Source organism: Dendrobates tinctorius, unplaced genomic scaffold (assembly GCF_039654945.1).
Source record: "Dendrobates tinctorius isolate UK_male_01 unplaced genomic scaffold, ASM3965494v1 ptg000029l, whole genome shotgun sequence".
NCBI classification, from domain to species: Eukaryota; Metazoa; Chordata; class Amphibia; order Anura; family Dendrobatidae; genus Dendrobates; species Dendrobates tinctorius.
This window is the reverse complement of record NW_027361697.1, coordinates 13,686,602-13,830,780: the sequence shown is the minus strand read 5'-3', so window position 1 is coordinate 13,830,780 and position 144,179 is coordinate 13,686,602.

Below are 144,179 nucleotides of genomic sequence, written 5' to 3'. Positions count from 1 at the left end.
CTGTTTTTCATGATTTTGTAAGGGTCATTAGGTGCATCTGCCACTGGTATTGCTAGAATCTTGGGAGCAAAACACAGCTGATATGTGCTATAAACTGATTGTCAGATCAATTAGGATGCCGTGAGACTGTTTTGTTACACAGGATGGATCCAGTGGCATCGAAAGGTAAAGAGCAGTGATGAGCGAAAGCCTACACATGCTTTTAATACATGGTATTGTAATTTTTAATGATGGACTAAATAAAGCCTTTTTTTAATTTTTCTATATTGTGTGCTGGAACTACAAAAGTTTTTTTCACTAGTGATGAGCGAGTATACTCCTTGCTTGGGTTTTCCTGAGCATGCTCGGGTGTCCTCTGAGTATTTTGGTGTGCTCGGAGATTTAGTTTTTGTCGACACAGCTGTTTGATTTGCGGCTGCTAGACAGCCTGAATACATGTGGGGATTCCCTAACAAATAGGCAATCCCTGCATGTATTCAAGCTGTCTAGCAGCAGCAATTCATGCAGCTGCGATCGATAAAATCTACATCTCCGAGCACACCAAAATACTCAGAGGACAACCAAGCGAGTATACTCCTCACTAGTAAAGAGAGATCTTGAGGGGTATCACTAGAGGAGTGATAGCTGCAAATAAGGGAAGATTTAAAATGAGATTTGATTCCATATTTTTTGTATGTACAGAAAAATTAAACCAAATTATGATTTGGGGAATAACTTTTAAAGGCAAAGAAGTATGTTAAATGTAGTGATGGTTTTCCAAATCACTGATGCATCATTTTTTTTGTATGTTGTTTATAATGATAAATATTTCATCATGAATTGGCAAATTTTATACATCTGAGTAGATTTAATATTCTGTGCTCACAATTAATGCAGTAACGTTCTCCTGTCTGCAGGTAAATTATTTTACAAAAACAGTTTCTTTTCTTAGCCATTGGAATATAATTATTTTCTTCAAATAGGTTTAGTTTAGTGTGCACACAACACGGTAGTAGATATGACAGTATATACTTTGCTATTTTCAAACCTGGGGAGTCACTGAGTATTACCTGTGTTGAAGTATAAAATGGCAATGATGATAATGAAAAAAATAATAATAAAAAAAAAATCTCAGGGAATTGAAAATCTAAGTAGCAAAATACCAATTACACTGATATGTCACATTGAGCATTCCCAGCTACTAACTAATCACGCTATGTAAACAGTTGAAATTTAATACGCAGCATGTGTGTGACTAACACCCTTATAATGTGCTCATAAATAGGTACAGCACAACGCTTTTTAATAGGATTAGGAACATTCTACCATGTAGAATAATTGAGTCAGGATGAAAAGTGTTGATGTATTTCTTTTTTTTCTAACTACCTAATATGAAGAATAAGAGCTATAAATGTAATAGGAAAGATCATTAAAATGTTACAAATACTTTCGTTCACCTGGGATAACTAATAGCCCATTAGTGTCTACCCTAATTGTGGTTTCCCTACATTTTTTAAAGTTTTCGGTTATCTTTTCACTTGGCCAATGTTATATATGGCAAAAAAAATGGATGTCTAAATGTGCCCTTAATGGGATTATTCAGGACTATTCAATTTTTTTCACTATAGGACGAAGAACTAACAGACAGGTAGTTGCTTAGTATCTGCCTGTTGTGCCCAGCACCAATCTTTACCAGCGTAGAGTGGTCACAGACCGCTCCTGCTACCGATTCAATGGCTTCTCCTGACATCACATCGACAGAGCAGCAGCTTCTCGTTCACTCTGCTCTGTTAACTGGGTGTGAATGCCGATGTCATGATAATTGACAGCTGGCTCCCTACTGCCTAACTGCGGGGAGCCAGATTTCAATCAGTATGATGTTGGCAGTCATGCCCTGTAGACAGAGCAGACCTTAAGAAGAAGAACTGCTCTTTTGACATGGACGTGAAGCTGCTAATTCACCGGCAAGAGCGTTCAGTGTCTGAGCCAGTACCGGGTTCAATAGACAGGTAGTTGTCCTTGTTACCAACTACAGATGCATGTGATCCAGAGTTTGATAAAACTTTCTTTTCTAACAATGGGGTAATTGCGTTTTTGAGAGGTCAATGTTGGAATCCATCAGACGTGTGAAATTATTATTTTTATTTATTTTTCTAATTGCTTATATCACAGCTAACATACCTCCCTTGTATACATCTCACCTGTATTCAAGGCTTCTTAAAGGGAATCTATGAATAAAATCAACCCTTCTAAGCTGTCTACATGGTCATGCAGGTAATAGGAAGCTGAAAAATATGCTACATTCATGTCTGCGATTCGATGTCTTATTGCAGAGAAATCCACGTCTTTCTTATATGCAAATGAGCTATTCAGAGCTATGGGCAAGACACAGATCTGCATGAGAATCTGCCTCCAGGGATTATTATACATGAAAGGAGCGCTACCAGTGTGATGTGTAATGATTACTTTCTGCTCTCTTGATCTCACTGCAGAGCTGTGTGTGATTATAACTGACACATCTGCAGGTTCCTCTCAGCTTCAGCTTCCATCTCACAGGCAGACAGTGCAGCAATATTGTTGTAAAACAGCAGAGCTATGAGAGCTGTAGCAAATGTATTTATAAAGAGAAAAAGTTCAGTTCTACTGTTCTGTGTTAGTTATACACGTCTCACACTGATATAAGCTTTGGATGCAGATTTTCATGGAGTCCTGAACAGCTCATTTACATATAAGAAAAATGTAGATTTCTCCGGAATAAAGCATCAGATCTCAAATATCAAGATATCATTTAATTCAGCTTCAAATGACCTACAGTAGATGCCCATATTGATGGTATAGAAAGGTTGATCTTACTGACAGATTCCCTTTAAACTCCAAAACTGGTTCAGAACTTTGAAAAAAAAGGAATGAAAAAAAATTGAAAATATTTGCTAGAGTCTAGAAGTTGATGTGGCAAGAAGACACAGGTATTTTATTTTCAAGTCTGAACAATATCTCTTGCGCAATCATTCATCAGATTGTACAATCCATCACTCAGAGGAGCCAAATCGTAAAATGATTTGTGAATGTTCTATGACAGAACCTGGGAGGATAAGAATCTAATCCTACTTTGGGCTATCAGTTATATTTATGCCACAGAGGCTAAAGGAGCAGGTGGACAAATAACATGGATGTATGTCAAGAAGACAGAAAGGTTAGCATTTTCAATGTGATTTATTCTCTAAAATCCAAGATAATCTATCATTCATTTTGCTGGTCACTGATATGCCTAGCTGAATTATCCCATACTAAATCAGAGACACGTTTGATAGGATCTATTAGCGGATAGACATTATATTAGGGTCCATTATTTAATGGTTTGAGGGGCAGTTTCTAGAAGCGCCGCTTTAAGTAAGCATTCACCTTTCATAGTAAATGTCTGTTCTCGGGCTGTTAATGTCTGCTTAATGAGGCATTGTTACTAGTATTTACTATCATATTAAATTAAAGATGTTATGGCTGGTAAGCATTTCTGAGGAAGTGATGGCTTCCTATGGGATACAAGCCAATCGTAAAAGATTTACTACTGGTTTTAATATTCCCTGCAGCTGCATTACAATTCAAAAAGGCATGTTAGGCATGATATCTTATCAGATATGTTTGCAGAATTTTACTTTGTTAACTTGGTTAAATGAAGTGCAACCTTTTGAACTAAACCCAAATGCATTTTATTTCTTAAGCACATTACTGCAGTAGCAATTACTGATAGAAAAGGACTCCTGTACTGGATGTGTGCCTGGATGTTGCTCTCCACCCGTGTACAAACACACAGTACACAATGTAACGAGACCTGGCTTCCTGGCGGCGTTACACAAAGGCACAATGTTCTTGCGGTAAAAATAGGATAACATTTATTTTCCTTGCATAAACTTTCAAAACCAAAATAAACGGATTTTTTTCAGCCCCAATCTTCAAAACAAAATAAGTAGTCTTTTCTCAGGGTCAACACAGTTAAATAGCATTCTTGAGACTCAGTCTGTCCACCATGAAGGGTCTTTTCACGTCCCACACACAGACAGCACTGAGGCAGCTCATCTGCCTTAAATTGTCCTATCAAATCTTGGAATGGAGGTTTGAGAGGGGCCATTCAAGCCTAGCTTTTCTGGTCACTCCTAAAACCTGAGCCCATTACACACCGCTGTTGGGGCATTCATGTCCGGGACCGAGATCACTGAGGCTAGCCATGACAGTGACACATGTCTCCCATTCAGGACTTTTCCAGCTGTTTCCCTACAACACATACACAAGCATATTCACATTAATCACACAAATACACAAACAAATGTAAAATATACTCATACATTGCACATTCACTTATTATGGGCACATACAGTTGTGTGAAAAATTGTTTTCCTCCTTCCTGATTTCCTATTCTTTTGCATTTTTGTCACATTTAAATGTTTGAGATCAAAAAACAAATTTAAATATTAGACAAAGATAATACAAGTGATCATAAAATGCAGTTTTTTAATGAAGGTCTCTATTAGTAAGGGAAAATGAAATCCATGCACATACTGTATATGGTTAAGGACAGTCAGACCAAACAAAATAAAAGAAAATAGCCAGATAAAGGAAAGCTTCCATGGTAAGGTTATATTATATATTTAGAGAAGCTAAAAGAGTTGCCACTGAATAGAGACAGTCCAAGGGAAACCAAAATGTAAATTTATAGAAGATGTCCACAATAAATAAAATCCCTGTTGTGATCTTATTAAAAACCTGTTTCCTACCTGGTCGTGGAAGTTAACATCCTGATATCGATGCGGTGCCCCGCTCAATGGTATAAAGCTATAAACTTTCTCTGTTAATAAGCCTTAATATTCATAGATGCATACCCCGGATTAATAATAAACAAGCTCTACTATTTTTGCATACTTATCGCAACTTAAATAACCTGCAACAATGCATATGGCTGCTATGATGGCTAGAATGAATCTTCCCTGAGTGAAATGACCCATACAGGTCGAAGGTATTGGTCCAAGGTCCGAGATAGCGGTCCGAGGCATTTGCCCCTCCTTTATTCATGAGGCTTCCTCAGGGGACAGAAGTTACAGTGGCATAATAGCCCATCATGCTGGCACGGTGAAAAAGATGGCAGCATAGCTAACATTTAAACATCTAACCATAATTACGTCATGGCACGCACATCCGGTTGTAGAAACTGTGGAACGCAAATAAACATTTACAACCAGGTACCTTATAGATAACATTTTCTCTCATTGGAGCCATTCTTTTTCTTTTCTTCATCTTCTCTAGATGCCATGATGACTTTTCACAGCCACAGCTTGTCTCTGCAGACTTACAGTACATCTTCTCTGGTCTTGTAAACTTAAAAATAGCAGTGTCATTATAAAGCTCCTGAATAAATAATCTGCCCTATGCTGTGTCCCTGAATAAATAATTGCTTCTCGCTGTGTTAGGCTGGTTTCACACTTGCGTTTTTTTGCGCTGTTTTTTAGCGCAAAAAAAGCATGCGTTTTTTTCCCCAATCTTTAACATGGGTGCGCATAGGTGCGCATACACATGCGTTTGTACGCGTTTGTATGCGCATGCGATTTTTTGGAGTGTGTGCTCGGGCGCACAAAATGCATCCTGCTGCATTTTTTGGGCGGCCGACTTGCCCCCCAAAAATGCATGCGCACGCAATGCGTTTTTTTACAGCAAAACACCCATTATAGTCTAAGGGTGTGCATACGTGCGCATTGTAATGCGCACGTATGCGCAAAAAAACGCATGCGGTTTTTTAAAAACGCACCAAAACCCGCAAAAAAAGCACACAAACGCATGATGCATTTTTTTCATGCGTTTGTGTGCGCAAAAAACGCACAGCAAAAAAACGCAAGTGTGAAAGTAGCCTTATTTACACAAAATATAACCCACACACTGTCCCTCTTATGGTTCGTGGCCTCCACACTGCCCTCTCCTTTCCATACTGGGCCCCATCTTCACAGTGTCATCTCACATTGTGTCCCCCTATACTGCCCAGTCTCTATACTGAGCTTCCTCATTTCCCTTCCTTGGCATTCTGTCCCCTCCTTGCTGTGGTCTTACACTCTCCTACCATGCTGCCCCTCTCCATACCATCCCCCACACAATGCAGTCTCTATTCTGTGCCACCTCACCTTTTTTATCCCTTACTGTTTCCTCACACTATTTCCCTCAATAGTTTCCTGACACATCCCCTACTCCCCATACTGTGTCTGCAGCTATCCCCCGTACTCCGCATACTGTGTCCACACCCACACCCCCACTCCTCATTCTGTGTCTGCTTACATTCCCCCCTTGCTTCCCATCCTGCATCCCTACCATGCCACCCCCTCACTCCCCATAGTGTGTCTTCAAATTTACCCCACGCTCCCCATACTGTCCTCAAATTTCTCTTCCCTTGCCCCTATACTATGTTTGCATCCATACCCCCTTGCTACCTTTACTGTATCCACCTAAATTCCCCCCTTGCTTCCCATACTGTGCTCTCAAATTTCCCTCCTCATCCCCCATACTGTGTCCATGCCTATCTGTTATGAATGGGTCACCAAGGAGGAGAGCAAAACCAAGCTAAGCCACAGAAAACCAGAGAGGTTGGTAACTAAGCAGATTGCAGACCCCTGATCCTATCCACACAACTAGCAGTAGCCGTGGAGCATACCTACGATGATCCTAGACGCCTTGACACAGCCCGAGAGCTAAATAAGCCTAAAGCAAGAAAGGGGAATCTAAACTGCCCCAGAGCAGACCCCAAAGGAATAGATAGCCCCCAAACATATATTGTCAGTGAGACAAGATGAAAACACAAATGCAGGTAGAAAAATAGACTGAGTAAACGATGGGGCCCACACTAACTAGACAGGACAGGAAAGGAAAGACACTGTCTACAATCACTCAAAAAACCCTATAAAAAATGTCCAACACGTCTAATAGAAAAATACTGAAGTCACACGACTTCGCCCACTATATCAGCACTCTGGCCTCTTTTTGCTTTGCTTTCAGAATATACCAATATAAAAAAGGACAAAAACAAACTGGCACAAGCAGTAACATATGGATGGAGATTCAGCAGAGCCCCAGCCGGAGCTGGCTGACCACACAAAACTGAAATAGACAAAACCAGATCAAATGTGAACAATAGCAAAAGAACACTTAGCTGAGCATGCAGGACTGAGCTGGAAACCAAGACCTCAGGAGGCAGGAAAAAATCACCAGCAGGGATAGAGGGAGTCGGCTGTCTTAAATCCAGTCAGAAACCCCCGATCTCCAATCCTCCTCCTCATTATCAGGAGGCAAGCCTCTGTTAATCAGATCAGCTCCATTACCTCCAGTAACCACCAGAGGGAGCCCAGAAAGAGAACTCGCGACCCCTCTGTCAATATGACCAGCTCCACTACCTTCACTACTAACCAGAGGTAGGCCAAAAAGTGAATTCACAACACCTATTCCTACTCTCATTCCCCATACTGTGTCTTCAAATTTCTTCCCCGTTTGCTTCCCATACTGTAGCCACATATACTCCCCTCAGTTCCCATATTGTGTCTGCATCCATCCCCCTTCAGTCACCATATTGAATCCGAAACATTCCCTCAACCACTATACCCATACTGTATATTTATATCTCTTCCTTCCATCCACTAATTACAATAAATCTTTGACGTATTCAGCTCCATCGGAGCTCTTACCACACCAAACTTCTGCCACTTATACAGTGCCGAGGAGTGACATCAACAATGTGATTGCATGACCTAAACATGCTGCTGACGCTGTCCTGACCCAGAAGTGCCAGAGGTCAGAGTTTTTCAACAGCAATAATGCCTGAAAGACGTGAGTACAATTGATCACTGTAATCACTGAGAGCTAATGCGCTGCACCTTCTCTGAGTTGTCTGTCGGCTTTACAGCTGGCTAATAGAACGGTCGACTCCCAATACAGGGGGTAGAAAAATGCAGCCACCAGGGAGAAACCTCGGACGGCCACATTAGGCAGCCTGACGACACCCACCTGCCTGCTGCGCCAAAGTCAAATGCCCCGCTGTCCCCCCCAAATATGGCCATGCACATTGCAGGATTCCATTGTTGACGTACATGATAAAACTGATACTGTAATCAGCTGTCAAACAAAAGGAAAGATTAAGCACCTGATAAATCAAGAAATTATTGCCCCAGTAGCAATGAGTGTGCAAAGATAGGTACAAATGACTCTAGGGTCCAAACACACAATTATATTAGTGGAGTAAATTTTACAAATATATGTATGAAATTAAATGTGTTTATGAGTTCAGATTGTTTTTTATTATTTCATTTTAAAGGGAACCTGTCATGAAGTTTTCCCCATATAAAATACAGCCAGCACCATTAAGCCCTCTTTAATAGCATTCTAGTATGCCTGTAAGTATGTCAACAATCTTCTCTGCATAGCACAAAAAGACCTTTTATTATACTCATGGGTGTCTCTGGACTTGATCTGATGCTTCCTCTCTTCTTATGATCACCGTCCTAGTTACCTGCTTCCTGTGGATGATGCGTCTTATGTCATCCCCCCAAGTGTCCCCATCATGCTCCTGTATAGGCGTACTTCTCTCTGCCCTGCCGAGTACAGATCAAAGTAATGTAGTGTGCAAGTGCTAGGAAAAGCCAAATAGTGCTGATGATCCATATGTTAAGCTGGCACAAGTACACTACAATGCTTTACTCTGCCCTAGGCAGGGCAGAGAAGTATGCCTGTACATGAACGTGATGGGGGACACTGAGTGAATTATGTAGAACGTGTCATCCAAAACAAGACCAGAGATGCCCCTCGGACCGGATCGTGCCATCTTTGAGTATAATAAAAGGTCTTTTTTGTGCTTTGCGTAGGGCGTTGAGGACATATATACAGCATACTGTCTTGTTGTAGAAGAGTGAATTGAAGGTGATGTCCATAATTAAAATGATGGGACAAACCTGGTGACAGGTTCCCTTTAATTACATATAAAACCATTTTGTGTCAAAATGTTATACACTTCATTATCTTTTATCTGCAAAACCTGAAGAGGGTAGAATTGATTTTCAGGGTTTGATATCCTTATCTAATTGAGATTATTCAGATCTAAATGGTGTATGGAATTTTAAAGTATTCCTCTATATAGCATATGAGAGATAATTGACTATATTCAATATTAGTCACTAATCAGACTCATTCACCCTCTGGAGAATCGATAGAGAAGTGGGTTTTAAAAGCCCCGCACATAATATTTTGCTACATTTCTTAGAAAGTTCAATCATGATGTAGTGTAGTTGGTTAATGTTAGCTTGAGTGGACAGATTTCAGATTCTTTGGGTTTGCCTTCTGAACTGTAAAAATATAATCAATCCATCTGACATTAGATTATCCATCTGCTTTACATTTTACGGTTTCTAGACATTCTCAGTGACTGTTCCCCTTGAAACCACAAACGATATTTTAGTTTCATCAAGCCTACAACCATAAATCAAATATCTCGTTTAAAAGAAGTTGAGAAAACACTTTATTTGGCATTGTCAGCATTATAAACAAATGCAGAAACTGTTCTCTAGTCAAACTCAATAGTCGTGCATATAACACACTGGCATAGATCTCTGAACCATTCCCTTAAGGATTAAAGAAAGGGCTGAAAAGAAGATTGTAAGCAAATTCAATCTGAAGTTTTCAACAACAAAAAATTAAACAATATCCAAAACTGAATGTTTTTCTAAGGAAAATAACTTTGTAATTTAATATTTCAACTTTGTTTTAAAAATATCAAAAATTACAGTTTACAATTTCCGTAACCAAATACATATAATAGAGAATGCTGTACGAATAGAAAAAAAAGAGACTCTTAGCGTCAAGCTCGGTGGAGATTTATTTTTCCAGATTACAATGCTTGTGATATAATGCAATAAGTTTCATCATCCAACACATTTCTGCTTAAATGCCATTAAATGTAATCTATAAGATTGTACATCATAAATATGAAAGAATTGATACATTAGGTTCAACATTTAGTAAATTAGAGTGATAAGAAATTTGCAGATTTAATGGGGGAGGAAGATTAATAAAATAAGATTCCTTTATCTCTAAAGTATAAAAATTAGGCTAAAGCAAAATGATTCTTTTGAATTATTTAAATTTGAATTTAATTCACAATTATAAATGAATACATTAGCCAGTAATTTTCCTTAATTTAAGTATGATTGTATTAGCAAAACAAACTTTTCTAACAATTATTTCGCTTTATTTCTTTATTTGTTTTGCCTAAATAAATGTGGCTGTTGCTGTATCAGAAAATAAAAGTTATTGAAGTTATTAGATTAATTTAAATTTCATCTGCTATTTCCTTCAGTATCCTAGTATATGTAGACCCTGATTTATCAAAGCTTTTATGCTAGGATTCTGCATTAAAAAGTTTTAAAAAAAGCAACATTTTTCCACAGCTTGAGGCTGCGCAAAGAGTTTGTGACGCTTATCATTTTGACGGCATTTTCGCCCATTTCTGGCAAAATAGGCAGGGCTGGGGGTGGGACAGAGGTGTGCGGGGTGTGATAACCTCCACTTGTCAAATTCATAATGCTGTAGTGTTCTTTAGGCAACAAATCTTTCTTCAATCTGGAGAAAGTTTTGTAGTGCCACGCACATGGTGTCGTTGCCATTTTATTTGTTTATAGATGGCTGCGAAAGGCTTGAAGAATGAAAATATATACATTACAGACCAAAAGTTTGGACACACCTTCTCATTCAAAGAGTTTTCTTTATTTTCATGACTATGAAAATTGTGGATTCACTCTGAAGGCATCAAAACTATGAATTAACACATGTGAAATGACATAATTAACAAAAAAGTGTGAAACAACTGAAAATATGTCTTATATTCTAGGTTCTTCAAAGTAGCCACCTTTTGCTTTGATTACTGTTTTGCACACTCTTGGTATTCTCTTGATGAGCTTCAAGAGGTAGTCACCGGAAATGGTCTTCCAACAGTCTTGAAGGCGTTCCCAGAGATGCTTAGCTCTTGTTGGCCCTTTTACCTTCACTCTGCAGTTCAGCTCACCCCAAACCATCTCGATTGTGTTCAGGTCTGGTGACTGTGGAGGCCAGGTCATCTGGCGTAGCACCCCATAACTCTCGTTCTTGGTCAAATAGCCCTTACACAGCCTGGAGGTGTGTTTGGGGTCATTGTCCTGTTGAAAAATGCACAGATTTCCACTGCTCTAATGTCCATTCCTTGTGTTCTTTAGCCCAAACAAGTCTCTTCTGCTTGTTGCCTGTCCTTAGCAGTGGTTTCCTAGCAGCTATTTTACCATGAAGGCCTGCTGCACAAAGTCTCCTCTTAACAGTTGTTGTAGAGATGTGTCTGCTGCTAGAACTCTGTGTGGCATTGACCTGGTCTCTAATCTGAGCTGCTGTTAACCTGTGACTTCTGAGGCTGGTGACTCGGATCAACTTATCCTCCGCAGCAAAGGTAACTCTTGGTCTTCCTTTCCTGGGGCGGTCCTCATGTGAGCCAGTTTCTTTGTAGTGCTTGATGGTTTTTGCCACTGTACTTGGGGACACTTTCAAAGTTTTCCCAATTTTACGGACTGACTGACCTTCATTTCTTAAAGTAATGATGGCCACTCGTTTTTCTTTACTTAGCTGCTTTTTTCTTTCCATAATACAAATTCTAGCAGTCTATTCAGTAGGACTATCAGCTGTGTATCCACCAGACTTCTGCACAACACAACTGATGGTCCCAATCCCATTTATAAGGCAAGAAATCCCACTTATTAAACCTGACAGAGCACACCTGTGAAGTGAAAACCATTTCCGGTCACTACCTCTTGAAGCTCATCAAGAGAATGCCAAGAGTGTGCAAAGCAGTAATCAAAGCAAAAGGTGGCTACTTTTATGAACCTACAATATAAGACATACAGTTTTTTCAGTTATTTCACACTTTTTTGTTAATTATATGATTCCACATGTGTTATTTCATAGTTTTGATGCCTTCAGAGTGAATCTACAATTTTCATAGTCATGAAAATAAAGAAAACTCTTTGAATAAGAAGATGTGTCCAAACTTTTGGTCTGTACTGTATATATAAATATATATATATGTTTACCTTAATCTGTTCTGCCATGCAGCTCCGCTCTGATTTCTTGATCTTCTTCAGCCTCTTCTTCTGTCTAATGCAGTATATTCCTCCAATTTCCAGCATCACTTGCATTGATTTGACCCTGTACCGTGACAAAAGTGAGAAATCACAAGTCATTACTTTGTGTCTCAACCTTATTACAACGTGTGACCTAGTGTTTCGGTTTACCTGGTAAGGTGGATCCTCCAACCCCCAAGTCTGGTAGGTACATGGGCCACTGACATTTGTGCAGCAGGCAGGTATGGTACTCGGGATACAAGGACTAGAAGCTTTGGAGGCCATAGGTAGATAGGACATCAGAAAGAAAGTAGTGAGTAGAGATGAGCGAATTTGTTCGGTTTCAGTTCCGAATACGATCGGATTCGAATATTGTTTTTGCAGTATTCGTCAAACACAGCCGAACTTCATTAGCGTCAATGTGAGTAGAAATTATCAAATATGTTCGGAACCAAACATAAGACATACAGTCAGAACGAATAGTGTTTGAATATGGCCCGAATATGTCAAAAATCAGATTTGGGCCAAAATATGAACAAATTCGCTAATGTCTAGTAGTGAGCGGGTACTAGATGCACTCAAAATAAAATAAGATAAACAAAAAAGTTGCATTCTGTAGTGATAAAGCATGTCAATATGAAATATATGAAATATGAATAGCAATACTGCTTCTGGACACTAGCAAATAATCAGACGCTTAACACATAATTTGGCCAATTTATGCATGTTCAACAACCAATGACGAGAATGTCTCAAAACGGTTGGGTCCTAATGTGCCTAGTGTGAATACCTCATCTAGGCATCTAGAACATACACTATTCCTTTTACTTTTTAATGTAGAAATTAAAATGTCTAACTTTTTTCTGTTGCTCAGAAATTGAACATGTACTTTGAATACTATCCTTCAATAAACTAGCCTAAATTTGTAAAATATTCTACTTGAATATTGGGGATGTAATTACTGAGAAATACTTAATTTCTTTTATTCAATCAAATACTTATTCATAGATGAAAATGTTCAATGTATCACATTTTACACCACCAGAAAAAAGTTCTCATTTTAGTACTTAATTAAAATATTTTCTATTGCTACATGTGTCTATTTAAATTGACACTCCTCTTCATCAGCTCATTCATTCGATCTTTACAATTTCCAAAAATATTTTACTTCATAATTAATGATCTTTTTCTGTGAACCTGGAAGTAAAAATAATATGAATGGCATTTAATTTATAGAATTATAGGTATCATCTAAAGGTCATTTACAGAAATATTCTATTCAATATCTTTCAAGAGTCATTGGCTAATCCTAAAGCTTTTGAAGTTCCGCAAAAATTAACAAGATACTTTATCCTGCCACTTCGTTTCGACATGTTGGCTGGACAGCCACATCTCTGTCCATTTCATTAACCCCTTCACTACCAAGGGTGGTTTGCACGTTAACTACCGGGCCAATTTTTACAATTCTGACTACTGTCCCTTTATGAGGTCATAACTCTGGAACGCTTCCATGGATCCCGGTGATTCTGACATTGTTTTCTCTTGACATATTGTACTTCATGTTAGTGGTAAAATTGCATTCAAATAACTTGCGTTTATTTGTGAAAAAAACGGAAATTTGGCGAAAATTTTGAAAATTTCGCAATTTTCCAACTTTTAATTTTTATACCCTTAAATCACAGCGATACGGCACACAAAAAACTTAATACATAACATTTCCCACATGTTTACTTTACATGAGCACAATTTTGGAACCAAAATTTTTTTTTGTTAGGAAGTTATAAGGGTTAAAAATTGACCAGCGATTTCTCATTTTTGCAACACCATTTTATTTTTAGGGACCACTTCACATTTGAAGCCACTTTGAGGGGTCTATATGATAGAAAATACCCAAAAGTGACACCATTCTAAAAAAGGCACCCCTTAAGGTGCTTAAAACCACATTCAAGAAGTTTATTAACCCTTTAGGTGCGTCACAGGAATTTTTTGAATATTAAAAAAAAAATGAACATTTAACTTTTTTTCACAAAAAAAATACTTCAGATTCAATTTTCTTTATTTTACCAAGGGTAACAGGAGAAATTGGACTGCAAAAGTTATTGTGCAATTTGTCCTGAGTACGCTGATACCTGATATGTGGGGGGGGAACCACTGTTTCGGCGCATGGCAGACCTCAGTAGGGAAGGAGCGCCGTTTGACTTTTTCAATGCAAAATTGGCTGGAATTCAGATCGGACGCCATGCCGCGTTTGGAGAGCCCCTGATGTACCTAAACAGTGGAAACCCCCCCAAGTGACCCCATTTTGGAAACTAGACCCCCCAAGGAACTTATCTAGATATGTGGTGAGAACTTTGAACCCACAAGGGCTTCACAGAAGTTTATAACGTACAGCGGTACAATTAAAAAATCATATTTTTTCCACAAAAATGATCTTTTCACCCCCAATTTTTATTTTTCCAAGGGTAACAGGACCCTAAAAGTTATTGTGCAATTTGTCCTGAGTACGCTGATACCCCATATGTGGGTGTAAATGACTATTTGGGCGCATAGCAGAGCTCGGAAGGGAAGCAGCGCCATTTGACGTTTTTGGCTAGAATTGAGATCGGACACCATGTCGCGATTGGAAAACCCCTGATGTACCAAAACACTAGAAACCCCCCACAAATGACACCATTTTGGAAACTAGACCCCCCAAGGAACTTATCTAGATGTGTGGTGAGCACTTTGAACCCCCCAGTGCTTCACTGAAGTTTATAACGTACAGCAGTACAATTAAAAAATCATATTTTTTCCACAAAAATGATCTTTTCACCCTCAATTCTTATTTTTCCAAAAGTAACAGGACCCTAAAAGATATTGTGCAATTTATCCTGAGTACGCTGATACCCCACATGTGGGTGTAAACCACTATTTGGGCGCATGGCAGAGCTCGGAAGGGAAGCAGCGCCATTTGACGTTTTTGGCTAGAATTGAGATCGGACACCATGTCGCGTTAGGAAAGCCCCTGATGTACCAAAACAGTAGAAACCCCCCACAAATGACACCATTTTGGAAACTAGACCCCCCAAGGAACTTATCTAGATGTGTGGTGAGCACTTTGAACCCCCCAGTGCTTCACTGAAGTTTATAACGTTCGGGCGTGAAAATAAAAAAATCGTATTTTTTCCACAAACATCATCTTTTAGTCCCCATTTTTTTATTTTCCCAAGGGTAACAGGAGAAATTGGACCCCAAAAGTTGTTGTCCAATTTGTCCTGAGTACGCTGATACCTCATATGTGGGAGAAAACTACTGTATGGGCACACATCAGGGCTCGGAAGGGAAGTAGTGACGTTTTGGAATGCAGACTTTGATGGCATGGTCTGCGGGTGTCATGTTGCTTTTGGAGAGCCCCTGATGTGCCTAAACAGTGGAAACTCCCCACAAGTGACCCCATTTTGGAAACTAGACCCCCTAATGAACTTATCTAGATGTGTGGTGAGCACTTTGAACCCCCCAGTGCTTCACAGAAGTTTATAACGACCGGGCGTGAAAATAAAAATATCGTATTTTTTCAACAAACATCATCTTTTAGTCCCCAATTTTTTTATTTTCCCAAGGGTAACAGGAGAAATTGGACCCCAAAAGTTGTTGTCCAATTTGTCCTGAGTACGCTGATACCTCATATGTGGGAGAAAACTACTGTATGGGCACACGTCGGGGCTCGGAAGGGAAGTAGTGACGTTTTGGAATGCAGACTTTGATGGATTGGTCTGCGGGTGTCATATGCGTTTGGAGAGCCCCTGATGTACCTAAACTATTGAAACTCCCCACAAGTGACCCCATTTTGGAAACTAGACCCCCCATGGAGCTTATCTAGATGTGTGGAGAGCACTTTGAACCCCCAAGTGCTTCACAGAATTTTATAACGCCTGGGCGTGAAAATAAAAAAAACATTTTTTTCCGCAAAATTATATTTTTGCCCCCAATTTTTTATTTTCCTAAGGGTAACAGGAGAAATTGGACCCCAAAAGTTGTTTTGTAATTTGTCCTGTGTAGGCTGATACCCTACATGGGGGGTAAAACACTGTTTGGGCGCATGGCAGAGCTTGGAAGGGAAGGAGCACCATTTGACTTTTTCAACGCAGAATTGGCTGGAATTGAGATCAGACGCCATGTTGCCTTTGGAGAGCACCTGATGTGCCCATACAGTGGAAACCCCCCAATTATAACTCCAACCCTAACCTCAACACACCCCTAACCCTAATATGAGCCCTAGCCCTAACCCTAGCCCTAACCCGGCTAGCCCTAACCCTAGGCCCTAGCCCTAACCCTAACCCTAGCCCTAGCCCTAACCCTAACCCTACCCTAACCCTAACCCTAACCCTACCCTAACCCTAACCCTAGCGGGAAAATGGAAATAAATACATTTTCTTTTAGTTTTATTATTTTTCCCTAACTAAGGGGGTGATAACGGGGGGTTTGATTTACTATTTATAGCGGTTTTTATGTTTGGCGGCTGTCACATGCTAAAAGACACTTTTTATTGTAAAAGTAGTTTTTGCATCACAACATATTGAGAGCTATAATTTTTCTGTATTTTAACCCACCAAGTCATGTGAGGTCTTATTTTTTGCGGGACGAGTTGACGTTTTTATTGGTACCATTTTCGGGCACGTGACATTTTTTGATCGCTTTTTATTCCGATTTTTGGGACGCAGAATGAACAAAAACCAGCATTTCATGAATTTCTTTTGGGGGGGTGCGTTTACACCGTTCCGCGTGCGGTAAAATTGATAAAGCGGTTTTATTCTTCGGGTCAGTACGGTTACAGCAATACCTCATTTAGGTCATTTTTTTATGTTTTGTCAGTTTTTTGCAATGAAAACAATTTTATATAAAAAATAATTATTTTTGTATCGCTTTATTCTGCGAGCTATAACTTTTTTATTTTTTTGCGGATGACGCTGTGTGGCAGCTTGTTTTTTGTGGGACAAGATGATGTTTTCAGCGGTACCATGGATATTTATATGTGTCTTTTTGATCGCGCGTTATTGCACTTTTTGTTCGGTGGTATGATAATAAATCATTATTTTTTGCTTCGTTTTTTATTTTTATTTTTTAAGGGGTTCGCTAAAGGGGTTAACTAATGGGACAGTTTTATAGGGCAGGTCATTACGGACGCGGCGATACCAAATATGTGTACTTTTATTGTTTTTGGTTTTTTTTATTTTGAAAAAATGGATTTATTGGGGAATATATTTTTTTTTTTTACTAATTTATTTAGCGATTTTTTTAAAATTATTTTTAACACTTTTTTTTTTTTTTTTACTTTATTACCTTGTCCCAGTTGGGACATCACTGTCCTGTGACAGATCGCTGATCTGTCACATCACAGATCACTGTGACAGATCAGCGATCTGTCACAGGCACTGCTGCAGACTTCCTCATGCCTGCGCTTTGCAGGCACTGAGGAAGCCAGCTTCCTCAGGCCCCCGAAGGCCCCCGTCGCCATCTTGGATTCGGGGGCCTGGAGGAAAGGAGCCCCCCGCAGCAGCGCTGCACATTGCGCTGCTGTGGGGGGCTCAGGGAAGCACGGAGGGAGCCCCCTCCCTGCCGATGCTTCCCTTTAACCCCCGGTACACCGCGATCGCGTTTGATCGCGGTGTGCAAGGGGTTAACGTGTCGGGGGCGGTCCGTGACCGCCCCTGACACATTGTGCCGGGTGTCAGCTATGATAATTAGCTGACACCCGGCCGCGATCAGCGGCGCTCACCACGTGGGCGCCGCTGATCATGGTGACGTAATATTCCGTCCATGGTAATTAGGTCCATGGTCACATGGACGGAATATTACGTCAATTGTAGGTAAGGGGTTAAATTGTACATCATTTCTGTAAGGTATTTCCTATAGGTGTAAGCAAACTTGTGTCTGTTTCAGAAGAAAAGCAATATGGTCTTTCGATAGCATACTATGCCTATCTAGACAATATTTAATAACATAATCATTTAATGACACCTTATGAGCAAATAGAAAATATAAATAAGTGTATTGTCCAATAAGGAATTAAGATTGTGAACTCCAGTGGGTACAATGATGAACTGTAAGTGCTATGGAATAAGTGCTGTATAAGTAAGGAGAATGAATAAATACAATGTTTATTGGAAGATAATTGATAGAATTCACATTTTAACAACACCACTGATAGCATCACTGAGAGTCGTGAGCTGGCGCATCCCCAATCGCTCAGTAGTGCGTGCACTACCCATCCAACATGATTGTCAGGGCTGTGAGTGTTAGGGAGAGTCCTGTGGGCTGAAAAGTACCAAGTGCCAGTCAGCAGATCTACCAGAAATCAATTTTGTTCTTGTTTAAGTCCCCAGTTTTCCTTCTGCCACTGACAGTTAATGTACTACTACCCTTGAAAATTTTGATTAGAATAAATGTAATTTGTTTCTGATCCAGCTGCATTCTTGTAGGTCTCTCTGGTGCCCTTGTCAATTGACCCTTGGACTGTTTGACATCTCTTCATGCCTGTTATGGCATGATCTCCAGAATTTTGACCAAACTTGTTGAGACTATGTTTATGACTGCATTTTTTCCCTCGTTCCCATTTTCCTAGTTCTCACCAGACACATTTACCATCGACTTCCTTCACCGACCAGCAGCTACTCTGTTGATGTTACCTAGAGACCCCTTCAAGAAAGGACAGATTCTTGTATAAAAATGAGTTACAATCTGGGTTCTAGATCCTTCATCTTGCTTAATTGAGTGACTGGCATGAAGTCTATCCACGCAAGCCCATTACTAAGTAGAAAAATTCCTGACAAGTATTCTTCATTTACTACAGCTGTAGCCAAATTTAACATGACAAATAAGACACAATCTTGATAACTTTCTGTGACAAGTTATCTTCCTAAATGTAAGAGAGTTAAGATAATTTCAGATTGCACAAGCCATTGTCTTATGTCAGCTTATGTGTCAAATTCCCCTTTTTTGTTCCATGATGTTCCAGTGCTATGTTATCTGTATAAAGTTATACTTGGCTATATCTGTATGTGGAAAGCTTTGTCATCTTTCATTACATGCATCCAAGTTTGGTTTAATCTAAGAACAGTGACTAACACAGATGAGCAAATCTGCTGAGACTCAAAATTTGGAAGATCACTTGACTTTAGCAAATTTGATTTGCCTCATGGTTATTTGATGCAAGTTTCATGTTTCTTATTATTTTCTGGAGTCTTTTAGTTACTACAGCATAGCAAATATACACTTAAAAAAATAAAGTCAATGCACACCTGTTCTTCCGGCACTACAACCTGCCATCCAGTCTTCCGCACCATCTAGCATCTTATCTTATTATCTTTCCCTATCACATGACATCGGCTTCATCTTTCTGCACTCTGCGCTGTGTAAGCCTCTGTCGTCAAAGCGTGTGACAACACAACATGCACCATGATGTCTGCACCAGAAACACTGTCACAGCATGAAGAAGACAGAAGAGATTATCACATTATGGTGGATGGTAGAAAGAGGAAGCTAGATGGCTCAGAGAACCAGTTGGTAGGTTGTAGCAGTACAGGTGATGGCAAGATGACTATTTTTCATTTTCATCCTGGCGCTTTACAGTGTAGCAAAATGGTAGCTACCTGGGATAAAAAAAATAATAAACATTAATACTTACTCGGCCTTCAACTGACTTTTCAGTCTGGCCACCTTTGCAGTCTTCACTAGGCCATCTTCAGCACCTTTCAATGACTGAAAATCATTGGCATCAGCTACATTGAATAAGTTGTTACATCATGACATATGTGTTAGGAATCTGTGTCCTGCCATACTTATGCAGAGATCCAGATCCTCACATTTGTCTCCAGAGGCTAAGTCCTTTCAGCCAGCTTCTGAGCATGCTCCTGGAATGAGCTCCCATTGGAGTTCAGGAGTCAGGTGCTCAGGTCCTGCTCCTGATTCCATTGGCTTAGCTCAGGGCTCTGGAGATTTCTGGCAGGTCCCGTACGCTATAAAAAGTGCGCATGGCCGCTATGCCATGCGCTAGTATTTTCATACTGCTGCTGTATGTATGGTGATGGATGTTTGGACTGGTGACTGACTTATTATGAAATCCCTTCCCTCTGATATTACGATTGTGTGAGTGATTGGGCAGCCACCAGTAGCAGTGCTAGCATCAGCGCGCTCCAGCTATACGTTCTCAGCAGCTAGCGTCCTGCATCGCGCCAGCGAGATTGTGGTGTCTTCTCTGTGGCTCCGTTCACACCGCGCTGTGATTGCAGTTTTTCCGCGTCTGCAGTTGCAACGCCTCCTGTCTGATTTCACGGTAGGTCTAGAGGGAGTAGTCCTGCTGCCTAAGGCTACTTCTGTGACTATTTATACAGTGACAGTTTCGCTGTTAGTCTGTGTCCCCGAACAGACTTAGCGTATTACTTTATTCTTTTGTCTGCAGCTCTGTGAGCATAACAGAGCTCGCTTCTGTGCACTTAGGGTGCAGTTAACCCCGTGCACATTACCGCCATAGTGCTCTGCCTCTCTAGCAGCGGTTATATCACCTGCCGCACGGTGGACCCCGGGCGGCGAACACGTTTATTTATATTTATTTTAGCGTGCTCCGCCGCCGTAACATAATACTAGCGCCAGGGTCTGGCTAGAGATGGCAGATCAGAAGCAGCTGTTACAGCTTGTGCGTCAGCTCGAGGCTCATCTTGCTACCCTTGAGAGGTCTCTCGCAGCTGCGCAGGCTACAGATGCTGCCGTCCAGGCACTTACAGACGCGGTAGGGCGCATGTCCATGTCCGCCCTTGCGCCGACAGTTACCCGCCTCCCGTTGCCCGATAAATATGCTGGGGATGGCGCCTCCTGTAGGGGTTTTATCAGCCAGTGCTCGATACACCTACAGTAGAGCTGCTGGCTGCGCAATTCCCTACGGAGCGGGCTAAGGTGACTTTTATCTCCCTACTGTCGGACAAGGCGCTGGAATGGGCTATGCCTCTGTGGGAGCGTGGTGACCCCGAGATTCGGTCTGCGGCTAACTTGCTAACTGCCATCAGGCAAGTTTTTCTCGGTCCTCGGGTCACGCATGATACGTCCCTGCAGCTACTTGCCCTTACTCAGGGGTCACTCTCGGTTAGCCAGTATGCCGTCCGTTTTCGGACACTGGCATCCGAGTTGGAATGGTCCGACAAGGTCCTAATCCCCGTTTTTTGGCGAGGTCTAGCGGAGCATGTGAAGGATGCTCTCTCTACCAGAGAGATCCCCACTAGCTTGGAAGAGCTAATCTCAGTCTCCTCTCGTATCGATCTCCGTTTCTCGGAGCGCGGTATGGAACGGGTTCACTCCAAGCGCAAATCCATTTCGGCTCCCAAATTTTTTGTACCCCTTGAGCTAGATGAGCCAGAGGTTCTACCTCCTAAGCCCATGGAGGTGTCTTGCACCAACTTTAATACAGACTCTGACCAGGAATCCATCTGCGGTTGTCACCATGTCTGTGCGGTTTCTCCGGAAGCCGGTCCCCCGCAAAGGTTGGAGCCTGAACCGGCTATCGAGACCTTTGTCCCTCCTCATCTCCAGGCTCAGGTGCTCGCCTGGGCGCATGTGTCTAACACGCACAACCATCGGGGCTATATGCAGGTTTCAAAACTGTTGGCTGATGCGTATTGGTGGCCCCATAGAGCTCGGGACATAAAAAAATTTATTCAGGCTTGCACCTTATGTGCCCAGCCTAAACCTCCTAGGCAGAGGGTGGCAATATCTGCCGACACGCAGCAGCGTGCCTCTGTCACTCCCGCTCCTACTATCTTCCAAGTGTCTCTCTTGAAACCTGGTGACCTTGGTTCCTCTGATGCCTTCCAGGTGTCTCGGGGAGGAGGGGGCCTTAGGAGGGGGGGTAATGTTAGGAATCTGTGTCCTGCCATACTTATGCAGAGATCCAGATCTTCACATTTGTCTCCAGAGGCTAAGTCCTTTTAGCCAGCTTCTGAGCATGCTCCTGGAATGAGCTCCCATTGGAATTCAGGAGTCAGGTGCTCAGGTCCTGCTCCTGATTCCATTGGCTTAGCTCAGGGCTCTGGAGATTTCTGGCAGGTCCCGTACGCTATAAAAAGTGCGCATGGCCGCTATGCCATGCGCTAGTATTTTCATACTGCTGCTGTATGTATGGTGATGGATGCTTGGACTGGTGACTGACTTATTATGAAACCCCTTCCCTCTGATATTACGATTGTGTGAGTGATTGGGCAGCCGCCAGTAGCAGCGCTAGCGTCAGCACGCTCCAGCTATACGTTCTGAGCAGCTAGTGTCCTACATCGCGCCAACGAGATTGCGGTGTCTTCTCTGTGGCTCCGTTCACACCGCGCTGCGATTGCAGTTTTTCCGCGTCTGCAGTTGTGATGCCTCCTGTCTGATTTCACGGTAGGGCTAGAGGGAGTAGTCCTGCTGCCTAAGGCTACTTCTGTGACTATTTATACCGTGACAGTTTCGCTGTTAGTCTGTGTCACCGAACAGACTTAGCGTATTACTTTATTCTTTTATCTGCAGCTCTGTGAGCATAACAGAGCTCGCTTCTGTGCACTTAGGGTGCAGTTAACCCAGTGCACATTACCGCCATAGTGCTCTGCCTCTCTAGCAGCGGTTATATCACCTGCCGCACGGTGGACCCCGGGCGGCGAACACGTTTACTTATATTTTTTTAAACGTGTTCCACTGCCGTAACAATATGTTGTATGACATCATAACTCCACCAAGCAGTCAAACCAATAGATGCAAAAAATGTATGGCACTGGAAGATGGAGAAGAAGGTCCAGTGGAGACTAATCCATTGACTGGATCGAAGTAGACAACCTGTCTGGAGCTGCTTTGGTGAGTATAATTTTTTTTCTGCCCTAGATTTTGGAGATACTTTAGAGCATGATGGATATTCGATTCAAATAGAATTAATACAATGTTAATTGTTTTTGTGGCCAAATGCTAGCAACTGTAACCTGTGCAGATGTTTCCACTGCCCCTATTTTCATCTACCATATGACTACTAGACCTAAGCTTAAACGACATCTATAAAGAAGTAAGTTTTCTCATACTTTTTGCTTTGTAACTGGTATGTCATCAAAAATGAACACAAACATTTAGAATGGCTATTTTTGTTTTTATGATCCCTTATACTAAATATGCCCTTCATTGGCTGTTTTTTTTCTTTTGGTTTGTCTTACAGACTAATCCATTTGCTATTGTGTAGACTGCTGTTAGGAACAGTAATCTCCTTGACACATCAAGATTACAGTCATGGCCTCAGAGAAGCTCAGCTCTAAGCAATGACTGTTTTATTTCAGACCCTTTGCTGTTAACCCTGAGAAAACTCTAAGGAATATAGCAATTTGGCCACTGAACAGTGATGACAACCATAAGCAGCAAAGATCAAAGCTTGAAGGCTTTGAAAAATGTCTTAAAGAAAAGGTAGGTGGTGTTTCCCTCTAATATACCTTTTTGTATATGAAACCACAACATAGTAAATGTTGTGAACCAATTTCTATTTTTTTTTAATAAAATTGGAGTAGTTTTTATTAACGGCATCATTGTTGCTGTAACTTGATTATTTAGGACCCAATCGCATGCAAACGTTAAAAAAATGGACAAACCACAATTACATGATGCAAATTAGTCTACAGTATAATAATGCCCCTAAGTCAGCATAAGGTAATAAACAATAATCATTTGTCAAGCTGTAATGCTAAGGCAATGAGAGAGAACAATAAGTACAAACACTGGTGAATATACATAAAAGAAAAAAGTATAAGAGGCTTAAGGAAAAAAAAACCAAACCTCTATGCATGAATGAACATCATGTATGGAATAATTCAGGGAAGCATGTTGGGTATGACAGGTGGCCACAAATATAGATAAAAATCATATATAAAGATAAAAATCATATCTTGTTGGCAGCAGATAATTCAGGATACTCTCCAAGAGTGTGACAACAGAGCTTCTTTATTCAGGAGCAAACAGGAACAATATATGATAAGCTTAACAGATCAGGAATTAACCATTTGGGTGTCTCTATCTGTGCAGCATCTGCAGCAGGCTGCTTCTCTCATACACAGACATAGGAAAAACAGGATATACAGTCACATGTTATTCCTGTGTGAGCCTCTTGGAGGTTTTTTTTAGTTGTTCTAACTTTTTAAACAGTATACAAATCTAGCGACAAAACACTCATAGACAGGAATGGAGTTGTTGCACCAAACATATTCCAACATTCCCACTCAACAACTACTTATGCTGTTAGTCCCATTGCGGGTCTGAAGTCCACAAACTTGGCTCTTGAGAATGGATTTGTCATACCATCAGCTATCATCTTGTCAGACTCGCAATAAACAATCTCGAATATACCACGTTCCACTAAGTCACATAAGTGGTGATGTATTATATCAATGTGCTCTCTAATCCTCTCTAATCCTTGCACTAATCTTCTCACTGCTGCCAAGTTTACTGCATCCTTTGTTGTACTCATAGATAACTGTTGGTTGAGCTAATGGCTTGCCAAAATCTTCCAATAGTTGTTTCAACCAAATTACTTCTTGACTTCCATAAGCAACAGACTTATATTCTGCTTCTGTAGAAGATAATGCGACTGACACTTGTTTTCTGCTGGACCAAGAAATTGAATTTTCTCCTAACTTGAACAAGTAACCACTTGTTGATTTCTGATCTCTTGAATCTCCAGCCTAATCTGCATCCACATAACCTCTGAGAGTGAGATCTCCTGATGCAGATATCTTAACATTTAGCTTTTGAGTTTCTTTAAGATATTGAAGAATTCTCTTAATTGCATTCCAGTCTCTTTGGCGTGGCTTGCTTACATGTCGGCAAAGAATTCCAACTGTGGCTGTGATATCCGGACGAGTTGTGGTTGCTATGTACATAAGCGCCCCCATTGCGTGTCTGTAACTCTCAGTGTTGAGTAGCAGATCTTCTTCTCCTTCCAACTTTAAGTAGGACGGATCAATTGGTGTTGATGCACCTTTGGCTTCTGACATTCCAATCTGGTTTAGTATTGTGGAAATTTTAGAACTTTGGTTGAGAAGAAAACTCCCATCTTCCTTTCTCTGTATTTGGATTCCCAAATAATATGTCAAATTTCCAAGGTCCTTAGTCTCAAAGTGATGGTTGAGAATTTCACCTAGCTTTGCAATTTCTTTTTCATTGTGGTAGCTCAGTAAGCTCCCATGTCTGGAGTTGGTGAAGGGTCTCCATCTCCTCATTAGCAGCATTTATCCACTTCTGCTTCTCTTGGGCAGGCAGTTTTTGCATCTCTTGCCATGACTGTGGCTCTGGTTCAGGAAGTGTTTTGACCATAAAAGAAAGTCAACTAACTGGGATACCTTGGTTTGGACTCTCTAATCTCCTGTCTGGAGGTTAACTTGATTCTTCAGTGTCTTCCTTTGTTGCTTCAGAGCTTATCCACACTTCAGTGTTTTCCTTTTCAGCATCTAGGTTTGGTGAATGAGATTCTTGTTCTTGCTTCTTAGGTTGAATAACTGGTGTAACCTCATGGAATTTGAGCGATAGAGTTTTCATCAGTCCCTACATCTCTGCTGATTGTACAGCTGTAGCCAAATTTAACATGACAAATAAGGCACGATCTTGATAACTTTCTGTGACAAGATATCTACCTTAATGTAGGAGAGTTAAGATAATTTCAGATTGCACAAGCCATTGACTTAGGGTACTGTTACATTTAGGGCACCGTTACACTTAACGATGCACCAGCGATCCCAACAACAATATGGATCACTAGTGCATCGCTAAGTGGTCGCTAGTGAGCTGCCACACAGGCAGATCTCACCAGCGACATAGCAGGGGTCGGGGGTCGCTACTTACCTGTCAGACGTGGCGATCCTGGAGTCCTCCCGCCCGCGTCCACTCGTCGCTCGTCGGCGCTACAGGAAGCCCAGCAGGAAGCACCCGACGAGAAATGGTCCTGGATGTTCTTGCGCGACCAGCAATGAGCAGCGGGGGAGCAGGTCGGAGGTAAGTATCAGACATAGCGATATCGCTAGCAATATCGCTGCTATGTCCCAAAATCGGTGACGTTACAGCGATATTGCTAGCGATATCGCTATGTGTAACGGGGGCTTTAGCGATGCACCAGCGATCCCGCCCACGATATGACCCGGTCAGGATCGCTGGTGCATCGGTGCATCGGTAAGTGGTCGCTAGTGAGCTGCCAAACAGGCAGATCTCACCAGCGACATAGCAGCGGTTGGGGGTCGCTACTTACCTGCCAGACGCGGCGATCCTGACGTCCTCCCGCCCGCGTCCATGCATCGCTCGTCGCCACAGCAGGAAGCCCAGCAGGAAGTGGCTGACGAGAAATGGCCCAGGACGTTCTCGCGCGATCAGCGATAATCAGCTGGGGGAGCTGGTCGGAGGTAAGTATCACACATAGCGATATTGCTAGCCATATCGCTGCTACGTCACAAAACCAGTGACGTTATAGCGATATTGCTAGCGATATCGCTTAGTGTAACGGGCCCTTTATGTCAGGTTATGTGTCAATTTTTTTGTTCCGTGATATTCCAGTGCTATGTTATCTGTATGAAGTTATACTTGGCTATATCTATATGTGGAAAGCTTTGTCATCTTTCATTACATGCATCCAAGTTTGGTTTAATCTAAGAACAGTGACTAATGGGCCTGTCACACTAAGTGATATCGCTAGCAATATCGCTATAACGTTACTGGTTTTGTGACGTTATAGCGATATTGCTAGCGATATCGCTAAGTCTGATACTTACCTCCGACTGGCTCCCCCACTGGTTATCGCTGATCGCGCGAGAACGGCCGGGGCCATTTCTCGTCGTCAGCTTCCTGCTGGGCTTCCTGTGGCGCCGACGAGCGATGAGTGGACGCGGGCGGGAGGATGTCAGGATGGCCTTGTCTGACAGGTAAGTAGTGACCCCTGACCGCTGCTATGTCACTGGTGAGATCTGCCTGTGTGGCAGCTCACTAGTGACCACTTAGTGATGCACCAGCGATCCTGACTGCGTCATATCGCTGGTCGGGATCGCTGGTGCATCGCTAAGTGTGACGGTACCTTTAAACAGATGAGCAAATCTGCTGAGACTCAAATTTGGAAGATCACTTGACTTTGACAAATTTTATTTGCCTCATGGTTATTTGATGCAAGTTTCATGTTTCTTATTATTTTCTGGAGTCTTTTTAGATACCACAGTATAGCAAACATACACTTAAAAAAAATCAACAGAGATATGGTTCTTTCTCTCTGCAATGCCATTTTGTTTTGGGTTGTATGGAATGTTAGTCTGGAACACAATTCCATCCTTTTTCAAAATGGTTTGCACCTAACCCCTTGTATATTGGGTTCCATTATCTGCATGCAGGGCTTTTGGCATTCTTCCAAATTTAAGCACTACAGCAAGATATTCTTCAAGTTTCTGTGGAACTTCATCCATACAGTCATGCAGGAAACTGGACAGTGGAGGTAGCTGTCTCCTACTCCTTCTGAAGTCATATAGTGACCATTAGCTAAGATGACCTTTTCTGACTTGCTTTCATTACGGTCAGTGAAAAAATCCTTGTTATTTGTCATATGGCTGCTTGCACCCGAATCTATACACCATATATGCTTTGCAGATGGGCCTGTACTGGCATTAAATTCAATTTCAAAACATGCAGAATCTTCCTTTACAGCTGTTTTAACCCTTTACTGACTGTTCTGCTTTTTAAGCTGACTCATTCTTGCTTTCCAAATTCTGCAGTCGGCTTTAAGGTGGCCAGGCTTTTTACAGGCAAAACATTCACAAGGTTCTCTTAGATTGCTCTTATATTTAGGGAAATCCTGTGTCTTTAAGCTGTTTTTGCTCTGGATTAATTACTGCTTCTTATATGCTGCGTTTTTCTCTTGAATTCATTCACCAGTTTGCCTTTAACATACTCTAATGTCAGCTCATCATCTGGCTGTACATCTAGTGCAGTCAAGAGTGTGTCATAACTTTCTGGAAGACCACGTAATAGGAGTGCAGCTACATGAAAATCTTTAATTTCTTTTCCAATACCCCTGAAACGCTTCACAATCTCTAGGGTGTTTCTTATATAGTCCTGCATATTCTGTCCATCACTTAGCTTAGACTGATACAGCTTTTTCATGAGATAAAGTTTATTTTCGAGATTTGATCTTTCCTGCACTTTCTGTAACTCATCCCACATCTGTTATGAATGGGTCACCGAGGAGAAAAAAAAAAAAACAAGCTAAGCGACAGAAAACCAGAGAAGTTGGTAACTATGCAGATTGCAGATCCCTGATCTTACCACACAACTAGCAGTAGCCGTGGAGCGTGCCTACAATGTTCCTAGACGCCTCGTCACGGCCGGAGGACTACATAAGCCTAAAGCAAGAAAAGGGAAAACTAACTGAACCAGAGCAGACCCCGAAGGAATAGATAGCCCCCACACATGTATTGACGGTGAAACAAGATGAAGGCACAAACACAGGCAGGAAGATAGGCTGAGCAAATGATGGGGCCCAAACTAACTAGACAGGAAAGGAAAGGCAAGTCACTGTCTGCAACCTGCAAAAAACCCTACAAAAATAATGTCCAACACTTCTGATAGCAAAATTAACCCTGAAGTCACTAGACTTCTCCCACTATATCAGCACTCTGGAATATTCTGAGACAGCGCAAAAAGAGACCGAACTAGTAAGGGACAAAAAGCCAATTGGCAAAATACTGATAAATAAGAGTGGAAATTCAGCTCAGCCCCCAGCCAGGGCTGGCAGACCACACAAAAAACTGAATAGACCAACAAAATCAAGTGTGAACATTAGCAGAAAAACTTAGCTTTAGATGACTGTAACAGAGCTGAAAACGAAGAGCTGAACAACCAGAAGGAATCACCAGCAACTGAATAGGGCGTCGGCTGTCTTAAATCCAATCTGAGAATCCTGAGATCCAATCGTCATCCTGATTCTCAGGTGACAGATCGGTGGTCGGTGGAGATCAAAACAGCCGCACCACCTCCCGAACCAGAGAATGAACTCACAACAGTACCCCCCTTGAGGAGGGGTCACCGAACCCTCATCCACTCCACCAGGCCGATCAGGATGGGCCCGGTGAAAAGCATGAACCAATCTATTGGCATGAATATCAGAGGCAGAGACCCAAGAATTATCCTCCTGACCATAACCCTTCCATGTAACCAAATACTGGAGTCTCCGTCTAACCAAACGAGAATCCAATATTTTCTCTAACTCATATTCCACTTTGCCTTTGACTAACACAGGGTCAGGAGGTGCTGCCATAGGAACCACTGGCTCAACAAACCTCTTCAACAGACATTTGTGAAATACGTTATGGATCTTGAACGTAACTGGAAGAGCCAATCGAAACGAAACAGGATTAAGAATTTCCAAAATCTTATAATGACCAATAAATCTTGGCTTAAATTTAGGAGATGCAACCTTCATAGGAATATTCTTAGACAACAAACAAACCATATCACCCACTTTAAACTGGGGACCAATGGTCCTATGCTGGTTGGAAAATCGCTGGGCCTTTTCCTTAGAGAGTGACAACTTATCCACCACTTGGTCCCATATCTGCTGCATTCTCTTAACCACAGTGTCCACACCTGGGCAGGATGAAGATTCCACTTGCCCTGAAGAGAATAGAGGATGAAACCCAAAATTACAGAAAAAGGGTGACATCAAAGTGGCAGAACTAGCTCTATTGATCAGTGCGAATTCGGCCAAGGGCAAAAATGAGACCCAATCATCCTGAACAGCAGATATAAAACATCTCAAATAAGACTCCAAGGTCTGGTTTGTTCTCTTAGTCTGTCCATTGGTCTGGGTATGAAACGCGGAGGAGAAGGATAACTGAATTCCCAGATTGGAACAAAAGGCTTTCCAGAATCTGGAAACAAACTGGACTCCTCTGTCGGACACAATGTTCTCAGGAATCCCATGTAACCGAACCACCTGTTGTAAAAACAAGGGCACCAACTCAGCGGAAGATGGCAACTTTGGGAGTGGTACAAGATGGACCATCTTCGAAAATCTATCACAAATCACCCAGATAACAGTCATTCTCTGAGAGACAGGAAGATCAGAAATAAAATCCATTGAGATATGGGTCCATGGCCTCTTGGGCACCGGCAAGGGCATCAGCAACCCACTAGAACGAGAACAGGGTTTAGACCGAGAACAAGTCCCACAGGACTGTACAAAATTCCTGACGTCACGAGATAAGGCAGGCCACCAAAAGGACCGACTCACCAAATCTCTGGTACCAAAAATACTTGGATGACCAGCCAATGCGGAGCAATGAATTTCAGACATCACTCTCTTTATCCACTGGTCAGGAACATACAATTTTCCCATAGGGCAACGCTCAGGTTAATCCTCCTGAAATTCCTCCAAGGCGCGTCTCAAATCGGGCGAAATGGCAGAAAGAACTACCCCCTCATCTAGGATAGTAGTAGGCTCAGTCACACTAAGAGAATCGGCAAAGAAACTCCTAGAAAGGGCGTCTGCCTTAACATTCTTAGTGCCCGGAAGAAAAGAGACCACAAAATTAAAATGCGTGAAAAGCAAGGCTCATCTAGCCTGTCTAGGATTCAAGCGTTTGGCCGACTCCAGATAAATCAAATTCTTGTGATCGGTGAGGACTACAACTTGATGTCTAGCTCCCTCCAACCAATGTCCCCACTCCTCAAATGCCCACTTCATTTCCAACAATTTTCGATTCCCCATGTCATAGTTGCGTTCAGATGGGGAGAACTTTCGAGAAAAGAAGGCACAGGGATTCATCTTAGAAGTCACAGGGTCTTTTTGGGACAAAACAGCTCCTGCACCAATCTCAGAAGCATTTACCTCCACCTGAAATGGAAGTGAGACATCAGGTTGCCGTAAACTGGAGCTGAAGTAAATCTCTGCTTAAGCTCCTGAAATGCTGAGATAGCCTCAGGAGACCAATTCAGCACATCAGCACCCTTCTTGGTCAGATCAGTCAGTGGTTTGACAATACCAGAAAAATTACCTATAAATTTACGATAGAAATTAGCAAAACCCAAAAACTTCTGGAGGGCCTTCAAAGAAGTGGGCTGAACCCAATCATAAATGGCCTGTACCTTGGCCGGGTCCATTTCAATAGTCGATGGACATAAGATAAATCCCAAAAATGAAATCCTCTGTACACCAAGAGGCATTTCGATCCCTTAACAAACAGGAAATTCTCCCTCAAAATCCAGAACACAGTCCGGACATGTTCCACATGAGAATCCCAATCACTAGACAGGATCAAAATATCATCCAGATAGATGATCAAAAACTTATCCACAAAGTCACGGAAAATATCGTTCATAAAGGACTGGAAGACAGAAGGGGCATTAGTGAGCCCAAAAGGCATCACCAGGTACTCAAAATGTCCCTGCGGAGTATTAAACGCCGTCTTCCATTCATCCCCGTGCTTGATGCGAATAAGATTATACGCCCCCTGAGGTCAAGCTTAGTAAACCAGCAGGCACTCTTAACTCTGGAGAATAAATCAGACATCAGAGGTAACGGGTACTGATATTTAACCGTCATCTTGTTAAGGGAACGATAATCAATACACGGTCTTAATGAACCATCTTTCTTGGCCACAAAAAAAACCCAGCACCTAAAGGTGACGAGGATGGTCTAATATGACCCTTCTCCAAAGAATCCTTAATATAGGATCGCATAGCATCATGTTCGGGTACTGATAAGTTGAAAATCCAACTCTTGGGAAATTTACACCTAGGCATCAACTCAATTGCACAGTCATAACTCCTATGAGGAGGCAAAGACGCAGACTTGCTCTCTCTAAATACATCAGAAAAATCGGCTAGATAATCAGGAATATCATGAGACTGAGGAGAGGTGGAGAAAACAGGAGCGTCCCTAAGAACACACTGACAACCCCAACTCACCACAGACCCAGATTTCCAATCCAAAACTGGATTATGAGTTTGCAACCAAGGAAAACCCAGAACAATAGTATCATGCAAATTATGCAGCACCAATAATTTTCAATTTTTTTGGTGGTCTGGGTCAACCCGCATCGTCACCTGGGTCCAAAACTGAGGTTTATTCTCCGCCAAAGGAGTAGCATCAATACCCCTCAAAGGAATAGGCGTCCGCAGAGGCGTCATGGAAAAACCACAACATTTAGCAAAGTCGAAATCCATCAGATTCAATGCTGCTCCGGAATCCACAAAAGCCTTCGTGGAAAACTTGGATAAGGAGCAGATCAGAGTAATTGCCAAAAGAAACTTAGGTTGTATACTGCCCACAGCAAATGTGTGTGCAAAACGTTTCTCTCGTTTTGGACAGACAGAAATAGTATGAGAGACGTCTCCACAGAAAAAACACAGCTTATTACGCCTTCTAAACTCCTGACGTTGCGCCCTAGACAAAACTCTATCACATTGCATAGGTTCAGGCATTTGTCCAAAAGGTGGCAGCGCCTCTTGTGTAGTTTTGCGTTCACGTAAACGCCGATCAATTTGAATGGCTAATGACGTAGAATCGTCAAGACCAGAAGGAACAGGAAATCCCACCATAGTATCTTTTACGATTTCTGACAAACCCTTCCGAAAGAGAGCTGCCAAGGCACTATCATTCCATGTAGTAAGGACCGCCCACTTTCAGAATTTTTGACAGTATAACTCTGCAAAATCCTGACCCTGGTTCAATGCCAATAGGGCTTTCTCAGCTTAATCAATAGCATTAGGTTCATCATACAACAACCCCAAGGCTTGAAAAAATGCATCCACATTAGTCAGAATAGGATCTTCAGGTGTCAAAGAAAACGCCTAATCTTGGGGATCGCCGCGCAGCAAAGAGATGACAATTTTAACCTGCTGCGCAGAGCTCCCAGATGAATTAGGCTTCAAGGCAAGAAATAATTTACAATTATTCTTAAAATTCAAAAATTTAGACCTATCCCCAAAAAACACATCAGGAGTAGGGATCTTTGGTTCAGCAGCATGTGAATGAGCGAGATAGGCGGAAATTCCCTGCACTTCAGCGTTGAGCTGCTCCACACGATCAGACAATTGCTTAATCTCCATTAAGAAAAAAAAATCCTCCTACGGCCCCAGAGAAAAAGAGGAAAAAATATGCATATAAAAAAAAAATTCTGACACTTCTTTTTTTTTTTACAATTCTTTCCTGCTTTTGAGTACCCTAGAATCTGCAGTATGGCTGGTGATTCTGTTATGAATGGGTCACCGAGGAGAAAAAAAAACAAAACAAGCTAAGCCACAGAAAACCAGAGAAGTTGGTAACTATGCAGATTGCATGTCCCTGATCTTACCACACAACTAGCAGTAGCCGTGGAGAATGCCTACGATGTTCCCAGACGCCTCGTCACGGCCGGAGGACTACATAAGCCTAAAGCAAGAAAAGGGAAAACTAACTGCCCCAGAGCAGACCCCAAAGGAATAGATAGCCCCCACACATGTATTGACGGTGAAACGAGATGAAGGCACAAACACAGGCAAGAAAATAGGCTGAGCAAATGTTGGGGCCCAAACTAACTAGACAGGAAAGGAAAGGCAAGTCACTGTCTGCAACCTGCAAAAAACCCTACAAAAATAATGTCCAACACTTCTGATAGCAAAATTAACCCTGAAATCACTAGACTTCTCCCACTATATCAGCACTCTGGAATATTCTGAGACAGCGTAAAAAGAGACCGAACTAGTAAGGGACAAAAAGCCAATTGGCAAAATACTGATAACTAAGAGTGGAAATTCAGCTCAGCCCCCAGCCGGGGCTGGCAGACCACACAAAAAACTGAATAGACCAACAAAATCAAGTGTGAACATTAGCAGAAAAACTTAGCTTTAGATGACTGTAACAGAGCTGAAAACCAAGAGCTGACCAGCCAGAAGGAATCACCAGCAACTGAATAGGGCGTTGGCTGTCTTAAATCCAATCTGAGAATCCTGAGATCCAATCGTCATCCTCATTCTCAGGTGGCAGATCTCCACCGATCAAACCAGCTGCACCACCTCCCGAACCAGAGAATGAACTCACAACACACATCTCCTTTGAAGTTGCACACTTGCATATTTGCACAATCTGATTATCATCTACACTGAGGGAGATTGTGCTTTGTGCTTTCTGACCCTTCTCTAGCCAGTCATCTGGCAATGGATGAGGCACTTGTTCCTGAGTATATTTCCATGTACCTTCTCTTATAAGCAGCATCTTCACCTTGAATTTAAAGGACAGGTAGTTCTGATTAGTGAGGCATGGCACTGAGAACTTGACAGGATTGCTGCTAGTGGACATCTTCTGTGTTGCTCTGTGCTACTTTTGGTTTGGGCTTCTATTGCTGTGTTACTCTTGGGTTCTGTGTCACTCTGGGTCCATTACCTGTTGGTAGCGGCAGATTATTCAGGATACTCTCAAAGCGTGTGACAACAGAGCTTCTTTATTCAGGAACAAACAGGAACAGTATATGATAAGTTTAATAGATCAGGAATAAATCATTTGTGTGTCTGTTTGTGCAGCATCTGCAGCAGGCTGCTTCTCTCATACACAGACAATGGAAAAACAGGAAATAAAGTCACATGCTATCCTTGTGTGAGTCTCTGGGAGGTTTTTTTTGTTCTAACTTTATAAAAAGCATACAAATCTAGCAAATAAACACTCACAGACATGAATGGAGTTGTTGCACCAAACATATTCCAATATATAAAGTATAACATCAGAACAGTAGCTTCAGAAATAACCCAAACCTTATAAAATTAGAAAATGTCACCTTAGGGAATGAACAGTGCTAGCCGCAGCAACCAGCTTCCTGTGGCTGCTGTGCGATCACATGTGCCCACTACTAAAGGGAATGAATATTCATTGTTTCTTATGCCCATGGGAGTGGAGAGCAGTGAAGATTCATTTGCTTTAATAGCGGGCACACATGATCACCCAGCTGCTGCAGGAAGCTGACGGTTGCGGCTAACAGTGTGCCTGCTATTAAAAAGATGAATATTCACTGCTCTACAAGCCAATAGTTCCGGGCGTGAGGAGCAGTGAGCATTCTGGCAGCTCTCCTCAGTGTGTAAGCAGCACATGATGCAACTGCCATGCTCTGCTTACAAGCTGAAATCAGATGCTGACATCAGATCAGATCGCTGCGAGGGAGCGCAAGGAAGGTAAGTAGAATGGTTTATGTTTTTTATGTTTTTCTGATGGGGGCTATGCATACCAGGATAAAGATGAGGGGGCAATGCATACCAGGATAGGGATGAGGGGGCCATGCATATGAGGATAGGAATGAGATGGCCATGCATACCAGGATGGGGTGAGGGGCCATGCCTGCCAGGATGGGGATTACGAGACAATGTAAACCAGGATTGTGATGAGGGAGCCACATATGCACATTCAGGTGAAATGTATTGTGCCACAGAGACTCTCCTGCTCCCTTCACCGCAATCCACACTGCATGCTAATCAGAGGCTGGCTGCTAATGTCGGCTTGCCAGGGATGCGCGGCGCATGGCAATAACATCAGGATGGGGTTATTATATCAGAATGGGGACATTATACAAGGAAGGGGCCCAACATGGGGGAAATTGTCATAGCATGTGGCCCAGGATGGGGGGCTTTATTACTGAAAGGGGTCAGGATGGGGGACATTAATACACAAGGGGACGAACACGTATGACTTTATGTTATCTAGAATTGTACAAGGGTCCATACATCTGACCAACATGCAGGTGGGGGCCCGAGTAGAAAATTTTCACTAGGGTCCACAGAACTGTAGTTACACCGCTGTCTACATCTACAAGCAAACTTCCTTCTTATACTAAGTGAGGCATAAAGAATGTCATTTGTATTAAACAATTTCCTGAAATTGCGTCTATGATTATAAATGTTGAACCCAGATTCATCTCTATTAGAATAACTGCTTAAAGATAATACAGGGACTTTTTATTTTTTTTGCTATATAAGCAAAGGAATAACATGAAGCAAATGTAATCCTCCAGTATCAATCCTGAACTCAGCAACCCATAAAAGGATGAATTTCTTTTTCATGCAGGCAGCACATATTTTAGCATCCTGGCAGTCGCTTCAATAGCTGAAGAATGATGCTGACATGAGACGATTCCAATGTTGGATCACCCCTGGTCCACAGAGCAGCGTAGAGAGCTTCGGACCAATCAGGGGCCGACTTTCTCACATCAATAGTGTTATACAGTCACTAGAGTCTTGTTTCATCATTACTATGCAGCTCACATACAAAGTGAGTAAAACGCCGCTCTAGAGTATTTTTAGCCCTGTTTCGCTCTAAAGTAAATGTTTGTCTGATATTTTAGGGAAGTGCAGCAAATATTTGCAAGCTTGGAAGAAAAGTAAGAAGTGTCTACAATTAAAAAGGAAAAAAAAATGTACACGGGAAAGACACGCAAGTCAATAGCTCAATAGGATTACATGACATCCCCATATTGCTGGGGCTCAGAACCTGGTTTGTTTAGTGAATGGAGTGTTAGCTTTCAGCTGCTTCGCTGTTTTTCCTTAAACGCACGGTGGGAGAAGCTGCAAACACTTTTTTCTCTGCATATCAAGATGAGCACAGTTATGATTTTTGCACCCACGTGGAGGAGGTGGAACTGTCAATCACATTTTCACGCCCACAATATTTTGTACAGATTTTTCCAAAATGTTCAGACGATGTAAATCAGCACAAGAGAAGGTAAAAAAATGGGTTCTGTGAAGTAAGAAGCAATAATTCATAGAAAGAAAGAAAGAAAAGGATGGAGGGAAGGAATGGAAATATACGTAATAATTAGATAGATAGATAGATAGATAGATAGATAGATAGATAATAGACAGATAGAGAGACTCCTTAATAATAAAATAACAACAAAAAGCAGGATAAACCTTGGAGAAGATGGAGCTGTCAATTATCGTTTCACACCCAATATTTTTTTACAGATTTTTCCAAAATGTTAATCAGCAGAAGAGGAGGCATTGCGTGATGTGAAAAACAATAATAGAAAGAAAGGGTAAATATACATAATATTGAGATAGATAGATAGATAGATAGATAGATACTGTAGCTAGATAATAGATTTGAGGTAGATGGTTAAAGATAGATAGATAGATAGATAGATAGATAGATAGATAGATAGATAGATAGATAGATAGATAGATAGATAGATAGATATGGGTTATAGAGAAAAAGAATGCAACAGCACATGTACATGAATCTAGGCCATGTGAAAGCACAGAAACCTTGGCTGGGTCCTTCCCTGGAGGAAGATCTGGCTAGTCCTGTGTTTGAGACTCTTCAATGAGGCTCCACAGACTTTATTTGCATATTCGTATTTCCCAGGGAGCAATGCACCTAGGATTTCACTGATTGAGCGCCTTTGCCGGCTGCCGCAGTGTTTTCTTTGACTGGTCTCCCTGAGGTCAGTGATTGTTTCGTGATGTTGGTCTACTAGGCATTGCTCCCACCTAGCCAGAATCCTACTCCACACTGATGAGGGGCAACACCCCGAAACAGCTGTCTGTGGATGGATACCTGGCCTTGGTATTTCCCTTGTCATATCTATAAACTCATAAAGAGCTGGATATTGACTTAAAGGGCCACTTAATATGGTGGTAATGGTGGTTTCCGAAAGGAGCCACCCCTAGGCTGGGTCCTTCCCTGGAGGAAGATCTGGCTAGTCCTGTGTTTGAGACTCTTAAATGAGGCTCCATGGACTTTATTTGAATAATAGAAAGAAAGAAATATACATAATAATTAGATAGATAGATAGATAATAGACAGATAGATAGAGAGACTCCTTAATAATAAAATAACAACAAAATGCAGGATAAACCTTGGAGAAGATGGAGCTGTCAATTACAGTTTCACATCCAAATTTTTTTTTACAGATTTTTCCAAAATGTTAATCAGCAGAAGAGGAGGCAGAAAAATGCATTGTGTGATGTGAAAAACAATAATAGAAAGAAAGGGTAAATATACATAATATTGAGATAGATAGATAGATAGATTGATGATAGACAGATAGATAGATAGATAGATAGATAGATAGATAGATAGATATTAGATAGATAGATAGATAGATAGATAGATAGATAGATAGATAGATAGAGAGAGAGAGAGATAAAGATGAAGTGCCGGGTCAGCTGTCATGCATGACCTGGCCATGGTCATGTGCAATAAATACTAAAGAAGGTGACTTCCAAAAATATGGCGCAAGTTTTTCAGGAACACTTAGTGCGCCTGTCTGCTTTGAGCATTTCCTGTGTTATCTTTCAGACATGTGCAATTTCTACCACTAGACGCCAGATTTTGGCGCTTATAATGATATTGTAATGTGGTGAGTCCTGCCATAAAATTATGCACAACTGACACCTTTTACTCATTAACTCTGCTGTCATATGTTCTATGCACACTAGTCATGTTTGTAAATCAATATGCACTTTATTGTATTGCATTTAAATAAATGTACAAATGCATATATAATGTATCATCCTTAATGGTTAAATATAGCACTTATGCACTTTGTTTCTGTAATTGATGTGTGAATGGATATACTGATCAATAGTCACTTTCACATTGCTTGAGAAAGGCTCACACTTTGAGCCAAAACCTTGCGGTAAGCCCATGGGCTATTAAATCACCTTTAATATTTTTCTAAAAAGGAGTGCTGTGCTGTCTTCATTGTCTTCATTATGCTGAGGATTGGTCTATGCCTGGAAGACTTGGTACCCGTATACCGTTTACTGCTTGTTAGTGCTGTTTTTTCTCTCTTTTTTAGATAGATACATAGATAGATAGATAGATAGATAGATAGATAGTTTATATACAGTGGCATGTAAAAGTTTGGCCACCCCAGGTCGAAATTACTAGTATTGTAAACCGTTAAGCAAGTTGAAGATGAAATGATCTCTAAAAGGCCTAGAGTTAAAATTAGTTTTCATCATTTACATTTTAAAAAATGCTAAAAGGAAAATAGGTTGATACAAAAGTTTGGGCATCCTTCATGGTTAGTACATAGTAGCACCCCCTTTTGAAAGTATCACAGCTTGTAAACGCTTTTTGTAAACAGTCAAGAGTCTTTCAATTTTAGTTTGAGGAATTTTCATCCATTTTTTCTTGGAAAATTCTTCCAGTTCTGTGAGATTCCAGGGTCATTTTGCATGCACTGCTATTTTGAGGTCTAGACAGATTTTCAATGATGCTCAGATCATGGGACTGTGAGGGCCATTGTGAAACCTTCAGCTTGAGCCTTTTGAGGTAGTCTATTATGGATCTTGACGTGTATTTAGGATCATTATCCATTTGTAGAAGCCATCCTCTTCAAATTCAGCTTTTTTGCAGATGGTGTTATGTTTGTATCAAGAAATTGTTGAAATTTCATTGAATCCATTCTTCCATCTACCCATGAAATGTTCCTGTGCCATTAGCTGCAACACAACCCCAAAGCATGATTGATCCGTCCCCATGCTTAATGGTTGGTGAGATTTTTTTCTTGAATTTTTGTGCCCTGTTTTCTCCACACATATGATCACTGTGGCCAAAGATTTAAATTTTAACCTCAAAGGACCACAGGACTTGCTTCCAAAATGCATCTGGCTTGTTTAGATGCTCTTTTGCATACCTCTGAAGCTGAATTTTATGGTGAGGATGCAGGAGAGGTTTTCTTAAGATGACTCTTCCTTGAAGGCCATATTTGTGCAGATGTCTCTGAACACTAGAACAATGTACCACAGCTCCAAAGTCTGCTAAATCTTTCTGAAGGTCTTTTGCAGTCAACCGGAGGTTCTGATTTGCCTCTCTAGCAATCCTACTAGCTGTTCTCACCAAAATGTTGCTTGGTCTTCCAGCCTTTATCTTGACCTCCATTGTGCCTGTTAACTGACATTTCTTAATTACATTTTGAACTGAGGAAAGGGCAACTTGAAAATGTTTTGCTATCTTCTTATAGCCTTCTCCTGATTTGTGAGCCTCCCTCATTTTCATAGTCCTAGGCAGCTGCTGCTTAGAAGATCTAATGGATGATAATTTTTGGCACAAGGTTAGAGGAGGCTGGGTTTTTATAAAGCTGGGAAATTTCCATCACCTGGCCATTCTCACAATGATAGTGAACAAGCTATAACTCTAACAGGCTAATTAAGGTTTGAAACATTGGTCAAAGTTATCTGAGCACACAAATCTCCAAGGGTGTGCAAATGTTTGCAATGGTCTAATTTCCTTTTTGCAATTTTTAAAATGTAAAAAATTACAATATTTTGTTTTGCTTAAAATGCAAAGGAAATTTAACTTTAGGCTTTGTAGATATCATTTCATCTTCAACTTTTCAACTCTTCGTCTTCAACTCTTTGAATTTGTTTTTATTTTCTGCACTCCATTTTTGGGGTAAAATACCCAATACATCTTGCAGCATACTTGGACCTGTTTCACATCCTGTTTTTGTAGTGTACCTGATCTGACGTATGCACTTGTTTTTCTAAAAAAAATGGATTAATGATGAACGAGTATACTCGTTGCTCGGGTTTTTTCGAGTATGCTCGGGTGACCTCCAAGTAATTTGGCGTGCTCAAAGATTTAGTTTCTGTCGACGCAGCTGCATGATTTGCAGCTGCTAGACAGCCTGAATACATGTGAGGAATGACTGTCTGTTAGGGAATTCCCACATGTATTCAGGCTGTCCAGCAGCCGCAAATCCTCCAGCTGAGGCGACAAAAACTAAATATCCGAGCATGCCAAAATACTCGGAGGACACCCGAGCATGCTCGGGAAAACTCGAGCAATGAGTATACTCGCTCATCACTAATATGGATAAATTAGTATTTGAATTGAGTATAATTGGAAAAACGTATTTCAATTTGTTATCTGACATATGCTTGTACAGATATAGCTTCTATGGCTATGTGCACACTTTGCGGATTTGCTTGCGGAAATTTGTGCATCTCTTGGCTGAAAACGCAGTGGAAATTCCACACATTTTTTAGGCGGACTTTATGCATTTTTGATGCGGGTTTGTATGTGGATTTGTTTGTGGATTTGATAGCTAAATAAAGATATATTATTTAAAAAGAAATGTCATTTTCAAGTCCAGCCTCCATTGTTGATGTGCTTCAACCAAGATAGGCTCTATTCTAGATTCTCCGCCCACACACTCTTCCTCCTCCTGACATCATTTCCCTTGACAAATCTGCTGTGTTTTTGGCAACAAATCCGCATCAAATCAGCACCAAATCCGCAGAAAATCCACAAACCTTTTTACATCTGCGTTTTTGCTGCAGATTTGAGTGACTCAGTGTAAGTCAATCGGTGTAAAACGCTGCAGATCTGCAAAAAGAATTGACAAGCTGCGGAAAATAAAACTCTACGAATAAGGATGGAATTTTCAGCTTGATGTGCACAACACTTCTGGATTCTCATTGATTAACCTTATTTTAATAATACTTTGCGTTTTTGGTGCATTTCCAGTCAGAAAAAAACACTGCAGAAAAGCAACAAATCCACATCGTGGGTACATAGCCTATCTGGTTTTTTTTCTGCTGTGCTTTTTCTTCTTTTTAAAAAGCAGATAAAAAACAAATCCATTTTTTTAGAAGATGGATTCAAAAATATTTTCATACTTTCATTTTCATCTTTTTTTTCACCTATTTCATGTTTTTTTTTTCCTGAAAACTAGTCACATGATCTGCTTACACTCCCTGTCCCCCATGCAATTTGTAAAAAAATGCAAAGGGATGCAACTAATATGTAAAAAAAATGCAAATAACAGCTTTAAAATGCATCAATTTGCATCAGTTTTACAACAGATTTTGTCACAAAGGAGGAAAGAAAAAGACCGGCCAAAGGGCCCTGAGGAAGTGGCAGATTTGCCACAAAATGCGTCGGCACAATAACGCTTTGAAGATTAATCCTGTCCTTGTGTGATCAGCGCGGATACATTGAAAAACCCGGTCTTTTTCTTTCCTCCTTTGTGACATTGGTATCTATGGGAGTGTGCAGCGACCACTGATTCCTTTTACATTCTGCAAGGGGTTGTGACTGTTCACAACCTGTAAAGGTGAGTGCACTGACCGTGTCGTCACCCAAAATATCACTTATCGCCCTATGTGCGCTCTCTTTCCTTAATTTCACAACAGATTTTGGAAAAAGGCTTAACCCTAACCTTCTGCTATGGACCTGTAACATCCCTAGAGGACTCCGTATCCTTCTGCACAATGATAGTTGTTCTTACTGAAATAACTACACAACACTTAACTTCTGAACTTTGCAGAGCACTGGTCATTGAGCAGCTGTCATTCCATATTGTATCAAAGGAACGAGCATTGCTTCAGTGAGTACATGTAGATTAAACTCAGCAGAAATACTATGCTGGGAAGAATGTTACCGGCAGGAATATTGCCGAGATCTTTTTGGTTATATAAAAACAACCGTCATGTCTTTATTATTTTGATCACTTATTGTTAATCTAGGGCGAAAAGGTTTGAATAGCATTTGCTAATCTCAGAAGGTAATCCCACCAAATGGTTCTTGCTTTTTATTTTTCCCATTACCCATTGATTATTTCAAGTAAAGTACATTTCCGACAGACAATATGAACTCTACAACCAACATTTTCTAGGTGGACATTAAGTTTCAACATGTAAACAAAATGACTATAAAGACTGAAAATCATGAGTGATTTTAGAGTATTTTCCTTCTTCAAAATCTAAAGAACAATACATTGGCAGCCAGTCTCACAACGAGGTTTCTTGATCAATACTTGGGTACAAATGAGCAAATCTTTCAAAATTATCTTATTGATTTTCCTAGAGGTAAAAATGCCCAGTTTTCTGCAAATTTGATGAATTGATTTTTCCATCTGCTACAGTTGAGTGATTATTTAAAAACTACTCCTTTCCACTGGTTTTCCAAGATGAGACTCATCCTGGTTTGTTGGAAATCTTGAAACTAGTCAATCAATTCTACTAACTGGATGATCTATTATTTCTACTTATTTCCATGGTCGGGAGATAGAAGGTTGCGGTTCTGATATATGCTGCATGCTGAATATTGTAAAATGGATAAAAAACTAAACATTTTCAATGTTATCATTGGCGGAAAGAAAATTGGTATAAATCACTTAACATCTTGCTTAGGATGATTTACGGAAATTTATTAAATGTATCCTTGTTACTTTTTGGACTTTTAGGTTGCATTTTTGAAACTTTTTTTACATTTTCAAGACCTTTTTTACATGTGTGCTGCAAGTATTAAGCTAACTGGCTGATACACATTAATCAAATTTTTAGCCTTCCCTTAAATCTTCCCCAAGCACTAACAAGTATGTCTTTGCCCACACATTTTGATCATTCTTTTACAATCTGACTGTGACATAACACAATTCAGATGATTCTTCTGGCTCAGTGGATAGCACTTGCAGCGCTGGAGTCCTGGGTTTGAATCCCACCAAAGACAACATATGCAAGGAGTTTGTATGTTATCCCTGTGTTTGCGTGGGTTTCCGCCCACATTCCAAAGACATACTGATAGGGAATTTAGATTGTGAGCCCCATTGGGGACAGTGATAATAATGTGTGCAAAACTGTAAAGCACTGTGGAATATGTTAGTGCTATATGAAGATTATTAATTATTATTCCTCACAACTATAATACATATTCAAAGCCCCCATAAACATTGGATAACTGTTGACTGGTTTCCCCATGCACAGGAATTGCTTGGTTCAGCTGAGAGCAGTCCTGCATTCTCTATGAGACTTTTGACAGTTTTCTCTCTTGGGAGAAAAATGGAATCGGAAGCTGAAAATTCAACAAGACAGATTATTCTCTGCTTTCATGTGATCTGTCAAGGGAAAATCATATACATAAGACAGATATCAGTAGGTTTGCCTTACCTAAGCCTTATGGGGCTTGTAGTGTAAAACTGAACTGCTTTGACCACAAATGACCCTGCAACACTCAAGAGTGCATCAGCTAAAGGCATAGGAGCAGTACACAACTGTAAAATTAGGCCATAAATAGGGTTTTGATAGTCAGTGACCATAAAGCGGCAGCTATATCAACCAGGTAACTTTGGTAAGTAATGTATTCAAGACTGCTTACTTTTGTATTTTAAAATTGTCTTTAAAATGATCAAAAAGGTATGCACATTTTTTAAAATTACCCCCTTTGACATTGAAGATTAAAATTAATAAGATGAAAGAAGCCAAATCTTTGGTTGATACTCATCTGTCTAGGTCCAGGTACCAGTTCTTAGTGCCTTCTCCTTTGGCCAGTCTCATTTGTGCAAGGCCAAATATTTCTGCTGTGACTTGGCAATCATTTTTAACATCATCACACAAGGCCTTTTAACTCCTTAACACCCTATGACGGACACTGCAAGTCGTTGGGTGCCTCACCCTGTTTGATGCGGGCTAAGGTGATGAGCTCGTACCTTTTCTGACACATGACAGCTGATCTGATCAGCTGTCATGTGCCCCTAACAGCTGCTGGTGGAATCTCGATCCACCCATGGCTGTTAACATGTTAAATGCCACTGTCAATCTCTGACAGAAACATTCAGCATGCATGTGTTAGAAACACATCACAAGCCAAGCCCATCGGCGCCCATGTTACATGACCGCGGATCGCTAATGGCTTGGCATGACAACCCAGTATCTGGAGCAGACCCCTGGTGTGGTCAATGCCGGATTGCTATGAGTGCCACCCAGTTCATAGCAAGTGAGCATTGGATGATCACAGCTTTTAGTCTCCCATGGAGATTATTGAAGCAAGTGAAAAAAAAATGTATTAAAAGTACTTAAAAAAAAATAAAAGTTCAAATCACCTACCATTCGCCCCATTCAAGATAATACAATAAAAGAATGAAAAAAAGTGTTTAGTATCACTGAGCTCATAATTGCCAGACCTATCAATATTTAAAAAGAATTAATCCAATCGGTAAACGGCGTAACGCGCAAAAAAATCAAAACGCCAGAATTACATTTTATTGGTCGCCGCAACACTGTATTAAAATGCAATAATGGGTGATCAAAACATTATATCTACCCCCAAATGGTCAATGAAAAAGTAAAAAATAATAAGCCCTCGCCAGCCCCAGATCACAAAAAATGGAGAGACACTACAGCTCTAGGAGAATGGCAACTTTTTATTTTCTTTGACAAACTGGATTTTTTTCATCACTTAAATAAAAAAGAACCTGTATATGTTTGATATACAGTATACGAACTTGTAATGACCTGGGAAGTCATAATGGCAGGTCAGTTTTAGCATTTAGTGAACATGGTAAAAAAAAAAGCAATTGTAGAATTTCACTTTTTTTTTGCAATTTACCGCACTTTCAATTTTTTTTCTTTTTTCCAGTACATGATATGTTAAATCCAATGGTGTCATTCAAAAGTACAACTCGTCTCGCAAAAAAAACAAGCCCTCACATGGTCATATTGGCAGAAAAATAAAAACGTTATGGCTCTCGGAAGGGGAGCAAAAAAATGAAGCTGCAAAGACAGAAGTACCCCTGGTCCTTAAGGGGTTAAGGCTGATTCATACAGCAAAATTCTCAGAATTCAGTAAGCTTTGCACTCAGTATTTACTTCGTTTAACAACTGTAGTTTGCCCCATCATCCATTTCTCTCAGCTGGCTAATCATCTCTTTGGCAAAGTCCTGCTTTTTACCAATTATCTGCATTTACTTCATACCTATGACCATTGGCTATTTGTCTGCTAAAAGCATAACAAAGTCTTCTCTGATGCTAGTGCTATGCACACTACAACTATAATGCAACAATGTGCTGTTTTCTCAGCAACAAGGTATTCAGTTTACTTGCTCATAATTGCTGCCCTGAGGTTAGGCATCTCTCTGCTGTAAGCATAACAAACTCTTCTCTGCTAATACTGGTGCTGTTCACATTACAATTTGACTGCAACAGTGAGTTATCTTCTCTGCAATCGAGTATCAAGTTTGCCTTTTTATCACTGCTTCACTGTGGTTAACTATTTGTCTGCTATAAGCATCACAAATTCTTCTCTGCTATTACTGGTGCTTTTCACACTACAACTCAGCTGCAATATTGAGTTATCTTCTCTGCAATTAAGTACCTAGTTGGCCGCTTCATCACTGTGGTCTGTGGTTATCCATTTGTTTACCAATTTTACACATCTTTACCATTGACCATTTGTCTGCTGATAGCATACAACTATGCCATTAACCAATTGTCTGCAGAGAGTACTGGATCAACTATATATCTACAGTTCCTGTATATATCTATATTCCTTACTCTGTGTCTTCTGGTGTTTTCTACTCCACTTGTCTGCCTGCTGTACTGCATGTCCTGCTGCCCTAGTTTTAAGTGATTTATTTTGGTAAGTTCTGTCTAGCTGCTTCATTGACTTTGGTCCATGTCGCTCATCCTGACCAACAGCTTAGAGTATCTCCTGCACTATGTGAGTGCTTAACATTGATCAAAGTAAAGGCCCCGTCTCACATAGCGAGATCGTTAGCGAGATTTCTGAAACGTCACAGATTTTATGATGCAACGCGACCTTGCCAGCGATCTCGCTACATATGTCACATAGCGGCGACTGGGACCCCGCTGCGTTCTCACTGATCACGCTCGAATGTCCTGGGCCATTTTTTGATCTCTTGTGTCCTGCTGGCCAGCATGATTTTTTGTGTTTGACACCGACAAGCAACCTCGCTGGCGACTCAGAACTCAGGGACGCAGGCGGGAGTCGTCAGAATGGCTGCTGTGACAAGGTCCCAACGACCACCGAGGTAGTTATATGGATCGCCGGATCGTTGCTGCATCGCTGAGTAGATCTGTCTGTTTGACAGCTTACTAGTGACTATTTAGCGACGTACTAGTGATCCTTACCAGGTCGTATCGCTGTCGGGATCGCTGGTGCGTCGCGTAGTGTAACGGTACCCTAAGTCATGGAAACTCTACTTCTTAAGCAATTTTTAACATACACTTATATTTCAATACTAGCAGAGAAAACTTCCCCTGTGGGAAAATGGAAAAGAGCGAAAGCAGGAAATGATGGAAAAATCTGTGCAATGTTGACCAAGTCTAAGAATATACCTAGGCAGGAAAATCAAGAAAATTCATAGACTATCTTGGATGAGTCATTCTAGATTTGTAGTTGGATATGACAGCAATAGGTGGAAGGTATGTTCCGATAATTTGCTTGACAGAGGAGGCAGAGTTACAGCAGTGCACTCATTTTTTTAACATAAGGCCATGGCCTAAAGAGTTTCTGAGCACAAAGAATGGCTGGGTGCAATGGTTAAGTGGCCACCGAAAACACATTTTGAAATTTCCTAAAGTTTACAATTTTTAATACAGCATAGTTTACTAATGACAGATAACTTAAGTCATGGAAACTCCAAGCTTTTGTGGTGTAAGGTCATTAAGGACAGACATATTTTTCAATGCAAAATCTGATCTGGCACTCATGGAAGTTTTTATTTTTTATTTGTTGACATGGTACAGAAATATCAAAGACAAACACACTTACCTATTTCTATCCATGCAGGTGAAATAGTTCAAAATGTATGAGATTAGAAACAGTTCTCTTTGAAGTTTCCATATTGAATTTACAAAAAAAGACCAACACGTATATTTTATCAGGAGTGGTTTTTATTATTTTAAACATGTTATCTAAGTAATGCAAACAAAATCCATAAACCATAACCTAGGATTGTAGTGAAAAGATCAACAATTTTGAGAAGAAAGTGTGTGCTACACAAAGTGTTCAGTAAGTCTTTGCCAGGGCATTATTTATCACAGGTAGAAAGACCTATGATTCTTTTAAACCAACTGTAAAGCTAATTGAAATAATCAAATTTTGTTAAGTTTGTGGCCCAGATTCATCAAGTGTTGTTCACACTAGTCTTGATGAGACGATGTGCTGGAGTCAGCCACTATTGATATATTAAGAGACACATGCATCTTAATGAATGAAGAGTGTTGGTGAAGTTGCATGTTCCTCCAAGTTCCCCTCACCACAAATCCTACTCCAGTCCCTGCCAGACTAAGATTTTAAGTGTAGTGAATGCCATTGCTCATTATGAATGTGATAACTTATGGTCGTCATGCTCCCGTCCCACCCCAGCTTCACCTACTTTGTTGAAAATGGCATGAAAATGCCAAATCTCACAAAATTTTAGTGCAGTATTGGGTATAGCTAAACTGTTATGACTTTTCAAAGCTTTAACATCACATCCACAAGTACTTTCAGAGATGTGTGCGTGTTTAGCAAGTATAGTGCATCTGTCCCTTTTTATTGAGTAGGACGTGCATGAAACCTGCTAATAGCTTACACGCTCAAGTATGTAGTAGTATGTACAGTTGTGGCCAAAAGTATTGACACCCCTGCAATTCTGTCAGATAATACTCAGTTTCTTCCTGAATATGATTGCAAACACAAATTCTTTGGTATTATTATCTTCATTTAATTTGTCTTAAATGATAAGACACAAAAAGAATTGTCCTAAAGCCAAATTGGATATAATTCCACACCAAACAGAAAAAATAGGGTGGACAAAAGTATTGGCACTGTTCGAAAAATCATGTGATGCTTCTCTAATTTGTGTAATTAACAGCACCTGTAACTTACCTGTGGCACCTAACAGGTGTTGGCAATAACTAAATCACACTTGCAGCCAGTTGACATGGATTAAAGTTGACTCAACCTCTGTCCTGTGTCCTTGTGTGTACCACATTGAGCATGGAGAAAAGAAAGAAGACCAAAGAACTGTCTGAGGACTTGAGAAACCAAATTGTGAGGAAGCATGAGCAATCTCAAGGCTACAGGTCCATCTCCAAAGACCTGAAAGTTCCTGTGTCTACCGTGCGCAGTGTCATCAAGAAGTTTAAAGCCCATGGCACTGTGGCTAACCTCCCTAGATGTGGACGGAAAAGAAAAATTGACAAGAGATTTCAACGCAAGATTGTGCGGATGTTGGATAAAGAACCTCGACTAACATCCAAACAAGTTCAAGCTGCCCTGCAGTCCGAGGGTACAACAGTGTCAACCCGTACTATCCGTCGGCGTCTGAATGAAAAGGGACTGTATGGTAGGAGACCCAGGAAGACCCCACTTCTTACCCCGAGACATAAAAAAGCCAGGCTGGAGTTTGCCAAAACTTACCTGAAAAAGCCTAAAACGTTTTGGAAGAATGTTCTCTGGTCAGATGAGACAAAAGTAGAGCTTTTTGGACAAAGGCATCAACATAGAGTTTACAGGAGAAAAAAAGAGGTATTCAAAGAAAAGAGCACGGTCCCTACAGTCAAACATGGTGGAGGTTCCCTGATGTTTTGGGGTTGCTTTGCTGCCTCTGGCACTGGACTGCTTGACCGTGTGCATGGCATTATGAAGTCAGAAGACTACCAACAAATTTTGCAGCATAATGTAGGGCCCAGTGTGAGAAAGCTGGGTCTCCCTCTGAGGTCATGGGTCTTCCAGCAGGACAATGACCCAAAACACACTTCAAAAAGCACTAGAAAATGGTTTGAGAGAAAGCACTGGAGACTTGTAAGGTGGCCAGCAATGAGTCCAGACCTGAATCCCATAGAACACCTGTGGAGAGATCTAAAAATGGCAGTTTGGAGAAGGCACCCTTCAAATATCGGGGACCTGGAGCAGTTTGCCAAAGAAGAATGGTCTAAAATTCCAGCAGAGCATTGTAAGAAACTCATTGATGGTTACCGGAAGCGGTTGGTTGCAGGTATTTTGGCTAAAGGTTGTGAAACCAAGTATTAGTTTGAGGGTGCCAATACTTTTGTCTGGCCCATTTTTGGAGTTTTGTGTGAAATGATCAATGTTTTGCTTTTTGCTTCATTCTCTTTTGAGTTTTTTCAGTTAAGACAAATTAAATGAAGAGAATAATACCAAAGAATTTGTGTTTGCAATCATTTTCAGGAAGAAACTGAGCATTATCTGACAGAATTGCAGGGGTGTCAATACTTTTGGCTACAACTGTATGTATGGAGTATGTATCTGTACACGAGACATCACCAGTACTTCTCATCTACTGATACAGAGGTGAATGGAGACAAATAATCCTTAAAGGCTGTTTGAATGGTACAGAATTTACAATAAACTCAGATTCATGTGTAAAGAATTATTCTACTTCTCATTGACAAGATGAACCCCTCATTTCCTGAAATTGAAATAAGCGGAGCCAAAATTATCATTTAACAATTAACGGTAATTATGTAAAAGGAGCATTCTTCTGAACTACGTCTCACTAAATAACTCTCACTGAACGAAGATGTGGAAGAGGATTGGATTTTGGAATCAATGGGAGCCGAGTGTATGCATTTTGCTAAGAGTATAGAAGTTTGCAGTTTGGAGCAGGCAACCAGGAGGTGGCAAAGGGAACCATAGCGCTGAGAAAGACTTACCAAGCTAGGAGGAGGCAGAGACAGACACATACTAAGGGGGGGTCACATCACTAGCAAGGTGGAGGTAGTTGCAATGGCACTATTTTACAGCCATTACACCGCTCATCCTCCAACTACTTTTCGTCCTGCTCATGTCTGAATGCTACACCCAGCACTATAGTGCTAATTTTGGAGGTAGCCGCTAACCACACATTGGAGGCCCATAAGACACAAGGGTTGATGAGCCTCAGAGCATAGCAATTATTGTTCTCTTGTTATAACTCTTAAAATATGTGTAATGTATGCGCAATTCCATTGAAAGCCAATGGCTGAACTATAATGCTGTTTACTTCATCCATATAGTGGCTTTCCAGGTAGGACGTAGACTCAAGTGGGTAAGTTACACATTTAGCCTCTGGTTCTGTTTCAGAGAAATGATAGTGGACATATGTGACTCTGAGTGATGCTCTGCTAGAAGCTGGTCATGCACGTGGTTTTCTCCATGTAGAAACGTCGTGATTACTTTTGGTGGTTAACATTGAGGTGCAGGAAAATTAAACCATGACAATGAAATGGCCAGAATATAGATGAAATGTATGGCTAGTTGGTTGTGCCAAGAAACAGTGGAGTGTGTGGTCTGTCTGGAAGTCAATCCTCTTCCCAGAGCTGGATCCGAAGTATGAGGCAGAGAAGAAAGAGAGAAACTGCAGACCCAGAATCTTGAGAGACGCAGAATAGAGAAAATTCAAATATGTGTTTCCAAGTCACATCAGACAGTTGATGATGTGTGTCAGCTGTGATGACCACAAAAGAACTGTAGAGAGACTGTATATTGTTGCTGCTGTGTACGTCTGGGGTCATAGTCTTAATTTCTCGCTGTATGTTCTCTCACACTGCCTGTAATGTTCGTGATTTCTTACTGTACAACCAACCCTTCCCAGAGAAATAATCCATTAGTGTTAAATGAGTGCAATGACTCTGTATAGGTGAACATGACCTTTCTTGGCCACTTGATGACACATGGAATACAACATGCCTGTCTCCTGGGAAATCCTGTGCAATGATTTATGTGTAAATGCCAGAAGTCGCTGTTTCACATCTTGAATTGTTTCATCAAATATTTTCAGATATCCTCCATTGTGCCTATCCGGTAATGTTCCTGTATGTTCTAACTTATTCGCCAAGGACAGAATACACAGTTTGGACAGCAGATTTAGACTTCCCAGCTTCTTTAAAAACTCACTTTGGCACCTCTTAAAGAACCCAGTTTTCCTTTAAGCTTTCACAAAGAAAACATTCTCCTCCAAACGGTATCTGTACAATGTTAACAAATAAAGTTGGCAGGACTGTAATGCAAGTTCCACACATAAACTACTGATTTGCAGAAAGGCATGCAGCAAGTCTATCTCATAGCAGAGACGGCCAGCGGGACGACAAGTCGGAGAGACCACTTGAAGAAAGGATGTTTCTCGTCGCAATCACTGATATTCATTGCACTCTCACTGCTCATGAACCAATGTATGTACAGTCCAAATTTCACTACGGTCAACCATCTCTTTTGGAGTTTAATGTATTTTTTCTGGAAAAGTAGAGAAGACATCAAGACATCACCCTGTTTTTTATCACAACAGTGGCTCTTGAGAGCCTAATACAGAAAGAAGTTTATCTCAGTCTAGGAAGCACCTGGCAAGTTTGGATCCTTACTGTTCCTAAGCACAATCATTCCTAGGCACAATCACTAACCTTATTGTAAATAAATGCTACTATTCAATTAATGTGACATTTCCTCTTTGGAGCGATACAGCTCAAACAAATGTACCTGCTATAACCCCACAATGCACACTTTGTAATGGCTGTCTACTACATCTAAAAAATTCACCTTGAAAAAACATAATATAATTTCACTGTAGAACTGGATGTTCTCTAATGCAGTAAGATATTTTTCATCCTAAGCAATGCAATGTTCCAAATAAAAGAAATAAGAATATAATAATTTATCTGAAGACTAAGCAAGCAGCTGGTAGTAAGAAAACACTGCACTCTTGGAAAAACTGATCCTGACTGAGCTGTGAAAAGAAGAACATTTAGGTGAGATCATATTTTGTAGCCATAAGAATGAAAGCTGAGATTACATAACCGGTGTCCAGTGATCGCATTCTCCGGCATAGACATGTTCATTTTCCACACGAGGGCAGCATTCCTCCAACTCCTATGACCCGCAAGACTGGAAAGCAGAGGAAACATTCTTGACAGCCACAGATAAGACCAGTGCATGTCTCCTAATTGCTTTAATGTTCTAATTGTTCTAGTCACAACCAATTTAATGCGTGAAGTAAACTGTTAATCCTGTTGATGTTAGCTAGCCATCCAGAAAAGGTGTTCTGTCTGTTGTGTCAGGAAGCAATGAGGAACATGATGCACTGAACTTGCCAGAGACTCTCCAGCTCCTGGATTACAGCTACTTTACTGATGAGATGATAAACAATGGCCAATTCAATAGCATATATTTCATATACACAGTCATTTTTTATCACTTCAGATATGGTTTGGCTAAAAATCTACAACGTATAGCGGTCTAGAATATTTCTATATTTTTAGGATATATTTAGAATAGAGTTGAGCAAAATGGGTCGGTCAAATTAAAAAACGCCGACTTTAGCTAAAGTCGGGTTTCGCCGATCGAAACCAGACTATAGCGTGAGGTCGGCTATGAGGTCACAGAGCGCCAAAGTCGCGTTTCAAATAATGCTTCCAGTGCCTTTTCTCAGCCAATGAAGGTAGACACACACTGTGGGCAATGAAATGACATGGGCAGCGGCCACCATCATCTTAGAGAAGTTCATTGAAGTGATTGGCTGGCTTTGTGTGGCGTTACATTGGGTATAAAAGGCCGTGACCGCCGACCACCACCTTACTTCTGCCGATCTTAGAATAGAGAGAGGTGCTGCTGAGTCTGAATAAGGAGAGCGTTAGGCAGGGAAGAAGAAAAAAAATTGCTTCTGCTGATAGCGCTTTTCACTGTACAGTTAGTGTGCAGTGAAAGGGGAGGATTTTTGTTGTGTGCAGCAGCGCTGGTGGTGATTAGGCTGCCTTTTAAGGCTACCTGATGGCTGCATTGCTGTGTGTACACTGCTGCTCAAACTGCTTTTTTCAAAGCACTCCAACTTTTATTATTTTGTTCTGGTGAGTTACCGAGCATTCATTTTTTCACACACCGTATAGCGGTGTACGCTCCTCACACACTACAGTGTACCGGCTGGTATCATAGACAAATAGAAGCTATCTGGATGTGACTCTGGAAAATAAGCTGAGGAGATTTTCCATTCTTCCAAACCTACACCTTATAGAGCTGTCCGCTTTTCAAACAGTTTCGTATATCTGCTGTTTGATTATGGTCAAAACTAGACAGAGACAGCGTGTGTCAGTCCGTATACAAATAGACGGAGATTGACAATTTTCCATACAGACACCGTATAGAGCTATCCGATTCTCAAACAGTATTGTATATCTGCCGTTTGCATTACAGTCACATCTATACAGAGTCAGCGTGTGTGTGACACTCCGTAAATACATATACAGAGATTGTTAGTTACACAAAAAACACATACAGCTGTACACTTCTGATACAGTTCTGTATATCTGCTTGTTGGTTTACGGTCAAATACATACTGGGAGAGAGTCTGTGACTAACAAAATATATACGTAGATTTAATTTTTTTAATACACCTTACACAGCTGGACGCTCCTCATACAGTACCATCTCTCTGCTGGTATTTTTGGTACATTTTCCCAAACATGAGGAAGTATGGTGGAAGAGTCCACGGACATGGGCAGGGGGGCGCAGCTGGTACTGATGGTGGTGGTGCATCGGCTGGTTCTGGCAAAAGCACAATAGCAGCTAAGGCAGGAGGTGTTGAGCCTGCGTCATTGTCTGGCCCAAGAAGGCCTGTAAGATTCCCTTTTCTTGGAATATGAAAACCGCTTTTAAAGCCGGAGCATCAGGAACAGATTTTGGCGTACATTGCCGAAACAGCCACCAGCTCTATTGCCTCTTCTTCTGAACCTTCGAAACCTGCAAGCACGGAGTTGTCAGTGCAGGGTTCTGGTCAGGAAAAACGCCTTTGCTTGTGTCCTTCACCCCCACCAAAAGTTAAGGATGCGGCAGCCCACACTTCAGATTACTCTATGGAGCTCTTTTCACATACCATGCCTGGGTTATCCAGTCAAATCCTGAATTCCCTGTCCAAGATGAATCTGACATGGAGTGCACTGATGCACAGCCACTGCTAGATGATTCTGCTGGTACATTGACCCAGAGCACTACATTGCCCTCGCAGTCTGCTGAGCCAGAATCTGCCCTTGATGATACTCAGGAGCCCCTTCCCGCATACTATACCACCTTACACGGTGACACAGAGGAAGGTAAAGAGGAAGCTGGAGATGACTTTGAAGAGGAGGTGATGGATGACCCAGTCCTTGACCCGGATTGGCATCCATTGGGGGAGGAGGGTGGCGCTGGCAATTGTTCAGATAAGGAGAAGGATCCACAGCAGGCATTGACATCACAGCAGCGGTTATCTGGCAGGCCCATAGCTGTCCAAAAACATGGACCAAAAGCTAAAAGAGTTGCAGGACAGCTTGGCCAGACAGTCAACCTAGCACAGCGTGCAAGGCCAGAAAATGTATACCATAGTAGGAAGAGCCAGAAAGTCCTCCTCCACCCAGCAATGGCAGTGCATTATTGACACCTGGAACATTGGTCCACATGTGCGATTATGCCTTGCGGATCCTAAAAAGGAACCCCCGCATTGCCAAAATGATGAAGGATGATGACTACTGGCTGGCCAGCATCCTCGATCCATGCTACAAAGGCAAATTATACAACATCATGCCACAGGAGAACCTAGAGATAATATTGGCTAACAAGCAGCTCTGGTAAACCATTTGTTTGAGGCTTTCCCAGAACACAGCAGCGGTGCTGGTTCTTCCACGAGCCGTAGAGGGCACAATGGAAGAGGTGTTTGTGGTGCACACAGCCAAAGTGGCATTGGAGACAGGGGTTTAATGACCATGTTGTGGAATGATTTCTCAAGTACCGCTCACACGACTGCTAATACTGCATCAATTAACAGTGACAGGAGACAGCAGTTGTCAACTATGGTTGCAAACTACTTCTCCTTCCATATCAATGTTCTCCCTCACAGGTCATTCCCCTTTGACTATTGGGCCTCTAAATGGGACACCTGGCCGGAATTGGCACACTATGCCTTACAGGAGCTCGCTTGCCCTGCTGCTATCTGAAAGAGTCTTCAGTGCTGCTGGATCAATCCTGACAGAAAAAAGGTCCTGTCTGTCGACCCAAAATGATGATGATCTAACCTTCATTAAAATGAACCATGCATGGGTTTCAAAGGATTTTGTCCCACCTTCCCCTGATGACACATAGTTTGACAGAAAACTGCCTCGCTTTTGTCCTCCTCTACCTCGGACTTGCCCAATTCCGCTTTGCAGCAGCTGAATGTCCAGCCTACACATCAACATATGCCATTTTTTAAACCTCCCTGACTGGGCTGCCCACCCTGCCCACGCCTGTCCTGCTGGCCTCTACCTTCAGATGATCAATGGCTACCATTTGTAATGGACATCAACTTACAAGCGAATGCAGTGGTGCTTTATGATCACCTTTCACAGTTGTGATAGTCACAGACGTGTGACTTTCTTGCCAGCATTTTTCAATGTCTCCTCTCATGCCAATCCAATAGAATCGCCTACTGCCTGTGGCTTCTGTCTTTTGCACTCCAAAATGACCAGACACATCATGATAGGCAGTGAGGACCATGTCTACATCTCTCCCTGTGATCACAATTTGATGGAGATGAGTAACGGTGATGTGATCCACGCTACTGCGATAAAGCAATCCTTTCTTCACAAAGAACCGTTTTCACTGTCTCCACAGACACAGTAATTGAGGGTCTGCATCGCCTCTGCAACATCTACAGGAAGGTTTTCCCGCGATGAGTAATTCCCAAATTTCTGCTAACACTCAACTTTCCGTCTGTCCTTGTATCCATGTGGTTTCCAGCAGAAACGGAATTCTCTGTAAAAGAAAATAGTTTACAGAATACTATTGAAAAATGTCAATACCATCTTAAAGAAAGAAAGCATAAGTATTTTATTAGAGACCTACAGGATTTTCGGGATAATAAGGCATATACGGTTGCTAATATTAAACCAAATAGACAACCAGAAACGGATATTTCATCCTCTGAGGCCGAATATTCTGACTCCGAGGGTAGGTTCAAAAACAATAGGGGGAGAGCTAGAGGCAGAGGGGGTATACGAGGAGGTAGAGGAGCAGGTCGGGGGTCACCACAGAGGGAACATTTTTTAGACTCAAATTACCCACTGAGAAGTCGATTCAATACCCGGAACCCCATTTGAATAACCAAATCGTTAATATTTCATCAAAACCCCTCAATAAGGAACAGATGGCGGTGTTAAGTAAGGGCATGTCATTTGTCCCAACCTCTGATTTTGTATGCTTTGAAGCTATAAAAGACCTTAATTTGTTTATACGTAAACTTAAATGGAAGAAATACTTTATAAATGCAGATAAAAAAAGCTGCACTGAATTAGGTATTTATGAGGATCTATTGGGTGATGTCAGGTTTTTGTATTATCTGGGGGATGTGGACCCCAATGAATCTGGCGAAGGTCCTTTTACGGACTTTAAGAACAAAAGCAAACGTATGCCACCAATCAATAATGATATAAGTGCCATAGATGTTTTTTCTAATCTGGTATCTAGAGACTTGATGGATTTAGAAAAATCTCAAAAACGAAGACCCCGTAATCTTACCAAAATGGAGATGGATGGTCTGCTTGAACTAGAGAGAGATACCACTAGGATAATTAAACCATCAGATAAAGGTGGTAACACAGTGGTGATGGATGTTGCCCAATATAGAACTCTGTGTTACTCTCTATTGCAGAAATCCATGGGGTACGAGATACTTGAACGTAACCCTACAGAAATATATTTAAAAGAACTAAAAATTTTGGTTGATGGGGCCTTTCAATTAAAATTGATTGATAAAAATGAACGAAACTTTCTTATCCCTACACACCCGGTAGTGGCGACTTTTTATGCCCTGCCAAAGGTACATAAGGGCCTGGTACCATTAAAAGGAAGACCTATAGTCTCTGGAATTGGGAGTCTAACCCAAAATTTAGGGTTATATGTTGATAAAATATTGAGACCCTTTGTGGTTTCTTTGAGTTCATACACACGGGACACCACTGATCTTTTATTGAAATTGGACAACATTGAGTTGGACACCAATATGATATTGGGTTCAATCGATGTGGAGGCTTTGTACTCATCGATTCCCCATGAGAAGGGATTAATGGCTACGGACTACTATCTAAGAACGAGAGGTCTACAATATACGGAACACAATTTATTTGTGATGAGGGCCCTTGAATTTTGTTTAACAAAAAACTTTTTTCTATTTGATGGCAAGTACTTCCACCAGCTCAGGGGCACTGCGATGGGTAGCCCTTGTGCACCATCTTATGCAAATTTGCTCCTGGGCTGGTGGGAGGAAAATGCCATCTTTGGAGAGCACTCAGAAGTGGCGGAGGAAAACATTGTCCTGTGGCTTCGCTACATGGACGATGTCTTTATAATCTGGAAGGGGGATGAGAATGGTTTTTGTAACTTTGTAAAAGGCCTTAATAAGAATGATCTGGGCCTTAGCTTTACTTGTGAGGTCAATGCTTGCAGTTTACCGTTTTTGGATGTTCTGATTGAACGGGGTGATAATGGACGCCTTTTAACTAAAACATATAGAAAACCTACATCTTCTAATTCACTTTTGAGATGGGAATCTAACCATCCAGTTCCCTTGAAAAAAGGCATCCCTAAGGGGCAGTACCTTCGAATGAGAAGGAACTGTTCGGATCAGGTTACCTATAAGACGCAAGCCGACGATTTGAGATCCCGTTTCTTAGAACGGGGATACCCGGATGGGATCCTAAGGAATGCTTATAGGACATCCCTGGCTAGGGATAGGAAGGACCTACTCACTCCTGGGCAGAAATCCAAAGATGATGAAACTATAAGATTCATCAAAAAATATTGTAACGGAGCCAAGGATATTAAAGAAATAATAGACCGACATTGGCCGATTCTATGTATGGATCAGGACCTCACAAGAGTTATTTCTAGTCACCCACAGATTACATACAAGAAGGGCCGCTCTTTAAAAGATAGGTTAGTCCGTAGCCATTTTACCCCAAAAAGTGCTGACAGCGCCACATGGATGGGCACCCAACCAAAAGGATGCTTTAAATGTGGTTGCTGCAAATATTGCACTTCAATGGAAAAAAACAACGAATTCTGCAGTAACATCACAAGAAAAATATACCCCATACACCAATTCATTAACTGCAGATCTGTAGGGGTTATTTATAAGATGACGTGCAGATGCGGTTTAGAATATGTTGGCAAGACAAAAAGAGAATTTAGGGTAAGGGTAGGAGAGCATCATAGGGATACTATCAATAAACGTGATACCCCGGTAACCAATCATATTAATCAGTTTCATAAGGGAGATCTCAAGATGGCTAGCTTTATAGGTATTGAAAAGGTACCCAGAAATCAGAGAGGAGGTGATTGGGACAAATACATCCTCCAAAGAGAAACCTTCTGGATATTTACCCTACAGACAGTGCACCCTAAAGGATTAAACGATATACTCTCCTTTTCTTCCTTCTTGTAGGGAGGGAGTAATAGGGTGAGGTATATTAGGGAGAGCCGCCGTTGAGTGGGGGCGCCACTTGCGCAGGATATTAGGGTGCCAACCTCCGCGTGAGGTAGGGAACAGGTAGAGAGGGTTTATCAGGGAGAGCCCTAGTGAGCACCCTCTCTATATTTCTAACAGCAAGAAGATCCGTGGTGTCCCATTTCTAGCATGCAATAATATATCAGACGACTAATTGACCCCCATATATGTAATAATATACCAGTTGAATATATGACTCCCCGTATATGATTTCCTCATATTATTTCTCTCTGGGTGAGGGATACTGTAGATACGTCCTGTTTTTCCCTTATGTATTGTAAATGTGAATGAAAAGATGGTTATGGAATCCATGCAAAGTGTCCATTAATAGGGTATTCAGCAAACTGAAAAAGTCTGAATAAATTATATATAATCTGGATGTAGCCGCTTCTAATATGATTGATTAACAAGCTTATTGATACAATTGGGAGATAGCGGTAGAGAACGCGACCAGATGAAGGATATGCAGCGTCGGGTTGCCATGGACACTATGGGTCATGTGAACGGTGCTGTGATGACGCTGTATCTCCGAGACCGGATGTGATGCAAATGGCCGTAAGCCGAGCCCAGGAAGTGGGGCATATAGACGGAGATGGGCCATTACATATGGTGGGACCGGAAATGAGGTACCCGGCATCCGGAAATAGATAGGATACAATGTGGTGCTCAGTTATATAAAAGAAAGGCGATACTTGCGCGCCATGTGTCTAATTGAACTCCATAAACTCCCCTGATGAGTCCTGATTAGATGAAACGCGTTGGGAGAACGGTGTTGGACTAAGGCCGTCCAGATGAATGCAGACATGAAGTGATGTTAAGACTGGGGGCCTTTCTCACAAGAGCGCATATACAGGCATCAGTGTATAGGACTAATACACATGAGATGAGTATAAGGACATATTAATAATTCACCATGGGAGTATTTAATATGCAGTAATTTTGTGGAATATGAGGCACTACACTATACTGGACTCCATAGGTGCTATATATTGTTCATTTTGGCCTGTAAAATATGCCGATGTAATTTAGATATCTGATCTTGGAGAAATAGATATTTCTTTATGATTCGCTTTCTAACGGTAATTGTTCACAATGTTTGAAATGGGAACAGGAATTATAATAATGGTTTAGTCACCTAAGAAAACCACTAAAAAAAGTGTGTCGCTACATATGCTGAGATGTTCTATGGCTAGTGCTTTGTATTATTAATACCCGGCCATATTTAGACACTAAGGAGGAGGAAAAATTATCCGCCCATATCTGGACAATAGGAGGCGTCTCATTACAATTTGTTTTTATGGGCACGTTTGCACGGGCACTATCACTATATGTTTTTTGGCACCCTAATTTGCATTATACAGTTTTTAATTTAAGATTAAAAGTTAAGTTTTAATACATATATATATCCATACCAATTTGCTATATACATCTTTGATCAGTATTGGTAAAGTAGACCCCCGCTTGTATTATGACACATAGTTTGACAGAAAACTGCCTCGCTTTTGTCCTCCTCTACCTCGGACTTGCCCAATTCCGCTTTGCAGCAGCTGAATGTCCAGCCTACACATCAACATATGCCATTTTTTAAACCTCCCTGACTGGGCTGCCCACCCTGCCCACGCCTGTCCTGCTGGCCTCTACCTTCAGATGATCAATGGCTACCATTTGTAATGGACGTCAACTTACAAGCGAATGCAGTGGTGCTTTATGATCACCTTTCACAGTTGTGATAGTCACAGACGTGTGACTTTCTTGCCAGCATTTTTCAATGTCTCCTCTCATGCCAATCCAATAGAATCGCCTACTGCCTGTGGCTTCTGTCTTTTGCACTCCAAAATGACCAGACACATCATGATAGGCAGTGAGGACCATGTCTACATCTCTCCCTGTGATCACAATTTGATGGAGATGAGTAACGGTGATGTGATCCACGCTACTGCGATAAAGCAATCCTTTCTTCACAAAGAACCGTTTTCACTGTCTCCACAGACACAGTAATTGAGGGTCTGCATCGCCTCTGCAACATCTACCGGAAGGTTTTCCCGCGATGAGTAATTCCCAAATTTCTGCTAACACTCAACTTTCCATCTGTCCTTGTATCCATGTGGTTTCCAGTAGCGGAGAGTCTGGACTGGCTTACTGAGATTGAAATATAAACGAAGATTTAAAAGTACCACAACACTGTATGCTGTTGTACGCTTCGAATACCTTTCCCTTTTCTACTTTTTAAATTCTGGTGTAATACATAGTGAGCCTGTGAGTGTCTGTGTCTGACTCCGGAAGTATAGACGGAAATTTACAAATACCCCTAGACTGGATACACCTGGTATTTGCTGATACAGTACCTTTGTTAAAAAATGTTATTACGGTATCATCCATTGGGAGTGAGCGTGTGTGGTTTATGTCTTCTATATATACGGTGAATTGGAGATACCAATTTTTACCCTATACTCGATACAGCTTGTAACTTGTTATACAGTACCTTTGTTCGACATTTAGTATTATGGTCAAATCCATACTGAGTAAGCGTCTTACGAGACTATGTATACGGAGATTTCAATTGTACCCTATAATATATATACTTGCTATCTTGTTATCCAGTACCTTTTGTACAACATTTTTTATTATGGTCAAACCCAGACTGAGTGAGCGTCTGAGGGTGACTCCGGAAATATATACCGAGATTTCAAATTTGGCCAACACTGTATACAGCTGTATGCTTCTGATACAGTAACCTTTTTTGCTATTTAGATTCTGGTGTAATCCATAATTAGCCTGTGAATGTCTGTCTGTTACTCCAGAAATATATTTGGAGATTTCAGATTACTCCAACACTGCATACAGCTGTACGCTTGTGTTACATTACCCATTTACAGCTTTTCATATTCTTGTGTAATCCATACTGGGCCTGAGAGAGTTTGTGTCTACCTCCTGAAATATATACGGAGATTCCTAATGTTTACACTATACTATATATACCTTGTATCTGGTGATACTGTACCCTTTGTCAACTTTTTATTTTATTGTGTACTCCATACTGAGCCTGCGAGCGTCTGTGTATGACTCATGAAATATATATGGAGATTTACTGTTATCCCTAGACTGTATAGAGCTGTATGCTTCTGATACAGTACCATATATCTGCTGGTATTTTGGGTCCATTTTCCAAAACATGAGGAAGTATGGTGGAAGAGGACACGGACGTGGGCTGATGGTGGTGCATCTGCTGGTAATGCCAAAAACACAATAGCAGCTAAGGCAGGAGGTGTTGAGCCTGCGTCATGGTGTAGCTCTGGAAGGCCTGTAAGGCTCCCTTTTCTGGGAGTAGGAAGACTGCTATTAAAGCCAGAGCATCAGGATCTGTTTTTGGCTTACATTGCTGAAACAGCCTCCAGCTCTATCGCTGTCATGGTTTACTAAGGCTCCAGGTTAAGCGGTGCAGAGGTTAATCTGGGAAGCCTCTCTATGGATCTGGGGAGGGTTCTTATAGCCTCATGGAGGAGCTGTCCCCTGTCGTTTATACTCCTAGCTGAGTGTGCCTGACACTGTTCTGTCTGTGCTTCATGCCTGTCTTCGAATGCTTGCTTGGTGTTTGATTCGGTCCTGTCTAGGTTAATGTCTCTTGTATTCTGACTCGGCACCTCTTTGCCCGCTCTGTGTATGACCCCTGGCTACGTATTGACCTTTCTGTGATTATCCCTCCTCTACCTCGCTGCCAGCTCTGTGTATGACCCTTGGCTACGTATTGACCTTTCTGTGATTATCCCTCCTGTACCTCGCTGCCCACCCTGTGTATGACCTCCTGGCTTGCCTGACCTGAGTTCCCCTCTCCTCTACTTCAGTATTCCTGTAGCGAGTATATTATATCATCTGCAGTAGTAGGACGCTAAGTCCTGCCCCCTGCGGTCACATGATCGCAGGTCCTGTGCGCACCTAGCTCTTCAACGTTGCTCCACCTCCCGCAGGTCCTCAAGCTACACTACTCCTACCCACGGTAGATGCCAGGACTCCCGTGGCTGCGGGTAAGAGTCCTCCATGTGCACTCTGTGTCCTTATTACTTGAGGTGGCAGTGCTGCTGAAGCACCCCTGACAATTGCCTCCTCTTCTGAAGTTTAAAAAAATGCCAACACTGAGTCATCAGTGCAGGCTTTGGGTCAGGAGCAACCCCTTTCCTTGTGTCCTTCACCCACACCAAAAGTGAAGGATGCGGCAGCACACACTTCAGATTACTCCATGGAGCTCTTTTCACATACCATGCCTGGATTAATTAAAAATGGGGCCCATCATATACTGGAGCATTCCAAATGGGGGACATCAGACACTGGAGCAGCATTTATGGGGCTCATTATACACTGGAGCATTAGAAATGGAGCCCATTAAGCATTATTTAGGCCCGTAAGACACTGGAGCATCATCCATGGGGCCCATCATATACTGGAGCATTCTAAATGGGGCAGATCAGACACTGGAGCAGCATTTACAGGGCCCATTATACACTGGATCATTAGAAATGGAGCCCATTATATATGGAGCATTATTTGGGCCCATAAGACACTGGAGCATCATCCATGGGGCCCATCATATACTGGAGCATTCTAAATGGGGCAGATCAGACACTGGAGCAGCTTCTATGGGGCACATTATACACTGGAGCATTACAAGTGGGGCCCATTATATATGGAGCAATATTTGGGCCCATAAGACACTGGAGCATCATCCATGGGGCCCATCATATACTGGAGCATTCTAAATGAGGCAGATCAGACACTGGAGCAGCATCTATGGGGCACATTATACACTGGAGCATTACAAATGGGGCCCATTATATATGGAGCATTATTTTTGGGCTCATAAGACACTGGCGCATCATCCATGGGGCCCATCATATACTGGAGCATTATAAATGGGGCAGATCAGACACTGGAGCAGCATTTACAGGGCCCATTATACACTGGATCATTAGAAATGGAGCCCATTACATATGGAGCATTATTTGAGCCCATAAGACACTGGAGCATCATCCATGGGGACCATCATATACTCGAGCATTCTAAATGGGTCAGATCAGACACTGGAGCAGCATCTATGGCACATTATACACTGGAGCATTACAAATGGGGCCCATTATATATGGAGCATTATTTGGGCCCATAAGACACTGGAGCATCATCTATGAGGCCCATCATATACTGGAGCATTCTAAATGGGGCAGATCAGACACTGGAGCAGCATCTATGGGGCACATTATACACTGGAGCATTACAAATGGGGCCCATTATATGGAGCATTATTTGGGCCCATAACACACTGGAGCATCGTCCATTGGGATATCATGTACTGTAGCATTATGTGGAGCTCATCATATACTGTATGGAACATTATATGTGACCAATTATTCTGTATGCAGAAATATATGGGGCGCATTATTCTGTATGGCGCACAATGTGGTGGCCATATTACTGTATGGAGTAATATTCTGTCTTTTTTTGAGCTATTGTACAATTTAAAATAGATCAGTCATGCCATGTAAGCAGTGAAGTATTTGTCATTGTACTATACCTATATTTCTGTGCCGTATCGGAGAATCATGAGTTGCGGTATGTGTTAAAGGGGCGCACTGACACTCTTTGGTCCAGGGCACACAAAAACCTGGAGCCAGCCCTACCCCCCACAACTTTAACCAAATAACCCCCAGTTTTCAATGTGTAACTATTATTATGAAGTAAATTAAGATTAACAAGCTTCAGTAATAAGAATTGATGTTTTTGGCATTGAAATGGGCACTGTAGGTGTGTTTACTGCCCTCCACTCCGTGTCGACTTTTTTCCCCAATGACTTGCATTGGGTTTCGTGTTTCAGTTGGCCTCCGACTTTTCGCTATAGTCGGCCGAATTCATTCGACCTGACTTTAGCGAAAGTCGGGTTTCATAAAACCCGACTCGGCCCTAAAAAAGGCAAAGTCGCTCATCTCTAATTTAGAATATATTTAGTCTCATCAGACGCCAATATTGTTTCTTTATTGTAGGAACATACACTGGGATCCATATCAATAGCTCAAAGCCCAAGCATGCTGTTATAGTGTGCTTTTGAGGCCAGGGTGTTTGTAATATCCCAAGGAAATCAGACAAATTAGACAAAGATAACTCAAGTAAGCACAAAATGCAGTTTTTAAATGAAGGTATTTATTAGTAAGGGGAAAAGAAATCCAAACCTACAGGGCGCTGTGTGAAAAAGTGAATGTCCCTCCTTCCTGAAACATAAATTAACTGTGGTTTATCACACCTTTTACAAAACTGAGTTCAAGTTCCTTAGCCAAACCCAGGCCTGATTACTGCTACACCTGTTCTCGATCATGAAATCACTTAAATAGGACCTGAGTGACATAGCAAAATAGACTAAATGATCCTCAAAAGCTAGACATCATGCCGCTATTCAAAGAAATTCTGAAACCGAATTATAAAGTTATAAAGCCAATTCTAGAGCTTTGAGACTCGAGTGAATCACAGTGAGAGTCATTATCCACAAATGACAAGAACATGAAAAAGTGGTGAACCTTCCCAGGAGTGCAGCAACGACTCATCCAAGAGGTCACAAAAGACCCCACAACAACATCCAAAAAACTGCGGGCCTAACTTAGCTCAGTTAAGGTCAGTGTTTTCTGAATTTCCCCATGGTGGGACGATTAAAGGATTATCTTATCTCTTATCTTATCTTATGACTCCACCACAACAAAGGGACTAGGCAAAAATGTCCAAGAGAAAACCACTACTGAGCAATAAGAAATAAAGGCTCATCTCAATTTTGCCAGAAAACATCTTGTTGATCCCCAAGACTTTTGGGACAATACTCTGTGGACTAGCGAGACAAAAGTTGAACTTTTTGGAAGTGTATGTCCCATTACATCTGGCATAGAAATAACACAGCATTTCAGAAAAGGAACATCATACCAACAGTAAAATATGGTGGTGATAATGTGATGGCCTGGGGCAGTTTTGCTGCTTTAAGACCAGAAAGACATGCTGTGGTAATTGGAACCATGAAAGCTGCTGTCTGCCAAAAAATCCTCAAGGAGAATGTCCGGCCATCTGTTTGTGACCTGAAGCTGAAGCAAATATCAGCAAATTCACCTCTGAATGCTTAAGAAAAACAAAAGTAAAACTTTGGAGTGGCCTAGTCAAAGTCCTGACTTTAATCCAATTGAGTTCATTCTCGGAAACCCTCCAATGTGGCTGAATTACAACAATTGTGCAAATATCAGTGGGCTAAAATTCCAACAGAGCATTGTAAAAAATTAATTGCCAGTTATCGCAAATGCTTGATTGCAGCTATTGCTGCTATGGGTGGCCCAACCAGCTATTAGGTTTAGGGGCAATCACTTTTCAGATCGTCAGTGATCTATTTTCTTTAACTTGCATCAGCCCACTACTCTGGAGCTTAGGGAAACTCAAAATGAGTTACTGCCATGCATATATTGCTAATGCTATGTTTATAGCAGAATGCATTATTCAGGAGGACACTAGACGTGTACCACCACTTTCTCCATAACCTTTGAGCTTAAAAGGGCTCGCTGTTATTTTTTACTTCATTGCTGTTCCACTAGTTACAGGTTCATTCTAGCTTGGTGCTTTGTTAAAGCTAAACTTGAAACTTAAAAACTTAAAACTCTTTGTACTGGATCCTGTTCCAGTACTATGATTTGAGTAGTTCCACAATCTAATACCTTGCTATATAATGCATCAGCCGTGAAGTATAAGAGGACTACTCATTCTAGTAAAGTTGCTAAAAACTTTGGTATCTTGTACTGCATTTGCATTCAGTGACATATGAGATTGTGTCCAGAAGGTGTGCTAAAAATATGCCCTGGGCCTTAAAAAGTTTAACAAACTGTAAATCGTGATCTGGGGGCAGATATTGCAGATTTGCCTTAAAATGCCTGGGATCCACCAAAAAGGTCAAAGGCCATCGTTTTGTTAAGTAATGTCTGATATCCACACCATTATGTTCAAGATTTCCAAGCAAAGCCCTATGCCCGAATTTGGCTAAGTTTCCTCTCTGAGCAGCAATATCATTTTAAAGAGAATCTGTCGCCATGATTTTGCTACCTTGTTTGAGAGCAGAATAATGTGGAAAAGAAACCCTAATTAAAAGGATGCATCACTTAGTTTACTGCATGCAGCCATTGAGATACTATCAGAGTTCATAAATGTAGCATAAAGCAGAGCTGAGAAAGCTAACCCAGCCCACACCACAGCTCTCTATCTACGTAGTCTGCTGACAGTGAGCTGCTTATTACTCATGTGAGCATAAGACCAGGAAATGATAATCTCTTAGTGATAAAGCCTTTATTATAAGTAAACAACAGCACACAACTTGAAAAGTGACACATTGCTGAATTCAGTGTTTCATCTCTTATCTCCTGCTTTATTCAGACTAGATAGCAAACACTTGCTGACAGGTTCCCAATAAGAGGGGCTCAAAAGTTGTAAAATATACATTATAATAATGTGAAAGTCTATTTACAGATTATACTGCGGTAAAGAGCAAGACCTATAAATCATAGCAGTATTAAGACACAGAAACAGAACACAGTATGACAAACGTGCATAAATACTCTGTTGTAAAATATATGTAACTGTAAGTAGCAAGTGCTAGAAAAAGATGTTAACAAAACCAGGGTATTTTGTTGATACGTTTTTTTGCAAAAAAATGTACGCTAAGCCACTCCGCCGCGTCAAGGCATACCCTTCTCGGAGCAGTCCTATCTAATATATTTAAAAACCTGAACATGTGAATAATACCTTCATGAGCAGGGTTCAGAAAGGTGCTGCCTGGTTTGGGCTCGCTGGGCAAAATGGCTTTTTATGCATGTTCTAAAAGAGAGAGGCAGGGATCTCCCAAAGCTTGCATAAGCAAGAAATCAATAGATTCAGAACACATGACACATGCACAAAAACTGAATATATATATATAATATATAGCCAAACACACATACATGTATATACAGGGTGGGCTATTTATATGGATACACCTAAATAATGGGATTGGTTGGTGATATCAACTTCCTGTTTGTGGCACATTAGTATATGGGAGGGGGAAACATTTCAAGATGGCTGGTGACCATGGCGGCCATTTTTAATTTGGCCATTTTGAATTCAACTTTATTTTTTCCAATGGGAAAAGGATCATGTGACACATGAAACTTATTGAGAATTTCACACTGGTGTGCTTGGTTTAAACGTACCCTTATTCTTTCATGAGTTACTTACAAGTTTATGACCACTTATAAAATGTGTTCAAATTGCTGCCCATTGTGTTGGATTGTCAACGCAATCCTCTTCTCCCACTCTTGACACACTGATAACAACACTGCAGAAGAAATGCTAGTTTAAGGGGGTCAGATTCCTTAAAGGAATGCTCAGACCTGACACCAATAATATGGTGGTGCACCACCTTGTTGGAAAAACTCAGGGAACGTGCCATCTTCAGTGCATAAAGAGGGCATCACATCATCATGTAGCAATTTCAGATATCCAGTGGAATTGAGGTTTCCATTGATGAAGAATGACCCCACTATCTTTGTACCCCATATACCATACCATACCATCAATTATGGGTGTCAGGTCTGAGCATTCGTACATGAACAGTTTTCTGGAAAGTGGATTGGTCATCGTGGGCCAGTTGAATGGCCACCAAGATCTCCTGATCTGACCCCTTAAACTTTTATCTTTGGAGTCATCTGAAGGCAATTGTCTCTGCTGTGAAGATACGAGATGTGCAGCATCTGAAACAATGGATACTGGAAGCCTGTGCTAGCATGTCTTCTGCAGTTGTTGCTATCAGTGTGTCAAGAGTGGGAGAAGAGGGTTGCATTGACAATCCAACACAATGGGCAGCACTTTGAACACACTTTATAAGTTGTCATAAACTTGTAAATAACTCATGAAAGAATAAAGTTATGTTAAAACAAAGCACACCATTGTTTTTCTTGTGAAAAATGATGACATTATCCAGCCACGCCACTGACTGCTGTGAGAGACAGGAAGTGCAGCCATCAAGACAGATCACTGTAGCTCCGCTGCCATTTTCTCTTGTAGGCAGCGGAGCTGCAGGGATCTCTCCTTGCCCATAGCACATGAGGGAAATATGGCCAGGGACCCCCAGAACCTCGGGCTGGATGAACAGGCCAGATTACCCTCATTATTAGCCACCCTGCAACGACCCCCTGAAGCCTCTGGGCCCCGGCTGCACATGCGGAGTGCCTGCCCATGGATCATACACATCTCCTGGCTAGGGAAAGATGTTAAAAAAAGTATACCAACATTACAGTACAGGATCACAAATCATTCTTTGGGGTACAAGATTTTTAAAAAAATATGCAGGAAACTGCTTTAACTCACAAAAAGAATCCGCTGTGATCCCCTACTGTAACGTCTGTATACTTTTTGTCTCCTCTCTTGCCCAGGAGAGGTGAGATGATCACACAGTGTTCCTGCACAGTTATACACTGCCGTCACACAGTATACAGCAAGGGCACATAAATAAGATTATCTCAGCACAGGAACATTAACAATCTGTATTTATTTGCTCACATAGTGTGGCTGGACCACATAATTAGCACAAAGGATTGAGATGCTGAAATGTGGACTCCTGGATGGACAACACAATTAGCAGAAAAGATTTAGATGCTGAAATATATACTGCTCGATTTATAAGCTGAAATATTGAAAAATCACCTCACACTCTAATAAAAAGTTTTGCAAGAGTGAATAACAAGTTTATTCAAGATTCAACAAATTTGCCATAATGAATGCCATGAAAAAAATTGGATTCAAGACAACCGAAAACCCAACGTTTCGACCCTCCCCGGATCTTAATCATGGGGTTACTATGGAAACTAAAGAAAGCCACATAAGATAATAAAATAAACAGTGCTGAACAACAAGAACAGAACACAAAAAACATTTTTGCACAAAATTAAAAATAATGGGTACCTTTGAATATAGAGGTTCACATACATGCAATCAGAATAGTTAATGCACAGATGTAGGTTACCAAGCATGAGCTTAGAAAATCCACTTAAAGACTGTATATATTCAATGTAGCAAAGTTAATAAAAACAGGTGATATAGGAAAGAGACGGGACAATAGAAGGAACGGAATAATAGATTACCTTGGTTCCTGTTGAATATGTAAAAGGGCAAAATAGAAAGGAAGAGCAACCCTCTGGTGTGTTTCCAGGCACTGTGATGAATAATGAGAATAATTATATTAGGTCCAGTCAGACACCTAGTGGGGAAATATGCAGATTATAGGGTACCTTATGGCACAAAGAGCTGATAGCTAGAAATTGTAGCTGTCTTTTCAGCATGGGGCCTAGGATAATATATATAAAGAGAAGGCCATATGGGTAAAATAACTATAGGTGAAGAAGCAGCCGCATAGACAAAAAGAGGGTATAAAAATGCTACACCCTTTTGATGAAGGTTTGATCGCCAGTCTTTAGGGCTGTCTTGCCAGTATTGGCCCTAAGATAATGTATATGAAAATAAGCAAATGGAGAGGGTATCAAATAGGGCAATAGCAGACTCGGTCGCCGTCAGAATGCGTTGTTACCTCAATTAAGTCGTGGGCATATGCAGCGCTCCTGCACCCTGCTTGATGTGCTGGCATGGAGGTAGGTGAATGGCGGCGGGTTTTTATGCGGCCACTGATAATAGATGATACAGGAGGGCAACCACGTAAAACTGCTTAAAATTAGAGAAACATTCTGGATTCACAGCCTGTCTCCTACATACATATGTGACCTAGTCTCCAGGTACTTACCTGCACGTAACCTCCGATCTTCGCAAGATCTCCTTATCTTCTCCTCTTATCTCCTCTTGCCACAATCATATACCAGATTTCTCCCATGCAGCCCCTTTACTCTGGAACTCTGTACCCCAACATATCAGACTCTTACCTACCATGAATACCTTCAAAAGGAACCTGAAAACCCACCTCTTCCGACAAACCTACAACCTACAGTAACCATTGTTGCACCATACCTCTGTATGATCAGCTCTACCCTCACCTAATGTATCCTCACAAATCACTTGTTGACTGTGAGCACTCACGGGCAGGGTACTTTTTCCTCCTGTACCAGTTGGTGACTATTGCATAAGACTATTGTACTTGTTTTTGAAGGATATGCTGATCATGATGGAAGATATGCTGTTCTTGATGAAGGATATGCTAATCATGATCAAGGATATGCTGATCATGATTTTGACTATTCATCAATGCAGATACCTATTTCTCCATTTTTCCCAGTTGCATCATTTACATTATTAATTGATAGTGCAAGTTACTTGTGCAAGTTTTGGGAGATTCCTGCCCCTCTCTTGTGTGACATGCACATAAAGAGCCGTCTTACACAGTGTGCCCACATCAGGAAGCATCCCTCTGAATCCTGCTCATATAGGTACTGTTCACATGAACAGGTTTTAAATACATTAGATAGGACTGCTCCGAGATGGGTATACCGTGACGTTGGTGAAGTGGCTTAGCTAAATACCCTCTTTTTGTTATCATATTTTTACTAGCACTTGCTGTCTACTGTTATATATTTTTTACAACAGAGTATTTTTGCGCGTTTGTCATACTGTGTTTCTTCTTTGTGTTTCAGTCTTTGGGTGGTGTGAACACTGTCCAACCGACCTGTTCACTTTTGTGCATGCCACATGTGTTTTTAATCTATAATTGATAGTTATAGAAACTGTAACTTTGGATTCCCTGCATTTTTATTCTCCAGTTCTTGACCTGTGTACAGTGGAAATCTTTTAATAAAATCCTGTTACCAGTATTAACATATTTATTAATGAAAAAAGCATTGCATTTTTGTGAATATTCCAAATGTTTTAAATTGCTCACATAACATGGCCATAATAATTCATGCAAGTATAAGAGAGAATAGAAAAGTTTGTATTCACATTTTAAGATTTAAAAGAAAGAACTTGGAAAAATAATTGCATGTAGTATACAAATGTAGAGAAGAGTATTATAGATTGGAAAAGAAGTTAAAGCAAACCCAGCTAAGAAAAAGTAATCCTAATGGTGAGCCAGGATGAGGGAATCTCAGAAATCTAAGGAATTTATTACTTCAATTTACTTGCCACTTATGTTCTATTTTTTTTCAACTGTTACCATAAACCATTGTCCCATAAATCAGGTCAAGAGAACATGTCACCCTAAGATATTTCTGTATAAATGGATTTATTTTTGTACAATTTCACTTTTTATTTTTCTGCACAAATTCTCAACTTCTCTCTATATTTATTATAAAACCGCTTCATACAGTATATGATTATAGGTTGCCAACTTGAATACTATAATATACATCAGCTATCAGCGAGAACAACAGCCATAATATTAAAACTCTTTAGGCTTTGTACCCATGTATGTAGAAAATTCCTGACTTAAAACCGGACTCCTTCACAGGAAACGCGTGTTTTTTTCCACCCATTTTTTGCGGGTTTTTTATGCTTTTTTTCCGGAACATCCCCAGTCTCATAGAATATAGTTGGAAATGCGGATTTTTCAGCGAAATTAATGAGCTTGCTGCGTTTTTTTACCGCGATGCGTTTTTTTTTCGTGGGAAAAAAACGCACCAATATGCACAAAAAGTGCAGAATTCATTAAAATGATTGGGATGCTTCTTGTAAGCGTTTTTAAGTGTTTTTGCAAGTAAAAGTGCTTAAAAACGTGAAAAAAAACGCTTACGTGTGCACATAGCCTTAATGTTGTGTTATTATCCCTCGTTCCACCACAGCACCTCTGAGCCTTCATGCCATGGACTCAATGACACCTCTGAAGTACCACCCGTAACACTGATTCTTGAGGCCCACTGTTCAGTTACATGTAAAAATAACCTGTCCCTAGTACACAAATTTCCTTTTGTTTCAATGTAAAATTAACTTGGCAAGCTTGCTTAATTAATTATTAGATTATACGTTTTTATGCAAATTTTGAATCAAGTTTAATATAACAACTCATTAGCACTCCTTCACAGGGGCCTACTGAACGATTCTCCTGTTCTCCCGTGGGTCAATCCAAGCTTATCTGAGAGTGTCCTTTGGTATCTGGCTGTATTTAAGCAGCAGATTCTTTAAAAGGAGCATATCAACAGGATTTACTACTAGAATACACCACCAGCATCCCCCAAGTGCTTAAAACCTCAATTAAATGTCTTCTCCCCAAGCATCCAGTGGAAAGCTGAGTCCATCAGACATATTCCTAACTTCACTGTGCATGCCTGAAGCATATAGCATGGATGGGAAATGTTTCAAGCTCTGGGAAGGGTGATCTTAGACTTTCTGGGATGATAAAGGGGTTGCCTAATGTTAAGTTATAAGTCTGTAGTCACTCTATGTGGCTGCAGATTTGTTATTCCTCTCGTCATGCGCACTTCATGCTGTATGGATTCTTTGGTGATGGCACCGGAACCTGCAGGTATGTGAGCGCAAGTATGTGATTTGCATACATTTGGTCACATGACTAGATGGGGACAGCTTTGGTCAATGTAGGTGCCGGATACAGTCTAGTCGGAATATGGCCAGAAGAATGCAAAACGCATACTTAGAGTCATAATATTGCTGGCTCTCGATTCCAGCATCGGAGAATCCTCAGAGCAGACAGAGCGTGTGATGTCAAAATTCACAAGTCTGCAGCCTTCCTTATTTAAGTTTCTCCACATTTATTTTAATCAATGATAATGTTGTGTGTCCCATTATATTATATGGAGAACTATGCGGGGACCATTATTTTATATGGAGGGCTATGTGGGAGACATTACATTATATGGAAGGCAATATGGAGGCTATTATATTATATGGACAGCAATGTGGGGCCCATTACATTATGTGAAGGGCTATGTGGGGGTCATTATATTATATGGAGGTCTAGTTGGAGCCTAATTTCTTATATGGAAGACAATGTGGGCCATTATATTACATGGAAGGCTATGTGAGGCCATTCAATTATATGGAGATCAATGTGAGGGCCATTCTACTCTATGGAAGGCAATTTGGGATCTATTATATTGCTTGGAGGGCTAGGTGAGGGCCATTGTACTGTTTAAAAGGCTATGTGGGGGGCATGTTAATGTTTGTATGGCTTTGTGGGGGCCATTATATTGTTTGAGGGGCTATATGGGGGTAATTATACTGTTTGAAGGGCTATGTTGGGACATTTGTTCTGTTTTGAGGGTTATGTGGGGGTTATTATACCGTTTGGAGGGCTAGTGGGGGCCATTATACAGCGTGTATGGGGTCCATCATATTGTGTGGAGGTATGTGTTGCAGTCACAGTTGAGAGCATCATACTGCATTGGGGTCACCATACTTTGAAGAAGGTACAGTAGGATCATCATGCTGTGCATCTGAAGGGTTCTGTGTAGGAATTCATACTGTGTGGGCACCACACTGTGTTTGGGGTGCACTATTTTGCAGTTATCCTGTAAGGACTGCAAAGTTATGAGATATGTTATGTGTCCCACCAAAAAATATTTTTTTCATTTTAGGTACTGTAGGGCGATTAGAGCTTCTACGGAGCCCTATGATTTCTAAGTACGCCCCTGCATGAATGGCAAAAATTCAAGAAAAAGAAGGTGGCTTCAGCATCCAATAATGACCAACTTACTTTAATATGGCATTAGAAATACGGAAACAGCGGCAACATTTTGTCGTCTGGTATACATCTGAGCCTATACAAGATAATGGGAGTGGTAGTTTACTTTAGGTAGCAGTATATTTTGAATGCATCACATCATAATATATAAGACCGATATATCATGGACAATTGTGCCATTAGGCCATAGGTCTACAGTATGCAAAATTATATTGCACATTACTCACATACACATAGCAACAAGAACTCTATAATATTTTATGGATTCATGGATTCAAGGGATGGAACTAGGCACTACAACACCATCCCTGTGTTGTCATCGCCCATTAAATTGTATCCATTGCTGGATTTCTATAGATGATCCTATAGATGATAGGATGGTTGTGCACTATTGTATTAGCTTGACAAATACCTAGATCTTTGCCAGGAGTTGAAACTATGTTGCAGTGTGTGAATCATATTTTTCATTGGCTTGTAACATCTCTATCAGTGCCTGTCCTTCCTGGCTCTGATTCTGTCACCAAACAGCGCCAGGCTCCCATTGCGAACAAGCAAGGTGACACCTCTAGTTTTGTGTTCACTGGAGCTTGTGGTTCTCATCCATACTACTAGACATAGAGTTAACTGCTGTGTGGTTTAGGTGCAGCTGCAAGCAATTTAGGATCCTGAAATCCTGTTTTCCACTGCCATTTGTGATCTGACCTACTTCGGTGTAACTTGTGCCTTGCTATTCTCCCAGAGGATAATCCTGATTTTTTATCTCGGCTCATTTTTGTGACTATTCTCTTTTATGTTTTTGTCCTTACACTGACCGCCTCATTTTGGCCCACCTACCTCACTATTCTCTTGCCTCTGGTTCGCTCCTTTGGAAAGCAGCTCTACCATGGGAGCAATCCAGTGGATCAAGTTTTAAATCCAGATGCCTGTACAGGAATTAAATGGTGAAGGCCAGGGTTCCTCTGGAATCTGCCAGAGTGGCTTGCGCTAAGTCTGTCCGAGGTAGCCATTTCAAGCCTGTAGTCTCTGACAGACACAACATGGCCCAGGTGTTTAAAGATCCTAGTGATATGGACTGAAATTTTGTTTCACATTGGGTATGAAAAGTCTGGGGTTTTTTTTGTAATTTCCAGTTAGAAGGGCTTCCTCTTTTTTGTATATTAAAGACCACCAAGTAATATTCAGGTGGCTTGCACCTTTGTACATGGGACTAGTGCTGCTTTAATTCTAATAATAGAAAAGACAAATATGACTGCATTTATCTTCGCAGATGTCAGAGTTTTGGTAAATCTGCCAATAACTCCTACAGCTAGGTCTCTATTTTGGCAAACAATCCACTGTGGGAGTTCTAGCACCGTCTGCTATGTCTCGAATTACAATTACTAGAAAGAGCTTTCACCTTATTTTATATCTCCAGTTGACGGGCTGACTATGATGTAAAGAAGCCTGAGAGCAGACACCCAGTAGCAGGGACGAGATCTAAGAGAAGAAGAATATGACTTCTACCCTTCTAGAGTCTCAAATTGGCATTAGTGACATCTATGGTTTTTCATTTGTGATCTGAAGTTCGATTTGACTTTCTTTTACCGTGACAGTCATTAATACTAGGCTTTTATGATTACAATACGTTGACATGTACATGGAGCTCTGATGGGTTCATGGCAGCCTGTTAAGACGTATACTTATTTTCAAAAGTGCCAACACATTGGGCAGATTCTATGACAACACTTCATGCGGGAAGCTCTGCCAACGTTGTATCTGACATTTCTCAATTAATTAAAACTGACATTTTAATTTAAAAGAAACATATGCAGAATAAACTGCCCAATAAACCAAGAGAAAGAGAAAATATGTTGGATGTATTCCTCCAGTTCTGATTTAACCTTTGCTGTTTGTTGGAATAGAAAATACCAAAAGATTGTTTGTAATATCACAGGTTTGAGGATCACTTTTGTTTCCTTCCTTTTCTGATCAAATACCGGTTCCAAGTATTTAAGCCCTGGATGTGATGTTAAACTTAATTTTAGCATGCTTTTAGTACTTGCAGATGGACTTGTTTGGCAGTCTTAAATATTAGTGAATAAAAATCTGGTGGGATTACAATGCTGCCAAAAGTAAACAGTTATAATTAGAGTGGACCATTGTGCAGCTAAAGTTGAGAACTCTGAGTATTTTGGAATCCATAAGGTGTCTTAATACAAAAGCCTTATGCCTTTGTTTAATCATATGCCACTCTGTGATTTCCAAATATTACAACTCAATAAACATCAAAATGTCTTTCTTGTCATCGAACATTACATTTCAACATTGAGTTGGGAAATAGAATCTTTTGGCTAGAAATACTAAATGAACTATGGTGCTTTTTTTTTCTTTTTTTAAAGTATTTGCTGTTTTTGTTTTGTGGCAAATATATTTAAAACCTTTAAGAAATTTGGCAATTTTCCTATTTTTTCAAGGCATCTAAAATTAAATAAGCTAAGTGAATTTATAAGGAAACTATCAGCATGAAAAACAACTCTGAACTCTTGTAATTTGCAGATAGCTGTAGAGACACAGATTCTGAAAATGTTAATGATCGGAAAGGGAACCTCTGACCATTAGGACCAATTTATTGGAGCAATGGATGTTAAACAGCATTACAACAAATTGACAGTTAAATCCAATGAGGAACAAAGTAAATTTTAAGATATTTAAAGTGTCCCTGTCATCACAGATGGCCTTTCAAAATAAGCTATCATGCTTATGCACATGAGGCCAAAGTATGACTTGTATTCTGCCTTTTTCGATGTTTCTTCACCTCTGAAGGCTCTTTATTTAATTGTTAATTGTCCTCAGCTAACAACTAAAAAGGGTGCTATGATAACTCCCATACACATAACACAGATATATTAGGAATTCCTACTCTCTTGTCACTATGTAGCTCGTATTTGGAAGCAGCAGCAACTTTGAGGGCATGATGCAGAATTACTGAGCAGGATAAGTGTGAATCCAGCACTGGGGTGAGATAAAATACTGGAAAGCACAAGCACTATGTGTTCCTTTGTGTCCCTCTGATTCACCTTCTTCTTGCCCTTCCTCTCTCCATGGACTTCAAAAGCAAGCTGTACTGTGATTCCTCAGTGACCTGACAGTCTATCTTGTCTTGATCAAGACAGATTTTAGTCTGTTAATTACCGTATAAACTCATGTATAAGCCGAGTTTTTTTTGTGCTGAAAATGCCACGCTCGGCTTATACACAAGTCATTGTCCAAGAAAGATGGCGAGGAAGGGGGACCGGCGGAGCAGCAGGTCACAGAGGCAGGAGCCGGTGGTTGCGGCTATAGCCTTTGCTGCTGCTAAAGAGAAATGAATATTCACTGTGCTGGCAGTGAATATTCATTTCTCTTATAGTGTGCTCAGTTATAGCTGCAGCCGCTGGCTTCCAGCACACATCCTACTTACCTTCCCTGCGTGCCTTCACTGCATCTCGTTCCAGCTGAGTAATCATGTGTCCCCCGCTCATTAAGGTAATGAATTTTCACCTCTCTCCACTCCCATAGGCATGGAGTGAATATTAATTACCTTAATGAGCAGGAACATGTGATCACATGGCCGGAAGAGCTGTTGGCATGGAATGAAATGCAGCGAGGGCACGCAGGGAAGGTAAGAAGGATTTTTTTATAGGAACCATGCATACAAGGACAGTGATGGGGAGCCATGCATACAGGGATAGGGAGCCATGCAAACAAAGACAGGGATGGGGAGCCATGCAAGCAAGGATAGGGATTGGGAGTCATGCATACAAGGATAGGAGATAAGGAGCCGTGCATATAAGGATGGGTGTCACGTGCCCCGTCCTGAGTGACACGGCCAGCAGGCCTGTAACTGATACAATAGGATGCGGCACGTGTAATTGTCCTATGTGACGCGGCCCGCAGGCCGGTAACTAATACAATAAGACAAGGGAATAGGGAAAACCTGGGTAACAATAACAATGATGGCTCTGCGATAGGGAATGGGGAAGTGGAGACCTCCTGCGCTCCCCTGAGTCAGTGTCTCTACACTCCTAACGTTCCCTAGGCCGGTTCCGCACCGGGCACCGATCAGGAACCTTAAAACCCTGACTCGCCCTGCACCTAAACCCTCGCTAGGGAATTGGTCGGTGCGGAAACTAATCCCACCACTGCACTAAACACACATAAGGAAAAGTGACAAAACAGGGGAACACCACTTAGCTTTGCTCTGCTGCTTACGCTCCCAGCAACAGAGCCCACCACCTGCATGCATCTTTTCCTCCACCATGTCCAACATCTGGGTGCACTGTCCAGCAACGGAGTCCAGCACCTGAGTGCAGCTGTCCAGCAACAGGGTTCAGCACCTGAGTGCAGCTTCAGCAAAAGAGTCCAGCAACTGAGTGCAGCTCTACACCATAGCTGCCACTCCACCAAGCTTTGCAAGAATTCTTCACTGACACCAAAGCTGCCACTCCACCATGCTTTCCACGAACTCCTCGCTGACACCATAGCTGCCACTCCAGGACTCTGACTGAGTTGTCCTGGACTCTTCTCAGCACCATAGTGCAGTCTTGGAGCAAACAGAGTCCACACCTGCGTGCAGCTGTCCAGAAGCAGAGTCCAGCAAATGAGTCCAGATTTTCTGCCAAAGAGTCCAACATTTTGAGTCCAGCTTTCCGCCACTGAGTCCAGCCTCCTGAGTGCAGCTCTACACCATAGCTGCCACTCCACCAAGCAATGCCAGCCCTCCTTGCAGACACCATAGATGACACTCCACCAATCCATGCCAGCCCTCCTTGCAGACACCATAGCTGCTACTCCAGCACTCTGACTGGGCTGCCCGTGACTCACCTTCAGCTCCATTCTTTACCCAGGCTTACTTGCAAATGAGGAACTATCACCAACAGTGATTAACACACCTGATACTCTTTTATATAGCAATCACACCTGTTACATAATCACGTGCACAAACTAAGGTAACCAGAGTGCAATGACCCTAATAGCCACCGGGGGGAAAACTAACTGAACTCACCACAGTGCAATGACCCTTGTTATGATTGAGTCACCATAGGAGGCAAAAATAGAAATGCTAGCTAAGTCCAGAAAACCAGAGAAGTTGGCAGCTATCGGATTGCAGACCCCTGAACCTATCAACACAACTAGCAGTAGCCGTGGGGGGCTCCTACGATGCCCTAGGCCCCTCGATCACAGCCGGAGGACTACATAGCCTAAAGACAGAAAGGGAAATCTAAACTGCCCCAGAGCAGACCCCAAAGCAAAAGGCAGCCCCCCACATATAATGACGGTGAAGCAAGAAGAAAGAACAAAACACAGACAGAAAGATAGACTGAGCAAAGATGGGGCCCAAGCTAGCTTAGATAGGAAATGACAGGAAGGCTGCTGTCTGCAATCCGTGAAAAAAACCCTATGAAAATAAGAGCCAACAAACTGACAGTAAAAAAAGGCCCTGAAGACGCTAGGCTTCAAAAAAGGCTATGTCAGTACTCAGGAATATTCTGAAGACAGAGCAACAGGCAAAAGGAGATTCAGCTCACCCCAGCAGGGAATGGCAGAATCCAGAAAAGCAAGGAAAACAAAACACTAATGCAAACATGATATCATGTATTTGTGGTATGGCAAGTATGGATTGTTATTGACCTTCATTATATGTAGGTCTTTTTGCTATTGGCCATAGTTTTATGGGCACTATAAATTATCACTAATCTTTATGATTTATTTTCATAATCCTTTTTTATATGAGTATTTTTCGACTGGTATTAATTATCTGTATGAATAATACTATTGTATTAACAACAAATTTATTTGTCACTTTGGGCACGTGATAGGGATTCAGCTTATTGATTGGCCGTATATGGGTATAAAAAGAGATCCCTAATTAGGTTTGGGTACGCTCCCGGAAGAAGCTAGAGGGCGAAACGCGCGTCGGGGCGCGAGGATTCTTGCACAGGACCATCTACCTCTGCATAATCGGTCTAAGGTAATTATTAGCCTGGTGATTTCTCTACTGTGCTATTCTAATTGGTTACAAGCTCTTTCCTGCCTATGTTATATTGGTGCTTTATCACTGTGGGGATTTATCCCTTCCCGATGGCTTTATATGGTACTGACACTGTGTCTCACGTCTGCAATTATACAAGGTGTTTGTACCTTAAATTCTAATACATGGAGTGAGTCATATGATTATATATTATAAACGTCGGAGATGCCCTATAACGGCAAGGCTAGATTGTTTTCTGCTTAGGAGAGCTTTAATATTGGATTTTTGTCATTTATTATGCAGGGATATTATGATTATTCATAGAAGAATATTTGTCTGTATTTATGGTCTGTGCATTTTCCCCGTTGGGGTATGTTATTGGCAAAGTATTATGTAGTCTGCAATTTTTTATAAAAATTGGTATATTTGATATTTAATAAAATAATATTTTTATAAATATGGTTAGCTGGTTCGCTACTTTTTGGGATAATTAGTGAATTCTTCTTACCCCCATGTGTACTATTGTGTCTGAAGTGCCAAAATTAGTTGTAAGGACATTTTAGTGTCTTGACCAGGTGTTTGACAATCAGGCTCACTACCTTTTTTCACCAGAAGAGGGAGTTCCTCGGGCCTCAGTAGTGAAGGGGAAAATGAACGCACAACAGTACCTCCCCCTTGAGGAGGGGTCACCGAACCCTCAACCACGCCACCAGGGCGATCAGGGTGAGCCCGATGAAAGGTACGCACCAATCCTTTGGCATGAATATCAGAGGCAGAGACCCAGGAATTATCCTCCTGACCATAACCCTTCCACTTAACCAAATACTGGAGTCTCTGTCTAGCCAGACGGGAATCCAGTACTTTCTCTACCTCATATTCCATGTTACCTTCAACCAATACAGTGTCTGGAGGTGCAACCCCTGGAACAACAGGTTCAACAAACCTCTTCAACAAAGATTTATGGAACACATTATGGATTTTAAATGTGACAGGAAGAGCCAAACGAAAAGAGACCGGATTAATAATCTCCAAAATCTTGTAAGGTCCAATAAATCTAGGCTTAAACTTAGGAGAAGCCACCTTCATAGCAATATTTTTTGATGCTAACCACACCATATCACCAACCTTAAACTGGGGACCAATGGTCCTATGTCGGTTGGAAAACCGCTGGGCCTTTTCCTGGGAGAGAGATAACTTATCCACCACTTGGTCCCAGATCTGGTGCATTCTCTCCACCACAGTGTCAACACCTGGGCAGGCAGAGGGCTCCACCTGCCCTGAAGAAAACCGAGGATGAAACCCAAAGTTACAAAAAAAAGGTGACATCAAAGTGGCAGAACTAGCTCTATTATTAAAGCAAATTCAGCCAAGGGCAAAAATTAAACCCAATCATCCTGATCAGCAGAAATAAAACATCTCAAATATGACTCCAAGGTCTGGTTTGTTCTCTCTGTCTGCCCATTGGTCTGAGGGTGAAAAGCAGAGGAGAAGGACAACTGAATTCCCAGCTTGGAACAGAAAGTTCTCCAAAATCTAGACACAAACTGGACTCCTCTGTCAGATACAATGTTCTCAGGAATCCCGTGCAAGCGAACCACTTGTTGTAAAAACAGGGGCACCAATTCAGAGGAAGACGGCAACTTAGGGAGTGGTACAAGATGAACCATCTTAGAGAACCTATCACAAATCACCCAAATAACAGTCATCCTTTGAGAGACAGGCATATCAGAGATGAAATCCATTGAAATATGGGTCCATGGCCTCTTGGGGACAGGCAAAGGTATCAACAACCCACTAGAGCGAGAACACGATTTAGACCGGGAGCACGTCCCACAGGACTGCACAAAATTCCTGACATCACGAGACAAGGAGGGCCACCAAAAAGACCGACTCACCAGATCTCTAGTACCAAAAATACCTGGATGACCAGCCAAAGCAGAGCAATGAACTTCAGACATCACTCTCTTCTTCCACTGGTCAGGAACATACAACTTTCCACTGGGACTCTTCCAGAGCACGTCTCAAATCGGGCGAGATGGCAGAAAGAACTACCCCTTCGCCTAAGATGGTAGCAGGCTTGGTCACCACAGGAGAATCAGCAAAGAAGCTCCTAGAGAGGGTGTCAGCCTTGACATTCTTAGTTCCAGGAAGAAAAGAAACCACAAAATCAACTCCACTCCTCAAATGCCCATTTCATGGCTAACAGTTCCCGATTCCCCACATCATAGTTACGTTCAGATGGAGAGAACTTTCAGGAAAAGAAAGCACAGGGATTCATTTTAGATGTTACAGGATCCTTTTGGGACAAAACAGCTCCTGCACCAATCTCAGAAGCATCCACCTCTACCTGGAACGGAAGTGAGACATCAGGTTGCCGCAAAACCGGGGCGGAGGTGAATCTTCGCTTCAGCTCCTGAAAGGAAGAAACAGCCTCCGGAGACCAATTTAACACATCAGCACCCTTCTTAGTCAAATCAGTCAATGGCTTGGCAATACTAGAAAATTTTGCTATAAAGACCGATAAAAATTAGCAAAACCCAAAAACTTCTGGAGGGCCTTCAAAGAAGTGGGCTGAACCCAATCGTAAATGGCCTGTACCTTGGCCGGGTCCATTTCAATAGTTGACGGGGACAAAATAAATCCCAAAAAAGAAATCCTCTGTACTCCAAAAAGGCATTTAGTTCCTTTGACATACAGGGAATTCTCCCTCAAGATCCGGAACACAGTCCGAATATGTTCCACATGAGAATCCCAATCCTTGGAGAAGATCAAAATATCATCCAGATAGATAATCAAAAATTTATCGATAAAATCTCGGAAAATATCGTTCATGAAGCACTGGAAGACAGAAGGGGCATTAGTGAGCCCAAAAGGCATCACCAGGTACTCAAAATGTCCCTCCGGAGTATTAAACGCCGTCTTCCATTCATCCCCATGCTTAATGTGAATAAGATTATACGCCCCCCTGAGGTCAAGCTTGGTAAACCAGCAAGCACCTTTAACTCTGGAGAATAGATCCGAAATCAGGGGTAACGGATACTGATATTTAACAGTAATTTTGTTGAGAGCACGATAATCAATACAAGGTCTTAATGATCCATCCTTTTTGGCTACAAAAAAAAACCCGACACCTAAGGGTGACGAGGATGGTCTAATATGACCCTTCTCCAACGCCTCCTTAATATAGGATCGCATAGCCTCGTGCTCGGGTACAGATAAATTGAAGAGCCGACCCTTGGGAAATTTACACCCCGGGCTCAGTTCAATTGCACAGTCATAACTCCTATGAGGAGGCAGAGACGCAGACTCATTCTCACTAAATACATCATAAAAGCCCGCCAAATAATCAGGAACATCATGCGACTGAGGAGAGGTGGAAAACACCGGAGCCTCACTAAAGGCACACCGACAACCCCAACTCACCACAGACACAGATTTCCAATCCAAAACTGGATTATGAATTTGTAACCAGGGAAACCCCAGAACAATAGTATCATGCAGATTATGTAACACCAAAAACCTGCAATTTTCTTGATGGTCTGGGGCGACCTGCATTACCACCTGGGTCCAAAACTGAGGTTTATTTTTAGCCAAAGGAGTAGCATCAATCCCCCTCAAAGGGATAGGCGTCTGCAGAGGTGTCATCGGAAATCCACAACGTTTAGCAAAATCCAAGTCCATTAGGTTTAGAGCTGCTCCCGAATCCACAAAAGCCTTGGCGGAAAATGTGGACAGGGAGCAGATCAGAGTAATAGCCAGAAGAAACTTAGGTTGAGGTTGAACACCACCAACAGAAAACGTGTGTGCAAGGCGTTTCTCGCGTTTAGGACAGACAGAAATAACATGCGAGGCATCTCCACAGAAAAAACACAACCTATTACGCCTTCTGAACTCCTGACGCTGCTCTCTGGAAAAAACTCTATCACATTGCATAGGTTCAGACATCTGTTCAACAGGTGGCAACACCTCTCGTGCAGCTCTGCGTTCGCGCAAACGCCGATCAACCTGAATGGCTAAAGACATAGAATCGTCAAGACCAGAGGGAACAGGAAATCCCACCATAGTATCTTTTACGGCTTCTGACAACCCCTTCCGAAAGAGAGAAGCCAAGGCATTATCATTCCAGGTAGTAAGTACTGCCCACTTTCGGAATTTTTGACAGTACAATTCTGCAGAATCACGACCCTGGTTCAATGCCAGCAGGGTCTTTTCAGCCTGATCAATGGCATTAGGTTCATCATACAACAACCCCAAGGCCTGAAAAAATGCGTTCACATTAGTCAGAATAGGATCATCTGGTTTCAAAGAAAACGCCCAATCCTGGGGATCGCCACGCAGCAAAGAGATGACAATTTTAACCTGCTGCGCGGAGCTCCCTGACGAGTTAGGCTTCAAGGCAAAAAAATAATTTACAATTATTTTTGAAATTCAAAAATTTAGACCGATCCCCAAAAAATACATCAGGTGTAGGAATCTTTGGTTCAGCAGCATGTGAATGAGCAAGGTAGGCGGAAATTCCCCACACTTCCGCAGCGAGCTGCTCCACACGATCAGACAATTGCTCCATCTCCATTGAGAGAAAAAAAAATTCCCCCTGCGGCCTCAGAGATATAGAGGAAAAAATATACACACTTTTTTTTTTTGTTTGTTTGTTTTTTTTTATACAATTCTTTCCTGCAATTGAGTACCCTAGGATCTGCGGTATGGCGGGTGATTCTGTTATGATTGAGTCACCGTAGGAGGCAAAAATAGAAATGCTAGCTAAGTCCAGAAAACCAGAGAAGTTGGCAGCTATCGGATTGCAGACCCCTGAACCTATCAACACAACTAGCAGTAGCCATGGGGGGCCCCTACGATGCCCTAGGCCCCTCGATCACAGCCAGAGGACTACATAGCCTAAAGACAGAAAGGGAAATCTAAACTGCCCCAGAGCAGACCCCAAAGCAAAAGGCAGCCCCCCACATATAATGACGGTTAAGCAAGAAGAAAGAACAAAACACAGACAGAAAGATAGACTGAGCAAAGATGGGGCCCAAGCTAGCTTAGATAGGAAAGGACAGGAAGGCTGCTGTCTGCAATCCGTGAAAAAACCCTACGAAAATAAGAGCCAACAAACTGACAGTAAAAAAGGCCCTGAAGACGCTAGGCTTCAAAAAAGGCTATGTCAGTACTCAGGAATATTCTGAAGACAGAGCAACAGGCAAAAGGAGATTCAGCTCACCCCAGCAGGGAATGGCAGAATCCAGAAAAGCAAGGAAAACAAAACACTAATGCAATAAGGCAAAGCAGAAATCTTAGCTTTAGATGAGCAGGAATCAGACTGGTTTCCTAGAAGTCCACAGAGAAATCACCCGCAGGCCAGAAGGGCGTCGGCAGCCTTATATCCAGTCATTAACTCCACTCAGCCAGTCATCATCATCAGCCCCAGGTGTTTGACAATCAGGCTCACTACCTTTCTTCACCAGAAGAGGGAGTTCCTCGGGCCTCAGTAGTGAAATGGAAAATGAACTCACAACAGACCCTAATGGCCACCGGGGACAAAATCACCTTTGGCACACTGCCAAAGGAAAAAAAAGGTTACTTTGTGCATTTAATCAGTCAGATTAAACCTGGATCATGACAATGGGGATAAGGAACCATGCATACAGGGATGGGGAGCCATGCATACAAGGACAGGGATGGGGAGCCATGCATACCATGATAGGGATGAGGGGACATTGCATACCCGGCTTATACTCAAGTCAACAAATTTTCCCTGTTTTTCATGGCAAAATTAGGTGCCTCCGCTTATACTTGGGTCGACTTACACACAAGTATATACGGTATTAATTTAGAAGGCAAATAGTAAGAAAATAACTCATAAGTGGAGAGAGAAGCATGTTTCTCTGATAAATTATGTTTCAGAGCTTCTAATATTCACTAGTGCTATTGATTTGTTAAGTTTGTTTAAACAAAAATATCACTTAACTTGATTTGTTTTGCAAAGAGACTGTTGTTAAATATATCTCATATGAAACTCACTGTAGATAACTAATTCAAGCTTTCCCTATTGGTAAATTTTTCTGAGTTAAAGATGTCTGTTCTACTCAAGAATATTAAAAAACAGCTAGAATGAGATTTTTAGGATAAAGGTTAAAGCAGGAAGCCATTTAAAAGTAGCACATGTGGTTAGATTGACACTTCATGCAAATGGCCCAAGTTCAACCAGACTTGCAACTTCTTATCATTTTTAAAGAAGGGAAATACAAAACCACATACATAAATATGAGCCAATTATAATGTCTGATCTCAGTTTGGCGAATCTGCTACACTCCTTATCCATCTATTTCATTTAGTTTTGCAGTCTTTTATTCCAAGATAATGCCTTGAGATTGATTGAACATTTGTTTCCTGAACCAAGAGGAATAGTAAAATAACACAGAAGGTGTAAATTACAGTATATTTAGCCACTATGCAGCATAATGCCCAGGAGAAGTTATTTCGAACAATAGGACTAAAAGTGGGGGACTACCTTTGTAAAATCTGCTTATCATGTCCCAATATTGAATGAGATGTGGATTTACATGATTTTCCTGACCATTTATTGCACCTGGTTGATAACCTGTTCCACAAGAGGTGTGATATATTTTCGCATAACATATTTTAACAAGCAACAATTGTTAGCACAGGTTGACAAGGGGAAAACAAACATATGAACAATCAAAAACAGTTCTAAAAACTACAAGAGAGTTAACAGTAATGTCCCTTGTGGACTAAAAAGCAAGGTAGGAAGGTAGGGTGTGACGACACAGCATTTTATATTAATTAACCAGACGTCTATTTTCACTAAGCCTGGAGTTATTGACCGTTATCTATATGTTGACTTTTGAATTTATGTGTTTCTTTCTGGTTGGCCAAGAAAACACAAACTTTTGTTCGTATAAGCCTGTAATATTGATTTGTAAGTGTTAGGAATGGCGGAACGCACTAAATAAAAATAAATATTAAAGTGTGTTCACCGCTCGGGGTCCACCGTGCAGTAGGTGTTACACCGCTGCTAGGTAATGACAGACGAGCAATTTGGAGGTATAATGCGCAAGGGTTCAACTTCACATGAAGTGCGCAGAGCTGGCTCTGTTCATACACAGAGGCACCGCAACATAGGCATACAAAAATGCTAAGCCTGTTAGTGTCACAGACCACAGGGAGATGCACACACGGTATCTGGTCACAGGAGCAGGACCAAAGGCAGAGGAGCTGCATCCGTCTAGACCTACCGTGTGTGCTGCGTCGCTACTGCGGACGCCAAGGAGGACTGCAACTGCAGTGCGGCGTAGGGAACAGCCGCTAGTCGACAAAGCTAGGAAGCAGGCGCAATGTCGGACGCTAGAGTAGAGGTGCAGTGTGCACAGTGGCCTAAGGCTTGCCACTGACTGGCACTGACTGCTGCACTAATTCCCTATCCTCATGCGTAATATCAGAGGGAAGGGGTTTCAAGTGAGTCAGTCACCAGAGTCATACATCCGTCACCATTCACACATTTAGCTTAAAAAGTCTATACTAGCGCATGGCCGAACGGTCATGCGCGCTTTTTATAGCCGTGCGGGACCTTCCAGATCTCCAAGATGGACCAATGAGATCTGGAGCAGGACCTGGGCACATGACTCCCGATCTCCAATGTGAGATCGTCTTGTGAGCATGCCCAGCAGGAGTACAGAGGAACTTAGTCTCTCGAGCGGTCTGCTGCAAAGTAATCTTCTCTGCAGTAGATAGACAGCAGGAGACTGCAGAATGTGAGGCTTTGGATTCCTGCAGAGCAGACGCAGAAACCTGACGCCTAACAGTAAGTTGACATTTGATGTATCACATTGTGCTGTTATCCTGGGTGACTAGAGATGCAGGATAATTGAACAATGAAGTTTGCTGATATTTTGATTACACATTGTCCAGGTAACTAGAATGTTGATTTGCTAAACAGAGGAGGAAAAACTATGCAAATAAATTAAGTAATTAAACAATGCGAGTTGATCTTGTCACCATTCTTCCCCTTTACCTCGGATGCTGACTTGAAGTATAGTTGTTAACTATAAAAAGAGGATATATGCACCTGTGTAACAGAGACCTTCACATACAGAAATGCATCCAGACATCCAAACATCCAAAGAACCAAACACTCTCTACAGGATAGCAGCCAAGGCATCATGGCTTCATCTCAAGGGACAAAGATTTGACATTCTATAGCATGTCAGCTTAGGGGACCATAACCCCAGCTGAAAGAATACAGATCTTCTCCATTAACCATCACTGAAACATGGATATGTTTGAGGAGATCCAGATTTTAACCCACCTGAACCCCATGAATATATTTGGGAACACCAGGAATGGAAGCCACCAGTCATCTGGCTCCATAGAGATATTCATAGAAGCCAGGTTGTGAACCTCCAGTCAATTGGCCTTTTACCTCAATGAACTGTCATCTTCCTAAGCTTTTCGTTACTTCCTCTCTGTCTGCATGCCACAGGTGGGGTAGTCAGCCCTGCAAGCTCTGAAGTAACCTCTGTTCTTATCCCGGCAAGTTAGCTGAAGTGTGAGACTCTGTATTGTGCACCATCTTGGGTATTTTGTGGGGAATATTATACATGTTAGTTGACTGTTTTGTGGTTCAATAAAGTATTGCCTCACTGTTTTACCCTTACCCTGTGTTGTCTTAATAGTATTACGCCGACTGTGGGATGATCCTGGATCTATGTGGTTTCGGCTAGTGGACCAGGGCACTCGCTGATACCCCGTGTCTCCATATAGGGTTTTATGTCTTTGCATTTAAAGTTAAAAAAAGTAGTAACGGCAATAAACCTATTGGTATAGGGTGCTACATTAGTTAATATTAATATCCTTTGTGCTCTCAGAAGTAAAGTTATTTATAATAGTAATTAGAAATGGCAGAATTGATTGGCAAGACATAATTAGGTGCGATCTCATGTGTTACTTGTGCCACAATGATGATGTTGCATCAGCCCAGCTAACTAAAAGAAGACCCAGAAATGCCATTTTTACTCTTTTTACTCTAAGGATTTCCTCCTTGTGAAATTCTCATACTCTGCATACCTTTTCTTACCCTATCCCTGTACACAGTGGTTTATTAAATGCATATTCCTCACCTTCTCTTTACAATTTCATTCTGTCTCATTTTCCCTTGTGGCTCGGCACACTCAAGCACTCATTCATAAAACCCACTTGCTCATACTGCTCACTTCTTGAATACCGAGTTGGTTCGCATCCAGGAATTTTATTTTACTTTATTAAATCAACAAATCCTTTACAATTTTTATAATTACACGTATTTATATTGATCCCTTTTTTTCTATTTTTCACATGTTTCACCTTGATACATACACAAGCAGGTTTTTATTATTCAATTCAAACAGTTTTTTTTTCGTTTTTTTATCTGTTTTTATCTGTTTACTGCTTTTCCTGATAAGCTTTATTCAAACTGACACTCCATGCAATCCTGCTTTTTTGGTCCCATTATTTGAATGAACATGCTATTTAAGCCTATACATACAACTGTATGTTGTACTCGTGGTTTATCCTGATTAGGAAATCAGACAACTTTGAAATGCATTGATAATAAGTCGAACAACAATTTATTCTGTCTCCTGGAATTTTCATTTGGTTTTTCGTCAGTAGCAGAGTTAACCTATTTTTATAGTTTTTCAATGCTTTCAGGGAATGCCGGAAGGTAAGAGGAGATTTTCAGAGCTCCCATCCACTGGAAACAGATTACTAACCCGGCCAATGGACCAAATGCAGTAAGAAATAGTGTAAGACACCTTCTAGAGTGGAATATTACATAATATTAATATCTTTTTGATCTCAGGAGTAGATGAGTTTAAAATAGTTATTAGAGATTGGAAAATCAATTTTCAAGATAACATCAAGTGCGATGTTGTGTGTTAGGGGTACTTCACACTAAGCGAGATCGCTAGTGAGATCGCTGAAGCGTCACCGATTTTGTGATGCAACAGCGACCTTGCCAGCGATCTCGTTACGTGTGACACTTAGCAGGGACCAGGTCCCCGCTGCGATGTCGCTGATCATGCTCGAATGTCCTGGGCCATTTTTTGATCGCTGGTGTCCCGCTGGCCAGCATGCATCGCTGTGTTTGAAACCGACGAGCGACCTCGTTAGCAACTCAGAAATCATGGACGCAGGCAGGAGTCGTCAGAATCGCTGCTGTGGGACACTAAGCGACGCACCAGCGAACCCGTCGAGATCGTTGCTGCGTCGTGGGGTAAATTGACTGTTTGACAGCTAACTAGCGACCTCTTAGCGATCCTTACGAGGTCGTATCGTTGTCGGGATCGCTGGTGCATCGCTTAGTGTAACGGTACCCTTAGTCACACTAATGACGTCACACCAGCCTGGCTAATCAAAATAGGAGATTTGCAGAGCTCCCATCCAGTGGTCACAGATTACTGACCTGGAATCCTGCAAATTAATTTTTCCATCTCTAGTATTAATACTATTGAATGAGGCTAATGGGGGGGACTGTGTCCAATAAGCAAAACTTAATGACTCTTTCTGTTTTATTTTTGTATCAATGATGATTCTATTAAACTTGTAAACCAAATGTTTATTTTATAGAATAGAAGTTAACCAGTCCACTTTGCCTATTTTATAAGATTTATTAAAACTGCAGTATGTGTATGTGGGAAGCAGAAATACTTTCATCCCTGAGAGGTGCGGGCACCTTTCATTTCCTCCCCTTGCATTACATTAATCTTAGATATAGTTCTTTGGATAAATTGAAAAATAGCACATACAAGCAAACTATAAATCATGATATTATTATTAAGTCGCCATCATATAACATAAATATAAGTGTTTTGGGGCAAATGGAAAAGAAATCAGCCAGACATTGTCAGATCATAATACTCAGTAAATACAGGAGAATTGTAATTCTTATTGGTCGTAGAAGATACACATTGGCCGTCATTCTTACATATCGGTTTGCTTCCTAAAGTTCCATTTTTCACAATTAGCAAAATCGCTACCAGTCTACAGACCAATCATGTCATTGGCAGCAAAAATATTAATTTCTCCATGTACCACTATAAAAGCTGAAATGCAATTGTTGGTCATTCGTTCCTTGGGGATATGTCAAGAAGCATTAATCCGTAGAAACATGCAGTATGCTGTGAACATGGAATGTTACAATCAAATGGCTTGCTATTAGATATGTCGGGAGACAGATTGCTGTTTTACAACCATTAACAAATTAAATTTACTGTACCATACAATGTGCAAGAAAGCGAAATGCAATACAGGAACTAATCATTTGTTAAATATAATTAGACCCAAAACTTAGTTTTAAAACATTATCTTTTGTGAAAAAAAGAGATCTGTAAAAGATAAAAGAACATTGCTTTCGACCACCCACATTAACATTGTAACATTATTTCAAAGTATCTCCTCCAATATAAAGTACATTGGTTACTTGCATTCTTAGTTTTTGCACTTCTTTTACATTCATCTTCTTCCAAGAGACATAACATTTAGTATTTTTAATTGGCTTAGCCAAATGTGCTCATGTGTTTTGCTGAACAAGTGGTAGTTTTGAAGGACATCACTCATTTTACTATATAATTTACTAAAAATGAAAAAAAAATCCACGCAGGGAGAAAATCTTCAACTCACCATCAGCACTGGTTGGACAGTTTCAACCTGTATGGTGACATAACCCCAAATAGCAAGTTGCCAAGGAAAAAAAAAAATAAATGCTGCAAAATTATCAATTTATAGGAACTGTGACTATGAATGTTGTTTAGAGAAATAGATAGGTGTGGAGCGTTGACATAATGACATGTCCTCTTTAATGGGAATTATATTTAATTAAACATGTTTGATCTCCATACACAACCTGTTAATGTACATTTTTCTGTTCCTATATAAGCACATGAGGATATTTTGGTAAATCAAAAGATGGAACAATAGCCAAAGTTTGGCAGTAATATACACTTGTGTCATTTTCTTGCAGTGTCCATTCTCGCAAAAGTAACATAGTAACATAGTTATTAAGGTTGAAGGGAGACTTTAAGTCAATCTAGTTCAACCCATATCCTATCCTAACGTGCCCTAACATGTTGATCCAGAGGATGGCAAAAAAAACCCATGTGGCAAACAGTAAGCTTCACATTGGGGAAAAAAATTCCTTCCCGACTCCACATACGGCAATCAGACTAGCTCCCTGGATCAACGAAATATTAAGGAAACTGGTGTATATACCCCGTAATATTATACTTTTCAAGAAAGGCATCCAGTCCCTTCTTAAATTTTAGTAGGGAATCACTCATTACAACATTATACGGCAGAGAGTTCCATAGTCTCACTGCTCTTACAGTAAAGAATCTGCGTCTCTGAGTATGCTTAAACCTTCTTTCCTCCAGACGTAGAGGATGCCCCCTTGTCCCCGTCACAAGTCTAAGAGTAAAAAGATCATTAGAAAGGTCTTTGTACTGTCCCCGCATATATTTATACATTGTAATAAGATCACCTCTAAGCCTTCGATTCTCCAAACTAAATAACCCCAAGTGTAATTACCTGTCTTGGTATTGCAGACCCCCTAGTTCCCTAATAACCTTGGTCGCTCTTCTCTGCACCCGCTCAAGTTCAGCTATGTCTTTCTTATACACCGGAGACCAGAACTGTACACAGTATTCTAAGTGTGGTCGCACTAGTGACTTATATAGAGGTAAAATTATGTTCTCCTCATGAGCATCTATGCCTCTTTTAATGCATCCCAATATTTTATTTACCTTTGTAGCAGCTGCCTGACACTGGCCACTAAATGTGAGTTTGTCGTCCACCCATACACCCAGGTCTTTTTCAGTGACAGTTTTGCCCAGTGTTTTACAATTAAGCACATAATTTTACATCTTGTTCATTCTATCCAAGTGCATGACCTTACATCTATCCCCATTAAAGCTCATTTGCCATTTATCAGCCAAAGCTTCTAGTTTACATAAATCCTCCTGTAATATAAAATTGTCCTCCTCTGTATTAATTACCCTGCATAGTTTAGTGTCATCTGCAAATATTGAAATTCTACTCTCTATGCCCCCTACAAGGTCATTAATAAATATGTTAAAAAGAAGCGGGCCCAAAACTGACCCCTGTGGTACCCCACTGCTAACCGTGACCCAGTCCGAGTGTGCTCCATTAATAACCACCCTTTGTTTCCTATCCCTGAGCCAGCTCTTAACCCACCTACACATATTTTCCCTTATCCCCATTGTTCTCATTTTATGTATCAACCTTTTGTGTGGCACCGTATCAAAAGCTTTTGAAAAGTCCATGTACACCACGTCCACTGCATTCCCTTGGTCCAGTCCAGAACTTACAGAAAATTGGTTGCTACCTTTGATTTAGCTTTTAACCTCTCAATGCTCCATGATGTATTGTTACAACATGGAGCATGTCAAGGTGTTTGGAGCAGGCTCAGTTCAGTAGCTTACACTGCTCCACTCAAGGCAGATGCCAGCCATACAATGGGTGAAATAAGTATTGAGTACGTTGCTCAGGTGTGATTTTGGGCCATTATTCCTCACAAACATTCTTCAACCAGTAGCCATGCATATGGTGAAGGAGCATAACCTAAAATCACTTGACAACTTCATCTACCTGGGAAGCACACTCCCACGCATAGTGACTATAGAGGCTGAGGTCGACAACAGAATTGCCAAAGCCAGCATCACCTTTGGGAGACAGCATGAGAATCTCTGGAAACAAAGGGGACTCAACCTTATCACTAAGCTGAAGGATTACCGTTTATTAGTCCTTACCACAGTTCTCTATACCACCGAGACCTGGACTGTCTACAGCAGGCAAGCCAAAGAGCTTAATCACTTTCACCTGAGTTTTCTCTGCAGACTTCTCCACATCTTTGAGATGGCAGTCCTGGAACTAACTGGGCTCTGCAGCATTTACACTCTCCTTCTGAATGTCCAAGCCAGGTGGATTGGTTATGTGGTCAGGATGCCAGACAGCGCAGAATGCCTAAACAACTGCTGTGCCGAGCACTGTGTCAGGGAAACTGAGCAGTCATGGGGCAGAAAAAACATTATAAAGACTGCCTTAAAGTGTCTCTCAAAAACTTTGAAGTCAACATCAATGAATCAGAGAAGCTTGCCCTGGACTGTTCAGCTTGACAAGGCAGGAAGGATCACCTCAGGGGCATATGCAGCTAAAGATAGGAAAATCTCTGAGGCAAAAAGAAAGCGAGCTGTACACAAGGCACAAACAGTATCTACTGTCCTTACCACATCTAGTCAAATCTATGTCGTCAAATCTATGTCATGTATGTCAGCGATCCATCAGGGGAAGGATTGGCCTCATCAGTCACCTCCAGACCCACAGCCAATGATCTTCCTCTGAAGTCATGGTCATCTCCAACTACAAAGGGCGAACAGCGTATCGTAAATAGATCAAACTATTTCAGGTTCAAATCCCCTATGAGGACTAACAGAGTGAACAGTAAAAAAAGTTTTTAAAAAATCATAAATATTTCAATTGCCTCCCTTTTTTACTTGATCATTAAATACTGTCAAGAGGAAAAAACTTGAAAAACAAGAATTTTTTTTAGTCACCACAACACTGCAAGAAAATGCAAGAACGTATCCCAAAATGGTATGAATAAGAACATCAGCTTGCCACACAAAATATAAGCCTTCAGACAGCTCCATTATTGGAAAAATAAAAAAGCTATTGTTTTTAGATAATTGCGGCGCAAACCCATATTTTTCCTTTATTCTGAATTTTTTAAAGTCACTAAAATAGTAAAACACAAAACATGTTTAGTATCGCTGTAATCACACAGAGTTGCAAAATCATGCTGTCATGTCACTTTTACTACACAATGAAAGCTGTAAAAAAAAACTAAGAATTAAAAAACAAAGCCAGAATTGAAGGGGAGAGGTGAGGCCACCATTTCATAGCACTTTGAATTTTTTGTCATTTCTCCTTACTCTCTTTAGTATAGTGAATTGTGTAATTCAAAACTACTACTTGTTGTGACGCTACTCACAACCCACGGCTAGGGTGTGAATAAACACAGTCAGATGTTCTTGGGTCAATACCAAAAGATCTGGTAGTAAACAAAAGGGAAAATACAAAGTCACAAGTCAGGTCACATACCAAGGTCAGAATGCCAGAGAAACAGCGGATAAGCAAAGGGGCAATAACAAATGGGTAGTCTGAACACGGTCCAAATGTCAGCAACTGAATATCAGATGCAAAGGGGCAATGACAAATGAGTAGTCTGAACGTGGCCCAAAGGTCAGCAGCAGAAGAAGTTCAGAACTTACAGCACAGGGTACAGGCGAACACAGCAGCGGGCACCAGCTTAGAACAAGCTTTTGACTGGCAATGATCTGGGCCAGACAGCTCACCTAAATAACAGGGTAATTACTAAGAATATAGATCACCTGAGGAAGTCTCTGCACCTTCCAGTCAGATAGATCAACCAAGCTGTCAATCAAAGCACCAATAGCTCAGCATGCCCCAGCACAGGATAGGATGCCAGAGCTGTCCATGACAGAGTCCCAGACACTTTGAGCAAAGCAATCATGACACTTGTCCCATAAAATACAAGCTATCTTGTGTCTGTGTTGGCAACAAAAAATGTTATTGATATTTAAAATAGGGGAGAAAAATGTTAAATGTAAAAGTGAAATTTGGTTGCGTTGTTAAGGGCGCAATGTACAGTGGGCACAGAAAGTATTCAGACCCCTTTAAATTTTTGACACTTTATTTCATTGAAGCCATTTGGTAAATACAAAAAGTTCATTTTTTTCTCATTAATGTACACTCTGCACTCCATCTTGACTGAAAAACAAAGCTGTAGAAATTTTTGCAAATTTATTAAAAAAGAAAATCTGAGATATCACATGGTCATAAGTATTCAGACCCTTTGCTCAGCCACTCATATTTAAGTCACATGCTGTCCATTTCCTTGTGATCCTCCTTGAGATAGTTCTACTCCTTCATAGAAGTCTAGGTGTGTTTAATTAAACTGATAGGACTTGATTTGTAAAGGCACACACCTGTCTATATAAGACCTCACAGCTCACAGTGCATGTCAGACCTGTTAGGGTCGGCGGAACGCACCAGATATAAATAATGGAAGGCGCGTTCGCCGCCCGGGGTCCACCGTGCGGTAGATGACAAGACCGCTGCTGGACAATGGCACATACGCTAGAAGTGCGATACAGCGCTCGGGTTAACGTCACCCGAGAGCCTGAGAGCGGACTCTGTTTAGTCACAGAGACGCCAAAGTATGAACTTAGACGTAAAGGCTGAACCTGTTAGCTGCACAGGTCAGCCGGCGTGTGGCGTCGCAGCCGCGAACACCAAAAGCTGCTACTACTGCAGCGCGGCCGTAACTGAAGCCGCTAAGCGACGATGCCGGAGGAGCCGGGCACCGACGGACGCTAGTGTAGGTGAGGAAGGCTCAGTGGCGTGTAGCCTGCCACAATCTGGAGCTGACTAACCCAACATACTGTCACCATTCGTAATATCCGAGGGAAGGGGTTTCATAATAAGTCAGACACCAGTCCATGCATCCATCACCATACACACACAGCATAATATGCTACACTAGCGCATGGCCGAGCCACCATGCAGGCTTTTTATAGCCATGCGCTTCCGGGACCTTCCAGTACTATAGGAAGGACCAATCAGATCCGACATAGGACCTTCACATGTGACCCCTGCTCTCCACTGAGAGGACAAGTTGCGGGCATGCCCAGTCGCACGGCGCGAGGACTTAGCCTCTAGAGCAGTTCCCTGCAAAGCAGGTTGCGTTATCATTACTGCACCAGAGGTGGCAGCAACATCCAGGCTCACAGAACGAGTCTGCGGGGAATGCCTGGTTCGCCGAGATTGCTGAGCAGGAGTCCGAGCGGTCGGAGGAGAATGGGAGACCGCAGGATGTCTGGCTCTGGATTCCCGCTGTGCAGTGCCAGGAATCCGACGCCTAACATTACCCCCCCTCCTAAGGCCCCCCCCTCTCTGAGCCTCACTGCGCTCAAAGGCCGCTATCAGGAGCGGTGCGTGAATATTTTCCACCGGCTCCCAGGTCCGAGCCTCGGGCCCATGACCCTTCCAGTCCACCAAATAAAATTTTTTGCCACGGACAAACCTGCGCCCCACGATGGCGTTAACCTCAAACTCATCAGACGATAAGTCTGATGACCCGGCAGATGACTCAGAAAACCGGACCATGTGAACTGGTTTGAGGAGGGACACATGGAACACGTCCGAAATGGCCAAATGTGGAGGTAGAGCCAGGCGGTAGACCACCGAGCTAAGTCGCTCGAGGACCTTGAATGGTCCAATGTATCGCGGTGCGAACTTGGGAGACTCAACCCGCAGTTTAATGTTTCGGGTGGAGAGCCATACCATGTCGCCAGGGGAGAAGCTTGGCGCAGGCCGCCGATGCATGTCGGCGGACGCCCTCATCCTTTCTTTAGATGCCCGGATAGCATCCTGAGTGCGATCCCAAATGTCCCGGGCCTCCACTGCCCAGTCTGCCACCCTGGAGTCAGTGGAGGACACTGGCATCGGGACAGGGACACGTGGATGTTGGCCATAGTTTAGGAGAAAGGGCGTCTGACCAGTGGAATCAGCCACCGCATTGTTTAGGGCAAATTCTGCCCAAGGTAGCAAGGATGCCCAGTCATTCTGCCTGGCAGAGACAAAATGTCGTAAATAGGTGACCAAGGTCTGATTGGCTCTCTCGACCAAGCCATTCGTCTCGGGATGGTAAGCGGAGGATAGATTTAGCTCGATGCTGAGTAAACTGCAGAGCTCCCTCCAAAACCGAGACGCAAACTGGGGACCACGGTCACTCACGATTTTGTCCGGCATGCCATGTAGACGGAATACGTGTTTAATGAACAAGGTGGCCAGACCTCGAGCGGAAGGCAGGCGTGCGAGTGGCACCAGATGCACCATTTTGGAAAAATGGTCGGTGACCACCCAGATGACCGTACTGCCACCAGACTTGGGCAGGCCAACTATGAAGTCCATGCCAACCATCTCCCATGGTCTATCCGCCACTGGCAGGGGAAACAACAGCCCCGCCGGCCTCTGTCTAGAGGGTCTGTTCCGAGCACACGAAACACATGCCTGCACGTACTCCTTGACATCTCGAGCCATATGTGGCCACCAATATGACCTTGCCAGGAGTTCGGCGGTCCATTTTTTACCAAAATGGCCACCCACTCTGGAGGCATGTGCCCAGGCGAGGACCTCCGGCCGTAGCTGAGGAGGCACCAAGGTCTTGCCCGGTGGTACCGACTCGAGCGCAACTGGAGCCACGGTCGTAAAACTCTCCGGCGGGAGAATTAACCGAGGCTCAGCCTCTCCCTCCTCCGCTGAGACCACTGAACGTGAGAGAGCATCCGCACGGACGTTCTTCTCTCCAGAGAGGTAGTGGAGGGTGAAGCGGAATCGTGAGAAGAAGAGCGACCACCTGGCCTGACGGGAATTCAGGCGTTGGGCCGTCTGTAGATAGACCAGGTTTTTATGGTCCGTATATACCAGAAAGGGAAACCGGGCTCCCTCCAGGAGATGTCTCCATTCAGAAAAAGCCAACTTCATGGCTAGCAGCTCCCTGTCGCCGATGGAGTAATTTTTCTCCGCCGGTGAGAAGGTCTTGGAATAGAAGAAGCAGGGGTGCTTCCGACCTTGAGCATCCTTTTGATAAAGGACTGCTCCTGCACCGACGGAAGAAGCGTCTACCTCAAGGATAAACGGCTTATCCACATCGGGACGATGTAATATGGGAGCGCCAGCAAAATGTGATTTTATAGCCGAGAAGGCCTTGGAGACATGTTCTGACCAAGCATTGGGGTTAGCTCCTTTCTTGGTGAGAGCAACCAAAGGAGCCACCAGTGTGGAAAAGTGTGGTATGAACTGGCGGTAATAGTTCACGAACCCCAAAAAGCGCTGCACCGCTTTGAGGGAATGGGGTTCCTGCCAGTCCATTACCGCTTGTAGTTTGGCCGGATCCATGGCCAGCCCCTGGGCCGAGATGATATAGCCCAGCAACGGCAAGGACTCCTGCTCAAACTGGCACTTCTCCAGCTTGGCAAATAACGAGTTCGCCCGCAGACGGTCAAAGACCCTGCAGACGTCTCTCCGGTGGGTGGTCAAATCTGGCGAAAAGATGAGTATATCATCCAGATAGACCACCACCGAGGTAGAGAGCATGTCGTGGAAGACGTCGTTGACAAAATCTTGGAAGACAGCTGGGGCATTACAAAGGCCAAAGGGCATAACCAGGTATTCGTAATGGCCATCCCTGGTATTAAAAGCTGTCTTCCATTCGTCTCCTTCGCGAATGCGGATCAGGTTGTATGCACCCCGCAGATCTAGTTTAGTAAAGATCCGGGCCCCCCGCAACCTGTCAAATAACTCCGAGATCAACGGTAGGGGGTATTTGTTTTTAACCGTGATAGCATTGAGACCTCGGTAGTCGATGCAGGGGCGTAGCTCTCCGTTCTTCTTCTGTACGAAGAAGAATCCGGCACCAGCCGGTGACACCGATTTTCTGATGAAACCCCTAGCCAGGTTCTCCCGGATATAATGGGACATAGCCTCCGTCTCAGGGAGTGATAAAGGGTAAACACAGCCTGGGGGAGGCTCTGTGCCTGGCAGAAGATCAATCGGGCAATCATAGGAACGGTGCGGTGGGAGCGTCTCCGCAGACTTCTTAGAGAAGATGTCCGCGTAATGGTGGTAGGGTTTGGGGAGCGAGGAGAGATCCGCAGGCACTTCTGTGGAAGCCACCTGAACGCTGCCCCTCAGGCACCTTCCCTCACAGTCCTTGCCCCAGCCCAGTATCCTCCCTGAAGCCCAGTCAATATGCGGGGAGTGGCAACGAAGCCAGGGATCTCCGAGGAGCACCTGATCGATGCCATTGGGCATAATTAGCAGGGACAGAGTCTCCTGATGTGAGGGTGAAATAGAGAGTCCGAGTGGGGCTGTCTGATGGGTCACCTGAGATGGTAACGGTGCCCCATTTACCACCCTGATGGTCAGAGGTTGGGGGAGTATCACCAGAGGGATAGCGTGTCTCTGGGCAAAAGTCGAGGACATAAAGTTCCCCTCGGCCCCGGAATCCAGGGTGACCTCTGCCTCCCAGGAGGAGGACCCACTATCTAATGTACCCTGGAACACCGGTTTGGGTGAAAAGGGTCCCACCTTGGATTGACCACCACCTACGGCCACTGAACGTGGTCGTCCTTTCGGCCGCTGAGGGCATGTGCCAGCCGAGTGGCCCAACTGTCGGCACCGATAACAGCGCACAGAGGTTCGCATCGGACGCAACTTAGTGCCGGTGCGAGACACCTCCATAGGCTCAGAGGAGAGGTGCTCCTGTGCGGGAAATTTCAGCGGCTCAGTAAAGGTGGGAGCCAAATTAACCCTACGTTTGGAGTGCGCTCGTTCCAACCCGCGCTCCGTGTAGCGGAGATCAATGCGGGTGGAAACGGCGATCAACTCCTCCAAACTGGTGGGAATCTCCCTAGTAGCTAGAGCATCTTTTACGTGCTCAGCCAGGCCTCTCCAAAACACCGGGACCAACACTTTGTCCGGCCACTCTAACTCGGAAGCCAGTGTCCGAAACTGGACAGCATGATGGCTAACCGAAAGTGACCCTTGTGTTAAAGATAACAGTTGGAGAGCCGTATCGTGGGTGACCCGTGGTCCCAAGAAGACTTGCTTCAGAGCCGCGAGGAACTGAGCAGCCCCCTGTACCACGGGATCACCACGTTCCCACAATGGCGTGGCCCACTGTAATGCCCGGCCAGACAACAGAGAGACAATAAATCCCACCTTAGCCCGCTCCGTAGGGAACCGTGCAGCCAGCAACTCCAGCTGGATGGAGCACTGACTAACGAATCCCCTACAGGAGGCACTATCACCCGAAAACTTATCGGGGAGCGGGAGGCGAGACATTGTCGGCAGGGGTAAAAGTGTGGGCGCACGTGAGACAGCCTCAGCGACTGTCTGAGCAGCAGCTAGCGCAGCATTCGCAGCTGAGTTGGTGCTCTCAATAGCCGCCAACCTGCTCTCCAGCTGCCGAATGTAGCGCTGCAGCTGCTGCACGTCTGCCATTGCCAGCCAGACCCTGGCGCTAGTGTAATGTTAGGGTCGGCGGAACGCACCAGATATAAATAATGGAAGGCGCGTTCGCCGCCCGGGGTCCACCGTGCGGTAGATGACAAGACCGCTGCTGGACAATGGCACATACGCTAGAAGTGCGATACAGCGCTCGGGTTAACGTCACCCGAGAGCCTGAGAGCGGACTCTGTTTAGTCACAGAGACGCCAAAGTATGAACTTAGACGTAAAGGCTGAACCTGTTAGCTGCACAGGTCAGCCGGCGTGTGGCGTCGCAGCCGCGAACACCAAAAGCTGCTACTACTGCAGCGCGGCCGTAACTGAAGCCGCTAAGCGACGATGCCGGAGGAGCCGGGCACCGACGGACGCTAGTGTAGGTGAGGAAGGCTCAGTGGCGTGTAGCCTGCCACAATCTGGAGCTGACTAACCCAACATACTGTCACCATTCGTAATATCCGAGGGAAGGGGTTTCATAATAAGTCAGACACCAGTCCATGCATCCATCACCATACACACACAGCATAATATGCTACACTAGCGCATGGCCGAGCCGCCATGCAGGCTTTTTATAGCCATGCGCTTCCGGGACCTTCCAGTACTATAGGAAGGACCAATCAGATCCGACATAGGACCTTCACATGTGACCCCTGCTCTCCACTGAGAGGACAAGTTGCGGGCATGCCCAGTCGCACGGTGCGAGGACTTAGCCTCTAGAGCAGTTCCCTGCAAAGCAGGTTGCGTTATCATTGCTGCACCAGAGGTGGCAGCAACATCCAGGCTCACAGAACGAGTCTGTGGGGAATGCCTGGTTCGCCGAGATTGCTGAGCAGGAGTCCGAGCGGTCGGAGGAGAATGGGAGACCGCAGGATGTCTGGCTCTGGATTCCCGCTGTGCAGTGCCAGGAATCCGACGCCTAACAAGACCAAATGAGAATCATGAGGTCAAAGGAACTGACCAAAGAGCTCAGAGATAGAATTGTGGCAAGGCACACATCTGGCCAAGTTTACAAAAGAAATTCTGCAGTATTCAAGGTTCCTAAGAGCACTGTGGCCTCCATAATCCTTAAATGAAAGAGGTTTGGGACCACCAGAAGTATTCCTAGACCTGGCCGTCCAGCCAAACTGAGCAATCGTGGGAGAAGAGCCTTCGTGAGAGAGGTAAAGAAAAACCCCAATATCACTGTGGCTGATCTCCACAGATGCAGTAAGGAGATGGGAGAAAGTTTCACAAAGTCAACTATCACTGCAGCCCTCCACCAGTAAGGCCTTTATGTCAGTGGCCCAACAGAAGCCAGACATATGACAGAAGCCAGACATATGAAAGCCCACATAGAGTTTGCTAAAAAATAGAGTTGAGCGAAACGGGTCGAAAAAATTCAAAAGTCGCCGACTTTTGGCAAAGTCGGGTTTCATGAAACGAAACCCGACCCTAGGATGAGGTCGGCCACGAGGTCGGCGACTTACGCGCCAAAGTCGCGTTTCAAAAGTTTGTTTTGCGCTCTTTTTCAGCCAATCAGGATCCACGGACACTGTGGGCAACTTGATGACCTAGGCACGGGTCACCACCATCTTTCAGAAGGGCATGCAAGTGATTGGCTTGCTTTGGTGGGAGTCACAGGGGGTATAAAAGGGCGTGCACGCCGACCGCCATCTTACTTCTGCCGATCTTAGTATAGGGAGAGGTTGCTGCTGATTCTGTAGGGAGAGCGTTAGGCAGGGAAGAAGACAAAAAAACTGCTTCTGCTGCTAGCGATTTGGCCTGCACAACACACAAGTCACTGTGTGTGCAGTGCAAGGGGAGGCTATATTGTGGTGTATCAGTGGTGTTGGTTGTTGGGCTGCCTATTAAGGCTTCCTGACACGCTGGCATTGCTGTTTACCCACTGCTCCGCAAACTGCTTTTTTAAAAGCAATCCAATCTCCCTTATCCTCTCGTCACTTTGGTCACAGGCAGCTGTGCCATCGAGCGTGTCACATAGCGCTCAGATATCAGTGGGCCGCACACAATCCACAAGTGTCCAGTGTCCAAAAGTGTACGCAGAGATTCAAAATCTCCATTATCCTCTCGTCACTTTGGTCACAGGCAGCTGTGCCATCGAGCGTGTCACATAGCGCTCAGATATCAGTGGGCCGCACACAATCCACAAGTGTCCAGTGTCCAAAAGTGTACGCAGAGATTCAAAATCTCCATTATCCTCTCGTCACTTTGGTCACAGGCAGCTGTGCCATCGAGCGTGTCACATAGCGCTCAGATATCAGTGGGCCGCACACAATCCACAAGTGTCCAGTGTCCAAAAGTGTACGCAGAGATTCAAAATCTCCATTATCCTCTCGTCACTTTGGTCACAGGCAGCTGTGCCATCGAGCGTGTCACAGAGCGCTCAGATATCAGTGGGCCGCACACAATCCACAAGTGTCCACTGTACAAAAGTGTACGCAGAGATTCAAAATCTCCATTATCCTCTCGTCACTTTGGTCACAGGCAGCTGTGCCATCGAGCGTGTCACATAGTGCTCAGATATCAGTGGGCCGCACACAATCCACAAGTGTCCACTGTCCACAAGTGTACGCAGAGATTCAAAATCTCCATTATCCTCTCGTCACTTTGGTCACAGGCAGCTGTGCCATCGAGCGTGTCACATAGCGCTCAGATATCAGTGGGCCGCACACAATCCACAAGTGTCCACTGTCCAAAAGTGTACGCAGAGATTCAAAATCTCCATTATCCTCTCGTCACTTTGGTCAAAGGCAGCTGTGCCCTCGAGCGTGTCACATAGCGCTCAGATATCAGTGGGCCGCACACAATCCACAAGTGTCCACTGTCCACAAGTGTACGCAGAGATTCAAAATCTCCATTATACTCTCGTCACTTTGGTCACAGGCAGCTGTGCCATCGAGCGTGTCACATAGCGCTCAGATATCAGTGGGCCGCACACAATCCACAAGTGTCCACTGTCCACAAGTGTGTGCAGAAATTCTAAAACTCCCCTGTCCTATAGACACCTTGTACCTTGTTTTACATTACTATATAGTTTGTTGGATTTTGTCTACATTTCTACCAAAAATGAGGAAGGCTGGTGGAAGAGGCCGTGGAATTGGGCGGGGGTTGGCAGCTGGTAATGATGGTGTTGGTGGTGGATCTGATGGTAGTGGCAAGAGCAAAATAGGACCGAATGCAGGAGGTGCTGACCCTGCGTCATCGTCTGTGCACATGTGCACATGTGCAACTGATCACAACGAAGGTAGTCAGCAACGCTACATTGTTTCCCCCACTGTAAGCCCACCGGTTAGCACAGCAGCAAATGTTGAGGTGTCGTTGCAAGGCCACAGCAGTCAGGGAATCCCACTGTTATATCAACGAAAGACTGATTCTAGGCCATCAGAAAGAACACCAACTCCATCACCATCATCAACCCTCTCTCAGTCCGCCCTGTCCACCGCTACTTCCACCATATGCAGCTCTCAAGTCCAGCTCACCCTCCCAGACACTATGAGTAGGTCAAGAAAGTACTCAGTCTCTCATCCGCGTACACTGGGTTTGAACGCCCACATTGCCAAACTAATCTCGTTTGAGATGATGCCCTTTCGGTTGGTGGAAAGCACAGCTTTCCGCGAACTCATGGCCTATGCAGTACCACGCTATGACCTACCCAGTCGCCACTTCTTCACTCGCAAAGCCATCCCAGCCCTCCACCATCATGTGAAAGACCGCATTGTCCATGCACTCAAGCAGTCAGTGAGCGGAAAGGTGCACCTCACAACTGATGCATGGTCCAGTCGGCATGGCCAGGGCCGTTACGTGTCCATCACTGCGCACTGGGTTAATGTGGTGGATGCAGGGTCCACAGGGGACAGCGGTGGTGGGACAGTGCTGCCTAGCCCACGGTATAGGAAACAGTTGGCTGTAGGCGTTCGACCCTCCTCCTCCTCCTCCTCCAGAAGCGACAGCTCGTCCACAGAGCGCAGTCGTACGAGCACTCCATCTGCAGCTGCCACTGTTGCACACGATGTGTCCCCCTATCGAGCAGCTAGTGGAAAGCGTCAGCAGGCTGTGTTGCAGATGATGTGTTTGGGCGACAGACACACCGCCAAGGTGCTGGCCGAGTACTTGAAGCGACAAACTGAGTCATGGCTGGGCAGTGTACATCTTGAGGCAGGCAAGGTAGTTAGTGATAACGGCCGTAATTTTGTGGCAGCCATAGCCCTTTCAAAACTCAGCCACATACCTTGCTTGGCTCACACCTTGAACCTGGTGGTGCAGTGCTTCCTCAAAAATGATCCGGAGTTAACAGCCCTGCTCCAGAAGGTGCGAAGACTGTGCGCGCACATCCGCCGGTCGCCTGTACACTCCGTTCGTATGCAGAAGCTGCAGCGATTGCTCCACCTTCCCAACCACCGCCTCATTATCGACATTGCAACAAGGTGGAACTCCACCCTGCACATGGTGGAGCGGTTGTGCGAGCAGAGGCAAGCCATAATGCATTTGTGGGAGGATACACGGCCAGGCACTTTGAGAGCAGACATGGAGTTGACAGGCGTGCAGTGGTCGAAGCTGAAAGACCTTTGTAAAGTCCTTCAGTGTTTTGAGGAATGCACACGGCTGGTAAGCGCAGACGACGCCATCCTAAGCATGAGCATCCCACTTATGCGTCTGCTCATGCAAACTTTGACGCACCTTAAGGAGCAGGCGTCTGCAGCCAATGTTGATGAGGAGGAAGAGGAGGAGGGAATCCTTGATGACATTCAACCATTGTCTGCTCAGGGACCTCTCCTGGACGAGGTGGAGGAAGAAGAGGAGGAGGAGGAGGAGGATGATGGGGATGATTACTTAGGGGAGGAGGATGCATCTCGTGGGGCAAGTGAAAATGTTGGCGTGGCAAGGTCTGGTACAGGGTTTGTGCGTGACTGGAGGGATGTGGATTTGCCAGAAAGTGCTCCTCCACCCAGCACTCGCAGTGCATCATTGACACCGGGAACATTGGCCCACATGTCAGATTATGCCTTGCGGATCCTAAAAAGGGACCCCCGCATTGCCAAAATGATGAACGATGACGACTACTAGTTGGCCAGCATCCTGGATCCACGCTATAAAGGCAAATTACAAAACATCATGCCACAGGAGAACCTTGACCTAATATTGGCTAATAAGCAAGCATCTCTGGTAAATCGGTTGCTTGAGGCATTCCCAGCACACAGCAGCGGTGATGGTTCTCATACGAGCCGTACGGGCCGGGGGCAGCTTGGCAGAGGTGTTCGTGGTGCACACAGCAGAAGTGGCGTTGGAGACAGGGGTTTCATGACAATGTTGTGGACTGATTTTTCAAATACCGCTCACACAACTGGTAATACTGCATCGATGGAAAGTGACAGGAGACAGCAGTTGTCAACTATGGTTACAAACTACTTTTCCTCCCATATCGATGTTCTCCCACACAGGTCATTCCCCTTTGACTATTGGGCCGCTAAACTGGACACCTGGCCTGACTTGGCCCAATATGCCTTACAGGAGCTCGCTTGCCCAGCTGCAAGTGTGCTATCGGAAAGAGTCTTCAGTGCAGCTGGATCAATCCTGACAGAAAAAAGGACCCGTCTGTCAACCCAAAATGTGGATGATCTAACCTTCATTAAAATGAACCACGCATGGGTTTCCAATAGAGTTGAGCGATACCGTCCGATACTTCAAAGTATCGGATCGGAATGCATCGGCCGATCTTAAAAAAAAGTATCGGTATCGCCGATTCCGATACCGGAAGTCCCATTCAAGTCTATGGGACTTCCGGTATCGGAATAAGAAAAATCCTGTTTTTCCCTTGTACAGCCTCTCTGGGGTCTGTACGGGCCTTTCGGGGGGCTGTGCCGGCCTGCCAGGGGGTCTGTGCAGGCTCCGGTGGTCTGTGCAGGCCTGCCGGGGGGCTGTGCAGGCTCCGGTGGGCTGTGCCGGCCTGCCGGGGGGCTGTGCCGGCCTGCCGGGGGGCTGTGCAGGCTCCGGTGGTCTGTGCCGGCCTGCCGGGGGGCTGTGCAGGCTCCGGTGGGCTGTGCCGGCCTGCCGGGGGGCTGTGCCGGCCTGCCGGGGGGCTGTGCAGGCTTCGGGGGTCTGTGCAGGCATCGTCCGATGGGACTACAAGTCCCATCGGGCGATGCCTGCTACCATGACAGTGATTGACACATTAGCCAATGATGGGACAGTAGTAGTCCCATCATCCGGCTAATGTGTTGAATGTAAAAAAAAAAAAAAAAATTACATGCTACATACATACAACATGCATACTACATACATGCTACATTCATACTACATACTACATACATGCTACATTCATACTACATATATACTACATGCAACATACATACTACATATATACTACATGCAACATACATACTACATATATACTACATGCATGCAACATGCATACTACATATATACTATATGCTACATACATACTACATATATGCTACATACATACTACATATATACTACATGCATGCTACATACATACTGCATGCTACATACATACTACATGCTACATACATACCACATATATACTACATACTACATGCATGCTACATGCTACATACATACCACATACATACTACATACATACTACATGCTACATACATACTACATATATACTACATGCATGCTACATACATACTACATGCTACATACATACCACATATATACTACATACATACTACATGCTACATACATACTACATATATACTACATGCATGCTACATACATACTGCATGCTACATGCATGCTACATACATACTACATACATACTACATGCTACATACATACCACATATATACTACATACATACTACATACAATACATTCATACAATACATACATAGACATACAGTACATATAACATAGAGTAACATACTTACCAATACTTGTCACATTGTTCCCCGAAGCCATTGTCTTTTACGGAATAAATATTAACATAACAAACCACAAAAATACTCACCCACGATCCGAAGCAGTCCACGAGTGTGTCCCACGACGATCTTGGGTAGAGAACTGCAGCATCAGCTGATGCTGCCATTCTCTACGGGCTGCAGGAATCCAATGACAGAAGGTAGGTATCCTTCCGCACTGTATTCCTCCGCCACTTAAAAAAAAAAAGTCCCTAGTCTCACTTTATGCCATTGCTGTGTGGGAAATTCCCACACATTGACGTCAGGCTGTCAATCAACTTTGAACTTCCGATTCCGATGCCGACTTCCGATATTGAAAAAATATCGGAAGTCGGTATCGGAATTCCGATACAGCAAGTATCGGCCGATACCCGATACTTGCAGTATCGGAATGCTCAACACTAGTTTCCAAGGATTTTGTCCCACCTTCCCCTGATGACACATAGGGTGACTGAAAAATGGCTTGCTTTGGTCCACCTCTTCCTGGTACTTCACCTATTTCGCCTTTTGCATCAGTTGAATGTCCAACATCAACATATGCCACTTTCTAAAACTCCCTAACTGTGCTGCCTCCCCCCCATGGCCGGGGTCACCACCTAGCGCACGACACCGTGCGAGTGCCCTGGACAGGTGGGTAGGCCGACTCTTGGGCACGGGCACTGGCACAGGGTCCCTCATAGTGCAATCAAGTGTCTCTGACGGCGGTGGTGCACACCCGCCGTCAGACACACCGCTGTACTATGAGGGGCCCAGTGCCAGTACCGACACCCACGAGTGGGCCCCCCTTGCTTGGCCAGGGCCCCAGCATTTGCAATCTTTACCTCTCCCTGCTCCTCCGCTGTGTAATCTGGGCCGTCAAATCCATACTGTGCCTGACACCGTCTGAGCCTGCCTCCTGAGACATATATTTTGAATGTGTATGCTATCCATACATGTTATCCGGGGATACGGTACCCCTTCTAACCTTTGTGCAATGACGTGCAATCCATACTGGGCCTAACACCGTCTGAGCCTGCCTCATGCTGTATAGACATATATTTTGAATGTGTACGCTATCCATACATGTTATCCAGGGATACGGTACCCTTTCTAACCTTTGTGCAATGACGTGCAATCCATACTGGGCCTAACACCGTCTGAGCCTGCCTCATGCTGTACAGACAAATATTTTGAATGTGTACGCTATCCATACATGTTATGCAGGGATACGGTACCCTTTCTAACCTTTGTGTAATGACGTGCAATCCATACTGGGCCTAACACCGTCTGAGCCTGCCTCATGCTGTATAGACATATATTTTGAATGTGTACGCTATCCATACATGTTATCCGGGGATACGGTACCCCTTCTAACCTTTGTGCAATGACGTGCAATCCATACTGGGCCTAACACCGTCTGAGCCTGCCTCATGCTGTATAGACATATATTTTGAATGTGTACACTATCCATACATGTTATCCGGGGATACGGTACCCCTTCTAACCTTTGTGCAATGACGTGCAATCCATACTGGGCCTAACACCGTCTGAGCCTGCCTCATGCTGTATAGACATATATTTTGAATGTGTACGCTATCCATACATGTTATCCGGGGATACGGTACCCTTTCTAACCTTTGTGCAATGACGTGCAATCCATACTGGGCCTAACACCGTCTGAGCCTGCCTCATGCTGTATAGACATATATTTTGAATGTGTACGGTATCCATACATGTTATCCGGGGATACGGTACCCCTTCTAACCTTTGTGCAATGACGTACAATCCATACTGGGCCTAACACCGTCTGAGCCTGCCTCATGCTGTATAGACATATATTTTGAATGTGTACACTATCCATACATGTTATCCGGGGATACGGTACCCCTTCTAACCTTTGTGCAATGACGTGCAATCCATACTGGGCCTAACACCGTCTGAGCCTGCCTCATGCTGTATAGACATATATTTTGAATGTGTACACTATCCATACATGTTATCCGGGGATACGGTACCCCTTCTAACCTTTGTGCAATGACGTGCAATCCATACTGGGCCTAACACCGTCTGAGCCTGCCTCATGCTGTATAGACATATATTTTGAATGTGTACGCTATCCATACATGTTATCCGGGGATACGGTACCCCTTCTAACCTTTGTGCAATGACGTGCAATCCATACTGGGCCTAACACCGTCTGAGCCTGCCTCATGCTGTATAGACATATATTTTGAATGTGTACGCTATCCATACATGTTATCCAGGGATACGGTACCCTTTCTAACCTTTGTGCAATGACGTGCAATCCATACTGGGCCTAACACCGTCTGAGCCTGCCTCATGCTGTATAGACATATATTTTGAATGTGTACGCTATCCATACATGTTATCCAGGGATACGGTACCCCTTCTAACCTTTGTGCAATGACGTGCAATCCATACTGGGCCTAACACCGTCTGAGCCTGCCTCATGCTGTATAGACATATATTTTGAATGTGTACACTATCCATACATGTTATCCGGGGATACGGTACCCCTTCTAACCTTTGTGCAATGACGTGCATTCCATACTGGGCCTAACACCGTCTGAGCCTGCCTCATGCTGTATAGACATATATTTTGAATGTGTACGCTATCCATACATGTTATCCAGGGATACGGTACCCTTTCTAACCTTTGTGCAATGACGTGCAATCCATACTGGGCCTAACACCGTCTGAGCCTGCCTCATGCTGTATAGACATATATTTTGAATGTGTACGCTATCCATACATGTTATCCGGGGATACGGTACCCCTTCTAACCTTTGTGCAATGACGTGCAATCCATACTGGGCCTAACACCGTCTGAGCCTGCCTCATGCTGTATAGACATATATTTTGAATGTGTACACTATCCATACATGTTATCCGGGGATACGGTACCCCTTCTAACCTTTGTGCAATGACGTGCAATCCATACTGGGCCTAACACCGTCTGAGCCTGCCTCATGCTGTATAGACATATATTTTGAATGTGTACGCTATCCATACATGTTATCCGGGGATACGGTACCCCTTCTAACCTTTGTGCAATGACGTGCAATCCATACTGGGCCTAACACCGTCTGAGCCTGCCTCATGCTGTATAGACATATATTTTGAATGTGTACGCTATCCATACATGTTATCCAGGGATACGGTACCCTTTCTAACCTTTGTGCAATGACGTGCAATCCATACTGGGCCTAACACCGTCTGAGCCTGCCTCATGCTGTATAGACATATATTTTGAATGTGTACGCTATCCATACATGTTATCCGGGGATACGGTACCCCTTCTAACCTTTGTGCAATGACGTGCAATCCATACTGGGCCTAACACCGTCTGAGCCTGCCTCATGCTGTATAGACATATATTTTGAATGTGTACGCTATCCATACATGTTATCCAGGGATACGGTACCCTTTCTAACCTTTGTGCAATCACGTGCAATCCATACTGGGCGTGAGAACGGCTGGCGAGCTGTTAAGCAAGCTACAGCACCTGTCCAGACAAGTACAGGGATTCCCTAGCGAGGAGACTTATTTGATTGTTTTCTATGTTGGGACAGCAATTTTTGGGGAGCACTATACTCTGGAGAATGATAGATGGGGCCCACCATACACTGGAACATTCCAAAGGTGGACATCAGACACTGGAGCAGCATTTACAGGGCCCATTATACACTAGAGCAGTAGAAATGGGGCCCATTATGTTTGGAGCATTATTTGGGCCCATAAGACAGTGGAGCTTCATCCATGGGGACCAACATATACTGTAGCATTATGTGGAGCTCATCATATACTGTTTCAAACATTATATGGGACCAATGATTTTGTATGGAGAAATAGATGGGCATCGTCATGAGATGTAAAAAGTGAGGTATTTTTCATTGTACTATACCGCTATTTCTCTGCCGTATCGGAGCATGATGAGTTGTGGTATGTGTTAAAGGGGCGCTCTTTCACCCAGGGCACATGAAAACCTGCAGCCAGCCCTCCCCCCCCACAAATTTAGCCAAATAACCCCCATTTTTCAGTGCGTAACTTGTATTATGAAGTTAATTAAGGTTGACAAGCTTAAGTAAGAAGAATTGATGCTTTTGGCATTCAAATGGGCACTGTAGGTGTGTTTCCTGTCCTCCTCTCACTGCCGACTTTTATTCCCCATTGATTTACATTGGGTTTTGTGTTTCGGGACGACCCCGACTTTTCCCTATAATCGGACGATCTTGCTCGACCCGACTTTTGGAAAAGTCGGGTTTCACGAAACGAAACGCGACCCTAAAAAAGCAAAAGTCGCTCAACTCTACTAAAAATCACATGAAGGACTCCCAGACTATGAGAAATAAGATTCTCTGGTCTGATGAGATGAAGATAGAACTTTTTGGTGATAATTCTAAGTGGTATGTGTAGAAAAAACAGGCACTGCTCATCACCTGCTCAATACAATCCCAACAATGAAACATGGTGGTGGCAATATCATGCTATGGGGGTGTTTTTCAGCTGCAAGGACAGGACAACTGGTTGCAATTGAAGGAAACATGAATGCGGCCAAGTACAGAGAGATCCTGGTTGAAAACCTCTTCCGGAGTGCTCTAGACCTCAGACTTGGCCAAAGGTTCACCTTCCATCAAGGCAATGACCCAAAGCACACAGCTAAAATAACAAAGGAGTGGCTTCAGAACAAATCTGTGACCATTCTTGACTGGCCCAGCCAGAGCCCTGACCTAAACCCAATTGAGCATCTCTTGAGAGACCTGAAAATGGCTGTCCACCAACGGTCACCATCCAACCTTGCAGAACTGGAGAGGATCTGCAAGGAAGAATGGCAAAGGATCCCCAAATCCAGGTGTCAAAAACTTGTTGCATCATTTCCAAGAAGACTCATGGCTTCATTTGCTCAAACGAGTGCTTCTATTCAATACTGAGCAAAGGGTCTGAATACTAATGACCATGTGATATTTCAGTTTTTCTTTTTTAATAAATTTGCAAAAATTTGTACATTTCTGTTTTTCCGGTCAAGATGGGGTGCAGAGTGTACATTAAGGAGAAACAAAGAACTTTTTTGAATTTACCAAATGCCTGCAATGAAACAAAGAGTGAAAAATTTAAAGGGGTCTGAATACTTTCCGTACCCACTGTATGTTCACATTGTTATTGATTCATCAGGTGGTTTTTCAATTGGTATGATAATTTACCATTACTTTCTGATTCACAAGTGACAACCTATATAGTTACTTTTCTTATGGTCACTTTTGTATGAGAAGGTTTGCAAATATGACAGACATATGAAAACCTTTGATTTATGGGGATGCCATTGCTAGACCTCCATTAATTGATTAAAGGAAGTAGCAGAAGAACTGCGAATCTCTGTGCAGTGAATATCTCTCCTACAAGGTTTTTTCTTGGCCTTTTATTATTGTTTATTTGGCTTTACAATAAGCAATCAGTATTAGATTGGTGGGGAACTGTCCATTTCCTAACATGCTCACCAATCAGTTGACAAAAATTAGTACTTTTGAATTGGAGTCGGAATCGGGGAGACAGTGTCCATTTTGGTGGAGTCAGTATAAAATGGACCGATTCCTAAAATAAATTAGGTACAGTAGAACAATGCAGATGTGCAGTAATTTTTTTCATAAGGATTTGGGAAAGTTATGAAATGTCCCATAAATGTCTGCTCTGTTCCTGCTCTAAGGATCTGAGCTTTTAGCTGAGAAATCTGTGCTGCACTTTATGCACATGCTCAGTAGTGAGGCAGTGTTGTGGAGTCGGGAGTCAGGGAAATTTCAGAGTCAGAGGTTTGGCTTACTGACTCCACATCGCTTACTAAAATGATCTGGCAAGTTCCATGTTCCCTTCATTGCAACTAGATAAAACTTCTCAATTTTGTAGTGCCTGTACCCGTGATTGTAGATCTTTATGGTTTAGTACCATTTAAGAAAATGGAACAATACTGCAGTACAAGGCACAACCAATATTGTATGTACAACACTGTGCCTCGTAAATAATAAATAGGATGTGGTGGTCACCAAAGAAATGCAGCTGATTGGTGGGGGTGCTCAGCGTTGGTCCACCACAATTCTTATGTGGTTAGGCAATCAATAATAAAGTCTTGGAGATCCCTCTAGCTTTATATTTTTTAACTATAACAAACCTGATTAGTCATTAATAGAAAAATGCAAATAAAAGCAATTTTCACTAAATTCATTTTGGAAAATATCCAAACTATGAGTCATGATTTAAGACAAATTCAAAGAAAATGGAAAGATCTTTTCAGAAATTTAGCAGATTTGTTTTTCTCTCGAAGCTAAAGACTTTGAAATGTGATCAATTATAATTTAACTAGATTATGGCCCGATGCTATCGCATCGGGAGGATGCGATAGCATCACACCTCTTGCCATGTTAACCCTCAACACACACACACACACACTCCTCTCACCTTTCACCATCTCCACTCACTCTTTCACTCCACATACGACCCCTTCTCTCACTCCGTCTCTCATACTCACACCGTCATCGCCGCTTCTCCACGATCCCCGACATCTTCTTCCGCCGGCGCCATCCTGGATCCAGACGTCCACGCCGGCGACATGTTCTTGCGGCGACGCCATCTTGAGTATCGTGAAATCCCGCGATAGTCAAGATGGCGTCGCCGGAAGAACATGTCGCCGGCACGGACGACGTCGGGATCCAAAATGGCGTCGGCGAAATCTCGCGAGTTTTCGCCGACGCCATTTTGGATACCGAAGTCGTCCACGCCGGCGACATGTTCTTGCGGCGACGCCATCTTGACAATCGCGGGATTTCACCGATCCAAAATGGCGTCGCCGCAAGAACATGTCGCCGGCATGGAGGACGTCTGGATCCAGGATGGCGCCGGCGGAAGATGTCGGGGATCGTGGATCAGCGGTGATGACGGCGTGAGTATGAGAGACGGAGTGAGAGAAAGGGTCGTATGTGGAGTGAAAGAGTGAGTGGACGTGAGTGGAGATGGTGAAAGGTGAGAGGAGAGTGTGTTGAGGAGTGTGTGTTGAGGGTTAACATGGAAAGAGGTGTGCGGTGACGTCACCGGTTACAACTGGACGGAAGTTGTTACAACCGGAAGCTGCTTAGGGCAATTATTATTATAGATTAAAAAGAATGAGGGTAAATCTTATAGAGAAGGCCTTTGAATTAAAGACCTTTGAAGTTAGAGAATTGAGCATCAAACCTGTTTTTAAATGAATGTGAATACGATGTTAAGAAGATTCTGTCAAAAAGACCCTTTTACAACTGAACAACTGAAAATTGCCTGTCCACTTCTTTTGAGAACATTGCCTTTCCAGGAATGATTGCTCAGAGAAAAGAGTAACCCAACTGCCAAAACATTGTTTGAGAAATATTTCTTTAAAAAGTCTAAAAATGATATAATTGTTATAGAAAATATTCATCTTTTGAAGCCATGTAATAAGGAAAGGTGAACAGGCCAATCTGCTTGTTTGATAGGACGATATATACCATGAATATACCTTGCATTTGTGTGCTTGCTTATAAATATATTGATGTTCAATCTAATTTTTTTTGTGTGATGTCACAATTGATTTAGTGGGGTATTCTAATGTTAATAAATTGCTTTAATTAATTAGACAACAATGGAGCAGGACACTTCGGCTGGAAGAAGTTGGAGGTCCTACTTCGTTAAAGGTTCTACTGGGTTGGCATGAGGAGTTCCATTGAGAAGTGGTGCAGAGAATGTGGCCCATGCAACCTACGCAGAAAAGACCGAAACAGCCAGCGAGCCCCATTACAGCCGATCATCACAAAACAGTCGCTTGAATTTGTAGCCTTGGATTACGTGAAGATAACTCCGAGTAGGAATGGCTACACCATTGCTTTGACTATTGTGGACCATTACTCAAGGTTCTTGGTAGTTGTGCCTGCTTACAGCGAATCTGACAATCTCACAGTGAGTCTAGGAGTAGAGAGAAGGTACTCTAGAATACCTATCTTACACAAGTCTACTTATAGCGTAGTGACTAGTACACCCAAAGTAGACATCAGAGAACAGGTCAGGTCATCAGAAATTCCTATACTGCGTAGACCCACTCGTAGTGCTAGAGGTCAGATCCCTGCCCGTTACAGAGATTATGTAATGTAAATAAAGTAATAAGAATGTATAGTAGTAACCATTAAGCATGAGAGCCTACAGAGACTTACTGTATGAACCTTTTTTAAAGTATTCGCAATAACCAGTTAAAGGACAATTGGGCCACAGGACTATGTGTGGTCAGAGCTGTATTTGTAAATAGTTACTCCAAAAAGGCCTTTAAAATAAGCCCCCGGCGTGGCCAAAAAACAGGCCCATCTACAGAGTGCCCTGTAGCCACGCCCAGGGATGACACACAAAGTGGGTTAAAGTGGTTCCCACCAACAAAACTCCAGGTGCAAGCACAGAGACAATTCCTGGACAGCAGCGTAAGGACTGGTCACTGCAGAAACTGTGCTATTGTTTTCTTTTTCTTGTCTGGTTTTTAATAATTTTTACATTTTTAAGACTTTGTAGATTTGCATTAATTGTTGTTGTTAACAATTCTTGTTATGTTTCCTCAGTCTAGGAGTACTGAACTTAACTGGGGGGAATGTGACACCCCAGTGTTATGATTGAGTCACCGTAGGAGGCAAAAACAGAAATGCTAGCTAAGGCCAGAAAACCAGAGAGGTTGGCAGCTATCGGATTACAGACCCCTGATCCTATCCACAACAACTAACAGTAGCCGTGGGGGGTTCCTACAATGCCCTAGACCCCTCGATCACAGCCGGAGAATTAAATAGGCCTAAAGAAAGAAAGGAGAAATCTAAACTGCCCCAGAGCAGACCCCAAAGCAATAGGCAGCCCCCAACATATAATGACGGTGAAGCAAGATGAAAACACTAACACAGACAGAAAGATAGACTGAGCAAAGACGGGGCCCAAGCTAACTAGATAGGAAAGGACAGGAAGGCTGCTGTCTGCAATCCGTGAAAAACCCTATAAAAATAAGAGCCAACAGACTGACAGTGAAAAAGGCCCTGAAGACGCTAGGCTTCAAAAAAGCTATGTCAGTACTCAGGAATATTCTGAAGACAGAGCAACAGGCAAAAGGAGATTCAGCTCACCCCAGCAGGGAATGGCAGAATCCAGAAAAGTAAGGAAAACAAAAAACAAATGCTAACAGGCAAAGCAGAAAACTTAGCTTTAGAGGAGCAGGAATCAGACTGGTGTCCTAGAAGTCCACAGAGAAATCACCCGCAGGGCAGAAGGGCGTCGGCAGCCTTATATCCAGTCCTTGGCTCCACTCAGCCAGTCATCCTCATTAGGCTCAGGTGCCTGATAATCAGGCTCATTACCTTCCTTTACCAGAACAGGGAGTTCACCAGACCTCAGTGACGAAGGGGAAAATGAACTCACAACAGTACCTCCCCCTTGAGGAGGGGTCACCGAACCCTCAACCACGCCACCAGGGCAATCAGGGTGAGCCCGATGAAAGGCACGCACCAATCTTTTGGCATGAATATCAGAGGCAGAGACCCAGGAATTATCCTCCTGACCATAACCCTTCCACTTAACCAAATACTGGAGTCTCCGTCTAGCCAGACGGGAATCCAGTATTTTCTCTACCTCATATTCCATATTACCTTCAACCAATACAGGGTCCGGAGGTTCCACCCCAGGAACAACTGGTTCAACAAACCTCTTCAACAAGGACTTATGGAACACATTATGGATTTTAAATGTGACAGGAAGAGCCAAACAAAAAGAGACCGGATTAATAATCTCCAAAATCTTGTAAGGTCCAATAAATCTAGGCTTAAACTTAGGAGAAGCCACCTTCATAGCAATATTTTTTGATGATAACCACACCATATCATCAATCTTAAACTGGGGACCAATGGTCCTATGTCAATTGGAAAACCGGTGGGCCTTTTCCTGGGAGAGAGATAACTTATCCACCACTTGGTCCCAGATCTGGTGCATTCTCTCCACCACATTGTCAACACCTGGGCAGGCAGAAGGCTCCACCTGCCCTGAAGAAAATCGAGGATGAAACCCAAAGTTACAAAAAAAAGGTGACATCAAAGTGGCAGAACTAGCTCAATTATTTAAAGCAAATTCGGCCAAGGGCAAAAATGAAACCCAATCATCCTGATCAGCGGAAATAAAACATCTCAAATACGACTCCAAGGTCTGGTTTGTTCTCTCTGTCTGCCCATTGGTCTGAGGGTGAAAAACAGAGGAGAAGGACAACTGAATTCCCAGCTTGGAACAGAAAGTCCTCCAAAATCTAGACACAAACTGAACTCCTCTGTCAGATACAATGTTCTCAGGAATCCCGTGCAAGCGAACCACCTGTTGCAAAAACAGGGGCACCAACTCAGAGGAAGATGGCAACTTAGGGAGTGGTACAAGATGAACCATCTTAGAGAACCTATCACAAGTCACACAAATAACAGTCATTCTTTGAGAGACCGGCATATCAGAGATGAAATCCATTGAAATATGGGTCCATGGCCTCCTGGGGACCGGCAAAGGCATCAATAACCCACTAGAGCGAGAACAAGATTTAGACCGGGAGCAAGTCCCACAGGACTGCACAAAATTCCTGACATCATGAGACAAGGTGGGCCACCAAAAAGAGCGACTCACCAGATCTCTAGTACCAAAATTACCTGGATGACCAGCTAATGCAGAGCAATAAACTTCAGACATCACTCTCTTCTTCCACTGGTCAGGAACATACAACTTTCCACTGGGACAACGCTCAGGTTTGTCCTCCTGGAACTCTTGCAGAGCAAGTCTCAAATCGGGCGAGATGGCAGAAAGAACTACCCCTTCGCCTAAGATGGTAGCAGGCTTGGTCACCACAGGAGAATCAGCAAAGAAACTCCTAGAGAGGGCGTCTGCCTTGACATTCTTAGTTCCAGGAAGAAAAGAGACCACAAAATCAAAACGTGTAAAAAACAAGGCCCACCTAGCCTGTCTAGGGTTCAAGCGTTTAGCCGACTCTAGGTAAATCAAATTCTTGTGGTCAGTGAGGACCACAACTTGATGTTTAGCTCCCTCCAACCAATGTCTCCACTCCTCAAATGCCCATTTCATGGCCAACAGTTCCCGATTCCCCACATCATAGTTACGTTCAGATGGAGAGAACTTTCGGGAAAAGAAAGCACAGGGATTCATTTTAGATGTTACAGGATCCTTTTGGGACAAAACAGCTCCTGCACCAATCTCAGAAGCATCCACCTCTACCTGGAACGGGAGTGAGACATCAGGTTGCCGCAAAACCAGGGCGGAGGTAAATCTTCGCTTCAGCTCCTGAAAGGAAGCAACAGCCTCCGGAGACCAATTTAACACATCAGCACCCTTCTTAGTCAGATCAGTCAATGGCTTGGCAATACTAGAAAATTTTTCTATAAATTTCCGATAAAAATTAGCAAAACCCAAAAACTTCTGGAGGGCCTTCAAAGAAGTGGGCTGAACCCAATCATAAATGGCCTGTACCTTGGCCGGGTCCATTTCAATAGTTGACGGAGACAAAATAAATCCCAAAAATGAAATCCTCTGTACTCCAAAAAGGCATTTCGATCCTTTGACATACAGGGAATTCTCCCTCAAGATCCGGAACACAGTCCGAATATGTTCCACATGAGAATCCCAATCCTTGGAGAAGATCAAAATATCATCCAGATAGATAATCAAAAATTTATCGACAAAGTCTCAGAAAATATCGTTCATGAAGCACTGGAATACGGAAGGGGCATTAGTGAGCCCAAAAGGCCTCACCAGGTACTCAAAATGTCCCTCCGGAGTATTAAACGCCGTCTTCCATTCATCCCCCTGCTTAATGCGGATAAGATTATACGCCCCCCTGAGGTCAAGCTTGGTAAACCAGCAAGCACCTCTAACTCTAGAGAATAGATCCGAAATCAGGGGTAACGGATACTGATATTTCATAGTAATCTTATTGAGGGCACGATAATCAATACAAGGCCTTAAAGAACCATCCTTTTTGGCCACAAAAAAAAACCCGGCACCTAAGGGTGAAGAGGATGGTCTAATATGACCCTTCTCCAATGCCTCCTTAATATAGGATCGCATAGCCTCGTGCTCGGGTACAGATAAATTGAAGAGCCGACCCTTGGGAAATTTACACCCCGGGCTCAGTTCAATTGCACAGTCATAACTCCTATGAGGAGGCAAGGACGCAGACTCATTCTCACTAAATACATCATAAAAGTCCACCAAATAGTCAGGAACATCATGCGACTGAGGAGAGGTGGAAAAAACCGGAGCCTCACTAAAGGCACACCGACAATCCCAACTCACCACAGACACAGATTTCCAATCCAAAACTGGATTATGAATTTGCAACCAGGGAAACCCCAGAACAACGGCATCATGCAGACCATGCAACACCAAAAATCTGCAATTTTCTTGATGGTCTGGGGCGACCCGCATGACCACCTGGGTCCAAAACTGAGGTTTATTTTTAGCCAAAGGAGTAGCATCATTCCCCCTCAAAGGGATAGGCGTCTGCAGAGGCGTCATCGGAAATCCACAACGTTTAGCAAAATCCAAGTCCATTAGGTTTAGCGCTGCTCCCGAATCCACAAAAGCCTTGGCAGAAAATGTGGACAGGGAGCAGATCAGAGTAATTGCCAGAAGAAACTTAGGTTGAACACCACCAACAGAAAACGTGTGTGCAAAGCGTTTCTCTCGTTTAGAACAAACAGAAATAATATGCGAGGCATCTCCACAGAAAAAACACAGCTTATTACGCCTTCTGAACTCCTGACGTTGCGCCTTAGACAAAACTCTATCACATTGCATAGGTTCAGACGTCTGTTCAACCGGTGGCGACACCTCTCGTGCAATCCTGCGTTCACGTAAACGCCGATCAACCTGAATGGCTAATGACATAGAATCGTCCAGACCAGAGGGAACAGGAAATCCCACCATAGTATCTTTTACGGCTTCTGACAAACCCTTCCGAAAGAGAGCAGCCAAGGCATTATCATTCCAGGTAGTAAGGACCGCCCACTTTCGGAACTTTTGACAGTACAACTCTGCAGAATCTCGACCCTGGTTCAATGCCAAAAGGGTCTTTTCAGCCTGATCAATAGCATTAGGTTCGTCATACAACAACCCCAAAGCTTGAAAGAATGCGTTCACATTAGTCAGAATAGGATCATCTGGTTTCAAAGAAAATGCCCAATCATGGGGATCGCCACGCAGCAAAGAGATGACAATTTTAACCTGCTGCGCGGAGCTCCCTGATGAGTTAGGCTTCAAGGCAAAAAATAATTTACAATTATTTTTGAAACTCAAAAATTTAGATCGATCCCCAAACAATACATCAGGTGTAGGGATCTTTGGTTCAACAGCATTCGAACGAGCAATGTAGGCGGAAATTCCCCGCACTTCCGCAGCGAGCTGCTCCACACGATCAGACAATTGCTTTATCTCCATTGAGAGAAAAAAAAATTCCCCCTACGGCCTCAGAGATATAGAGGAAAGAATGTACACACACCTTTTTTTTTTTTTTTAAACACAATTCTTTCCTGCTATTGAGTACCCTAGGATCTGCGGTATGGTGGGTGATTCTGTTATGATTGATTCACCATAGGAGGCAAAAACAGAAATGCTAGCTAAGTCCAGAAAACCAGAGAGGTTGGCAGCTATCGGATTGCAGACCCCTGATCCTATCCACAACAACTAACAGTAGCCGTGGGGGGTTCCTACAATGCCCTAGACCCCTCGATCACAGCCGGAGAATTAAATAGACCTAAAGAAAGAAAGGGGAAATCTAAACTGCCCCAGAGCAGACCCCAAAGCAATAGGCAGCCCCCAACATATAATGAAGGTGAAGCAAGATAAAAACACTAACACAGACAGAAAGATAGACTGAGCAAAGACGGGGCCAAAGCTAACTAGATAGGAAAGGACAGGAAAGCTGCTGTCTGCAATCCGTGAAAAACCCTATAAAAATAAGAGCCAACAGACTGACAGTGAAAAAGGCCCTGAAGACGCTAGGCTTCAAAAAAGCTATGTCAGTACTCAGGAATATTCTGAAGACAGAGCAACAGGCAAAAGGAGATTCAGCTCACCCCAGCAGGGAATGGCAGAATCCAGAAAAGCAAGGAAAACAAAAACAAAAAACAAATGCTAACAGGCAAAGCAGAAAACTTAGCTTTAGAGGAGCAGGAATCAGACTGGTGTCCTAGAAGTCCACAGAGAAATCACCCGCAGGGCAGAAGAGCGTCGGCAGCCTTATATCCAGTCCGTGACTCCACTCAGCCAGTCATCCTCATTAGGCTCAGGTGCCTGATAATCAGGCTCATTACCTTCCTTTACCAGAATAGGGAGTTCACCAGACCTCAGTGACGAAGGGGAAAATGAACTCACAACACCCCAGAGTCTGGTTGTCACAGTGACATCACCTCCCTCTAATGGGTAAAGTTATGCTTGGAGGCAGAAAGGGACCCCATGCCAGGCAGCATATTAAAAATTAATTAATTTTGTGATTAAAAATCACAATTTCCTGATGCAGGTAGAAAAGGGAGATGCTTTTTAAATTCTGGCCAGCAGAGGGGGTTGGTGAGTCAGCTAGAAATCAGCTGAGGAGTTGTCATGGAAACGAGGCAGCTGTGAGCTGTGAGGAAAAATGATGACAGTTTAAACGTGAGGACGTGAGGTAAAAGGATCTTTCTGGAAGATCCTGTCAGTTCAAGACAGGGAGCTGATCGGTGAGGAGCTCAATAGGCAGAGCTGATCTGTGAAGAGGCAAAGTACAAGAGCAGAGACTGAGAGACTCTAGGGAAGCTAAAATACTGCATATAGCAGACTCCTGAGTGAAACACTAATAAAGAGAAAAGAGACATCAGAGTCCTAGGCTGACAGGAGCTGTAAGTCCTGATAGCCGAGTCTGAAAGTACAGGGGATTGTAAATTCCTGTGCACTTTGAACACCTGAGGGCACATCAGCGGATAAGGAGCCTGGGGCCGACGGTGAAGAGAACGGTACCCGTGGAATAGGCTCACGCTGACAGCCATACAGGTTAGTGAAACCATCACGAATAGAGTGTCGCAGCATAGTTATATACAGCGGAGACCCACACACATAGAGCAGAAAGGAAGGTCCTAAATCCCCACCTGGCAAGGTGGATCCCCTGAATGCCTCCAGGCGAGGCGGACTCATTCCATCACCTGTATGTGGTACTCCAGACTGCAACCAATTACCTGTAAAAGGTAAAGAAACTGCACCTCTCTGTGTCTTTCTCTCATTTCTCTGCACCCCGACGTTCACAGCCATTTTTACTATTTATTTAACATCTTTGCCCTGGGACTACAGCCCTACCTGTGGAGGGCTACAACATCATAGCTGCACCCAACATCCATCCCAGAGAAGCAACACCGCAGCGCTGATCACCTCTGACTAGAATACCACAGGTGTCGTCACGTATTTAACCATCTATACACTTCATCTTCATTTTTACCACATAAATACCACACAACTTTCCCCTATTTTATTACTTGACGCCTCTGGGCCACGGACTGGGTCGCCGGTGTGACACCATCCCCCATTGAAGTCGACGGGCCCGGTACCGAGTTCCCCCAGGCCCCGCGGGGCGCTCCACCTTCATCTGGAACACTCATCTAAACTCTCAATTTTACAATAAAATAAACCTAAATGTCATTCTATTATGCATTCAGGAAGCATAGATAAGAGCTACAAACTGAGCCGCCAAACAAGTTTTCTATTGGACTTGAAAGCATTCTGCAGCTTGTTATGTACTATAAGCTGAATATTACTATAAATATGAAATATTTTGTGATATATTATGAAATATATAATATTAAATATTTTAGAAAAAATTTTTAGATAGAGATGGACCTATTTTTAAGCCTTATTGCAATTTTGCAATAATATGGTCAATAATGAGACTACTACTCCCCCAGCATACTGTATAGCACTCTTATATAACATTGGAAGTCCATCATTTACTAAAGAGTGAAGTCCCAGTTCCACTTATGCCACAATACAAAAATTCAGTAGGTGTCAGTTTCGAAAAACAAATTTATTTATCATATTCTGTCAACCCAATTATGGAGCACAGCACAGAAATCTTGTAAAAGTCTTATTATTTATAACCACATGCATGTAAGAAAAAACGCTGCACATGCACACTGAAATATGTGAAGCTAATTTGTGACATTTTATCTGGCATAATTTCTTTGTGCAATTAAAACTGTGAAATGAGACATACCTGGGCATGCTCATATTCTGAAATAATCTCTCCATGATTGTTTATGTTAATAGGATAATAGCATAACAATGATGGATAATGTGTTCTAACGTTTGCTAATCTATTTCAGAGCATTACAATTATAATTTTCTTCCTATCCGGTAGAAAGAAATCTAATTAACCATGCAACTGTTCTATGCCAAACAAGACAGGCAACCCCCAAAATAATCTTCAAAACTGTTCATTTCACTGATGTACTTAGCTACAGAAAAGCATGACTATATTGTGTGTATTTATTAAGAAAAGTACCATTTTTACTTTATTTTAGTATTATATTTTTACTCAATTTACAAAAGATTTGCAATAATAACAGTAATAAATATCTTTGTTCTTAGTAGTTTAATAAAGTTGTATTTTGGGGGGATTGCCTAAATAGCATTTCCCTACTTCTTTTTGGAGTAGTCCAATGAAGCAGACCATCAAATACGCAATCGCACTAGAATAATTTGAAGCCCTCAATGAAAAACTTGTGCTATACATACAACCCTCTGAAGAAGCCAGATGCGAAACACGCATTAGGGGTGTTCTTCTCTGAACTTCCCAGTGGTAATTAATGTATGATAGGTCCTTGAGTCTGGGATAAGAAAAAATGAGAATTTATTCTCAAGTCCGAAATTCAGCACCTCAATTATAGAGTGCATGACTATGTTGTACAATTTGCAACAATGTAAATTCAAGAAGCAGCAAACCAGAAACCATCAGAAATGCAATGGGCCTCATGAAAATTGTCTAAGAGAAAAAAATTCAAACTTTTCTTAATTTCGACTCTAGAAAAACTCTTACTGTTGCTCTTATTCATTCTCGTCTCACCACACTATCACATCATCAAGCACCTCTTCCAACTGGCAGTATCATCCAGAGTACCAGACTTAATTTATCTCTAAACTCCCAAGGCCAGTATATGTGCATCCAGATCTTCTTTTCCGTGGGGGTTATTCACAAAGTCACCATCTGGAGTCTCGCTCTTCATAGCTCTTTGCTAGACATGATGCTAATACACCAAGATGGAAGACAGCAGTGAGCCTCAAATAATAGGCCCATGAGTCACATATGGCTTCTAAGTAGAGTTGAACGAATTTTTCAATCTTTGGTTTGGATTACGATTGCCGGCGAATTTTGTATTTGCAATATTCACTTTACACAGCTAAATGAAATTGGATTCAATGGGAGAAGAAATGAGCAAATATGTGTGGAAATGATCGTCAAACATAAATTAGGCACAAATAGGGTACCAATATGGCTTGAATATGGCAAATTCGAATGTGGTGATCAATTCCGAACATATTCGCTCAACTTTACTACTAAGCCATAGGTTGAGGACCCCTATTCTATGGCACATAGGACTCTGGTTATACAAGTGCATGGAAATCAAATGAAAAAATGATGCTAAACATTTCATATTTTAAACTCTCTATTAATACTTTGTTCTTGTTATGACCTTGCAAATGTTACTAATAATAAATATATATATTTTCAGATTTCACAGTTGTCTGATTTAACAATACAATGGAATCATAAGTGGGCAGTTTCTACTGTAATTGAAGAATCTGGATATTTCATTATTCTTATAAAGACTCAAAATAACGCAACAAGCCTGCCCCATACTCGGCAGGTGGTGGCTGTGTGTTACAGCCAGGACCAGCCACTAACAATCATGGGTGGAGCAGAGAGCCACCCACAATTGTTAACCTTTTAAATGCAGTTGCCAATCTCTGACAGTGGCATTTAACACAAGCCAGCACGCATGCGCATCATTCTCTTTACACGTTGGCTCGCCCTTGATCATGGGTCACCGACGGATTGTCAGCTAATGACCTCTGTGCCTGTCATTCTGGAGCTCATTTGAAACCCTGCATGAGGCCAGTCTTTAACGAATACCATGCTTTCTGCTATATGCATTTTCATGTCCACTAAGGGGGCTAACAATAACAGTGAAATGTAAAAAAACTTTTAAAAAATATGAAAAAAGAAAAAACTCCATTCCTTCATTGAAAATAAAGATATAAAAAAAATACACATGTGATATTGTCATTTTCAGAAAAGTGCAATCTATAAAATATGAAAACAATTAAGCCAATTGGTAAACACCATTATGAAATAATTTAAGAATGGCAAAATTACGTTTTTTGGTCACCACAATTCCACAAAAAACGCTGTAACAAGCAATCAAAAAGTCACATTTATCCCAAATGGTATTAATAAAAACTTTGTCTTGCCTTCCAAAATATAAATTATTACATGTCTCCATCGACCAAAAAAATGAAAATAGAACGGGTCTCAGAAAATGGCGACACAAAGCAAAAAAATTGTTCTTGCAAAATTCAAATTTTTTTTTACAACTAAAATAATAAAGAAACTGGACATGATGATATCAAGATATTGATGAGAAGAATCATACTGCAGAATCATTTTCACAACAAAATGTAGAATCGCATTTTTTTCACAATTTCACAGCAATTTGGAATTTTTTTTCCCATTTTCCAGAAAACTATGAGGTAAAATAAATGGTGCCATTCAAAATTACAATTCGTCCCACAAAAAAGCAAGTTCTCTTATGACTATCTGGACAGAAAAATAAAAGAGTTATGGCTCTGCGAAGCAGGGGAGGAAAGAAGCAGAAACACAAAAATAGAAATTGGCCTCGGCATGAAGGCGCTAAACCTGAACAGCATAAACCACACCCTGTCTGCATGAATGGAGCCGGTACATTTTTCTCTGAAATGCTCTGGTGTTTCAGAGCACATATACTTTAAAGAGAACCTGACAGGTCCCCCATGACCTCCAACCCACCAATATTTGTATGTTCCTTTCTCATACCCTACATAACAGTCCTTTTATTCTCTTTGACATATAACAGTCCATTTTTCAGATGCAAATATCCTTTTAACTAGTCGAAGGGGCCCGTGTGGGCGTGATAACATGGTTTGCAAGAGATGGCGTCATTGCTTGCTCACTGAAAATCTTGCGCATAAGTGTTACTTTCTTGCCTACATGTCGTTGCACCTCTGAAGCCGGGTATACACTTCCCGGCATGAGAGGTGCACTGCACATGTCCAGAAGTGCGAAGAAGATGGCTGATATCCATAGAAGAGCTGAAGATCATGCACTGGAACCTTCTACGCTTCCAGACTTGTGCAGTACACCTCTGAAGCTGGGAAGCGTGCACCTGGCTTCAGAGGGGCAATGACATGTAGGCAAGAAAGTCACTTGTATGCAGGAGTTTTTCATAAATCAGGCGATGATGCCAGTTCTTGTTAATTATGTTGTCTCCACCCACAGGAGCCTGATAATATGCTGAGTGGGATGACTAGTCTAGGAAAATAGCGCCCCATTGACAAATTGACAACTGACAAGAGGATATTTGTATATGAAAAATGGACTGTAAAAATACTTTTTTAAACATCTACTTATGTGTTAGAGAAGGAGTGCGAGATCCTGGCGTGACAGTCAGGCTACCTATAAAGATCCATCTAAGGCCATAGCCAGAGACTAATCTTACTTTGCCCATGGCCAGCACCTTCCAACGGTGCTGCAGGTGATTGACAGGACTCTTCCATATCGAGAGATCTGTCAATCAACTCTAGCAGCCCTGGGAAAAGCCAGCCAATGCGGCACCGTACTAATCTCATACCGAGTTTTAAAGTATATTTTCTCTGAAATATACCCGGCTGCAATCATGCAGCCAAGCTTTGATTAATGCTGTCCGTAATTTGGGCAGCATGATTCAGGTGACAGGTTCCCTTTAAAAAGCAGTATAATTTAGATTCTCTGCATACTGTGCCAGTGTACTTAAATATAATATAAGAAACTAATCCAGCACACGGGATAATTATTACGTATCACATATCAGTGTTCACTTACTTGTCAGTTGGGAATAATATATTAAACTGTCTTAATATAATTGCTGCTCTTTGGAAGGAAATATAATTACTGCTAACTACTGTCTGTTGTCTAACTGAAAGTAGCAATTTTACACTTTTTTTAACTTGGCTTTTAGTATCGGCCGGTGATGCTGCTCCATGATTTCTGTACATGGTCTGGTTTGATATGGCAGAGACGTTGTATTCCGCTCATATCGAGATGACCTCTTCCTGTCACTTGTGGTACTATAGTTACTACAGTATAGCAATGTCCAGTTATCTACGCTTCTTATTACTTTTTATATATAGAAATTAACCTTTAATATTTTTTTTATTCTCGTGCCATTCCATTTTCTATGTATGACTTATATACACCACTTTATATGGACGCATGGTTCAATTCGCAGAAAACAGTGCCTGCGACAAATGTTCCACTTTTCATAAAATTTATTGACTGTTATACATTCTGAACACTTCAACATGGAGCATAATTTTTTATAAATGACATGATTCAAAGTGTCAACGCTGCCTGCTCATTGAATTTTCAAGGGTTTTCTGCACAATAGGATAACGTCTCCAACACCACGTTGCATTAGGATTATGTACTGTGGCTCATTTTTTTTACAATGAGCACAGTGAGGTGCTCAGGCTATGTAATGATCACAAGAGCACAGACTATCAGCTTGCATGGGCATCCTGTGGGCATTGGAATATATTGCTAGATTGGAATATATAGTAAGTTTATTTTGCTTTGGAATGAGATAAGGGACATAGACTGTAAGCTCCAGTGTGTTAGGGGCTGTCAGGAAAAATACATTAGGAGTCATGGAAAAGAACATTGGGAATATATATGGCCTCCAGATTGTACCTGTCATTTTTAAAGGGCAAGGTAATAATTGGACAAAACTCAAGGCTGTCAGACTGGTGCTGCATTGCTGTAAGCACCATATGGTACTTCCCCATGGCACAATATTATAGAGATACCGGGGCAGAATTACTAATCTTGTCCACTATTGCAAACTTTTGATATATAGTGAAAATGCACAACATTTTTCACAGTGACTCATGATAGATGATACACTTTGAACACCCATATAAACTTTTGAAAACTTTATACCTCCCATAGGTTGGCTTACTTTGCACCACTTTTTTTGGAGGACAAAACAGAATCAGTGATGTAAGTTATGTGAGCTGCGACATTGACTCGTTTCAGGTGACTGCGCACCCTTCATCATGATTAAGGATGCACAGCCACCTAAAATGCATCGATGTCGCATATCATGTTACTTACATCGCTGATTCTGTTTTATCCTCCACTGAGCACTTCTAGTGAATAAAGAAAGAAGTTTGTTCACAAGTTTGTCTAGCTGGATTTCCTTCTGTTTTGTGATCACTCTATGCCTTGACGCAATGTTTCCTGTGCGCCGAACATCTAAGGATGTCTAGTATGGTGAGCTTGACCCATATTTGTTTACTCTGAAATGCTGTGGCGTTTCATAGAAAAACATACTTTTAAGTTCTGCACTGCAGAATAGTCAGACAGGTGGGTCTCCGGCAGCTTCTCTGAGCCCTCTGACAGTGACTGACAAGTCTCTACCTATATGCACATGTAGGCAAAGACCAGTCAATCCAAGGAAGTGGATGGGGAAAAGACGTCAGGTGCCCTACTGTTCGACTAGTCTACCGCACAGCTCAGTCCCCGGCAGCTACTGAAAGTCTCTCTGAAATGCCACAGGATTTCAGAGTAAAACATACCTGGCTCAGATCATACAGCCAGTTCCTGATTTTGAAGGACATGCTAGTCAGGAGCCTCTACGTTAGCAAGCCATCCCCCCTTTTTGGGATTATTGACAAGAGAAAAGGCTTCTTCCCTTGTGGAAGATGTTTGGCTTGCAAAAACCATGAGCGGTCCACGTCGTTTTTGCCATCAGATGGCCTCCAGAAATATAACATCAATGAGTATATCACGTGTACTACGACTCATGTAGTGTACTATGCGAGATATAGTTGCAATTTAATGTATATAGGCATCACATCTCTTGAACTGCCTATACGCACAAGGGAACATGTGAGAGATATTGAGGCATCACGTGATGTGGACAACATGGAGGATTTGAAGCCGATACCGAGACATTTCCGGTTAAAACATAAATCCAACCCTGTGGATTTGAGGATAAATGGTATTGACCGCATTAGGTTAGGGATTCGCGGTGGTGATGCGATGTGTTCCCTCCTTCAAAGGGAGTGTAAATGGATAGTTTCTTTGAATACTCTTTCGCCGGTGGGTTTAAATGAACAATTAAGTTTCTCCCCTTTTTTATGAATTTTTGTTTTATGTTTTAATTGGTGTTTTTGTCTGTAATCTTTTTTGTAGATTTTTGTCATATATGGAGATATGTTGTCCTCTTGTTGTATCATCATGACACACCACCTATGGGAAGGAAATTTTTGCTGATCCTATAAGAATGCTGCCAGAAGTGTATTTGAGGATAGTACTATTGTCATCTTGGGAAAAAAAAAGGAAAAAAAAGATTTTAATATTTTTTTCAAATATGGAACACTTCTGAAAAAAGATATTACTCTATTAAGTAATATTTTAATATTATGTATATTATATATGTTTCTTATTATTTAATATATAATTTATTCCCTTTTCTTCACGTTGTCACTTTATAGTGTGCTATATGGAATTATGCTATATATGATGAGATTGATATGTAACTATATATATGTTGCACTTTTCACTTTTAATATTTAGCACTTTATAGTGTGTCATGTTAATCATGTTGTTTATACTGATAATATTGATATGTAATTATATATATATTGCACTCTTCATGTTAATTAATTATGCACTTTATTGATGTGTTGTTGGAAACAATTTTGATATATTAGTGGAATAATTTAGGTAATATATCTCATTTTTTCAGTGAGTGTTATAATAGTGTGTGTTTTATTGGGAATTATTATGAGATTTCTGTGATAGGAATGGTAATCTTCATACTGGGTTCTGAGCAGCATCGATATATGGGAATCCCTTGGTGAAAAGTCACCGCTAGTGCGCATGTCTGCGGATGGGACTGGATTGGCACATCCCACTGGCACCGCTGGATGACATGTGCGTGCCACTTACATCATCAGGGCAGCCTAGTGACACACGTGGTCTTCCTGGCACCGGATATGACGCTACATCCGGTTTCTAACCCGGAAACACGTGCTGCTGATTAGCGCTGTTAGTAGACATCTGTGGTAGTCTTACATAAGCAGGACTAGGGGACATTAAACACCACAACAGCTCCTGGAAGAAGCCCACGCCAAACGCGTGTTGGGGCGGAGCGTGTAGCGACCTGACAAGTTATGGGTAAGCAGTGACTGGGGGGTTACTACCTATGGACTGGCTAGCGAGGGATCACTTAGTTTTTCCTATACTTCACTGGGGGATTACAATACCAATGCTAATCAGCACCCTTGGGGCCTCTGAGAGATAAATGCACTTGCTAATTGCTTAACCCAGCTTTCAGGGCTGCCGTTTTTGTTGCACCATTGTCTCTTTTATTGACACTCTGTCATATGAACTGCTGTATGTAATTCATCATTTTTTAATACATGTTTTTGTCATTAATAAAATAATCTTTTTTATCTTGGGATATAAACTCCGTTTTTCTTCTTTGCATATCCCCAGTTCCTGATACTTGTTGCCCATGGATTGGGCAGCATGTATCAGATGTCAGCTTCTCTTTAAGTCAAAACCGATTTCCTCTAAGCCATATTTCATTTTAACTAAGACATAAAAGTGTCTAAAAGACATAATAAATAAATACTTTACTTGATGTTAAAAAATGTGCCAATTTTGTTACTTTTTTTGTAAGGTCTAGGTGAGGAATATTGATGATATGTTTATACTTTGAAAAAAGGAAGGCTATCAGTATTTTAAAATTCCAATATTTATTTGGTCCTCATTATAAAGTGCATGATACAGAGAGGCTGGTAAAATCATGATAACACATTTTTTAACCGTAAACTGGTCTTAATTGTTAACTATAATTAATAATTGACTATTAAGATGGCTTCAAGGTCGAAATGCGTTAACATAATTCTTACCAGCCTCTATAACATGTGCTTTATTATTATTACTATTATTATTATTTATTTATATAGCGCCATTAATTCCATGGTGCTGTACATGAGAAGGGGGGTTACATACAAAGTTATAGATATCATTAACAGTAAATAAATTTACAATAACAGACTGGTACAGAGAGAAAAGGACCCTGTCCTTGTGGACTTACATTCTACGGGATAATGGGGAAGAGACAGAAGGTCAAGGGTGCAGCAGCTCTGGTGGTGATGGTGAGGCGGCAGCTCGAGTGGTGGTGAGGCGGAAGAATGGTTATTGCAGGCTGTAAGCTTTCCTGAAGAGATGGGTTTTCAGGTTCCGTCTGAAGGATCTGAGGGTGGTTGAAAATCGGACGTGTTGAGGCATAGAATTCCAGAGGATGGGGGATATTCGGGAGAAATCTTCGAAGCGGTTGTGTGAGGAAAGAATAAGCGTGGACGAGAGTAGGAAGTCTTGGGAGGATTGAAGATTACGTGAGGGAAGATATTGGGAGAATAGTTCAGAGATATAGAGAAGGGACAGGTTGTGGATGGCTTTGTAGGTCAGTGTTAGTAGTTTGAACTGGATTTGTTGGGGAATTGGGAGCCAGTGGAGGGATTTGCAAAGGAGAGAAACAGAGGAGTAACGAGGAGAGAGGTGGCTTAGTCAGGCAGCAGAGATGAGGACAGACTGGAGTGGTGCAAGAGACTTGGCGGGGTGTTGCAGTAATCAAGGCGGTAGATGATGAGGGCATGCACAAGAGTTTTAGTAGATTGAGGGCTAAGTAAGGGATGGATTCTGGAAATATTTTTGAGTTGGAGGTAGCAGGAGGTGGCAAGAGTTTGGATGTGCGGTTTGAAGGACTGGGCGGAGTCGAGTGTTACTCCGAGGCAGCGGATATCAGGTGCGGGAGAGAGCGTGATGCCATTTACCATAATAGATAGATCGGATAGGGAGGATAGGTGAGATGGAGGAAAGATGATGAGTTCGGTTTTGTCTACATTGAGTTTTAGGAAGTAAGAGGTGAAGAAGGAGGATATGACTGATAGACACTTTATCATGAAGACCAAATAAATATTGGAATTTTAAGATGCCAACAGTCTTTTTTTTATATTGCAATTAAATTGCACAAGTTAGAGATTTGGCTGTGAGATCTGTTTTTAACACAAAAGGCAGAATCTACTTACTCATAAACAAGCATTTTTTTTTTCTTGAGTTGCTAGGTCTTTCATCATGAACAGGAGAATCATATCTCTGTACAAGAGATCTCTCACATTAGATCCTTTTTTTAGAAAAAAAAATAAAGCCAATATATAGTATGGACCTTCTAAATCTGATATGCAAAGGACCTGACATTTACCAAATTACATAGAATTTTCTAAAAAAAAAAAAAAACTTGTCTCATTTCCTATTTTTACTGATGGAGTACTTAAAACTTTTTGTGAAAAGTATTGAATTGGAGCTGAGCATTCAATTTAAGGGGCTTTTCTATTACATGTTTTATTCTAGTTCATAGCTTGCAGACTGACAAAATCAGAAATTGAGCTTTTAGTCACCCTCCCCGGGCCCAGCGATGCCTATCTACCACTTCTCCAGGCTTTGTTTATCAGCTAGAGTGATAATATTATATGACTGTAGGAAAGGTACGTAGGTGTAGGAAAGTGGTTAAATCCTAGCCGTACAAGTCCTGATTAGGTAGGTGAATCTGGATAACTGTTACTAGAACCAAGCCATTTGTACACAGTTGTCAGTCAGCTGGTGGAAGCTGAGCAGGCTGTATTTGTGTTGGATCTGGAGAGAGACAAGCCAGAATTTCTCTGAGAAGAGTCTGCACAGGCTGTGTTCACCAAACTGTAGGTATCAGGTATTTTGTTTGATCGAACTGGGACCAGCTCAGGTGTATATTAGTAGCCAGAATCTGTATTGTTTAGTTAGTGCCTGGACAAGACTACAGATTTTATGTCTATGGTTTAGTTTTCGGTAATGGAAACCAGTGGAAACAAGCACTATTTTGTTTGTGATATAAAAACCATGTGGCTTCGAGTTCCAAGCCACTACCCGAAAGAGTGAACTCCTACACTGCATAACCCATAAGGCTAAGTTCACACGTAGCGGAACTCTCATCACGGAAATTACCGCGAGAGTTCTGGATTTCCATTCCGCGGGAAAATCACATTTTAAATTCGATTTAATAAAATAAAAAAAATGGGTAGTTTTATGTTTGGCTTTGGAAAGGATGGAGGGTTGTCGTTAAATATTTTCTTTTTGCTCCCATAGCCGCTGGTGCCACTGGCTCGGGGTGGGCTATTAGCCCCTCACCTGACAGAACTCATCCACCACAATACCGTAAGTATAAAAACAAGAACCATGGACCTTTTGTTTGTTGTGTGTCAATAATTGACAGGCTTACGTTTATCATTTCTTCAACAGAGATCCCCACTGCACAGGCCCTGCTGGCATCCCACCGGCGGATGAGGGATGCTATGGCTGTCACTCTGGCAGCTATGGACGTGCACGGACAGATGCTGGAGAGGTTCTTGGCGGGCCTACAACAGGGTGGCATTCCCTAATCTTTTTTTATTTTTTTTGCTATATTTATGTTTTACTATTGGTTATGTTTTACTATCGGTTATGTTTTACTATCAGTACAGAAAGTTTGTATGATGTTTACACAAAAAAGTTTGATATATAATATATATATATGTCACAAATATATATTTATATATTTTAAGTTCATATACGCGGCTGTGTCGTTTTTTTGGAAAAAGATTGGCTACTTCGGCTGACGTCCGTGTTCGCGTCTACGGCCAGCTTTATATTATAGTCTCCAATAGTGTTCAAATACCAAACAAAACCAGAAAACAAGTCCTCTATTCATTTGAAATATAACATTTTTATTAAAAATACTTAAACAATTTGTAAAAAATATATATACACAAAAAAATTGATTGAAGAAGATGGATTAAAAAAAACTTGAAAATGACAACTCCTTTAAGCCTTATGTACTCACATGGCTCCTTTATCTTAATGAATCTTCGTTATGAAATCCTTACTTTGTCTTTATGCTTTTGAAGCTCTGGAGATGTTAAATATACAAATTGTTTTGCAAAGGAAATGCAGACTGCGGCATGTAATTTAATGTTTGTTACTATGGGGATGGGGAATTTCTAATTATTTAATACATGTTCTTCTGAGTGAGCAAATCAGATAGTAATCAATAGTGTAATTTAGACTACATCCCTCAATTCAATTTTCAATTAACTTCTCTGTACCGGATTTGTCTAACACTTGTTGCTGTCAGCTCCTAATAAGCTACGTACTTGTGAATAGTAATAGAGCTCCATGAATGACCAAAGCTGGTCAACACCAACAGTGGAGGCTGCCAACACTTTGTGATTACCCAAGTGATTATAGCTTTAGCAAAGCTTTGATGTGAGATCTGAACTGGAAATATGTTGATTCGTCACAGACATTGAATCCTTTAAAAAAGAAATAAGATATTAAGTGTTCATTTCAATCAGTTGGAATCCATTTTTAACCCCTTGAAAGAGCATTATTGTGTTGTTCCTTCATGAGCACAACAATCGCACATCTCAAGGAGGACTCTGGAAGACTGACAATTCACAGTAGGGGCAGGGTTGTACCACAGGTCCAAACTGGGTGCTTTCTAGTGCTGCTATGAGATAGGTTCATGTCTGCAACATGGGAAAATTACAGGAGGCGGAATAAAGCTGATTGGATACAGCAATCTGTCCAAATTCAGAATGGCACTTGCATAGAGCATGGCGTACACTCCTTTCTTAAGGTACTGTCACACTTAGCGATGCACCAGCGATCCCGACCAGCGATATGACGCGGTCAGGATCGCTGGTACATCGCTAAGTGGTCGCTAGTGAGCTGCCACACAGGCAGATCTCACCAGCGACATCGCAGCGGTCGGGGGTTGCTACTTACCTGTCACACTAGGCGATCCTGCGTCCTCCCGCCCGGCTCCACGCTCGTCGCTCGTCTCTCCACAGGAAGTGCCGCAGGAAGCTGACGACGAGAAGCGGTACTGAACGTTCTCCCGCGATCAGCGATAACCAGCGGGGGAGCCGGTCGTAGGTAAGTATCAGACACAGCGATATTGCTAGCGATATCGCTTAGTGTGACAGTACCTTTAGGTAACCGATCCCTCTGAGACCACAGAATGGCCAGTAACAAAGAAAGGGAGCTGTAAACTATGGAATTACAAATCCCAGATAATGAATCAGATGTTACCTGCAGTCCTATGTAACATCATAGATAACACAATGATAGCTCTCTAAGGACAGAAAATGTAGTAGATGTTACCTGCAGGCCTATGTAACAACACCAATAACAGAGTTATAACTCTGAGTAGAGATAATGTAATAGATGTTACCTGCAGTTCTATGTAACACTACAGATAGCACAGTTGTAATTCTGAGTACAGAAAACGTAATAGATGTTACCTGCAGTCCCATGTAACACTACACGTAACACAGTTATATCTCTCTGAGAGCAAATAATGTAGTAAATGTTATATGTAGTCCAATATAACATATTACATGACACAGTGATAACTCCCAGAGTGCAGATAATGTAGTAATGTAGTAGATATCATCTGTAGTCCTATGTAACACCAACTCTCTGAGTACAGATAATGTAGAAGATGCTACCAGTAGTATATGATAAAAGGGAGATCAGGGGTAGACGTAGTTATGGTAAGGAAGAAGGATATAAATATCTATCAAAAATTGACCTTCATGGTCTTCTCTTTTTTGGTTTTCTATGTTTGTGGTCTAGAGGTTTTCTTCCACTTGACCATGTGGAATTTTGTTTCAGTAGTATATGATACCTGCAGTCCTATCTAACAGCACAGATAACACAGTGATGACACTTTGAGTACAGATAATGTTACAGTCCTATGTAACGCCACAGATAGCACAGTGACGCTTCTCTAAGTACTGATAATATAGTATATGTTACCTGCAGTCCTATGTAACACAAATGATGACACTAATAACTTTAAGTGCAGATGATGTAGTTGATGTTACCTACAGTGCTATGTAACACCACATATAACACAGTGATAGCTCTCTAAGGACTGATAATGTAGTATATGTTACCTGCAGTCCTATGTAACACCACAGATGACAGTAATAACTATGACTACAAATAATTTAGTAAATGCTACCCACAGTCCCATGTAACGCCACAGATAGCACAGTGATAACGCTGAGTATGGATAATGTAATAGATGTCCCTTACAGTCCCATGTAACACCTCATGTAACGCAGTGATAGCTCTCGAAGTACTGATAATATAGTATATGTTACCTGCAGTCCTATGTCACACCACAGATGTCAGTAATAACTATGACTACAGATAATGTAGCAAATGCTACCTGCAGTCCCATGTAACACCACAGATAACACAGTGATTGATAACGCTGAGTACAGATTATTTAGTAGATGTCACTTACAGTCCCATGTAACACTGATATTACCACCATATAGTGACTGTATAGCAGCACATACAAGTTTTACACAAGGAAATTGGGAAAAAATATTTTTATTTTTAGACTGTTCACTGATTTATAGACAACTGACAACTAGTGATGAGCGAGTATACTCGTTGCTCGGGTTTCCCAGAGCATGCTTGGATGGTCTCCGAGTATTTTGGCGTGCTCGGAGATTTAGTTTGTGTCGTCTCAGCTGCATGATTTGTGACTGCTAAACAGTCTGAATACTTGTGGGGAATGCCTGTTTTTAGGAGATTCCCACGTGTATTCAGGCTGTTTAGCAGCCACAAATCATGCAGCTGCGGCGACACAAACTAAATCTCCGAGCACGCTCAAGACATTCGGAGAACACCCGAGTCATTACAGTCTGTGGACAGGGCTGCTGTATCTGTTGGTACTACAATAGGAGCGGGAAACTTTGAGAATTCACGTTCATAAGTATATTAAATGTAATCGCCCTTTCTAAATAGTCTGTGTGGGATCTTTGAGGATCTTTCATGTCCACTGTCCGGATGGCTGGGAGCTGTGTACATCTGTAATAAGACAAAAGCAAAGTGTGCAGTGGCGTAATGCTCATCTACCTGTCATGTACTTCATGTATAGACCTAACTATAGAAAATAAATCAAAGAAGCTGAAATGTTGCACATTATTTGCCGGTGACAGCCCTCTCAATTGCGCCGGAGCTCAGATATCCCCAACGCCCTGTGCAGTCACTTACAGACAGTGTTACTCCAGCTTGATCCAATTATGATGCTCAATTTCTTATCACTGCTCGGATCTGAGCCTCATTAAGGCGATATCTGACAGCACAAGTCAATGTTAAATTATAACTCTTAGGTTATTTAGTCATTTCAGAATGACATTTGGATGGCTGAACCTGTCGTAAGGTAACAAACTGAGTTTTTAATATTTCCGTGCATGGATGCTATTTTTGAATGCTGTTGACTTTTTTGAATTAAGACTTTTAGCTAAAAGCCAAAAAAAAAATATATATTTCATATCTAAGGGTTTTCCAACCTTCAGCTAAATTTCTGCAATAACGCTACGTGACTGCAGATTCCGGAACGCTGACAGCATCAGGATTCCGCTCTGCTGTCTGCCAGAGGGGGCCATCATGTTAGTATGAGATTTGGATAGTAGTGGTCATGTGTTCACTGAATCTGCTTCTCTGCATTTGTCCCGTGAAAGCCACAATACTTCAGAGCAGACTTACATGGACCTTGAAGGTCCATGCGGAACTAAACGTTATCTACTAGCTGTTGATCTATGGACTGATCCACTGTAAATATATCCACCTTGTTCTCCAACACTTATGTGTGAGTGTCGAGTTTTACTACGACTACTCTCAGTGTTCAGTAATCTGCATCACGTGAAGCTTGGAAAAAACCTTTAAGCTCCTATATATCATCTGCCTGGTCTTAACATTCTTAATGGAATTTTTTTTATTAAATTGCTGGAGTCATTAATGCCTTGTTACTATTGGTTGCTGATACAAATGTTGCAGTCGTTATTTACTCGACCCATAGTATTTTAATATCCAAAGCAGGGGTGCACAATCTACAACCCAGGGACCACACCTGGCCTGTGATACCCTTCACTGTGGTCCTCAACCATGTGAAAAATGTATGGTTACATCATTTTCCATGTCATGAAGAAGACCAGTGGTGCATAGCACCATAGGGACAAGTAATTTTGAATAGTGTGTTGAGTGGTCATTTATGGGACAGCCATATTTTGGTTGAGTCCTGGCTCCTGTAACTGAGAAAGAAGTAGATGAGGTAAAGACATGCCATGCACGAGTGATGTTATATTGACTGTAGCTTATGAGAAAAAGGAAATACTTTACTGTTTCATTAGATACAATGTAGACAGCTGATGCATGATGATAAGGACATCTCTATCTTCTTGATAAGCGGAAGCTCTATAAATGGAACCAGCACCTAGTAGATCTTTATGGCACAAACTTTCGATATGCATTATGTGTTTCTGCGAATGATGGGTTGATTCGATCTGACAATGTAGTCCTCTCATCCGAAAAGGTTGTGCACCCCTGATCTAAAGAGACAGTGACTGCCACAATAATCTGATAATTAATGGAATTATTGTTACCTGTTTTTGGCTTATTCTCATTTTTTTTTTTTAGTCTGGTAAATAGTTGTGAAATGTAGACTGAAAATGAACTGCCATCCTAGAGATTTGTATGTTACCTCAAAACAGTCTTTCTTACAATAAATTATCTCTTCTAGTTTCCAGAACTCCATAAACTGGTCTTCCGTCTGCTTTGAGAAGTCAAATCTGACTGGTTGGAATTCAGTATTTTAATTTCATACTTCAAGTTATCGTGCAGGCTATGATTCCACCCATCACTCAGCGGTGGTAAAAATGTAAAAGAAAAAAATGCAATATCGCCTTGCAGATATATCGACAAGAAATGTAAATATCAGAAAAATAACATTTACAAGGAATAAAACCAAATTTCTATGAACAGTAGGAAAAGTCAAAATACTGAATCCAATTTATGGACTGCTTAATCTATTCTAGAAGAATGATTGGGCACATTTCTGTTGCTTGGTTGATGGTGGTTTTGGTGACTTTTTGTTCTTCGTGTTTGCATCCAAGGGAATTCCAAGTTTTCTGAGGATATCGCATGTTGACTCCTGTGTCTGGCTGTTAGATGTCTGTATCCAAAATCCAAAGTTTATCCCATCAACAACAATTATTACCTGTCCACATGAGAAGTGGAGGATTGATTGCAGATACACCAACCAATCACAAGAACAGGGTCTCGTGTACATCATGTAAATAAAGCTGCAATGCGACTGCACTTATGTGACCACCACTCTTATCTCTTCCATGAGTTCATCTGTTGCAAAAAAAAGGGGGGGAGACAAAAGGGCAATAGGGTCTTATCCACATTACAAAGGACAGTATATCTTGAAATATGCTCACCTGGTTAGGATGAGATAAAGGCGTGTAAGTAGCGGCTGCTGCAGATCCACAGGTCTTCAGTGACCAGAAGAAATGATAGATCCAAGGGAGGTTCGTAGCTATTGTGATAAAACACTCCGGGATCGCCTTTGCTGGGGTCAAAGGTCACGTGCGTTCAGCATGAAACTCAGGCGCAGAGCTGGGATTCGGGTGTAACTGACACTGGGTCAGGTTTATTAACAGTGAAAGCAATGCAAAAGGAAATAAGCCATAAAACAAATCCTTGCCTGTCCGGCACTAACTAAACAATGGACAACCTAACTACCAACTGGCGGGCTTCTCCCGTCCAGCCAAACCACAGTTGCAGTGGGCACTGCTTTCACTCACATGTGTCTCTCACACAGAAAGGCTCTCTGTGTTCCCAGGCTGAGACACTCACACAACCACCTTGCATCCTTTTATATCCACCTCCCATTATTCATTAGCAAGCAGGTGCGATACTGACCAGACTAGGCCACATAGGAAAGGAATCTGGGCGAGATATACCTGCCCTCATCCACTATTCCCACATGATTCTCACATATCCCCCCCCTGCTCAGACCACTCTGGTCGAGCAATGACACCCGCCAAACAGTGCACTCGGGACAGGGCATCTGCATTCCCCATCTGTACCCCTGGGCGGTGCTCCACCGTAAAAGTGTAGGCCTGCAGGGCAAGGAACCACCGGGTCACCTGGCTATTCCGTTCCTTGTTCAAGTGCATCCACTTGAGAGGGGCATGGTCAGTGATCAGCCTGAACTTTCGGCCCACCAGGTAATATTTGAGGGCCTCTAGAGCCCACTTAATGGCGAGGCACTCTTTTTCTACGACTGCATACCTTTGCTCGTGTTTATTCACCTTCCTGCTGAGATAGAGGACTGGGTGTCCCACTCCGTCCCTCACTTGTGACAGTACGGCCCCGATACCGGTATCAGAGGCATCCGTTTGTACCACAAACTCGCTGCGGAAGTCCGGAGTCACCAGTACGGGCTGAGAGCAAAGTGCCCGTTTTAGGCTATGGAAGGCTTCTTCAGCCGCTAAACTCCATTTAATCATGACGGAGTCTTTCCCTTTTGTAAGATCCGTCAGGGGGGTAGCGATGGCTGCAAAATTGGGTATGAACCGACGATAATAGCCGGCAATCCCCAGGAAGGCTTGCACCTGCTTCTTGTTGACAGGTTGTGGCCAGTCCTGAACCGCCTGAATCTTATCAACCTGGGGTTTAACAACACCCCTCCCAATTACATACCCCAAATACTGGGCTTCTTCTAGCCCGATGTGACATTTCTTGAGGTTTGCGGTTAGACCTGCCTCCCACAGGTCGTCAATCACAGCTTGTACTTTCTGGAGATGAGTCTCCCAGTCCAAGCTGTAAATGACAATGTCATCCAAACAGGCCAAAGCGTACCGCCTATGTGGCCTCAAGACTCGATCCATCAGTCTCTGGAAGGTCGCCGGTGCCCCGTGCAGTCCAAACGGCATATACACATACTGAAATAAACCTTCCGGCGTAGCAAATGCCGTCTTTTCTCTGGCAGCCTCAGCCAGAGGGATCTGCCAATACCCCTTTGTTAGATCTAGGGTCGTAATATACCGGGCTTTTCCTAACCGATCTATTAACTCGTCGACCCGGGGCATAGGATAGGCATCAAATTTTGAGACCGCATTCAGTTTCCTGAAGTCATTGCAGAACCGGATGGTGCCGTCCGGTTTAGGAATTAGCACAATCGGGCTGGACCACGCACTGTGCGATTCCTCAATGACTCCTAACTCTAACATTGCCTTCACTTCTCGGGAAACGGCTTCACGGCGCGCTTCCGGGATTCGGTAGGGCTTTACGTGAACTGTGACACCAGGTTCCGTTAAGATGTCATGTTTCATTAGCATAGTCTGCCCGGGTTTTTCTGAGAAAAACTTTTGGTTGTGAAGTAGAAACTGCCTGACCTCAGTCTTTTGCCGCTCCGAGAGAGTCTCTGCAACCCGTACCTCCGGTACGGTATGCGAGCAGACAGGACGGGCCAACTCCGCTGACAAGGCAGACCGATCCTTCCAGGGCTTTATCAGATTTACATGATAAATCTGTTCAGGTTTCCGTTTACCTGCCTGGTATACTTTGTAGTTTACTTCACCAACTCTTTCCTTGATCTCAAAGGGGCCCTGCCACTTTGCCAGGAACTTACTGTCCACCGTGGGGACCAGGATCAACACCCTATCTCCGGGTGCAAACATACGGATCTTGGCGCCCCTATCATAGATTCTTTTTTGGGCTCCTTGAGCCTGTATCATGT